The sequence below is a fragment of the Dendropsophus ebraccatus genome, chromosome 7 (genome assembly GCF_027789765.1).
Source record: "Dendropsophus ebraccatus isolate aDenEbr1 chromosome 7, aDenEbr1.pat, whole genome shotgun sequence".
Lineage (NCBI taxonomy): Eukaryota > Metazoa > Chordata > Amphibia > Anura > Hylidae > Dendropsophus > Dendropsophus ebraccatus.
The window spans coordinates 16,793,687-16,937,865 of record NC_091460.1 but is presented as its reverse complement, the minus strand read 5'-3'; the positions used below and the strand labels follow the sequence as shown (position 1 = coordinate 16,937,865).

The 144,179-nt window shown below is 44.3% G+C and overlaps 4 protein-coding genes across 5 annotated transcripts in view; 2 read left to right on the top strand and 2 right to left on the bottom strand.

The window, feature by feature from the left end:
* Window positions 1–42,263, top strand: part of LOC138797254 (vomeronasal type-2 receptor 26-like) — a 209,974-nt gene extending 167,711 nt beyond the window's left edge. For both annotated transcript variants that reach the window (XM_069977149.1, XM_069977148.1), the window contains exon 4: window positions 42,080–42,263. In XM_069977149.1, the coding sequence (XP_069833250.1) occupies window positions 42,080–42,234 (155 nt within the window). In that variant the 3' untranslated portion in view covers window positions 42,235–42,263. The remainder of the gene's footprint in view (window positions 1–42,079) is intronic.
* A 22,353-nt stretch (window positions 42,264–64,616) lies between these two features.
* LOC138796459 (vomeronasal type-2 receptor 26-like) lies at window positions 64,617–84,869 on the top strand. The gene is made up of 5 exons (XM_069976064.1): window positions 64,617–64,660; window positions 66,714–66,837; window positions 78,406–78,509; window positions 78,608–79,224; window positions 84,796–84,869. The coding sequence occupies exons 1-5, from the start codon at window positions 64,617–64,619 to the stop codon at window positions 84,867–84,869; spliced, it is 963 nt and encodes a 320-aa protein (XP_069832165.1).
* A 984-nt stretch (window positions 84,870–85,853) lies between these two features.
* LOC138796458 (vomeronasal type-2 receptor 26-like) lies at window positions 85,854–102,699 on the bottom strand. The gene is made up of 4 exons (XM_069976062.1): window positions 102,674–102,699; window positions 88,890–89,506; window positions 88,156–88,251; window positions 85,854–86,263 (listed from the first exon to the last, which is right to left on the bottom strand). The coding sequence occupies exons 1-4, from the start codon at window positions 102,697–102,699 to the stop codon at window positions 85,854–85,856; spliced, it is 1,149 nt and encodes a 382-aa protein (XP_069832163.1).
* A 389-nt stretch (window positions 102,700–103,088) lies between these two features.
* LOC138796457 (vomeronasal type-2 receptor 26-like) lies at window positions 103,089–114,523 on the bottom strand. The gene is made up of 4 exons (XM_069976061.1): window positions 114,389–114,523; window positions 112,827–113,045; window positions 108,958–109,081; window positions 103,089–103,975 (listed from the first exon to the last, which is right to left on the bottom strand). Exons 1-4 carry the CDS (start codon window positions 114,521–114,523, stop codon window positions 103,089–103,091), a joined length of 1,365 nt encoding a protein of 454 aa, XP_069832162.1.
* Window positions 114,524–144,179: the final 29,656 nt, after the last annotated feature.

The window sequence follows — 144,179 nt, the reverse complement described above, 5'->3', positions numbered from 1 at the left end:
ACCTAGCCCCAACAAGGGCGCAATGAAATTGATAAAATCCATAATATGTAACTATGCTATAAAGTTACTTGTGATATTTGTAAATTCTCCTTCTGGGCATGGGAGACAGTCATAGCAGCAGATGTGATATTGTTCCCGGAGAATCTTTCTGGTTCCTGGCGGACAGGGGTCACTGCATTGTCCTTTTGGCATCTGGAAATAGAAATGATTCAAAGTTTTGTTTTTTTACACATGGCGTCCTTCATTATAATAATGTAGTGCAAAACCAAAAAACATGGAGTCAGGTGAAACAATGAAAAAATATAATTTCTTCAATTTTTTTTTTACGCATATTGATATGTGTAAAACTGACATTCTTTTCTGTGGGTGACTACCATTACCATAACAGTGATTTACTGTATGAATTTTTTTTATCTTGTTTTAACTCTCTGACCCATTAACTTTATTAATTTTCCCTTTTTTATTAACTATGTTTTGTGTATTGAGCTTTACTTTTTAAATAAAATTGACAAATCTTTATGAATACAAAAATAGCAGTACATAGAAAATGTGTAGCGCTTGGCACTGTCCCCTCTAATACGCAATCAAGGGAGAGGGCTATGGCGTCCAGTCTATGCATGTGCGGCGTCTTGTGCACTTAAACAGGTGGTGCTCTGCATGAAGATACTCTCAAACGTCTAATGAAGAAACAAAGCAGGAAGCGGCAACTCACCAACCAGTGCGATTTATTCAGGGTATACGCTGTACATCAGCTCACAGGCAGGACAATAACATTCTGAGTGTGTTCCACAGAGGCTACGGCCGTTTCACGCTTTCCGCGCTTCAACTGGCCTCGTATTACGTAATGACGTGGTTCTGCGTGGGTTATATACCCACCCCTTCCCCACGGATACACAAGACAACAACGTATTAAGTGCAATTAAAGTGACAGTACACCAAAACTTAAATGCTACATATTACATACAATTATACAAATACAGATAGATCGTTACGATCATTCAATCCAAGGGGACCCAATGCTCCAGTCTTTGCGATCCACAGAGCTTCTCTTTGTAGCAACACTCTCTGGCGATCTCCGCCTCTTTTCGGAGTGTGAACAATCTCCAAACCTGCGAATGGCAAAACACTAGGATCACCATCATGTTCAGCCCTTACATGTTCAATTAGTCTAGGGGAGCCTACACCAGACTTCACGGATTTGAAATGCTCCCTAAATCTGACATATAAATATCTGATGGTCTTCCCGATGTAAAAATACCCACATGGGCACATTATGACATACACAACGAATTTACTTTTACAAGTGATTAGCTGATTGACACAATGCTCACAACCGCCTAGATGAAAAGTTCTAGTATTCATATTATATTCACAGAAACAGCACTGCCTGCACTTGAAGTTACCTTTGGGTATACCCTCTCTCAGCCAGGTGCCTCTCGTTTCTGGGAGCACACTGCTGGTAAGGGTATCCCCTAGGGTCTTACCCCTGCGGTAGGCTATCACGGGCTTGCCTTTAATCAGCATCTTTAGATCTTCGTCCGCTTCTATGATGTGCCAGTGTCTCAGAACAACAGCGCGGACACGTTTGTCCATACTGGTGTGCTTAAAGGAAAAGCAGAATCTCTCTTCCTCCTCGTTCTTTCTGTCCCTTCTTTCACCTTGCTCCACTTTTTGATAAGCCTCGTCTATGATTTTTTCTGGGTAACCCCTTTCTATCAATCTCATTTTTAAGTCAACGGCCTGGCTCATTGTGTAATTGTATGTAATATGTAGCATTTAAGTTTTGGTGTACTGTCACTTTAATTGTACTTAATACGTTGTTGTCTTGTGTATCCGTAGGGAAGGGGTGGGTATATAACCCACGCAGAACCACATCATTACGTAATACGAGGCCAGTTGAAGCGCGGAAAGCGTGAAACGGCCGTAGCCTCTGTGGAACACACTCAGAATGTTATTGTCCTGCCTGTGAGCTGATGTACAGCGTATACCCTGAATAAATCGCACTGGTTGGTGAGTTGCCGCTTCCTGCCTTGTTTCTTCATTAGACGAATACAAAAATAGCTCTACACTTACATTTCTAATGATAAGTCTGATCATTACCCACTATATAAGAATATTTTGCTAGTAACAAGTTACCTATCACTGGATAAGCGACACCTGTTTGGTTACTTGTGGTTCTACCACTAGGACCAACAAAACACAACAATCACTGAACTCAGGGAGAACAGCAAAAAAATATAATGGAGTACTCATGTACGATTCTCCACTGATTGTCCCCTACAAAATTTGAATATGCAAAGAAGGGGTTTGTGGAGCCTCAGTTACGAGTTTCAAAACACAGCAATAGCCAGATATCCCTCTCTCCAGAAAAGGAAGCCCATTGCCAAGGGGTGCCTCCTAGTGGGGAGAGCACCAAACCACCCTCATACGTAGTCCCTCACGTCCTCACTCTGTTGCAAACTTTGGGACATAAATAGGGAAACACTAAGGTGGCCAGAATCCTGCTCCACACTGACGAGGGGCAAATACCCCGAAACTGCAGTCTTTGAATTGATGCCTAGCCTTGGTAACCCTTGTCTTATGTCGTTATACTCGCCACAGAGTTAGACTTTGACTTACCATTTTGACCTACCACTAGGACACCCAACAATTACTAGAATGGTGGCCCTGTGTCTTCCATTTGAATGGAGTGGTGGTCAAGCATGCATGCTGCTGCTCCATTCAAAGTCTATGAATGGACCAAAGACTCCAAGTGCGGCACCCAGCTACTTTTGGTCCATCTAAACTTTTTTTTTTAACATTCTTAACAACTACCAAGTACAATGGAGAGGGCATAGCATGATATCTTTCTTCTAGAAATTAGTTTTCAGTTGTAACAGTTGTTAGTTATCCAGATGATATCCTTTACCAACCACTATATTTATACATACAACCTGAGAACATAGAAGATATAAATCAATCAAATAAGGCTGGGTTCTCACTGCGTTTTTGCAATCCGTTTTTTTCATCCATTTTTTGCAAAAAAAACGGATGAAAAAAACAGATGCATTTGTGTCCATCCGTTTTGATCCGTTTTTCCATTGACTTCCATTGTAAAAAAAAAACGGATCAAAATGGATCAGTTTTTTTTGACGGACACAAAAACGTAGCTGACACTACTTTTGTGTCCGTTAAAAAAAAACGAATCCTTTCTTATCCGTTTTTTTTACAATGGAAGTCAATGGAAAAGCGGATTAAAACGAATGCACACTAATGCATCCGTTTTTTCCATCCGTTTACATCCGTTTTTTGCAAAAAACAAATGAAAAAAAGGGATTGCAAAAAAGCAGTTTGAACCTAGCCTAAAAAATCCAAAAAAAATCACAAAAAAATGTACAATATTTTATTTATTGACAAGAAAAATGTGTTAAAAATTCATAAAACTGGAGATGAGAAGCAATACCATACACAAGATCAGTGAGGGGACAGATAATTATGATTGCATAGTTATATATTGCACATGATTGGTAGTATATATTTAAAGAGGATGTACCATATGGTACATCCTCTTTAATACGACACCCAGATAGAACGGCACCGTCACAGGGAAGCCGGTGCTGCGGTCTGTTTATTGAACCGCGGCCCGGTTCCCGTGTATGGCGCCATTCTATCCACGTACGGGTATCGGGCCGGGGCTGAGGCACTGGAGTCGGGCCGTCCCCAGTGGGAGGGAATTCCAACCCCTTTATGAAGTTGCTCCATTAGAATCAATGGAGCAGCGTCATAGAGGGGTGGGGGTTTCCTCCTACTGGGGGCAGGCCGGCGTGCCTCCAGTGCTACCGCCCCAGTCCGACATCCGTGGATAGAACGACACCGTACACGGGAACCGGTTCGCGGTTCAAAAAACGGACCGCGACACTGGCTTCCCTGTGACGGCGTCGTTCTATCCTTGGGTCATATTAAAGAGAATGTACCTGACCTAATTTTACAAGACACTACATGTATCCACCACTACATGGCAACAGATAGTAAAAACTGTATAAATCCAATGGAGGATAGGAAGCAATCTGAAAAGTAAAAATACGTATTGCAGACCAAAAGGTGTACTGCATACAATAAACAGATGCTTACAGAGAAAATGACTTATATACACGAGCGTTTGTCAAGGGTAATGAGTAGAGAGGAAAACCTGTGTTAAATACTAAGTCCAACCAATTAGAAAATACCCTCGCAGGTGCGGGCTACTCACCATTATGACGTATGTGACAAGATACCAAGAGCCGCGTGGAAACCGGACCTAATGTGTCTAAATCAGTCAGCTCACCCCTCATTACTCACATCATCACGTACACTGTCAGAATCGCAACGGAGGGGGCATGCGCAGTATAGTCACCAATTGCGCAGAAGGATGGACTCCAGTTCAAAGCAGTGCAAAAGTAAAGTGCCAATATAATAAAGGTGATAGTGTGAAACCATAAACCAAAACTAACAAACATGCAAAGTGTGCGTGCCAGTGAAAACGTACCATAACCAGAACATAATAACTGCGGGTATAATAAATAAATAATAAGGAAATAAGTTAAAGAATATGATTGTAGTAAGACTGATATGTCCATACCTAAAAACAATAAGAATAGTGAAAAATCTTGACCAGCAACATGTAACAGGTGGGAGCAATGCCTAGTAGAGCCATAAGAAAAACAGATTGCTGATCTCAGGGAGACCAGCCAAATGACAACACTGCCGGCTGCTAGTGAAAGCGCTCAATGCAGTGAAGTCCTAGGTGCATTGCTCCCACCTAGCCAGAATCCTGCTCCACACTGATGAGGGGCAACACCCCGAAACAGCTGTATGTGGATGGTTACCTAGCCTTGGTTTATCCCTTGTCATTACATTGACTTATAGGGCCACTTAATATGGTGGTTTCCTAACAGGAGCTGCCCCTTGGCTGGGTCTTTCCCGGAGGGATATCTGGCTGGTCCTGTGTTTTGAGACTCTTCAATGAGGCTCCACGGGCTCTTCTTTTGCATATTCATGTTTCCCAGGGGGCAATGCACCTAGGACTTCACTGCATTGAGCGCTTTCAGTAGCAACCGGCAGTGTTGTCGTTTGGCTGGTTTCCCTGAGATCAGCAATCTGTTTTTCTTATGGCCTGTAGATAAGCTCTTTTGATACATCTGTTGCTATAACCATGTTCCCGAAAAAGTTCTTTCAGATCCTCTGCTTGTTGCTCAAAGGTGGTATCTTCACAACAGATCCTGCGGGCACGTAAAAACTGGCCAACAAGCATATTTCTGATCACATGTGGGGGGGGGGGGTGAGAAGGAAGCATGCCACAATGTGTGGGCCAAAGTGGCTTTTCTGAATGGATCCGTTTGTATAAAACCCTGATCATCCCCCTGTGGGTGCAGTTTAGTGTTTGCATAAAGGTTTCCAAATCCTGCAAAGACCCATGCCAAATCCTCACCACATCATGGATGTAGCATCCCCACATATTCAATCTCTGGTTGAGGATCTACTTGAAAGATCTCCCTCTCACACAGCCCCAGAAACAAATTTGCATATGAGGACGCACAGGCTGCCCCCGAAGTTGTACCCTGGATCTGCAAGTAGAGGGAACCCTTAAAAATGAATAAGTTGTGGGCCAATACAAAGTGCAAAGCCTCCACCATGAAATCACACAATTCAGGACAGAATAGCTAGTAGATAGAAAAAAAGTGTGCTGCACATAGCGCATGTGTCTGATGGAATGGGATACTTACCTTATGGTCTTAGACACTCGGCTCTTTAATTTGCATTTTATGCAATTTTATGCAATTTTTGATACATATTGTATTTTTATTTTTGCATATTGCACTATTGTATTTTTCTTTCATTTTTTTGAAAGTATTACATGTTTGCACTTCGGTATTTTACTGTATTGTACTGATCTCTGAAAGATATAAACTACTAATACAACAGCCCCATCTTCAGCTTAACCTGGGTATTGCATCCTGAAGATCCTAATAATCCTAACTACAGCAAAACACCTAAGATACATGCAACAGAATTAATACTTGAGCAGAATCTATAAAGCAAGATGTAAGAAGCAAATTACACTGAATACCTGTTTCAGAATGTAATTCATAAAATATCATACTGAGGAGACAACAAAATGGCTAAACTAAACCAACCTCATTCTCTAAGACCTGTTTTATATACTTTCGCTGTATTTCACCAACTTATCAGACTTGCTCACTGCCAAAATGGGAGGCACTACGAAGAAAAACAATAAAGCTAAACCTACTAAATTAACAGAGACTTTCAACTCTCCTGCATCTCACTCACATGGAAGCCGCAGTCATTCTCAGCGCAGATCTATCTCACCATCTACATCTTCCAGAGCTGATTCAATAGATGTGGACAACAGAGAGTTAAACGATCCACAGCCAAGTACGGAAGATACCTTGAAAAAACTCTTTAACTCATTCAGAGAAAACATACAGTCTGATTTCAGACAAGCAATAGGAGATCTCCGTGAAGACATAAGATCTATAACTTCCATATAACTAACATATAGAAAACAAAATGGCAGATTTCGCAAAGTCACATAACCTCTTGATCGATGCAAATTCGGCTTTGGAGGAGGAGGTCCAAAGATTGTCCAACATAGTCCTAGACCTGGAAGACAGGTCTAGGAGAAACAATGTAAGAATTCGTGGAATACCCGAAAGCGTCACCGCAGAACAACTAACACCTTTTCTCACAGACCTATTGGCTATTTTGCTTCCACATTACACCAACATGGATCTTACTATTGACAGAATCCATAGACTCCCTATACCTAGGTTCCTGGCTCAACATCTCCCGAGAGATACAATTGCACGTATCCATTTCTACCACGTTAAAGACGAATTCTTAAAGGTCCTCAAGACTTCTCCAACTCTCCCAGAAAGATTCAAAGATTTAGCAATTTACCCTGACTTATCAGCAACTACAATGATCCGCAGAAGAGAATTTGCCCAATACACAAAAATTCTGAGAGACAATAATCTACCATACCGCTGGGGATTTCCAGTTAAAGTAATCATTTCCAAAAAATGGAAACCAACATGTCTGTCTTACTCCAGAAGCCCTGAGAGATCTTCTGCAAGCTTGGAACCTTCTCCCTCCTCCGCTTCAGACCCCACCACGAAAAGAAAACTCTCGACCTGCACTCATTACCCCCCTCTGTGGTCCAATAAAAGAACAAGAAACAGGTCTGAAAACAATGACTAAACTTCAAAATTTCTATACAATAGTCTCCTCAGTATGTTCCTCTGAGGATTTTGTCCCTTCCACAGTTTCTGGCTAGGACATGCATGTCCAAAGTCCGGCCGGAGGGCCATTTGCGGCCCGCGTTCCGAACTTTTGGCCCCCCAGGTATCCAGCTTGCTATTATCTGCCTGTGTTATAAAGCATATAGCATGTAGCATGCAAAATGGTCGGCCCTCGCACATGTTCACTTCATCAAATTTGGCACTCTTCGAAAAAAGTTTGGACATGCCTGGGCTAGGACTTTGCCCCCCTAGTTTCCCTGAAAGAGGGAAGTGTTTCAATTATAACTGTTACTATTTCCTTTGTTTAGTACTGTTTTCCTATTGATATGTACTCCTTTGAATTGTTTGAAATGTTAACCTACTCTTTTTTGGTTCTTTCATTGCATTCAGCCAATGTATCTGCCTGTTACTATTTTGACTATGCTACTAATAACATCACATAATCTGTCCTTGTTTATCTCACAATGGGTGTTAAATTCTTAAGTTTAAATGTAAGAGGTCTCAACTCTCCGTTTAAGAGATCAATGACATGGAAGGAAGCTATAACCTCCAACTGTGATATTTTTCTTATGCAAGAAACACATTTATGTAAAGAGGATAACTTCCGTTTCAAACACATCAAATTCCCACATATAATTTTCTACAGTAATACAAAAAAAAAAGCAGGTGTTGCTATAGCGATCAGAGACACTATTACGTATAAAGAAATTGATCATTTTACTGACTCCCAGGGAAGATATATTATTCTCATATGTGAAATCAACTCAATTTTATACACTCTAGTTAATATTTATGCCCCAAATAAAAGACAAATCCCATTCATAAAAAATTATTTCTAAAGCCAAATCTGTACAAAAAGGATGTTTAATGATGTGTGGCGACTTTAATGTTGTAAATAATAAATATATAGATCGCTCTCTTCCCCCGCCACATAATTACACTGATCTCCAATCCACGCTTTTAGAAGAGAATCTACACGATGTTTGGAGATATTTACACCCTAATGAAAAGGATTATTCTTTTTTTTCTCACCCACATATGGGCTACTCTAGAATAGACTTTTTTTCTGATAGATAATTTTCTCTTGCATAATATATCGGAAGCCAAAATAGACCTGATTCGACCACGCTCCAGTTAACATAACCATCAATGACCGTTTCTCCCTTAAACACACAGCTCCTTGGAGACTAAATACTTTTTTACTAAAGTCACAAAAAATATAGATTTCGTAAACAACCAATTAACTGAATATTTTCATTTAAACACACACACTCAGTATCCTCACCAGAAATATTATGGTGTGCCCACAAGGCTTTCATTAGAGGAGTTTTTATACAATTAAATGCCACAGCAAAAAAAGAAAAAGATAAAGAAATAAATTCCATAATAACTAATCTTCGTAAATTAGAGAATCAAATGAAAATCTCCCCTACACCCTTGTTGGCAGAACAGATCTTAGAATGTAAAAACTCTCTACAAAAAGCCTTGCTGTTTCAGTATGAAAGGACACTAAAACGTCTTAACTGGAACTTCTATATAAGTGGGGATAAAGCTGGTAAAATTCTGGCTAAAAGGGTAAAAATTACACAAGCAAAGCAAAAAATTCCTTGTATTAAAACCACAGATGGTAAAAAAAAATTTCAAGCCTCAAAAAATTGCAGACGAATTTGCTAATTTTTACAGTAATCTCTATAACCTAAATAAAGATCCAAATAATGATATTCCTGAAAAAGAAGAAATAGAAGCATTCCTCCATAAACTTTCTTTGCCATCACTTACTCAATCACAGCTAATATCACTCAATAACCCCATAACGGAAACAGAGGTCAGAAATGCCATTCATTCATCAAAATATAACAAATCGCCCGGCCCACACGGACTACCAAATGAATATTATAAATTCTTCTATTCGCAGCTTTCACCTATCTTAACTCAAACATTTAATAGTATAATCTCTAACAAATCACCTCTCCCCGAAATGCTACAGGCCATAATAACTACACTACCGAAACCAGGGAAGCCTCTAGACCAAACGGCCAACTTTAGGCCAATATCCTTACTAAACTCAGAAACCAAGTTTTATGCCAAAATATTAGCTACTAGAATAAATGCTGTTCTCCCCTCTCTCATTGCGCAAGACCAAGTAGGTTTTGTTCAAGGTCGTCAAACCAGAGATGGTACGAGACGCTTTTTAGATCTGATTGAACTAGCAAATAAATAAAAAACACCTACCGTTCTGCTTTCACTCGACGCTGAAAAAGCGTTCGATAGAGTAAACTGGAATTACCTAGATCTTATTTTGGAAAAATTTGGTTTCTGCTCAATTATAAAAGATGCAATTTTAGCCCTCTACACATCCCCCTCAGCTAGGGTTTTAGCTTCGGGTCACTTATCACATTCATTCACAATTTCAAATGGTACACGCCAAGGATGCCCCCTTTCCCCTCTTATTTTGACTTTATGCATGGAACCCCTAGCAAAATACATTAGATCCTCCCCAAAAATTAAAGGGATAAAGATTAAAGACTATGAGCATAAAATTTGTTTATATGCTGATGACGTCCTACTCATATGTCAATCTCCAATTTCCTCACTGAAAACAATAGTAGATATCATAAGAGAATTCTCTAATGTTTCCTATTATAAATTAAACATAAACAAATTCTCTATCCTACCTCTTAATATTTCATCATCAAGACGTACAAAAATCCTTAAATTTAATTTTAATTGGACTTCGTCTAACATTACATACTTAGGTATTAAACTAACCCCATCTCCAGCGGATACAATAAAAATAAACTATAACGAACTCCTCACGTCTATACAAGAAGAATGTTCTAGATTATCTAAAGCGCCATTATCCTGGATTGCAAAAATAAATATAGCAAAAATGCTCTTATTACCTAAATTCTTATACTTCTGTAGAACGATACCCTACCTAATCCCACAAACATTGCTAAACAAGATTCAATCCACCCTACTAAAATTTATCTGGGGAGGAAAAAGAGCCAGAGTAGCAAAATCCCTTTTATATAAAAAAAACTTCGGCTTGGAGGTATGGGAGTTCCAAACTTATCAGCTTGTAATATGGGGGCGATCCTAGAACCACTTGCCATATGTTGGAACTCCCCAGACCTTCACAGATGGTCCCAAATTGAAAACAATATCATTCCTGGATATTCTATAAAACATCTTTTACTAGCCTCTATGTTCAAAATAAAACATCCTGAGACTCCTTTAACTGCCATGTCTGACTCTATCCTATTATGGAATAGACATATAATAAAAAAGAACTGGATATACATAACGAAAGAAGATATTCCTTTAGAATTTTTAAAACTGGTCTTACCGATTTTACAATATGACAAATGGCACAATGCCGATTATTACACATTAGCAGATTTTTATAAACCTTTAAACTCTGCAACAGTTTTGGACTTTACACTCTCAACCCCACTTACCGCACCTCTCCAATCGCAGTTTACAAAAATAACGCAATTTTTCAACAAGCATAAATGGTACCAAAAGCCCCAAAAATTGACAAATATACATAAATATTTTTTTAACTGGAAAGGTTATCAAAAAGGTTACACACATATCTACAACAACATCAATCCGGTCGCCTATAAACTATGCCTACCTCCTACTATGCAGATCCTAAACACCTTCCACGTCTCCCTCTTAAAACCATTGGTCCTCAACCGTTTTTCCAGTAAATCTTCCTTCACTCCTCAGACGACATCTATACTGTTAAGAACATCCTGGCAATGAAAACTGTTGGAGAAAGATGTTTTTTTCTTGTTGACTGGAGGGGCTTCGGCCCAGAGGAGAGATTCTGGGAACCTGAGGCCAACATCCTGGATCGGGATCTACTAAAGAAGTTCTTGCAGGCAAGAAAGAGGGGGATGGAAAAGGGGGGTTACTGTTAGGGCTGCGGCGGCGCCCCATGCCCGAGCCACCGCCGCACTCGCTCTCCTTTCCGGTGATCTAAAGCAGACACCGGATCCCATGTGCAGGGGCCAGGCACTGCTGCTTTGGCCCCGGGGGGGGGGAGCTCACCTGCCTACATGCCTTGTGCCGCACTTTGCCACCGCCACTAGCAAGCTAAACTAGGGGTAGCGTCCTGGGGGTCACCTGCCACAGCAAGTCCGTCCCGCCTTGCGGCGGGCTCTGGTTAAACCAGCAGCCTCTTAGACTCAGCTCCTTGGTGTGGCTTACGCCAACGCTAGTGGTGGCACAGCGGATCCACAACTCCAGACGTGACAAGCTTGATACAACTCAACTTAAGCTGATATATGCTGGTCAGGGCATAGTAGAGTCTAGGCGGTGCAATGTTCAGAAAACGTCCATATAAATCCACATATATAAGAAAAAGGAGCATCAACTCACCAAACAACTTTATAAAATGTCATCATTTATTTGGACTTACCATCTAACAATAATCACTCTTGGAGAAATGTAAACAGATGCCTGACATCAATACGCGGTTATAGCCATGTCACAACATCATAGGCGATTCAGCGTACCATGGATATTTTGCTGCAAGACACAGTTTTAGTAAAGGAATGAAAATCTATCCTGACTGGTGATTCAAAGAGTAAGAATTACCCAGGAGATCTGTGGACAGCGTTAGACACAGTGAACAGTTATATATATAAAGCTAGTGGGCACCACTAATAATCATGGAGTGCTAAACCAATGCATATGAGTAGTACATCAACCTCTCAAAAGAAAAAAAAGCATATGCACAAAAAATGGTAGCACATCACGAAAATCTTTATTATAAGACTGACATAGATACAAAAATACCACATAAATATATGATTGTACAGGAGAAGTAAAATGATGGAGACAACACCCCAAATACTGCTCTACATTAAAAACACTAAAATGTCACCATAAGTCCTGCTGGCATACAGCCGGCTGCTGGCAGAAAGGGGACATTAGGTGTTGCATACACACCCCTAAGAAGTGCTCAGTGTATTTCTTTTTGATTTTGGGGCTGGTGGTCCTGGTGTACTGCACTGTATAGCTGGGATTTGTAGTGCATCCTGCATAGAACTTACTTCACTTCTCATTGTATTGGGGTGACAAAATGTGTACAGTTGTTGCCCATACCAGATAGCACTGTCAAGCCCCTCTAAACTAGTGGGCACTGCACTGTATAGCTGGGATATGTAGTGCATCCTGCATAGAACTTACTTCACTGCTCATTGTATTGGGGTGGCAAAGTGTGTACAGTTGTTGCCCATACCAGATAGCACCGTCAATTCCCCCCTAAACTAGTGTGTACTGCACTGTATCGCTGGGATTTTTAGTGCATCCTGCATAGAACTTACTTCACTGCTCATTGTATTGGGGTGACAAAGTGTGTACAGTTGTTGCCCATACCAGATAGCACCGTCAAGCCCCCCCTAAACTAATGGGCACTGCACTGTATTGCTTCTGTATCACTTCTATCAGCCAGCTGTTTTTTTTGGTCTAGTTTTTCTTTATTTTTTTGGTCTAGCCGTGGCCGGGGCCTCACCACCCCCGGTCGAGAGGCATCAAGTGTACTCTTGATGGTGAGTGAGAGCAGGTCTAGCCAGTTAGCTGTCAGCACCCGGGTTTATGTCCACTACATATCCCAGCCCCTGGACTCACTCCAATTTTTGGGTGGGCTCACTTGCTTCCTCACTCACTTGTAATGGCTCTCTGTGTGCTGAATGCCATGCAGTGTCTGGCCTAGTTTTGGGAGCCTCACTTGCTTCCTCAATCACTTGTAATGGCAAGAAAATTGTCAGATCCTCAAGGATCAAAGTCAATTTCAAAATCATAAAAGCGGTGGGGGGGAGAATGGGAATGTTACCCCAACTGCTACATTCAAATTGAAATTCGAAAGGGTGGTGGGGGTAGGAGTGGGGAGTCACGTGATGCAGGGAATGTTACCCCAACTGCTACAGGAGCGGGACTGGTTGCCGGGGGAACGCCGATCGCGCCCCCGCCAACCAGCCAGCTGTTTTATTTTTTCTTGTCTAGCCGTGGCCGGGGCCTCACCACCCCCGGTCAAGAGGCATCAAGTGTACCCTTGATGGTGACTGACAGCTGGCCTAGCTGGATTGTACCATACAGCCCCCCCAAAACTAGTGGGTACTACACTGTATTGCTGGGATTTGTAGTACATCCTGCATAGAACTTCACTGCTGGCCCACGTGTTTAAACCTAGTGTTGCAGCTGTTTCTTAAGACCTACCCCAATTTGCGGCGCATTAGTGCGCATTTCCGCAAGTCAACCACGGATGCTGCCACCCTTAGGGCAGTGCAAAGGCGCTTGCAACTGCCGGCTCACAGACTGCTGTGCAACGTGCCCACGAGGTGGAATTCCACCTTCCAGATGGTAGCCAGGCTTTACCAGCAACACAGAGCCATTGTGGAATGCCAGATGTCAACCTCGGTTTTGTCCATTTCAAACCAAATGATTTCTGGTCCATATGCCTACCTTTGCCATCCATGTTGACTACTGGTGTGCCTGCCCTTGCCTCCTTTTGGCTGGGCCTTAACTTGCATCCATGTCGACTACTGCTGGGCCTATAGTTTACTGGCGTCCCTAATTTTGCCTCATTGTTTTGTCCATTTGGTACCAAATGATTTGTGGTCCATATGCCTACCTCTGGCATCCATGTAGACTACTGGTGTGCCTGCCCTTGTCTCGTTGTTGATGGGCCTTAACTGGCATCCATATAGACTACTGGTGTGCCTGCTCTTGCCTCGTTGTTGCTGGGCCTTAACTGGCATCCATGTAGACTACTGGTGTGCCTGCCCTTGCCTCGTTGTTGCTGGGCCTTAACTGGCATCCATGTAGACTACTGGTGTGCCTGCCCTTTCCTCGTTGTTGCTTGGCCTTAACTGGCATCCATGTAGACTACTGGTGTGCCTGCCCTTACCTCATTGTTCTCTGTGTCCTCACTGCCATGCTCTGACATCACACTACGTCTGCCGAGGAGCGGCACTGGTTGCCAGGGGCCTGCCGATCGTGCCCCCACCAACCAGCTATTTTTTTTTTACTCTTACTCTACTGTGTCAGGCCTAATTTTTGTGAGCTTCCACGTCTGCCTCATCTAAAGGCCGGTAATGGCCACTTTATGTTTTTTTATTTTCTAACCTCTAATTTAAATTTTAAAATCGACTTCAATTCAAGTGCAATTTTGCAGGGCTGTCTGGTCATCTATTGTATCTCCAAGATACACACCATTGTTCAAAGGAACAGACAGTGATAATGGTGGATCCTAATTCAGCATCCTTGTGTTGTCCATTTCGTACCATATAATCTGTGGATGTCCTTTCATTTTTTAGCTCAGGGCCTCTTAAGATGACTGTATTGTTATTCTTCGTCCCTACCTCCAAAGAGATGCCTATCACACACAACTGCATGAGGATGAGAGGCTAAATCGAGCCATAATACGGCTATTTTAGTTTTAGGCGCAGCAGCACTTCCGTGGGTAAGCGCCAACAGGCGCTGCTCAAACTGCTGAACAGCACCTTCTACCTTCCTTGGATGTTTTAGCCGTTTTGAAGGCAGGATTGAGCAGGCCTTTTACCAGTAGCTTCTTTCCTTCCTTGGATGTTGTAGTAGCTTTTTTGAAGGCAGGATTGAACAGGTCTTTTTAATACACAGGCTACCGCACTTGCCGTCTCTTAGAGACTCTTTAAAGGATTGAAAGTGTATTTGATCAAATTCTGTGACCTCTTACACAGACTGTATTGTTCTCTGTGTCCTCACTGCCATGCTCTGACGTCACACTACGTCTGCGGAGGAGCGGGACTGGTTGCCGGGGGCCCACCGATCGTGCCCCCGCCAATCAGCCAGCTGTTTTATTTTAGTTTTTTTGGTCTAGCCATGGTCGGGGCCTCACCACCCCTGGTCGAGAGGCATCAGGTGTACCCTTGATGGTGACTAATAGCTGGCCTAGCCAGTTAGCTGTCAGCACTCGGCTTCGTGTGTAATTAGCAGTGAGCTTTGTTGCGTGTGACAAGGGGCGGAACCTGGTGGCGGCTCTGCAACTTGGCAGCCTCACACATGTACCATGCCTGGCCCACGTCTTCAACCTAATGTTGCTGGGGTTCCTTAAAACTTACCCCAATGTGGCTGTCTTGCTCAACAAGGTGCACCGCATCTGTGCGCATTTCCGCAAGTTAACTGGCATCCATGTTGACTACTGCTGACTACTGGTGTGCCTGCCCTTGCCTCCATGTTGGCCACTGCTTGGTCTTAACTGACATCCATGTTGGCTACTGCTGGGCCTTAACTGGCATCCATGTTGACTACTGTTGGGCCTTAACAGACATCCATGTTGGCTACTGCTGGGCCTTAACTGGCATCCATGTTGGCTACTGCTCGGCCTTAACTGGCATCCATGTTGACTACTGGTGTGCCTGCCCTTGCATCCTTGTTGCTGGGCCTTAACTGGCATCCATGTTGACTACTTTTGGGCCTTAACTGGCATTCATGATGACTAATGCTGGGCCTGCTCTTGCATCCTTGTTGCTGGGCCTTAACTGGCATCCATGTTGACTACTGCTGGGCCTTAACTGACATCCATGTTGGCTACTGATGGGCCCTAACTGGCATCCATGTTGACTACTGCTGGGCCTTAACTGACATCCATGTTGGCTACTGCTGGGCCTTAACTGGCATCCATGTTGACTACTGCTGGGCCTTAACTGGCATCCATGTTGGTTACTGCTGGGCCTTAACTGGCATCCATGTTGACTACTGGTTTTGGACAACACAGATTACTGGGTGTTCACTCTCCTGGACCCTTGGTAGAAACCGAACTTTTCCACTGTCATTCCTGCCGAGGAACGCAGTATGACGCTGGGTTCACACTATGTATATTTCAGGCAGTATTTGGTCCTCATGTCAGGTCCTCATAGCAACCAAAACCGGGAGTGGATTGAAAACACAGAAAGGCTCTGTTCACATAATGTTGTAATTGAGTGGATGGCCGTCTTTTAACGGTAAATAACTTCCATTATTTCAATACAACAGCCGTTGTTTTAAAATAACAGCACATATTTGCCATTAAATGACGGCCATCCACTCAATTACAACATTATGTGAACAGAGCCTTTCTGTGTTTTCAATCCACTCCTTGTTTTGGTTGCTATACAGCCTCACAAATACAGCCTCAAATATACATAGTGTGAACCCAGCCTCAGTGAGAGTGAATTAATATCAACAGGCCCTGGTACAGAAGCTGAAAATGTACTTCCCATCTGACACCACTAGTGCCAGAAGACGTAGTTCTGTGAGCCAAAGAGCGGGGGAGAGGAGCGGTGGAGCAGGCAGCTTGTAAAGGGGCAGGGGAACACTCTCCAAGGCCTTTGACAGTTTCATGGCACCCCAGCAAGACTATGTCAACTGTCCCCAGTCTAGACAGAGTAGGGGGGAAGCCTTCAGGAAGATGGTGAGGTAGTACCTTGCTAACCATACCACCGTCCTTCCCGATCCGTGGCCCCAACTGGCGCTTTACGCCTTGGAGGCGCTGGCCTGCCCTGCCGCTAGCGTGTTGTCAGAGCGGGTCTTCAGTGCAGCTGGTGCCATCTTCACTGATAAGCGCACCCGCCTGTCCACTGACAGCGCTGACAGGCTGACATTTATAAAAATGAACAAAGCCTGGATTTCACCTGAATTCAACTGTCCACCCGGGGATAGCTGCTGAACATGAAGATTCTTGGTATCTCCTCTCCTCCTCCTCCTTCTACCATTCTCAGCCAACTTCCAAGTCTTCTTCCGCCATGCAGGGTCTGGCCTAATTATTGGGAGGCTCAATTGCTTCCTCACTCCTAATGATTCTCTGTGTCCTCACTGCCATGCTCTGACGTCACACTACGTCAATGAAGGAGCTGGACTGGTTACCAGGGGCTCGCCGATCGCGCCCCCGCCAACGAGCCAGCTGTTTTTTTTTTTTTGTGTAGCCGTGGCCTGACCACCCCCAGTCGAGAGGCATCAAGTGTACTCTTAATGGTGAGTGCTGACTGACAACTGGCCTAGCCAGTTAGCTGTCAGCACCCGGGTTCATGTCCACTACATATCCCAGCCCCTGGACTCACTCCAATTTTTGGGTGGGCTCACTTGATTCCTCACTCACTTGTAATGGTTCTCTGTGTGTTCAAGGCCCTGCACTGTCGGACCTAGTTTTGGGTTGCCTTACTAGCTTCCTCACTCACTTGTAATGGTTCTCTGTGTGCTGAATGCCATGCTGTGTCTGGCCTAGTTTTGGGGAGCCTCACTAGCTTTCTCACTCACTTGTAATGGCTCTCTGTGTGTTCAAGGCCCTGCAGTGTATGGCCTAGTTTTGGGGAGCCTCACTAGGTGTGCCTGTCCTTGCCTCCTTTTTGCTGGGCCCTAACTGGCATCAATGTTGACTATTGCTGGGCCTGCCCTTGCCTCCTTTTTGCTGGGCCTTAACTGGCATCCATGTTGACTACTGTTGTGTCTGCCCTTGCCTCCATGTTGGCTACTGCTGATCCTGCCTGGCCTCCATGTTGGCTACTGCTGATCCTGCCTGGCCTCCATGATAACTACTGTTGCTCCTGCCTAGCCTCCATGTTGGTTACTGTTGCTCCTGCCTTGCCTCCATGTTGGTTACTGTTGCTCCCGCCTGGCCTCCATGTTGGCCACTGCTGATCCCGGCAGTTCTCTGTGTGCTCAATGCCATGCAGCGTTTGGCCTAATTTTGGGAAGGCTCACTTTCTTCCTCACTCACTTTTAATGAGCTCACTGCCATGCTAGGTCTGGTATATTTTTTGAAAGGCTGACTGGCTACCGCTTCTACCTTGTTCACTCTGTCCTCACCGCTATGCTGTGTCAGCCTGAATTTTTGGGTGGTTCATGATAAGCTACCTCTGTTTTAATGGTTACCTGTGTTCTCAATACCATGCTGTGTCAGGCTGAGTTTTTGGGTGGTTCCTATGCCTACCTCTGTTTTAACCAGGCTGTTGCACAGAATTGGGCATAATGGTGCCATTAGGCAGCCTCAGAGGCATGCATACATGCTGCCCCTGCTGTTTCCTATCCATTTCCGTTGTGTTTCCATCAATTTCTGAGGTTGACAGGTTTTCACACGACCTTCCCTCTACTGAACTTGGGTCCCCTCAAAAAATGCTCAAGTCTCCCATTGACTTCAATGGGGTTCGTTACTCGAAACGAGCACTCGAGTATCGGGAAATACTCGGCTCGAGTAAAGAGCACCTGAGCATTTTAGTACTCGCTCATCACTAAACACAAACCATTCCTGGTCATGAAAGGGTTGATAAAAGTGTGACAATCTCGCCTCTTTTCTTGTTGCAGTTCTGGGTGGTCTCTGGTGGTTGTAACTTTTTTGATATTCTCTATTTCTCCTGTAACCAGGCAATGCTAGACTGTTCTTATTTTTGTGTAAAGGCTGAGCATATAAACCTCTCCCTGTCTCACCCTGAGCTTCACTGCTTTGTCATTCTGTGAATGCAGTCATGGTCCACGTGTGCCGGAGCTTTTTAAATAGTTTATGTTCTTCTCTGGATATATTCCTAGTGTTGGCTCTGTTTTTGACCTTCTGCATTTCTAAGATCCAGAACCCGGCAGCTCAATGTCATCTTAAAATGTTGGATTATATCTATGATTACAAATATTCTCAGGAAGGAGATATCATTATAGGAGGGATCTTCTCTGTTCATTCCTGGGTGACAAGAGTGCACACCTCAAGTAACTTCTTATATAACCCTGTATGTACCATGTAAGTACAAATATTAAATCTGCAGAGCTAACACTTACACCATGGGAACCTTACAGACAATTCCTTTAAGGACTATAGCAGGAGTATAATAAGGGGCCTTAATGGTGCAAATTATCCCCATTGTGCACAATAATTTCAAAGTTAGCTTTAAATGAAAACTCTGAATCTGTATGTTCTTCTCCATTGTGTGCAGATAGCTGCGTAACTAATGTTATATAGGAGTCTGACATGTCAGGACAAGAACCTTCTCCTATAATGTTACATGAGTGTGTGATAGATGTAACATCTATACATGATAGATACATAATCTGTATGTCTCTCCCTCTCTCAGGCTGCAGTCTGCTGAGAAGGGATCAAGAAAAAGAAGAAAATTCATACAATCTGTGATAGCAATAAAAGCACAGAAAAGAAAGAGGAGAGAAGAAATGGGGGGGGAAGGGATTACTCCTGTCCTCCTCATCCCCAGAAAGAATGAAAATTATTAGATCTTGTAACCAAGGCTCTTACACTTTTTTTTTTTAAGTTTTGCTTATGTTTAAAGCAATAGACTCTAGCTATTTTTTTATTATTATTTTCAACAACTGAAGGCTGAACAATCATTTGGCCGACACTTATCTCTCCCGTCCTTCCCTTACACATGAATGTTCAACATGGCCAAATATGCCATCTCTCTATAGGGAGGGAAGTGGTAGACTGCAGTCAGACAACTCTAGGGCTGGTTTATTAATAAAAAAAAAAAAGTGTACTTTACGCTCTTCCTCTCACCACCATATACCTTATATTGTGGGCCAGATGTATAAACATCCTAAGTTATCACACCTATTCTTTTTTTAATCACAAATTTTAATGCTCAGGCTGCTCTAAATCTTGTATAACTGAAGACAAAGCGTATAAGTGTATCTGTGTATTTCAGCACAATATAACAGGGTCTCCTGAAATCCTTTATCTTCTTGCAATGTATAATTTAAGAAGGATGACCACAAAACTTGGTGCATGACGCTTGTGCCCACAGCACACTTTGCTGCAGAATGTCCCCCACCTCTCGACGTGCCACAACTATATAAGTAGGTATAATTAGTAGGCTCTCTAGCAATACCCCAAAAATAATATTTTTGAGACAAATATAAATCTCGAAGTGTAATTAAACCACAAGTAAATATGTATATATAGCACTTTATCTAAATCAAAATTAAAATTCATAAGAACATATAAACAAATGAGCATATAATTGTACGCTTACACATAAAATCTCTGTATATAAATCTCAGAAGGTTGCAACTAGTATGATATAGGACATAGACTTGATTATTTGTAGGTTAAAATACATATAATGCGGTTAAAATCCATAAAGTGCGGTTAAATACGCATGTAGTTGTTGCATACGGTGCGGTTAAAACCGCATGCGACTATTGCAGGGCCCTTGCATGTCACCGTGATTTATTATTACTATATTTGAACCAAGTCAGTTATCATTGTTCTGTTTATCAGTTCAATATAAGTTGCAACCGTTAGTGGCGCTTATTAGCGTTTTCACGGAAATATATAAAAATAGATTCGGTGGAAATCCACCTCTCACCGGTCTGAGGACTCTGATTCTATGAGGTCTGCGGCCGCAGACTATTGGGAGCAGACAGAGGGTTGTTTATTTAAAGACGTTGTCAGGAGCTTTCCTCATGTTCTGTGTTCCTCGTGTCGTGTGCACGGGGTCTTGTTTAGAGTACTGTCCGGTTTGGAGCTGAATGCTCAGTGCTCGGTTGTCTCTCCTGACATAGATTGCTGTTTACCCTTGAGCGCTGCTCCCGTGTTCTCCGTCAGTGTAGGAATATTTGCATGCATTCACTATATTGCAAATGGATTTGCAACTCATTACTGAGGAAAGAGCCGAGCAGTGCTCTGAAACGCGTATAAAGAGTTGCTACTATTATTGAATATACCACAGAGATATACTGCGATAACCACCTACCACTGGTCCCACTATCTATCAGTCCACAACGTAGTGAATGCATGCAAATATTCCTACACTGACGGAGAACACGGGAGCAGCGCTCAAGGGTAAACACCAATCTATGTCAGGAGAGACAACCGAGCACTGAGCATTCAGCTCCAAACCGGACAGTACTCTAAACAAGACCCCGTGCACACGACACGAGGAACACTGAACATGAGGAGAGCTCCTGACAACGTCTTTAAATAAGCAACCCTCTGTCTGCTCCCAATAGTCTGCGGCCGCAGACCTCATAGAATCAGAGTCTTTAGACCGGTGAGAGGTGGATTCCCACCGAATCTATTTTTATATATTTCTGTGAAAACGCTAATAAGCGCTACTAACGGTTGCAACTTATATTGAACTGATAAACAGAACAATAATAACTGACTGGGTTCAAATATAGTAATAATAAATAAGGGCCCTGCAATAGTCGCATGCGGTTTTAACCGCACCGTATGCAACAACTACATGCGGATTTAACCGCACTTTATGGATTTTAACCGCATTATATGTATTTTAACCTACAAATAATCAAGTCTATGTCCTATATCATACTAGTTGCAACCTACGAGATTTATATACAGAGATTTTATGTGTAAGCGTACAATTATATGCTCATTTGTTTATATGTTCTCATGAATTTTAATTTTGATTTAGATAAAGTGCTATATATACATATTTACTTGTGGTTTAATTACACTTCGAGATTTATATTTGTTTTAAAAATATCATTTTTGGGGTATTGCTAGAGAGCCTACTAATTATACATACTAATTCAGGTTATTTGGTGCCAGCCAAGTAGTGCACTCGCTATACACCCATTCCATAACTGCACTAGAGGTAGAGTTCTTACACCAGAGTTTTCCCACAACTATATATGTACCTAGTCATACCACATGCGGCACACCAAGAGATGCTGAACATTCTGGGACCAGCACAGCATGTAGCAAGGGGTGCAATATTGTTGCCATATTTGCAATCATTATGCAAGACACAGGTGCAGCATTTGTTTGTTACACACCCCAAGATGATTGTCTAGACCATGGGTCTCCAAACTGCGGCCCTCCAGCTGTTGCGAAACTACAACTCCCATCATGCCTCCCCATCAAAGCTTTGGATATGGCTGTCCAGGCATGATGGGAAATGTAGTTTTGCAACAGCTGGAGGGCCGCAGTTTGGAGACCCATGGTCTAGACCATGATTTAGGATGCTCTGAAGCTTCTGAAATGCGGTGGTTTTATGCTGTGATTTTTTATGAAGAAGTGAATTGTGCAGAGCTGGAGAAGTCTGCCTCTGTTGTTCAGTACATAAATGTTTGGCTCTTACCGAATCAGGGTCTCACATGGCCAAGAGCTATAGCAGAGCGCGCAGGAAGCAGTGCACTCCAGCAAGAGAGTGGGGAGGAGTCTGGGTAAGCGATGCCCGTCCAATAGAAGCTGATGCTGGCTCCCCACACCCTCCTTGCTCTGTTATAAATGGGGGTGGAGGTATTCATACAGTATCTTGCCCCTGATCAAGTCTTCTAGCTGACTGATTGGTGTCTGATCCTTTTAGTCTGTATTGTGTTTTATTCTTGATCATCCTCTTTGACTGTTTTCTCTATTTTGACTGGCACTTGTTCTCCTTGATTGTGGTTCTGGCTTTGATGTTACCTCTTAGCTTTTGACTTGCCATGTAGATATTGCTTTTGGTTCTTTCTCCTTTTACTGTCTTTCCTAATTCTGACTTCTATCTGGGACATGTGATTCTCCTGTTTGTTGTTTTGTGTTGGTCCTGACCTCCTTGTATTTCCCAGATTGGTGACTTTTCTATTTTATCTCCCATCCTGTGCACATAGTTATTGTATGGACGGTAAGTGTCGCCCAATTGGGACTCAATACTTCTTTGCCTCAGACTTGACAGTATCACGGGCATAGAGAGTATTTTCTGCCATAATATGGAAGCCGTGGCTGCTTTGGTAAAACAGATGGAGGGCTTGACTTGTTCAGAATCAAGAGCTGTCCCAGTTGCAGCCGGTGGTTGCTGACCCACTTGTACCTCTTGAACCACAGGTTAGTCTTTCTGTTTTCTTGGGACTTTTGAGTTTGTTGCTTTAAGAGACAGTTGTAAACTCTATTTAAGCTCTGACCCCATTGATCAGGGTCTGAGGCCCAACTGGTGGGGACTGTGGTTTCCTTTCTCAGAGGAGATCCCAAAAAGTGTTCATTTTCATTACCGCTCAATGCATCTGAACTAGCCTCTATGGACCAGTTCTTTACTGCATTAGGCCCTGACCATACAGTAACTAGAGGTCTCTTCAGCAGGGTTATAGACCTGTGGAAGTTTATTGCGCTGAATTCTGTCAGTGGTGAGTGGTGTATTGCACCTGGATGGAATGGCCCAGCTTTACGGTATCAATTTATTTTGGATTAATAATAATAGTTGAATGCAAAATCAAGAGAGTCAAAAAGATAGAACAGTTTAGCGACTGTTTAATGACTGTTATGGTCTTCTTTATGTTGTCTTTCAAAAACAACTTCATTTTTAATATTTTCATAGGCCCTATACCCGAGAATACACACATCTGTTCACTTTTCTTTTTGCCATTGAAGAAATTAACAGTCGTACCGATATTCTGCCCAATATCACTCTGGGATATCACATATATGACTCCTGTGCATATGTGAATAAAGTAATAAAAGATGTTCTGCAGATCCTGTCTGGACACACAGCAACGGCTCCAAACTATTCCTGTATGGAGAAGGATGCGGTGGTCGGATTTATTGGAGATTCACGCTCTGTCACTACTCTTCCTATGGCCCAGCTGTTAGGCCTGTATGGATATGCACAGGTGAGGGACTGTATTATCCTCTAGGAACTTTACATAGTCACATTATTAATACCTTCAGGTAATATCCAGAGTAACCACCATGTGAAGCACGGACAGTATCTAGATGGTCTGGGAGTGACTTAATGAAGTCATAGTGGTGATGGTGAGCCATTCTTACTGCATTCAAAAGCTGCCAGAGTGTGTCTGGGGTAGAATCCATAGAGAGAACACAGGTAGTCCAGCAAAGCCTCCATTGGTTTCAAGTTTTGGGATTTCAGGGCCAAGGTAGTCTTTCGAAGCCTTGGTCTTGCTGTTCTAATGTCAGACATTTCAAGCCATGTTACATGTTGCATTGTCCTGCTGGAAGATCCCATCTACCCCAAGTCATGTTACAAGTTTCATAGTCTTGCTGGAAGATACCATCTACCCTAGGGTAGACAATTAACATATGTAGGTATATGTAATCTGCAAGAATGGATTTAATTTTTTTTTTTTTTTACTATATCAACACAACTCAACTCAAATTGTGGCTACAAATTTCATATGCATAATACAAGTTGTTAAAAGTAGCCATATATAAAAAAAAATGTCTGAACTTAAAGAGTCACTGTCGTATTTTATAATTTTCTTTTTGTTTTTCAGAAATCAATAGTCCAAGTGATTTTAAGAAACTTTGTAATTGGGTTTATTAGCCAAATATGCCATTATCTGCATGTAAAAAGCCTTTTCCCAGATTCCCCCCCCCCCCCCTCCATCCTCTTTTCCATCCACTGCAAAAAAAACAGGAAATTGTGACTTGTTGCATCAGACATACTTTGTCTGTTCCTATAGAGAGGGGAGGAGGAAGGAGGGAGTGGCAGCAGAAAGCAGATAACAAAGGATTAAACAAACACGGAGCTGGGTGAAGGCTGTAATCAGAGCTCAGAGAGGTCCTGGTGACTGTCAGAGGAGATACAGGGTGAGGTATTTGTAGATTTAGGGTATATTCACACGGGCGGGGGCGCAGCGAGATTCTCGCTGCGAGCCCGGCAGGTCCTGGCAGTTCCCATACACTACATACTTGCTGCGGTCTAAACGACCGCAGCGAGTATGTAATTATACCACCCTTAACCCCTTCTACTCCCCCACTGTAAGCATACTTTACCTGTCCTTGCTGCACGGGTCCGGCGTCCTGCTCTCCTGTCTGGCCAATCAGTGTGTTGCCCAGCCGCAGCCACTGATTGGCCGGGCGGGAGAGCAGGACACCGGACCCGTGCAGCAAGGATAGGTAAAGTATGCTTACAGGGGGGAGCCGGGCGGGAGCAGAAGGGGTTAAGGGCGGTATAATTACATACTCGCTACGGTCGTTTAGTGTATGGGAACTGCCAGGACCTGCCGGGCTCGCAGCGAGATTCTCGCTGCGAGCCCGCCCGTGTGTATATACCCTTACTCTTTGTTGTCCTGTTTTGGTCTTTTCTTTAGCTCTCTCCATAGGAGAGCAATGAAGACAGGGGGAGAGCTTTAAACTGCTTTTTCATGATAAAAATGCATTTTTCGGCTAATAAACCCAATGACAAAAGTTTCTTAAAATCGCCTGGACTATTGATTTCTGCAAAAAAAATTTCACGACAGTGACACTTTACACATTATAGCAACTGCAAAATTTTACCTTAAATTCCGGCGGATTCCGTCGCTAGTACGCTCTCACAGCCGCTCGCCTTTCCGCCGGCTCCATAGACACCATTTTATGGGTGGGTGGATTCTGCATTCCGCTGAAAGAATTGACATGTCAGGTCATTTTTGCCCTTTTGTTTTTTCCTTGTGTTTAAAAGGCCATAGCGGTTGAATATTTTTACCTACAGAGGAGTTTCGTGTTTACACCATTCGCCCTATGGTAAAACTGACATGTTATCTATGTTCCTCAAGTCAGTAAGTTTACAATGATACATAATTTGTATATTTTTATTTTATTTGACAGATTTTTAAAAATTAAAACCTTTATTTAAAAAAAAAAAAAAAACTAAATGTTGCCCTATTCCCATCTTTATAACACTTTTATTCTTTGGTCTATGGGGCTGTGTATGAAGTCATTTTTTGCATTATAATATCTTTTTTCTTTTGGTGCCTTGCTTGCATATATGCTACTTTTTGATCACTTTTTATTACATTATTTTTGGATTTCATGTAAACAAAAATGCGCAATTTTGCACTTTGGCAGTTTTTTGCTCTTTCGCCACTTACTGTGTAAGGAATGTGATAATTTAATAGATTGGCCAATTATGCACGAGGCAATACCAAATATGTTTATTTATTTAGTTTTATTTATAAAATGGGAAAAGTGGGGGCGATTCAAACTTTTATTAGGGGAGGGGACTTCTAATACAACTACACTGATCTATCATATAGATCACTGTAGTATACATAATACAGCACTGATCCATTAGATGGGTGCTGTATTGTTCTGGTCTGCAGCAGACCAGATACATTAATTACCAAGACGGGATCAGCGTCAGTCCGACGCAGAGCCCCAGCCAGCTCAGAGGGGAGATCCTCCTACTAAATACCAGGGATAGGGGAACAAGCACTATTTAAATGCAGCTGTCAGCTTTGACAGCTGCATTTAAATAGTTAATTAGCTGGGAGTGGAGATTGGCCTTGCTGGCTAATACACACGGTTCCCGGCTGCACATAGTAACCGAGGACCACGGACTGCAGAGAGGGCTCACGCCAGGAGCCCTCTCTGCTTACCCTCAACGGTAACAGGACGAGTATACTCGTCCTGCGTCATTAAGAGGTTAATGTCCTTCAGGAACGTTTCAGCTCACTGAGCAGTCAAGTTTCCAGGACTGGTGACTGTGCTCGACATTAAATGTTGCAGGGTTTTACCACTCGCCTGGGAAGAAATTGGAACACACGACATGGTATTGGCAATCCTAACAGGCTTGGAAGAAGTTTGAAGCACCCAGTAAGACCCAATAATCAGGTGAATACTAGCCACACTGGTATTGTGGAATGGATCCCTCAAAGTTCCAGCTGCACGGCAGTCAGTAATCAATTCCACAGCCATCATCTCTGCTAGGTTTGTCCAAAGATGTGTCTTTGATGCAGTAAGAGAGCTTATGCTTGAAGAGTGTCTTCAACGCAGGCTCACACCACCCCGTAACAATACTGGGCTTTCTGACTTCCATGCAATAATCTTCCACTAGGAGTTTAACCTGTCAAACTGTCAGAAGAGTCTTAGCAAGGCCGATATAGTCATTTTGAGAGTAGATGGCCCCATGATTAAAAAAAAAACTGTCCAAACTACCCATTCCTCAGCCATAGTGGGAAGTTTAAGTGTCTAAGCCTGGGAATCCCCCTGCATAAGGGACACAACTATGCCGACCATCTCCTCCTAGGTGGAAAAATGGCGAGACTCCCCAAAAGGTCTGAAAGTTGTATCGGTCATCTGAGAACCTGTCAGGGAGGAGCATGGTGGGTTTTGAGAAAGTAACAACTACTGGTGGAGTAGCTGATTTTAAGACAGCAACTGCAGCTGCTGGGCCAATTTGGACACCATTAGAGATGAGCGAATATGATTCGATCAAGTAGGTATTCAATCAAATCAAATATTGTGGTATTCGAAAGATTCAAATACAATCGAGTAGTGTGTCGAATATGCAGCAAACATTCGAAAGCCCTCCCATCGCACTTGGCACTTTTTTTTTATCCAATCACCATGCAGGGAGGCCAAGAGGGACCCTGGGAGTATGTACGCAGCGCGAAAACGGCATATACCCTCATTGGATGGCTGAACCACATGACCTCGAATCTTAAATACAAGCCTCCCGCCTCTCGACCGCAGATGCCCTTTCAACCTAGTCAGGGAGAGTTCCTCGAGCAGGGAGAGATAGGTTTTAATAGCGTTTTGGCTAGGCAGGCTTACTACTGAACCCAAAAGTCCTTTTCAGGGCTAATATCCAGCGAAAAAGTCATCTCTGCATCCAAAGCATTTCTCAGTGCTAAGAAATAGATGATAACAGCAGCAGCAGCATCAGCAGCTGTATTCATTCCACTACTCTGTGTGTACAAGTGACTTATAGTGTCCCTGGTTTAGCCCACTAAGGGCACGTTAATGATATACCTATTGTGCCAGTTACCCAGTTAAAGGCACGTGATACCTAGTGTGCCAGTTACCCAGTAAAAGGCATGTGATACCCAGTGTGCCAGTTGCCCAGTAAAAGGCACGTGATACCTAGTGTGCCAGTTACCCAGTAAAAGGCACGTGATACCCTGTGTGCCAGTTACCCAGTAAAAGGCACGTGATACCCAGTGTGCCAGTTGCCCAGTAAAAGGCACGTGATACCTAGTGTGCCAGTTACCCAGTAAAAGGCATGTGATACCCAGTGTGCCAGTTGCCCAGTAAAACGCACGTGATACCCAGTGTGCCAGTTGCCCAATTAAAGGCACGTGATGCCTAGTGTGCCAGTTGCCCAGTTAAAGGCACGTGATACCTAGTGTGCCAGTTGCCCAGTAAAAGGCACATGATACCTAGTTTGCCAGATACGCAGTAAAAGGCACGTGATACCCAGTGTGCCAGTTGCCCAGTAAAAGGCATGTGATACCCAGTGTGCCAGTTGCCCAGTAAAAGGCACATGATACCTAGTTTGCCAGTTACCCAGTAAAAGGCACGTGATACCCAGTGTGCCAGTTGCCCAGTAAAAGGCACGTGATACCTATTGTGCCAGTAATCATGGTCATGATTAAGCGCCTCTAGCGCAAAATGCGTTGGTAACGGGTCCCCCGTATGGGGTGATGAAGTTTTTAATCTCTTATGTTTAAATAAAGGATCGTTTTACATATTTTTCTGGAGTGCTGGATTCCCCCACCTTTTGAATTTGTTGCTATTTGCATCACGGTTGGCAACTGTCGAAGTCTCCGTGCACCCTCCATTCATCTCACTGAAGACGCACAGGTTACCAAACCCCATGAGGGGAGCTGCCATCTATATTTTTGTTTTACCTTATGAATGCAGTAAAAGGCATGTCATACATACTGTTCCAGTAACGTTCGTACAGCATGACGCGTGATACGCGTCAATAACATGACGCTCTATGGACACACATTGGAATTATGTATGTAACGCTGCGCATGATACGAATTGAAATGTGTGAACATTGCCGTAAACATTCGTAAAGCATTTGCAAATATTTTTTATTCGCAACTGCGGAGAGTGGCATTACACTGCGATTTTGGGGTGTTGGGTGCACCCAGGCATGCTCCCCCTGATGTCACAGTTTCATTCTGGAGGTGTTGGCATCATTTAGGGATGTTTCATGGGGGGGCTTGGTGACCTCCAAGTGGTCGAATTTGGATTTCAAAGTGCCGAGAATTTTTTTCCCATAGACTATAATGCGATTGAGTATTTGTTCGAATAGTCGAATTTGGGTGCCTACTCGATTCCAATTCTCGAAAGTCGAATATTTCACTACTCGCTCATCTCTAGCCACCATACCTGCTAACCCCCCCCCCCCCCCCCTATACGGTTCACCAGATAATGAACCTTAGCCATAGCAACCAGGTAGGAGGGCAGGATTTTGGGCTGGCTATTCTGTCAGGAACCAGTAATTTTGAAATTCAGGATTGGGAAGGGGTAAACACAGACGGTGGACCCTGTGCTTTTCCTCACCCACTGGCCCTACCTGCTTGTCACAATAAGCCCTGCGGACAACTGGGAGACAGTCCCTGGGTAAAGTTCAACATTAAACACAGACAAGACAGGAAACAAAAAAGCAGAAGTACAGAGACATAATCAAAAGGATAGTTGGGTTACAAAGTCAAAGGGTTAGAGCGGCAGAAAACCAGGATAGTCAGAATACAGAAAGCTGGGGTCAGACAATCAAGAGAGCAACATACAGGAATAAACCACTGAGCATGCCCAGTCTAATAGCCAGTGTATTAGGATAGAACTAAATGTCAGTAAACCAGAATACATAAGGCTCAGCTGAGCCCAGGAGAAGCCCTCAGGTCAGTGATGCGAGCCTGCGATGTCACTGGTAACCAGGGATGCCGTTGGGACGTGAGACAGGCAGGGGTGGATTAATTTTACCATAGGCCCCGGGCTGTTCACCAAGCCTGGGCCCCCCCACCCCACTGTAACTACGGAAGCACTAGCCTGGCGTTCATAGTACAGGATAGATAATGTCATGATGTCCTGATTTGTGCAAAATTGCCATAAAAAAAACAGTGATTTTTTTGCAAATCATGGCAGAAGTGTAGCCAGGAGACAATACACCACTGAAAGTATAAGTCTTTTTGGGTGGTCATGGGCCCCCCAGGAGCTCAGGGCCCCAGGCTGCCGCCCAAAACGCCCCTATTATAATCCACTACTGGAGACAGGCACTAGGAGCACACAGGCAGTGAAAAAAAAGCATCTGCATTCAATGACTGGCTAATCCATGTGACCTTTACAGTTATAGAATAGTGTATTTGAGATTCGGATTCAGATGAGACTTGGAGCTAGAGAGGGAGTGTTTAGCAGGGACAGTCAGGTATTAGGTCATATTAGGCAGGAGAGACCCACAAAAGCCCTTTTAGGGCTAAAATTATTAAAAAAAACCCACACATTTACCCAAAGATACACAGCTATTAAATCGGCTAGCAGCACAAGCACATAGGTGTGTTCAGCTTGAGTGCAGTGTGAGGAATAGGCAGCAGTGTATCTGTCAGTTTAGGATATACGGCTGTATACTCCTTGTGTGCCAAGTTAAAAAATCTAAGCGTGGTGCTACTGTTCTGGGTGCTGTGCACCACATTATAAAGTCAAACGCTTGCTGCCTGCTGTAGGGCATTCTTGCATTACATTAGTGAGGGTATATGGCTGTATACTCCTTGTGTGCCAAAGCAAAAATTATAAGCGTGGTACTGTACGGAATTGAAAAGCCTTGTACAGATACAATGCGTAAGGCTAGCGTGAGGGAATGGGGATGAGGAGGGGGGCGCGGAAATGCCAGTGGGTGCACAAGGCACGGGAGTGGAGATGCAATGCATGCTGGTGAGGGGCATCCAGCATTAAATTCATCCAGCATCTCTGGGTTCATTAGACAATTAAGCAGGGGCCAGGGTACACCGCTGCTTAGGCATGATCAGGTGGTAAAGTGGATAGCCGATAATGATTCCACTCACTTGTCAAGCACCCGATCATCTACCCAGTCCACTCCTTCCTCTCAACCTGCCCAATCTCATCAACAGAGTCATGCCACCCTTGCCTACTCCCAGGAGCTCTTTTCAGCTCCTTTTCCTGAATTGGAGTCTATTAAAAGTACTTGAAGAATCCCCGGAGCTACTTTAGGATTTTTTGTGTAGTGATGCCTAAACACTGGAGCATCCGCCGACTACTGGTGACTTTGGTATTGTGTACTAGCAACCTGCACATCAAATCGTCATTGGTGATGAGACACAGTTGCCATCGGGAGAGGCTGTAGAGGCTGGTAGAGTGAGTGGGCAGGAGGAGGAGCAGACTGTGAAAGAGGGGGGGCCGGATGATGAAGTCACCGACCTGACCTGGCCAGGGGTGATGTCCAGCAGGGAAAGCAGTAGAGATGAGGAGGGCTGTGCAGCACCGCAAAAGGCAGCTAGAGGCAGAGGAGGGTCCACTGAGAGAACGCAGGGCAGAGTCCGCAGAGCTTCATCTGTTTCCCGTCGTAGCCATTCGCACAAAAAAAAAAACCCCATCAAGGACAACTTTGGTGTAGAGATTTGTTTAATGTGTGCGGGGATGATAGCGTGTCTATCACTCAAAGCTGAGTAGGGGCTCCTAGAAGAGTAACATGATGACCTCAGGCATGCAACATCACTTTGAAGCCAAGCACTGGGCTGAGTGGGAAAGAGCAAATGCACGATAATCTGCGCCCGGCGTTGCCGCCACTGCCTCTTCCCCATCTGCAGTTAAGACCACCAGCTATAGTTATATAGATGTATCTATACAATGTATAACCATATCTGTACGGTTCTGCCACACTGGTAGCTGACAGAAATCCAGGAAGTGAAAAGAAATGGCCCCTGTGCCAATTCACATTGTATCCTGCTCCTTCTGCTATCCCCCCTTAGGAGACAAATATTCCATGCCTCTGTCTCACATTGTGTGTGTTTGCTGATGATGCAGACAGGGGGTAGGGCGTGATGTCACAGGAGGCTTGGCTGGATAACCCAATTCCCTGTGTTATCTCTGTCCGTCCAGAAACAGATGCTGCACTTATTTCACTGATTGTAATGGGTGGGGGCTGTGATGATCAGCTGAGGGAAAGCATTTCATTCTGGGAAATGCTAAACCAGGAAGGACAGGAACACAAAACAGAGCAACCCCCCCAAATGGATTTTTGGTAGTTTCAAAACTGGGATGGATAGGTAAGTAATGCTTTATGCTTCTGCAGAAGTTTCATTTTTTTTTAACCTCTACCTGGAGTTCCCCTCTAAGTTATGCAGTTAGCGCGAAGGTCCATTTGACCACAAATACGTGAACAAGCGCCTATGGCCAGGGACATTACATCTTCCTAACGGCTTATTGGGTAAATGTTGAGGAAGCGGAGACTAGGTAGCAACCAGGGATGGCCTTCAACCCCCGCCCAAGATTGACAGAACGGGTTCTGACAACCCTTCCTCCTCTTCCGCAGTAACATCGCCCTTATCCGCTTGCTGAAAACGCTGCAGCTCTGCCGTGGGGAGACATCAGCAGGCTGTGCTCAAGCTAATTAGCATGGGCGATAAGAAGCGGCTCTAGAGCTTGCACACATACCATGCCTGGCCCATGTTTTTAATTTGGCCGTACAACGCTTTCTAAAAACGTATCACAATATTGCAAAGCTACTGGTGAAAGTGCGGCGCTTGTGCCCCCACTTTCGGAAGGCATCTGTAGCTGCTGCTATCCCCCGAAAACTCCAGCAACGCCTCCATTTGCCTCAACACCGGCTGTTGTGCGACATCACCACTCGCTGTAATTCAACGTATCATATGTTGTCCAGGGTGTGTGAGCAGCAGAGAGTATTGATGGAGTATCAGCTTCAAAACCTACATCTTCCTCCAACTCAGCTGCCTCAGTTCGCCTACCATAAGTGGATGGCAGACATATGCGAAGTATTACGCATATTTGAGGAGTCCACCAAGAGGGTCAGCTGTGACAACGCCACAGAGTATCCATCCCACTCCTATTTGTCCTCAAACAATCCCTTATTACCATAAGGGAGACCGCGGGGCACACAGAGAAGACCGGGATAGGTGGAGACGTAGACACTCAGACCACACTCGTGTCTGCTTCTCAGCAGCAGTTGCAGGAGGAAGAGGAAGACGAGGATATGGAGGAGTCTGTTGAAGAGGAGGAAGCTAGTGAGGGTACCACTCAAGTTGGGTGCATTCCATTGGTTCAGTGTGAATGGGGCGAAGACGAGGTGGAGGAAGAAGAGGAGGAAATGGAGAGCGATCCTTCAACTGGCCGCAGGGAAGTCACGCCTATTCAGAGCCTGGCACACATGGCAGACTTTATGTTAGCTGCTTTTCCCGGGACATACATATTGTCCACATGATGGAGAGCAAATCATACTGGATGTTTACTATCCACTATCACCGGTATTAAGAAAAGGTGTCCTTTTTTTATTCCGGTGGAGGAGAGGAGTGATTGATGGCAGGAATACCATAAAGAAATCTTGCAAAACATGATGGAAATATTCCAACCTACCATCACTGGTAGCAGAGATGAGAGTTCCTAGCAAAGCTTGACGACATCAATCAGGTCCACAGCCACCAGGGGAACACTCTCCAAGGTGTGGGACACGTTCATGGCACCCCTCGCAAAACTTCAATCACTACAGGGCCTGTAGTGAGCAGGAGAGAGAAGTATCGGCGGATGTTACGGGAGTACCTGGCCGTTCGCAGCCCTATCCTCCCCGATCCTTGGCACCTTACTTGGTCTCAAAGTTGGACACGTGGCTGGAACTGTCCCTGTATGCTTTGGAGGTGCTGGCCTGTCCTGCCACCAGCATTCTGTCAGAAAGGGTTTTCAGTTTAGCCGGCGGCATCATTACAGATAAGCGCAGCCACCTGTCAGCTGACAGTGCTGACCCGCTGACGCTAATAAAAATGAACAGCCACTTGATTGACCCAGACTTTGCTTCTCCACCCGTGGAAAGAAGGCAAAACTGAAGTGCCATGTGTCTGCTCCAGCTCATTTCCTCCTCCTCGACCACCATATAAAATAAACAGCATTGAGGCTCACCTAAAGAGTTATGTTCATAATTTTTAATTTTTTTTATTTTTTTTTGGGGGGGAGGGGAGGGCTCACCTCAAGGGCCTCAAGCTAATTTTCGGAGGGCTTACCTCAAGGGCCTCTAAATCCGCTTTTAAAAGGCTCACCTCAAGTGCCTAAAGCTATTTTTTGGAGGAATTACCTCAAGGACCTCAAGCTAATTTTTAGAGGCCTCACCTCAATTGCCATGCATAGAATAGTGGATTTTAGATTCATTATCAGATGCTACTTGGAGCTAGAGAGGGGACAGTGTGTAGCAGAAAAACTTTAGCATTTCAACTTTCAATCAGAATCTTGCTATTTTAGCAGGATCCTTGTGTTTTCCATTTTAAAACACCAGTTCATTTCTGGATAAAAACTTAAAGCTGGCAGGCAGGTAAAGGCCACCTTAGGGGCTGTTTTTAAATCTTCGATTTCAAATTAACTTGAATTCAATTCAATCTTTCATTTAACTTTTTTTTTTATTAAACCAAATCAATTCTTGGAGGGCCTGGTAATTTTATTTCTATATTTTTTTAGGTGCCTGTTTAGCAGGCAGGATCAATAAGGTTGGTAGAGGTGGTAGTAGTGGGTGGTTTTTTCATCAAATTCATTTAAAGTGTCCCTTCTCTTAGATACTTAGATTGTATTGTTATCAGTTCTCCTTTAACTTCCAGGATTTTTGAAGGGCTCACCTCAAAGAAGGGCCTCAATTTCAATTTATTACATGGTTTCCATGAGAACCACACCCCTTTATGTGTAGAACATGTCTGACCACATCACGCAAACACACACACACACACACACACAAACAAACAAACACACACACACAATGACAGTTAGGGGTGGGTGCTGTTTGATTTCCCCCTTGCCTATGCCATCTGTAGTTGTTATAGGCAATGTTATTTAAAGGGGTGCATAAAAAAGTTCTTTTGTTAAAAATTTGGCTTTCTGTCTCTGCCAATGTAGAGGAAAGAAGGTTTCCTGGTGTACTTTCCCTTTACATAGAGGTTAAATTGTGTTTGGAGTTTATTGTTGGAGTTTATTGTGACTTTGGCATATTAGGTGCCCCCAGGCATGCTTCCCCTGCTGTCCCAATTGCATTCCAGTGGTGTTGGCATCATTTCCACAGGTGTCATTTCCACAGGTGTCATTGTGGACTTAACCTCCAAGTGGTCAAATTTTGATTTCCAAGCGTCAAGCATTTTTCTCCCATAGACTTTAGTGGGATTCGATATTCGAAAATTCAAATATTTCACTACTTGCTCATCTCTAGTAAGGATATGACAAATTATGCATTTTTAGGTACAGTGGCATTTTTTTAACCCCTTAAGGACAGAGCCTAAAATGGCCTTAACCACCAGGCCAATTGTCACTTCTGCATTTTCGTTTTTTCCTCCTCGCCTTCTAAGACCCATAACTCTTTTATTTTTCCACCTACAGGGCCATGTGTGGGCTTGTGTTTTTCAGGAACAGGTGTACTTTGTAATGGCTTCTTTTAATCTGCCATAAAATGAATGACGGAACCCCAAAATATAATTTATGGGGTGAATTTGGATCAAAAATGCAATTACGCAAATTTTGGTGGGGTTTTATGTTTACGTAATGCAGCTTATGGTAAAACATTTTTTATTTATTCTATAGGTCTATTTGAAGACAGCAATATGTTTGTTTACTAGGTTTTCTAACGTTCTATTGTGACTTATTTTTTCACCTACGGGGTCATATGGGGTGTCATTTTTTGCGCCATCATATCTAGTTTTTATTAGTAACATAATTTTCTAGATCAGATGTATTGATCATTGATCATCATTTTTATGTGCTTTACGTATAAAATGGGAGGGGGGTGATTTTTCACTTTTATTGGGGGAGGGGCCTTGGACATTTTTTAAAACTTTAGATTTTTTTTTTTTACACTTTTTACGTCCCCTTAGGGGACTTTTACATTACTACATTATATTTCTCACACCGATCACTGCTATGTCATAGCACAGCAGGGATCAGTGTTTTCGGCCATCTTCTGATAGAGCCTGCATGTGGCAGACTGTATCAGAAGACTGCAGACCTGACTGCATGGAGGAAGGTAAGAGACCTCCGACAGTCAGGCCATGCGATCGGGACCCCCCCCGCAGACCTGATCGGTAAGTGGCTGGAGATGCTCCCGCTCGTGAGCCCGCTCCATAGCATGGGACCCCGGCAGGGCGTACATTTCGCCCTCCTGCGGGGGTGTAAATGTACGCCCATTATCGTTAAGGGGTTAAACTGCAGGATATTCAGAGTATGGTGTTTTTTTTTTCCCTCTTACATACAGCTGTAGATTAACCCCTTCACGTCAGCCATCTGTATATATACGTTCCTATTGCACATGCCCCGTGCAGTAGGAATGTACATATACGTTCCTGACTTGAGGGGGCTTTGTGATGAGAACGGGATCGCTGCAGGGACAGCGATCCCGCTCTCATCTGTGTACAGCACCAGAGATAATGAGGATCAGCTGCGACCTGCAGCTGACCCCCATTAACCCCTTAGTGACCGCCGAAACGGCGGTCACTAATGGGCCGGTGCCGCCGCTGTATTTCATCTCCCCCCACCGTGAATCCACAGTGGGGGGAGATGAAATAAGTAAAAATCAGACCCCAGATCAGCCCCTAGTGCCCCAGTCACTAACCCCCCCTCCCGCGGCGGCCATCGGATCCAAGATGGCCGCCGCGATCACTGTGAACAGACTAATGTCTGTTCACAGTGATAAAAAAAGAAAAATGAATGAAAGCCCCATGCTCTCCGCCACCGGAGGTAGCGAAGAGCATGGGGCACTCATCGGGACCCCCCTGTGGGGTCCCGGTACAAGCGATCAGCGGTATATACTATATACCGCTGATCGCTTGTGCCATGTGCCGCCGGCAATTTTTATCCCCTGTCACCATGACTGATTGGTGACAGGGGATAAAAAGTGATGTCCCCCCACCCCCCCTGTCACCCCCCGTCCCCCAGTCACCCCCCCCTTCCCCGTATACTCACCTGCTCCTGGAGCTCCTTCCTCTTCCGTGTCCTGGCTGGTTATGAAGTGCGCATGCGCTCCACAACCAGCCAAGCTCTGAAAATTTTAAGTGACAGAGACCAATTTGGTCTCTGTCACTGAACTATGATTACTGTGATAGAAAATATCACAGTAATCATAGTAATACAGTGAAAATGAATGTATAAAGTACAAAAAGTAACAAACATACAAAAAAATAAAACACACACTTTTATTATAGTAATAATTGCAGTTTACTCCCAAATTACCCCTAACCCCCCCCCCCCCCCAGATTACCCGTAACCACCGCAGGTTGCCCGTAACCACCGCACGTTGCCCATAATCACCCCAGGTTGTCCGTAATCTCGTCAGATTGCACGTAACCCCCCAGATTACCCGTAACCACCGCACGTTGCCCATAACCACCGCACGTTGCCCGTAACCACCGCACGTTGCCCGTAACCACCACACGTTGCCAGTGACCCCCTCCAGATTGTCCGTAATCACCCCAGATTGCCTGTAACCACCCCAAATTACATGTAACCACCCCAGATTAGCTATAAGCACTTCACTCTATCCGTAACAATTCTAGATTGTCTGTAACCCCTCCAGGTTGCCCGTAACCACCGCAGGTTGGGCATAACCACCCCAGATTGCCCGTAATCATGCCAGATTACATGTAACCCCCCAGATTGCACGCAACCACCGCAGGTTGCCTCTGACCACCGCACCTTGCCTCTGACCACCGCACGTCGCCTATGACCACCGCACGTCGCCTATGACCACCGCACCTTGCCTCTGACCACCGCACGTCGCCTATGACCACCGCACATCGCCTATGACCACCGCACCTTGCCTCTGAACACTGCACCTTGCCTCTAACCACCCCAAATTGCCAGTGACCCCCTCCAGATTGCCCATAATCACGCCAGATTACAGGTACCCACCTCAGATTAACTATTAGCACTTCAGTTTATCCGTAACCACAGCAGGTTGCCTGTAATCACCCCAGATTGTCTGTAACCACCCCAGATTGTCCGTAACCACCCCAGATTGTCCGTAACCACCCCAGATTGTCCGTAACCACCCCAAATTGTCCATAACCACCCCAGATTGTCCGTAACCACCCCACGTTGCCCGTAACCACAGCAGGTTGCCTGTAACCACCCTAGATTGTCCGTAACCACCCCAGGTTGCCCGTAACCACCCCAGGTTGCCCGTAACCACCCCAGGTTGCCCGTAACCACCTCAGATTGCCCGTAACCACCACAGATTGCCCGTAACCACCCCAGATTGTCCGTAACCACCCCAGATTGTCCGTAACCACCCCACGTTGCCCGTAACCACCCCACGTTGCCCGTAACCACAGCAGGTTGCCTGTAACCACCCTAGATTGTCCGTAACCACCCCAGGTTGCCCGTAACCACCCCAGGTTGCCCGTAACCACCCCAGATTGCCCGTAACCACCCCAGATTGTCCGTAACCACCCCAGATTGTCCGCAACCACCCCAGATTGTCCGTAACCACAGCAGGTTGCCTGTAACCATACCAGATTGTCTGTAACCACAGCAGGTTGTCCGTATTCACCCCACGTTGCCCATAACCACCCCAGGTTGCCTCTAACCACCCCAGGTTGCCTCTAACCACACCAGGTTGCCTGTAACCACCCCAGGTTGCCGTAACCACAGCAGGTTGCCTGTGACCACCCCATGTTGACCGTATCCACCCCAGATTATCCGTAACCACCCCAGATTACCCGTAACCACCTCAGACTGCCCGTAACCACCCCAGACTGCCCGTAACCACCCCAGACTGCCCGTAACCACCTCAGACTGCCCGTAACCACCTCAGACTGCCCGTAACCACCTCTAGATTACCCGGAACCACCCCAGACTGTCCGTAACCACCCCACATTACCTGTATTCTATTTTTTTTTATTGTATTTTAGTAACTGCGCTATTCTAATAACTGTTACTAGCTGCGGTTTTGCTCCAGCAAATTGGCGCTCCTTCCCTTCTGAGCCCAGCTGTGTGCCCATACAGTGGTTTATGCCCACATATGGGGTACCGTTGTACTCAGGAGAACCTGCGTTACAGATTTTGGGGTACATTTTTTCTCCTGTTCCTTGTGAAATTTAGAAATTTCAAACTAAACCAACATATTATTGGAAAAATTCAAGTTTTTCATTTTTACTGGCCAATTTTGAATACTTTCCTCTAATACCTGTGGGGCCAAAATGCTCATCCTACCCCAAGATGAATTCTTTGAGGGGTATACTTTCCGAAATGGGGTGACTTTTGGGGGGATTCTATTCTGTAGACATTACAGGGGCTCTGCAAACGCACCTGGTGCTCAGAAACTTCTTCAGAAAAATCTGCAGAGAAAATGCTAATTGGCGCTCCTTCCCTTCTGAGCCCGGCTGTGTGCCCATACAGTGGTTTATGCCCACATATGGGGTACCGTTCTACTCAGGAGACCCTGCGTTACAGACTTTGGGGTGAATTTTCTCTCCTGTTCCTCGTGAAATTGAGAAATTTCAAACTAAAGGAACATATTATTGGAAAAATTCGAGTTTTTCATTTTTACTGTCTACTTTTGAATACTTTCCTCTAATACCTGTGGGGTCAAAATGCTCACCACACACCAAGATGAATTCTTTGAGGGGTGCACTTTCCAAAATGGGGTGACTTATGGCGAGATTTTACTCCGCTGGCACTACAGGGGCTCTGCAAACCCACCTGGCGCTCAGAAACTTCTTCAGCAAAATCTGCATTGAAAAAGCTAATTGGCGCTCCTTCCCTTCTGAGCCCTGATGTGTGCCCATACAGTGGTTTATACCGACATATGAGGTACCTTTTTACTCAGGAGAACCTGCGTTACAAATTTTGGGGTACTTTTTTTCTCTTGTTCCTCGTGGAATTGAGAAATTTCAAACTAAACGAACATATTATTGGAAAAATTCGAGTTTTTCATTTTTACTGTCTACTTTTGAATACTTTCCTCTAATACCTGTGGGGTCAAAATGCTCACCACACCCCAAAATGAATTCTTTGAGGGGTGCACTTTCCAAAATGGGGTGACTTATGGCGAGATTTTACTCCGCTGGCATTACAGGGGCTCTGCAAACACACCTGGCGCTCAGAAACTTCTTCAGCAAAATCTGCATTGAAAAAGCTAATTGGCTCTCCTTTCCTTCTGAGCCCTGCTGTGTGCCCATGCAGTGGTTTATGCTCACATATGAGGTACCGTTGTACTCATGAGAATCTGCGTTACAAATTTTGGGGTACTTTTTTTCTCTTGTTCCTCGTGAAATTGAAAAATTTCAAACTAAAGGAACATATTATTGGAAAAAATTTGAGTTTTTCATTTTTACTGTCTAATTTTGAATGCTTTCCTCTAACACCTGTGGGGTCAAATTGCTCATCCTACCCCAAGATGAATTCTTTGAGGGGTGTACTTTCCAAAATGGGGTGACTTATGGTTTTTTTTTCTCTCTGCTGACACTACAGGGGCACTGCAAATGCACCTGGCGCTCGGAAACTTCTTCAGCAAAATCTGCAATGGAAAAGCTAATTGGCGTTCCTTCCCTTCTGAGCCCGCTGTGTGCCCAAGCAGTGGTTTACGCCCACATATGGGGTACCGTAGTACTCAAGAGAACATGTGTTACAAATTTTAGGGTGCTTTTTCTCTCATGTTCCTTTTGAAAATGAGAAACTTTAATCTAAATGTATATATTATTGGAAAATTTTAATTTTTCATTTTTTTACGGCCTAATGGTGAATACTTTCCTCCAGCCCCTGTAGGGTTAAAATGCTTATTATACCCCTAGATTAATTCTTTAAGGTGTCTAGTTTCCAAAATGGGGTCACTTATGGGGGTTTCCAGTATACAAACCTCCTAAATCAACTTAAAATAAGAACTGGTCCCTAAAAAAATCAGTTTTGGAAACTTTCACGAAAATGTGGTAATTTGCTGATACATTTCTAACCCCCGTAACACCCTTAAAAAGTAAAATATGTTTATGAAATGAAGCCAGAATAAAGAGGACATATTGGTAATGTGACTTAGTAACTAATTTATGTAATACAACTTTCTTTTTTTAGAAGCAGAGAATTTCAAAGTTCATAAAATGCTAATTTTTTCAATTTTTCATGATATTTTGATGTTTTTCACAAAAAACACACAAAGTAGTGACCAAATTTTGCCACTAATATAAAGTGCCATATGTGACGAAAAAAAAAGTCTCAGAATCGCTAGCATACGTTAAAGCATCACTGAGCTATAAGCGCATAAAGTGAGACAGGTCAGATTTTGAAAAATGAGCCTGGTCTTTTAGGTGCAAATAGGCTTGGTCTTGAAGGGGTTAAACTAATGCTAATAAAATACTGTGTAAAATTAACAATGTTCTTTGTGACCTTTTCACACTTTTTAGTGAAAGCATTGATTTATATTTATAAATGTCCTCTACCCATGATTTTATCCTGACTTTGGCTTCAAGAACTGCATAAAAAAACAGAACATGAGATCATTCTCCGTCTCAGGCAAAATATTCAATCAACAAAGAAAATTTTAGAGGGGTTTCCAAGGCAAAGGCAAGACATTATCAAAGTGCTGACAGCCAGAACAACCCCCCCACCACCACCACACAATATTCAAGGCTGATACTGAAAACCAATTTTATATTTATTTATTTTTTGTATTTTATACTTTAAGAGAATTAGATGAGACGTTTATATAAAATATGGGCATTATGGCAAACTTGTTGAGCCAGATTTATAAAACTGGTGTAAACTGTATATAGCAACCAATCACAGCTCATCTTTCATTTTACCAGAGCTGGAGACTGAGCTGTGATTGGTTGCTGAAGGCAGTTGAATATTTTATCCAATTAAGGTGTAATAACTGCATTGTATATGGTATTATTAGTTAATAACCTTTAATATACAGTATATTAAAACCATTTTCAGAAAATAGCCTTTTTCCTTTCCTTTTCTATCCTAGATCAGCTATGGAGCCACAGATCCTCTTCTAAAAGACAAAAGGCTTTACCCAAACTTTTTCCGAACAGTCCCAGATACCACAGTACAATACAGAGCATTGGTGGCCCTACTGAAAAGATTCCAGTGGGACTGGGTCGGGATCATCATGTCGGATGATGACAGTGGACAAAGAGAGCTACAACAACTGACTAAACTATTGAGATCTCATCAAATCTGTGCGGAATTCATCTATTTATTATCTGTTAAAAACATGTATGCTATATCTTCAACCCTACAAACTTGTTCTACCGATATTATTGTTTTTTGTGGCAGCCTTAGTATGCTTTATGCCAAGTTTTTTAATTATGTAGATCACTATCTAAAAATGAAGACCCTTATATTTGCAGTTTCATGGTCTCTCATACATCAGCTTGTAATTTCCAGAGAAAAGAAGTATATAAACAACATTTTAGTGTTTTCAATCCCCAGGTACGAAACACCACGATTAAGAGAGTACCTTCTTAAAGTCCAGCAATCCAATAGACCGTTTGACATGTTACTAGAAACTATTTGGATGATGACATTCGGATGCCTCTCAAAAAATAATTTGAAGAATATTATTATATCAAGGATATATCATAAATCTCTTTATAATTGCTCAGAGGAGAAACGGTTCACAGATGATTTTGATAATCCAGAAGACTCAGCTCCTTCCCAAGTGTACTTTGCGGTCTATCTGATGGCTCAGGCTTTGCATAATATGAACTTAATTCTTAATAAAGATGGAAAACCCAATAACATAAAACTATCTAAGTACAAATACAAGGTGAGAAGAACAAGTATATTTATAGCACCTATGCCTACCCGCCCCTTCCTATGTCCTGTATGTGTATTACCATACCCATAGTGTGATATACATTAATAATAGTGGCAGTGATAGTAGTAGGATGGATGCAGCTCTGAAAAGACATATTAACCCCTTGCTGCAGACTGCAGTACATGTACAGTACACCAGCTGTGCCCTAACAGACTATGAAGTGAGCACAGAAGCTTCTATCAACATCCAATGTAAGAGATTTATACAATAGATCCCTATATAAATGATCCCTCAGTGATCCAACACTATACACAATATAATCTGCTGATGACTAAAAGGGAAAGTCCTGCACCGCACCTCCCTAGTATTAAAATGGGATAAATCAGATAAAATATCAAAGATATACCTAGCACAACAAGTAAATGACCATTGGTGTTATATATATATATATATATATATATATATATATATATATATATGTCTGCTGGTCACATACAGTCTGCAACCCCCCCCCCCTGTTCTACCCCCTTCCTGCCCCTCTTGCTCAAGAGGCACATGGGGACCCGATGTGAATAAAGTATTCACAAAGCTGCATTTGCATATATACTTATGCGCATTGGTTCCATCTGCACCATAAAAGGGTATTTTAGCCTGATAATAAATGTCCCCATGGTCTATTAAGACCGTGCTAATTAACAAGATTAGGGATTTGGGGTACCTGAGAAATAAGTCCTAGTGTTGAACAAAAGTGTCTTGTGCTATAATGCCTGACAGTCTCTAAAGAATAAGGTGTCTGTTGCAAACTTCCTCCCACCTCTCTAAAGTGACTTGGGTTAAGGCATAAAGATAAGTTCTATGAGATAAGTGTCTGGTGCAGCTACAGACTTCCAGTGGTTACCTGATTCTCTCTAGTGGGGACTGCTAATTATACTTACTCCTGAACACGCAACACTCAGCTTTCAGGATGTCAAACACACTTCTGATACTTGTATAACATCACTTCTGGAAGCTGGCAGCATAGGTCATAGGTGCATCAGGTGTTGCCGGGGGGCTAACCACTGAGCCACCATGCTGCCCAATGGTAAAGTTGGAATGTCCACAAATACTATGAACTCCTCCCACCAGCCCAGAAGGCGATTCGCATAAGCTGGGGCACAAGAAATCCCCATTGCGGTTCCCCTTAGCTGGTGGAAGCTCCTGTAGGGAAAAGGTAGAGTAAATCTTTGTCAAGGTAAACTCCAATACTTCACGTACATAATGGTTATTAGCTCCGTATTGAGACCTCCTTATTTGGAGAAAGAAAAGAAATGAAAGAGTACAGGGTCTTTACATCAATACTCGCTCTGAAGCTGCAGTGCGTGGGACCCAGGGAGAAGCGGACCGCAAGAGGAGCTCTGGACCATGGATAGGTAATGTATGCAGTTTAAAGCAAGGGCTGCAAGGACATCGGTAATGATGTCCATGCAGCCCTTGTTAAACAATTATCGGGCAGTATAATAGCCCGAGTAAACGTGCACCGATCTAGCAGATCGATGCGCGTTTACGTAATAGTACCCTTTTTCCATCCAATTTGCCCAATTCACTGGTGTTTCTGGTATTAGATGGTAAACTCATAACAAAGGGCTTTAAAATGCTATCCAAATACATACCCACATTCTGTGACAGACTTCCCACACCAAATACAACTGGTCTTCCTCTCAGTGGGGTTATGAATTTATGCACCTTTGGTAAGTAGTAAAAGGCTACAAGACAAGGATTTTTTAGTATTAAAAAAATCTATTTCTTCCTCACAAATTAGGATTAGCCCTTTCCACTAACATTTTAAGTTCTCTAAGGTAAGTACATACACAGCTCTGCTACAAATAGAGCCAAAGCTGTGTTTCATCCACATCCACAGCTCATTTTCACATACTATGTATACACACACAGCTCAGCTAAACATATGCGGTGAAGCAGTCCGGTTGCCATATGCAGGAGTAACTTTAGCAGTGTTGTGGCAATTCAGTGGGTGTAAGGTCACGATAGCCTGTAGTGGCGTTGTCACCCACCCCCGGTCAAACAGACACTGCTTCCGCAGGTTTGGGTAACCCAAGTGTAACCTGGTGTGTAGGTGCAGAATGATAGACAGAGTCCAGCAGCTTAACCAGAATAATGTCTGTTTACTTAAAATGTTCAGTGCAATATATAAAATAAAGCATCATTAACTGCAGGTGCAGGAAAGAGGTAGAAGCAGTAGAAACTATAGAAGTGAGAGTAAAGGAGCATCTTGAGGGCTCTGTCCAATGTAGCTGCGTACTCTGCCGGGATAGAGTAGTGAAGAACAGAAGAGGAAGAGAAGATGCTCATACTCACATATGCTCTATAGTGTCAAGGAACCCTTCCTGCTAGGGTAGTATAAGGTCCCAGGTTCCTGCGCTGGGTTGAGCAGACTTGCCAGGGTTTCCCAGAATAGCCATGCATAATACTAGGATACATAGGCTAACTGCAGCTTTGTTCTACTAGGGTCAGTATCTAACTCAGGTATGCTGCCTTGTTGAGAATATCCCTAGCATGCACAAGGTGATCCTCAGAGGGCATCCTTTCCTCCTGAGGGGTATAGTACCGTATGCTAGTGGTGGTTAACAGACTGAACTCTCTGTGTCCGATTCTCTCTCTACTGAATAGAGAACTCCTGAACTCCTTATTCCTACAAGGGTCCTGGCTGGAGCTAGGCCAACTTCACTGCAGCAGGAACTGTGTGTTACAAATGCGGCTTGTACATTCCGCTTATGCTGCGCTGTCATCCCCGGTTGGGGCTATCCTTTGATCCCCCGCTGCAGCCAGGTGTTCCCTGTGTGGTGCGACAGTCTCCTCCTCTTCTGGTCGGCCCCTCCTTTCTCTGGAGCAGGCACACGCTTCCCCGTCTCTCTGCTTAAATTTGATGGGGCAGTACGCCCTTAATTGGCCATGTGTCTCAGCACCTCCCTATAAATCCTAGGCTGCCCCTCACCCTAGTGTTGAAGCCTCTGCTTGCTTCCCATAGTGTATGGTCCCAGCTTTCCGTGATTCTTGCCCTGACTCATACAGTCTTTGCTTCCAGCCATGAGTCATGCTGTGTCCCAGTTGCCTGTGGTTCCTGACTTGAGTCCTGCTTTTTACCTGCCTGACTACGTGTCTCCTGATGCACCTCACCCACAACTAAAGGACATGTTAGCCAGCCAACAGCTCCTGACCTCGCTAAATGACCTGATCCATCTGGCTACTCGGATAGATGTCCACTTCTCAAAGAGAGGAGGAGGTCCGTCAAGAATGCGAGGTGGTCCATCCTTGTCACATGTTCCGCTTGGCACCAGCTTTCCAGGGGCTGTTCACTGCTTCGTCTCCGCCAGCACCAGAGGAGCCTATGCAGGTGGAAAGAGTTTGCTTGACACCAGAGATGAGAACTCAAGTGTTGGGAGCAGAACCTCTGCCTCTACCATGCCAGCCCCAACCATTTCCACCTGAACTGCCCCCAGTGCCCCCAGTGGCTGGGAAACTCCCCCAACTAGGTCTGGTAGGAAAGGCTACCCTTTTGTGAATGCAACCTTGCCAGGATTGTTTTTCCCGGTGACTGTCTCCAGTCCATAGGATCAGAGTTTCTAGTCTACTGCCTTCCTGGATTCCGGCTCAGCAGGCAGCTGCACTGGAGGAGTGGCAACTACCAGTGTTTCCACTTGCCAAGCCTCTGACCACATCCTCCATCACTGGAGAGTCCCTTAGCGATGTGGTTTGGTCTAAGATCAAACCAGTGACCCATCAGGTGGGGATGTTGCACTCTGAGGAGTTGGCCTTCTAAATTTTGTCCCACTCCTCTTCAGCCATCCTGTTGGTTGCAGCTCCATGCTCCCAACCTGGAATGGAGGACTGGTGAGATCGTACATTGGGACCGAAATGCCTTGACCACTGTCTGAAGATCTTTCAGAACCAGAGTTCTTTATCTCCATCAGATTGCTCCAAGCTCCTACCTGGCCTTCCAGCCGAATACCATGATTTGGCAGATGTGTTTTCTGCTGAGGAAGCTGACACACTACCGCCTCATTGCCCCTACGACTGTCTTATATCTCCTTCCTGGTATGACTCCTCCTCACGGTAGGGTGTACCCCCCCTTTCTTTCCCATAGACCGAAGCCATGTCTGCCTACATAAAGTAAAACCTGCAGAAGGGATTCATCCATAACTCCACCTCACCAGCTGGAGCAGGCTTCTTCTTTGTCCAGAATAAGGATGGATCCTTTCAGCCTTGTATTCACTACCTTGGTCTAAACAAGGTTACTTTGAAGAATCGGTATCCCCCGACACTGATCTCTGGAATTGTTCGACCAACTTTGCGGAGCCTGGATCTTCACTAAATTGGACCTCAGGGTCAGGTACAATCTTAGCCGAAATCGCGAAGACGACAAATGGGCTGTCCTCATCCAGAAGAATGCATCCGGAAAGACTTGTATATGCGGCTTCTTCTCGAAGACTTTCTCTTCCGCTGAGAGGAATTATACCATTGGAAATCCTGGAGGGGGCTAAGCATCCAATTAACATCTTCACAGACCACAAGAACCTCCTCTACCTCAAGTTAGCCCGGCGACTTAATCCCAGGCAAGCCAGGTGGTCCCTCTTCTTCTACATTTTACCTTTATTATCCATTTCTGTCAAGCAGAAGTGAAGAACGTGAAGGACGATGCTCTCTCCTGGGTATCTGATGTCCCTGGACAAAAGGACTCTCCTCACCACATCATACCACATGAACGTTCGATGCCAGTTGCCACCTCCGTTGTTCAAAACGTTCCTACCAGGAAGACCTATGTACGCCCTGCGCTCCGAAGAAGAGTTCTGAAATGGTATTACTCTTTGATCGCTGGGCATCCTGGAACCCTTAAGACTGGGCAGCTGATCTCCCGTGGCCGAATCTTTCCAAGGTGGTGACTGAATTTATCCAAGGACATCAGGGACTTTGTGGCTTCCTGCACCGCCTCTGCCCAAAACAAGTCCCCTTGTCAAAGACCAGCCGGCCTACTTCAGTCTTTGCAAATTCCAAAAGACTGGAATTTGGACATCCTGGCGATGAAGACTATTAGGGGAAGATGTTTATTTTTGGTTAACTGGAAAGGTTTTGGTCCAGAACAGAGATCCTGGGAGCCTGAAGCAAACATCCTGGATCGCTATCTTATCAAGGGTGTACTGATAGAGCCGAGGCTCGTACCTTCCACCATGGCCGTGCTGTCATCCCTGGTTGCGCCAGTTCTTTCATTCCTCACCACAGCCACGTGTTCCCCTGTGCAGTCCGGCAGTCTCCTGCTCTCCTGGACGGCCCCTCCTCTCTCTCAAGCTGGCGCGCACGTCCCCGTCTCCTAGGGCACGCGTGCCGCTTCTGCTTGAATTTAAATGGGCGGTATACCCTCAATTGGCCATGTGTCTCAGCATCTCCCTATAACTCTTTCCGTGATTCCTTCCCGTGACTCCTGCCATCTGCAGTTCCAGCCACGAGTCCTGCCGTGTCCCAGTTGCATGTGGTTCCTGAGGTGAGTCCTGCTGTGTACCTGCCAGCTTAGGTGTCTCCAGCTGCACCTCGCCCACTACCGTTAGCAAGCCTAGCCAGCCTTAGCGACCTGTGAAGACCAGTGGCCCCTTAGACTCTGGTCCCTGGTGTGGCTTATGCCATCGCTAGTGGTGGTACAGCAGATCCCTGACTAAAGTCATTACACTGTGCTCAAGTGTCTGACTCTCTCAAACAGAACTGACTAAAAGGACCCTCACAACAGGAACTAGCTCCTTCTTATAGGGTTCCCTTAGATAGCCTGTGATTGGTGGGGCTGTGTGGTGTAAGAGAAAGGAGAGTGGTGACAGGACAGAAAAAGAGGGGTACAGGTCTGCACCTATGATAGGACATTGGAACAAAATGTGACAAACAACACTTAACCCAATGCTTCCCTCAGCCATGCTCAGTATAACACATACAAAGGATACAGCAGCGACAGCTAGTGGGAAAACCCATCAATACACTTAAACCTCATCCCACTGCAGGAACCTAGATGAGTTACTTTGCCCATCTGCAATAAAGAACTTAGTGGCACACCTCTGCTCGGACACTACACATACATGTGTGTTACACATACATACTTTATACACAAACAGACCTGCATAGAATGGTTAACAGGCTTTCAATAAACATGGCCAATTTTTCTTACAAAAACAACAGGACCCTTGTCTCCAATTCAGGTGTCTAATCCAATTGTCACACGGGACCCGGAAGTACTCAGGAATGACGAAGGGCACTCCCGTTAAGACCAATCAGGATTGGTGAGTGCTGTCCTCCGTCACCTGAGAATGTGTCCATATGTTCTCTGCCACCATTGGTGCTCCCAACATAGCGTCTGATGTGGCAACTTTTTATTGGTGGATTAAATACGATTGGTGACTTCACACCATGACCTGTGACGTCACCATTCATAGGTAAAAATAGGAGCCAATTAGGAGCGCCATTTTGTCATAAACCCTCCTCCTGATGACGCCCATGTGCGGGCGAAACTAGTTGAGGGGCTATGCGGCTTGTTTTTAGGAAACCTTATATATATATATATATATATATATATATATATACACACAGTGGTGCCTTGGATTATGAGCATATTTCGTTCCGGGACCGTGCTTGTAATCCAAATCCACTCTTAAACCAAGGCAAATTTTCCCATAAAAAATCACAGAAATGCAGACAATTGGTTCCACACTCCAAAAATAATGATTTATTATTCTGAATAACATGTAAAATTAATGAAACAAACATTCAGAAACAGCAGAATATGTGATATTATAAGTTACTGTACAGTAATGGAGAAGATGGAAAACACCAGGGCTGACAGAGACTGCAGGGAGCAGGAAGGAATGAGCAGGGCAGATGTGTGGGCACAGTATAGCATCGCTCTCTGTCCGGGGAGAGAGGGGTTACAGTTATGGAGAGATTACCTCCACAGTCCTGTCCCCTGATGCAAGCCCCAGCCTGAAGTGGATCTGGTATGATTTGGAAGGTGAGGAAGACCTTCTAGGTCTGAGTACAGGGCTGTAGACCCCACTATGCAGACCATGCCCCTCCTCCATGCGCGCTCCCACAGTACAGGGAGCTCTTAAACCAAAGCAATGCTCTTAAACCAAGTCATAATTTTGAAAAACTGTGAGCTCTTATATCAAAACGCTCTTAAACCAAGGTACCACTGTATATATATATATATATATATATATATATATATATTCCACTATAGTCCTGAACTCCCATAGGGAGGATCTGGCCTTTATTCAAGGCTGGGAAAAATGACTTACAAAGAACTCTCTTCGGATGATAAGGTATCTTTTAGATTACAAGCATGGTTATTATAATCTAATCAGTGAACAGTTGGAGAAAGAACTGATTGAGATATGCAATTTTTTAAAAGCCCCAGCCTCAAGTTACAATTACAAAAACATCTAGAGACCTTCAAAAGTGAGATTAAAGAGAAAAAACATAGACAATTTATGAGAGACTGGCAAGACTTTGCCAACGGACAGGTTTACACATATGAGATCAAAAAAGGTATACAGGTGCCCAGTACCCGGGCCAGGAAAAGTCAGGTTCAGAATCGAGTGGTACCAATAGGTTCAGTGGTAAAAGAAAGCAAAAAAGGAGAAGATCCCACCCACAAAAAGCAAGAGACCAGTACCAGCACAGACCCCCCTCTTTTTAGATCACAGGCAACTACAACAACATGTACTGGTCAAAATCACGACATTACTGGACATTCTGCCTCTTAGTCCTTGTTTTCGGGATCTGGGTCGAATTCCAGTGTAAATATGAATATGACTGATCAAGGAGAGATAGGCACTGCTATGTCACGGGCCAACAATTCTATGACACATGTGCTGACCACTCCATCCTCATCTAAAGCACTACCACCAGTTTTCTTTCCATTTCACAGAACTCCTTTTTAAGATCTGGCAGCCCACGTGAATCTAGAGAGACAAGGTTAACTGTTATGCCAACAAAACAGAGGGGGAACAAAGGAATGATGCTTTAACTTATCTACCATAACACTTACCCTTGAACAGGAATCCTTATCGAGACAGGGTTTGTCCTTTACGCCAGTACCAAGATGTGATAACTTTGGCTGGATAAAGGACATAAATTTGTCCACAAGTGGCATGCAGTGAAGGAGAGAAATGCAAATACCATTGGTCAGGGGCGGATTAACTTTACCATGGGCCCCAGGCTGTTCACCAAGCTTTGGCCACCCCCAACCCACTGTAACTATGGTGGCACTAGCTTAAGTCTTTTTCCTCCATAATGCAGTCTGTAAAGGACCTGTAGTGACATCATTGTCAAATGATAAGGTCCTTCAGTATGTTCTCTAATGTTACTGCATTGTCTCCTGGCTGCAGTTTTGCCCTGGTTTGTGCAAAATTGCTGTAAAAAGCAGCGATTTTGATGCAAATCATGGCTGAACTGTAATCTGGAGATAATACACCACTGAAAGTATGTATGTTTGGGAGCCATAGGCCCGCCAGGAGCTCAGGGCCCCGGGCTACCTCCCGAAACGGACCTATTATAATCCGCTACTGCCATTGGTCAGAGAGAAGATCAGGCCGTTAGGACCCTAGAGTGACTCATAGTGGAGAATGCACAGGGCTCAGTGGTACCAGATACCGATTTATGTCCCAAGTCCACTTTCACTCTGAGCATCACCCAATACTCCCATAGCGACGCATTTGTATCCCTTGTAACAACTGACATTAACAGCTTGAGGACTAGGAAGGATAAAATTCATTCCAACTTAACTCATGCAGAGCAAATTGCTCTAGAGGAATTACGAAGTAACACACAACTGGTGGAGAACATTATGTGGGTATGGTAAAATCGCTCCTGAACGATAGGACGACTTACCAGATACTTGATAGAGATCAGACTACAACTTTCATCAGCGAATTAAAAAACATTCTAGATGATGCCAATAAAAGATGATGCCATAAACAATAATGAAAACCAATACATCTGGAACCCCACCTCCACAATAGTGACTTTCTACGCACTTACAAAAGTGTACAAGTCACTCTCCCCCTTAACCCTTTCTGGACCAGGCTAATTTTCCTTTTTGCACTTTCTTTTTTCCTCCTTGTGCTTAAAAGGCCATAGCGCTTGCATTTTTACACCTACAGACCCACAGCCCTTATTTTTTGCGTCACTAATTGTACTTTGCAATGTACTTTGCAATTCTTTTTCTTTGGGGAGCTTCCTTTTTAGACGTGTTTCCTATGGAAAAACTGAAATGTTATATATGTTCCTCAAGTCGGTACGATTAAAATGATTTGTAACATGTATAACTTTTCTTTTATGTGATGGCTTGTAAAAAATTCAAACCATTGTTAACACATATATGTTCCTTAAAATCGTTCTATTCCCAGGCTTATAGCGCTTTTATCCTTTGGTCTATGGTGTTATTTTGGGCGCCATGATGTTTACTTTCTATCGATACCTTGACTGCGCATATGTGACTTTTTGATTGCTTTTTATTGCAATTTTTCTGGATTTGATGCGACCAAAAATGCGCAATTCTACACTTTGGGATTTTTTTGGCGCTTACGCCGTTTTCCGTGACGGACCATGAATTAAATAAATTTATAGTTTGGGTGATTACGCACGCTGCGATACCAAACAAGTTTATTTATGTAATAATTTTTATTTATAAAATGGGAAAAGGGGGGGGTGATTCAAACTTTTATTAGGGGAGGGGATTATTTATTAATAATACAACACATATACTAGAAGTCCCTCTGGGGGACTTCTAGTATATGCACACTGATCTCTCATAGCCATCTATGCTGTATAGTTATACAGCATAGATCGATGAGATCAGTGTTCTATTGCTTTTGGCTGCTGCAGCCAAAAGCAATAGAATGCCGATCCGGGATCAGCGCCATTACGGCGCAGACCTCGGCCGGTGCCAGATGCAAGGATCTCCCCTCTGTGACTATGTCACGGGGGGGCGATCCACACCACTAGACACCAGGGAAGGCTGCATACTTAATAAGCGGCCACGGCCATCGGACCGTGCCCGCTAATAGCTGCGGTCCCAAGCTACATGCCGCAACCTGGGACCGCGGCGGTTCAGAGCCCTGCGACCCCACTCTAAACTCCCTCACCGGCACGAGGGCGCACAGTTACATTCTTGTGCGGGAAGGGGTTAAAAGGCCGCCCCATTGTGTCTGGCAACAACTGTCTGAAACAAGGAGCGAGTACTTTTGTTTACAAGATCTTAAATCCTTTTGTTTCTTCACTTCCATAAAATATACAATAGACACAGTATGGAAAATATCAGACAACACGGTGACACCAACAACACACCTGGCAAGTTTGGACGTCGAGTCCTTGTACACTAATATTAGACATGATTTAGGCAGGGGTGATTCTAGCCTCTCTGCTGCCCGAGGCGAACTATAGAATGACGCCCCCCCCCCCCCCCCCCCGTCAATCCGCCCACATTATAATCCACTACTGCCCCCCCCCCCCCACTGCTGTCCCCAATAAACATAATGTTTGGTCCCTTTCTGCACAGAGGATGTCAGGAGAGGAGGGGGCTAATCCTATAGGAGAGGTCCCAGCAGCACAGAGGATGTCAGGAGAGGAGGGGGCTAATCCTATAGGAGAGGTCCCAGCAGCACAGAGGATGTCAGGAGATGAGGGTGCTAATCCTATAGGAGAGGTCCCAGCAGCACAGAGGATGTCAGGAGAGGAGGGTGCTAATCCTATAGGAGAAGTCCCAGCAGCACAGAGGATGTCAGGAGAGGAGGGTGCTGATCTTTTAGGACAGGTCACAGCAGCACAGAGAATGTCAGGAGAGGAGGGTGCTGATCTTTTAGGAGATGGTCCCCCTCCTCCCCCCTTATAGATGGTCCCCCTCTTCCCCCCCTTATAGATGGTCCCCCCCCCTTATAGATAGTCCCCCTCTCCCCCCTCCCTTATAGATGGTCCCCCTCTCCCCCCTCCCTTATAGATGGTCCCCCTCTCCCCCCTCCCTTATAGATGGTCCCCCTCTTTCCCCTCCCTTATAGATGGTCCCCCTCCCCCCTCTTTCCCCCTTATAGATGGTCCCCCTCTCCCCTCTTTCCCCCTTATAGATGGTCCCCCTCTTTCCCCTCCCTTATAGATGGTCCCCCTCTTCCCCCCCCCCCTTATAGATGGTCCCCCTCTTCCCTCTCTCCCCCCCCCCTTATAGATGGTCCCCCCTCTCCCCCCCCCTTATAGATGGTCCCCCTCTTCCCTCTCTCCCCCCCTTATAGATGGTCCCCCTCTCCCCCCCCCTTATAGATGGTCCCCCTCTTCCCCCCCCCTTATAGATGGTCCCCTCTCCCTTATAGATGGTCCCCCTCTCCCTCCCTTATAGATGGTCCCCTCTCCCTTAAGATGGTCCCCCTCCCCCCCTTATACATGGTCCCCCTCTCCCCCCTCCCTTATAGATGCCCCCTTATAGATGGTCCCCCTCTTCCCCCCCCCTTATAGATGGTCCCCCTCTTCCCCCCCCCTTATAGACAGTCCCCCTCCCGCCCCTCCCTTATAGATGGTCCCCCCCTTATAGATGGTCCCCCTCTTTCCCCCCTCCCTTATAGATGGCCCCCCCTTATAGATGGTCCCCCTCTTTCCCCCCTCCCTTATAGATGGTCCCCCTCTCCCCCCCCCCTTATAGACAGTCCCCCTCCCGCCCCTCCCTTATAGATGGCCCCCCTCTTTCCCCCCCCTTATAGATGGTCCCCCCCTTATAGATGGTCCCCCTCTTTCCCCCCTCCCTTATAGATGGTCCCCTTCCCCCCCCTATAGATGGTCCCCCTCTTCCCTCTCCCCCTCCCTTATAGATGGTCCCCCCTTATAGATCGTCCCCCTCTTCCCCCCCTACCTTATAGATGGTCCCCCTCTTTCCCCCCTCCCTTATAGATGGTCCCCCTCTTCCCCCCCTACCTTATAGATGGTCCCCCTCTTCCCCCCCCTCCCTTATATATGGTCCCCCTCTCCCCCCCCCCCCCCCCTGCACAGCAGATAAAACAAAAACAAAAAACAGCACACAACTCACCTGCCCTCCGTTCCCCCGTCGAGCCTCTCTGGTCTGGTCCCGGCTGATGTGCGGCTGCCCGGGGTGTCCCGTCCTGTCCCCGGCAGCGCGCGCATCAGAGAGCTCCCCGTGTGCCTGTGGCTGTGACTTCCGGCGCACGGGGATCTCTCTGATGCGTGCGCTGCCGGGGACAGGATGGGACACCTCCGGCAGCCGCACATCAGCCGGGGGACTAAGGCTGCATTCCCACGTTCCGTGATCCTGACGGATCACGGACGTGGAATGCATTTACCGGAGTCCCCCCGCGCCCGGACAGCATCTGTAATGAGATGCTGTGAGCGGGGGAGACTGTATTCATAAGCGCCGCGCTGTAGTAACAGCACCGCGCGGCTGATTTATTACAGCGCGGCGCTTATGAATACAGTCTCCCCCGCTCACAGCATCTCATTACAGATGCTGTCCGGGCGCAGGGGGACTCCGGTACATGGTACAATCAGTGGCGGATTATAATGTGGGCGGCCGCCCGAACCGCTCATATTATAGTCTGCCACTGAATGCCGCAGGGCCGTTTTAATACATTGGTGGGCCCAGTGCACAGCCCTCAAGAGTGGGCCCCCCCTTCCCTTTCGGCACATTGTATAATGTACTGAATTTGCCCCCACACTGTATCAAGAGCCCCAATACATACAGTAGTTACCTTATAACACTATTTCCACCATACAGTGATTATATATTACATAAAAACTGCACTAAACAAAACAGAAAGATATCACCAATGATACCATTACATAAAACCGCCACATCATGACCCCTAACACTACAATCCTATAACAGAGTGCAGTTACATCCAGTGACTCACCGGGGGCGTCTTCTCCGATCAGAGTCTGTCACCTTTTCTTTTTCTCTCCATCCAGCCTGGGCCACCTTGAAGTCTTCTCCTGGCTGTGAATCTTCTCTCCAGAATCTGCCAGACAAATATTTTAGGCTCCAACACATACAGTAGTTAGGTCCCTTGTACCTCTATACAGTAGTTACACCCCTCTGTACTCCTACATAGTTACACCCCTCTGTGCCTCCATAGTTTTAAGGTGTCCCTGTAGTATATAGCCCCTCATGTGCTCCTCCAGTTATATACAGCCCTCCTGTGCGCTCCCCCATTAGTATATAGCCCCCCTGTGCACTCTCCCCAGTAGTATATAGCCCCCCCTGTGCTCTCCCACAATAGTATATAGCTCCCCTGTGCTCCCCCATAGTATATAGCCCCCTGTGCTCCCCCATAGTATATAGCCCCCTGTGCTCCCCCATAGTATATAGCCCCCTGTGCTCCCCCATAGTATATAGCTCCCCTGTGCTCCCCAGTAGTATATAGCCCCCTGTGCTCCCCAGTAGTATATAGCTCCCCTGTGCTCCCCAGTAATATATAGCTCCCCTGTGCTCGCCCATAGTATATAGCTTCCCTGTGCTCCCCATAGTATATAGACCCCTGTGCTCCCCAGTAGTATATAGTCCCCTGTGCTCCCCCATAGTATATAGCTCCCCTGTGCTCCCCCATAGTATATAGCCCCCTGTGCTCCCCAGTAGTATATAGCCCCCTGTGCTCCCCAGTAGTATATAGCTCCCCTGTGCTCCCCAGTAGTATATAGCTCCCCTGTGCTCCCCCATAGTATATAGCTTCCCTGTGCTCCCCATAGTATATAGACCCCTGTGCTCCCCAGTAGTATATAGTCCCCTGTGCTCCCAAGTAGTATATAGCTCCCCTGTGCTCCCCCATAGTATATAGCTCCCCTGTGCTCCCCATAGTATATAGACCCCCTGTGCTCCCCATAGTATATAGACCCCTGTGCTCCCCAGTAGTATATAGTCCCCTGTGCTCCCCCATAGTATATAGCTCCCCTGTGCTCCCCAATAGTATATAGCCCCCTGTCCTCCCCCATAGTATATAGCCCCCTGTGCTCCCCCATAGTATATAGCTCCCCTGTGCTCCCCCATAGTATATAGCCCCCTGTCCTCCCCCATAGTATATAGCCCCCTGTGCTCCCCCATAGTATATAGCTCCCCTGTGCTCCCCCATAGTATATAGCCCCCTGTCCTCCCCCATAGTATATAGCCCCCTGTCCTCCCCCATAGTATATAGCCCCCTGTCCTCCCCCATAGTATATAGCTCCCTGTGCTCCCCCATAGTATATAGCCCCCTGTTCTCCCCCATAGTATATAGCCCCCTGTGCTCCCCCATAGTATATAGCTTCCCTGTGCTCCCCATAGTATATAGACCCCTGTGCTCCCCAGTAGTATATAGCCCCCTGTGCTCCCCAGTAGTATATAGCTCCCCTGTGCTCCCCAGTAGTATATAGCTCCCCTGTGCTCCCCCATAGTATATAGCTTCCCTGTGCTCCCCAGTAGTATATAGCCCCCTGTGCTCCCCAGTACTATATAGCCCCCTGTGCTCCCCCATAGTATATAGCTTCCCTGTGCTCCCCATAGTATATAGACCCCTGTGCTCCCCAGTAGTATATAGTCCCCTATGCTCCCCCATAGTATATAGCCCCCTGTGCTCCCCAATAGTATATAGCCCCCGTTCTCCCCCATAGTATATAGCTTCCCTGTGCTCCCCATAGTATATAGACCCCTGTGCTCCCCAGTAGTATATAGTCCCCTATGCTCCCCCATAGTATATAGCCCCCTGTGCTCCCCAATAGTATATAGCCCCCGTTCTCCCCCATAGTATATAGCCCCCGTTCTCCCCCATAGTATATAGCCCCCTCTGCCCCCCATAGTATATAGCCCCCTGTGCTCCCCAATAGTATATAGCTCCTCCTCCCATATAACATTGAAAAAAACAAACACTGTTACTCACCTGGGTCCACGCGTTCCTCTTCTCTTCCCTCTTGTGGCCGCACTTCCTGCGGACACAAGAGGCTGCACTCCCCTTACCCTCGCGCCGACGCTCTAGTGACGTCGGGCGCTAGAGGGAGAGCGCGGCCTCTTGTGACCGCAGGAAGTGCGGCCACAAGAGTGAGTGACTGACAGGGAGGGAGCCAATGGCTCTCTCTCTGTCAGTGTCGCTGCTGCTGCAGCGCTGACGCGCCGCAGCAGCAGCGGGCGGGCGGGGGCAGCGGCGGACGGGGGGGCCCTGCAGGGGGCGCCATGGAGGGGTAAGTAGATTACCCATCCATGGCGCTCCCCCCTGACAGGCTGGTGGCCGGAGCCCTGTGCGACCGCATTGGTCGCACATAGCAACGGCCGGCCTGCTCGGGGGGGCCCCTTTAACCAGTGGGCCCGGTGCACGTGCACCATGTGCCCTCTGGTTAAAGCGGCCCTGGAATGCCGCCCCCATGAAGACAGCTGGTGGCGCCGCCTGAGGCAGACGACTCAGGTCGCCTCATGATTGCGGCGCCCCTGGATTTAGGTTTAGAAGCAGTTTCTTATTTTCTGAACACCAGAAGTCAACACTTATTAAAGATTTATTTATTCCAATACGTACTCGAACAATTTTTTTATTAATTGATCCCCGTTTCTTTCAACAAATCAAAGGCACGGCTATGGGGAGCACATGTGCACCACGTTACGCGAATTTGTTTTTAGGGTGGTGTGAGGCGGAGAACGTTTTTTGTGAGGATTTACTTTTTTTTCACCAGTCATTCTTTTTTGGGGGAGATTTATAGATGATGTTTTGATTTTGTGGGATGGGGATAAGGACACCTTTCAGAGTTTTGTTGAGATTTTGAACAACAATTACTGTAGTTAGGCATGTACTTTATACACGAATTTCAAGACCATGAAATCCCTTTTCTTGACTTAACCATTACAAACTGACATCTATAGAAAAATTACATCCACAAACAATCTATTGCATTGATCGAGCTGGCATCCAGAACCGCTGAGGAGAGGGATCCCTATCGGCCAGTTTCTGCAGGCCCGCAGAAACTGTTCCAGTGAGCCTCTCTTTTTAAGAGAGAGTGATAACCTATCCAGGAGGTTTAGAGAAAGGGGTGGATAACCCCTAAACCAATAAAGAAAGCTTTCCAGCATGCTCTAAATGACTAGAGATCTGCCCTATTGGAAGATAAACCAGTGAGGGTACAGGAAGTTGGTGCCAAGAAGATCAGGTGCATAGGCACTTATGATGCCAATGCTCCATCTATCATGTCCATCCTACGGAGACATTGGAAAATCCTACTGAGTGATCAGGACATGAAAGAAGTGTTGGGACCCAGACCCAGTGTCACATGTAGGAGAAGTCAAAATCTTTGTGACATGTTAGTACATAGTAACAATGAGGGGGATAGTGGACAAACTTGGTTAAGGTCTAGAGTAGTGGGATCACATCCCTGTGGCAGATGCCAATTTTGTAGCTTTCTTCCCACTGTAAATGAATTCAATAACCCGATAGACAGGAAGGTCTATCAAATAAGGCAGTTTATCAACTGCAGATCAAAAGGAGTCATCTACATCACCATTTGTGATTGTCCTAAGATCTCTGTGGGAAAGACTGTGCAGGAATTAAGGAGGTGGGTCTCAAAGCATTTGAGTATCATCTGAAATGCTGAGGACACTCCTATTTCCCGCCATGTCCACGCCTTTCACAGTGGCAAATGTGAAGCACTACACTTTATAGGGATCTCTCAATCGAAGTTGGGACCACGTAAAGACTGTCTGGATAGACTACTGCTAAGAGAAGAAGCGAGATGGGTACACCGGTCATCGAGTCCTTTGGGCCTTAATGAAAGTTTCTCATTTATAGCTTTCCTGTAATTGGAATATAATTGGTTATTAATTTCGCCGCTTGTATAATAACTTAATACTACATTATACTTCATTTACTCCTATGTAGAATATGTTTACTTACCTGGATTTTTGCTGGTCTGGTGAAGATGAGGCTATTTTTTGTAGTCCTCACAAAAGAAAGGAATAATGAGATTATACTACAGAAAATAGATCATCTGCCATCCTGTTGTATTATCTATGGCACATCTAGCATGGATACTTACCTGCAGGGGTGGTCTTGGCATTTCTGGGGCCCCAAGCGAAGTTATGTCTGGGCCCCCCCCCTCGACATGCGCTCCACAACAATAGACCACTGTGTGCTGCCCCCAGTAGTATATACCCCTTGTGTGCTGCCCCAATAGTATATACCCCTTCTGTCCTGCCCCCAGTATTATATACCCCTTGTGTGCTTCCCCCAGTAGTATATAGACCCCTGTGTGTTCCCCCAGTTATATATAGCCCCCCATGTGCTCCCCCAGAAGTATATAGATCTCCTGTGTGCTGCCTCAGTTGTATATAGACCCCCTGTGTGCTGCCCCCAGTCGTATATACCCACTGTGTGCTTCCCCAGTTGTATATATCCCCTGTGTGCTCCCCACTAGTATATAGCCCCCCTGTGTGCTCCCTCAGTGGTATTTAGCCCCCCTGTGTGCTCCCCCACTTGTATATAGACCCCTTGTGTGCTGCCCCCAGTAGTATACAGACCCCTGTGTGCTCCCCCAGTTATATATAGACCCCCTGTGTGTTGCCCCAGCAGTATATAGACCCCCTGTGTGCCTCACCTGTAGTATATAGACCCCCTGTATATTCCCCCAGTAGTATATAGACCCCCTGTGTGCCTTACCAGTAGTATATAGACCCCTGTGTGCTCCCCCAGTAGTATATAGACCCCCTGTGTGCCTTACAGTAGTATATAGACCCCTGTATGCTCCCCCAGTAGTATATAGCCCCCCCTGTGTGCTCCCTAACTTGAATATAGACCTCCTGTGTGCTCCCCCAGTTGTATATAGACCCCATTCTGCTGCCCCAAGTAAAATATAGACCCCCTGTGTGCTCCCCCAGCTATATATAGCCCCCCTGTGTGCTCTCCCCATTTATATAGACCCCCCCCCGCTGTGCTCTCCCCCAGTTAAACAGACCCCTGTGTGCTTCCCCTTCCATATAGTATATAAGACAAACACTTATACTCACTTGGGTCCGGGCGTCTCCTCTTCTCTTCACTCTTGTGGCTGCATGAAGGGTTTTCCCTGCGATCACAAGAGGCTGCACCCCCCTTGTTCTGGCGCTGATGCTCCAGTGATGTCACTGGAGCGCCGACACCACAAGGACAAAGTGGCCACTTGTGACCGCAGGGAAAACAGTTTCTGTGGCCACAAGAGTGACTGACAGGAAGGGAGCCAATATCTCCCGCCCTGTCAGTGCTGCTGCTGCATGTAACTATGAGCGCTCCTTACGAGTGCTCATAGTTACAGTTCAGATCGCAGCAGCGAGCGGGCTAGCGGCCCTGTCCAGCGGTCTTGAGCACAAGAGCAAGACGTGGGGGCCCTCCTGGATGTTTGGGGTGCTTGGTGCCAAAGACCACTACTGCTTACCTGTAGTACTGTGGGGACAGATGGGTCTCCTCTAGGTGGTGTGACTGCTATGCATGATGTAGGGACAATGAGTATCCCTGTTAACATAATATAGACATCTAATAAATACAAGCAATATAAGACTCTATACAAATTTGATCCAGGTAATATAACAGATATAGAAGAGTTAAATCATAAATACCAGCAACATAGTGTTTGTAATATACATCTTTTATTTATTCCGATTTAACTAGATAATAATAATAATAATAATAATAATAATAATAATATTTATTTGTATAGCGCCAACAGATTCCACAGCGCTTTTGTAAAAATATATAAGTACAATACAGGTTATATTTATATTAAATTATACAATAAATAAATTAAAATAAAGTCACAGAATTAGAGACCTTCTCGCGAGAGCGTACAGACTAGAATTACTGGGAGTGACACGAGGGGCAACAAGTGCTTTATTTGTCAATGTTCCAGACGTTGTACATAAAGTCTCAAAGTGTCTGTAAATAGTCACATTCCATTTTCTGAGCTCAAGTAGCAAGTACAATGTAGATGGTACCAAAGAGGTTATAGAGAGGATACAGAAGGGAGGAAGACGAGATTAGGAAATGTTATAAGTGTGCCTGAAGAGATGAGTCTTCAGGGATGTTGGAGATTAGTCTGAGCTCTTTGGGTAGGGCTTTGGGTAGAAACTGGTGCAGCACGAGAGAAGTCTTAGAGGCGGAAGTGAGAGGTTATGATTATAGAAGATGTTAGTGTAAGGTCGTTAGCGGAACGCAGAGCACAGGAAGGATGGTAGGTGGAGATGACTGAGGAGATGTATGGAGGGGCAGAGTTGTGAAGAGCTTTATGGGTGAGGAGTTAGAACTGTGTTCTATATTTAATCTGTAACTAGTGCAGAGACTGGCACAGAGGGGAGACATCAGGATAACGTTTGGAGAGGAAGATGAGTCTGGCTGTTGCATTCAGGATAGAATGGAGAGGAGAGAGCTTAGAGAAAGGAAGATCAATTAGTAGAGAGTTACAATAGTCAAGACGGGAATAGATCAAGGCGACAATAAGAGTCTGAGCTGTGCCAGTGGTGAGAAATGGGCGGATTCTAGAGATGTTTTTGAGATGAAGATGACAGGAGTGTGCAAGAGCTTGAATATAGGGAGTGAAGGCTAGATCAGGGTCTAGCATAACCCCTAGACATTGAGCTTGATGTACAGGGGTTATGCTAGTATCACAGACTGAAAGTGAGATGTTAGGTTTAGGTTTGTTGGAGGAAGAAAGGAAATACAAGAAGTTCAGTTTTAGGCTATGTTCACACTACGTAAGTTTCCGTCCGTAGCGCGTTCCGTGAATAAGCGGCCGGAGATTTACGTAGTTTGCGTACAATGGAAAGTACACGATCTACGGCTGCACAGTTCACACTACGTAAGAACTTACGCCAGGATCGTATGCGGCGCTGTAAAAAATGAACCAGACCATTGTTTGAGGACGAAAATGCTGTAACTTACGCCCGTAGCGTAACATGCGGTCCCGTACGGAGTGGTGATTTCTTCATTTTAGCACTTTGCTTTGCCGATCCAAAAGGTTCTGTGGGGTGTCCGGGGCTAGGCGAAGATTTCCAAGTAAAAGACCGCTGTCAGATCGCTACGTAGGGCACTCGGGAAGCGTAAGTAGACTACTGGGCGTAAGTTCGCGGACCGTACATAGCCGGCCGCAACTTACGTAAATCCCCGGCCGGAGTTTAACACGTATATGTCCGGCCGCGAAAAATATGCGGCCGGACATATACGTAGTGTGAACATAGCCTTACAGAGATTGAGTTTGAGTTTGAGAAATAGAGAGGTCATAGTGTTAGAGAGAGCAGATAGACAGTCACTAGTATTTTGCAGGAATGCAGGCATGATGTCACGGGAGGAGGTGTATAGCTGGGTGTCATCGGCGTAGAGATGGCATTGCAGGCCAAACCTGTTTATGGTCTGTCCGATGGGGGCTGTATAGAGGGAGAAGAGGAGGGGACCCAGGACTGATCCCTGGGGAACCCCAACAGAGAGAGGTAAGGGAGAAGAAGTAGAGCCCGAGAAGAATACACTAAAGGAGCGGTCAGAGAGGTAGGAAGAAAACCAGGAGAGAAGAGAGTCCTTAAGACCAAGAGAGCTGAGCATGAGGAGGAGCTGGTGGTCCACAGTGTCAAACGCTGCTGAAATATCCAGGAGAATCAGCAAAGAGTAGTTTCCTTGTGACTTGGCCTTAAGGAGGTCGTTTGACTCCTTGGTGAGAGCAGTTTCAGTTGAGTGAAGGGAATGGAAGCCAGACTGTAGAGGGTCGAGAAGAGAGTCATAGGAGATATAGCGAGTTAGGCAAGAGTAGACCAGACGTTCCAAGAGTTTAGAGATGAAGGGGAGATTGGAGACAGGTCGATAGTTGGCTGCACAAGATGGGTCTAGAGATGTTTTTTTTTCAGTAATGGGGTTATAAGAGTGTTTGAATGAGGAGGGAAAAATACCAGAGGAGAGGGAGAGGTTGAATATTTTGGTGAGGTGAGTAGTGACAGCGTGAGAGAGGGAGTGGAGGAGGTGTGAGGGAATAGGGTCACTAGGGGAGGTAGTGGGACGAGAGGAGGAGAGGAGCTTGGCGACTGGATCAAAAGTGGAGAGTGCAGAGAAGGTGGGAGAGGGGATGGGATCTATGGGGCTTTGGGGCTGGGAGATGATGTCAGAACGGATAGTGTCAATTTTGGATTTGAAGTAGAAGGCCAATTCTTCAGCGCAGAGGTAAGTGATGGGTGACAGAACTTTGGGCTTGAGAAGAGAGTTGAAAGGTGTCAAAAAGGCATTTTGGATTGTTTGACAGTGAAGAGATGAGGGAGGTGAAATAAGATTGTTTGGCAAGGTGAAGGGCAGAGTAATAAGATTTGAGGGTGAATTTGTAATGAATGAAATCTGCTGAGGTTCTAGATTTCCTCCACAGACATTCAGCAGACCTACAGCATCGTCGAAGAAAGCGAGTTTCCGGGGTGTGAGAGTAGGGGGAGCTACAGAGTCTATGGTAGTTTTCAGGGTGTTGTGGTAGTGTTGTGTGGCCATGTTTGGCCAGGTGAGGGATGAGATTGGGGACAGTGAGGATTGAAGGGAGTCTATTAGTTGGTGAGTGTTGATAACTCTGATGGGTCATTCGTGAAGTTGGAGACTGAACAGTGGCGGAAGAAGATTAGGTCCAGGGAATTCCCACTCTTGTGTGTAGAAGAGTTTGTTAGCTGTGAGAGGCCGAAAGAGGAGGTTAGAGAGAGTAGCTGAGAGGCGTGAGAGGAAATAGGAATATCGACATGGATGTTGAAGTTGCCCAGAATAAGTGTGGGAACTTCTGCAGGTAAGAAATGGGAGAGCCAGGTGGCAAAGTGGTCGAGGAATTGTCGAGGAGAGCCAGGGGGACAGTAGAAATGAGACTTCCCATAAAAATAAGTAGAATGGTGGGGTGTCGAGTCCCCACAATTGGCAATGGTGGGTGTAGATGAAACTTGAAAGGTGCAGGACGATAATAGATATAGCACAAGGTCCAAAGCAGGTACTAGTAAAAACACATTTATTTGTCTCAAGGGACAAATAAATGTGTTTTTACTAGTACCTGCTTTGGACCTTGTGCTATATCTACCATCGGCCAGCGCCTGTCAAGGTTTCATGTTTATCCACCAATTGCCAATTGCGGGGACTCGACACTCCACCATTCTACAAATCCTGCAGGGACCCAGTGGCTCTGGATCCCAGCAACCTAGAAACCTGTGGCTGCTCTGACCTACAACACTTTCTCCACTGAGAGCATATTTAGATGTTGTGCTCTGAGTACAAAATCACAAGGTGAGCAAATCCAAGTGTCTTTGTTTTCACCACCTTTCTCCTGGATTTCACCCTATGGCGCCTGCATATCTCTTTAAGCTTTCCCATGAAAATAAGACATAGTGCCTCTTTGGAGCAAAATTTAAATATAAGGCGCCGTTTGATTTTCAGGGAAACACGCTAATTCATTCAGTTTAATCACACCCGTGTCTGACAACTATTTATTATTAAGGTTATGGACTAACAGATCTATAGGAACTGTATATTAATACTGTCAGAGAACATAATTGGTGTCCTATGATGATCATTGTTTTGCTTTGGAAGTTAACAGAGTTCATAAGACGCGCCAGTTACCAAAGTATTCTGAATTTGAAACCTCTCTTAAATGATAAAGAAGAATGGACAGCACATCTATTACTTATGAACTGGGTATCTGAAAACATTGGATCAGAAAACATGATTGATATGTACCCTGTGGGGAGTTTTGATCCACTACATCCCGATCAGCTCAATATTACAGAAACAGATATATCATGGAAACACAATGTGGTATGTTATATAGAGTTATATAAATTCTAATAAAGAAACCTATTTAAAGTGTCACGGTCGTTATAACTTTCAATATCTTTATCAACAGTAGATGTGCAATATACATTCAATATGTGTTGTTGTTTTTGTTGTTATCATGCTGTAAAACAAAGCTGAACTTACCAGAAATCCAGGTCCGGTCTCCTGAAGGCAAATTTTCTCTCTCTCTATGAGTGCTCAGATGACCTGGGAAACACTGGACTTCCTGTTTTGTGACTTTTTGAGAAAAAAAAAAAAGTCAGAAAGCAGGAAGTGCCATTTTTTTCCATGATAACTAAAAAAAAAAAAATCAATGTAAATTGCAAACTTGCTTTATGTCACATCTACTGTTGATTTCAATTTTGAAAGTTATAACGATAGGTACACTTTAACTAAATTGATGAGTTGTCAGGGCTATAAAGCCATTTCAGCCATAGCACGGTGCCCTCAGCCCCTGAATTGTATGTGATACATGTTGCTCAAACATATATGATCCCAGCATGTATATACTGTATAAACTATAATGGTTTGTGAGAGTTATCACCAGGATAACTGACAACTGCTAAAGCTGACAACTAATTGCTAGAAGAAGGATATCATATTACCCCCCCAACCCCATTAAACTTCGTAGTTGTTAAGAATGTTGGGGAGGGGGGGGGGGGGAAACTACACAGGGACCAGATGTACTTGGTGTCTTTGGTGGCTTCATAGACTTTGAATGGAGCAGCAGCATGTACAGTGTGCTTCACCACCAATCCATTGAAATGTAAGACAGACACAGGGCCTCGGGTATGGCTTACTCAGCTCTTTCTGACACCTCCATAAAAATGAATAGAGCTGCGGGTCACGTACTGTCAGGAACTCTATTCAGTTCATACCACAGAAGCCAGGGGCAGATATGGAGATCACCGGGAGGGTTTGGAAGTTGGACCACCCACGCTCTCTTACTTTTCCCCGATCCTGTGGATAGGGGAAAAGTTATTTTTTCCTGGAATATCCTTTTTAATTATTTATATTTCTAGATCCCAAAAGGTCAGTGCAGTGACCCCTGTCCGGCAGGAAAGAGAAAGATTCTCCGGGAACAATATCACATCTGCTGCTATGAATGTCTCTCATGCCCAGAAGGAGAATTCACAAATACAACAAGTAACTTTATAGCTTTATTATATACATCATGGATTTTATTGATTTACATGCTTCCTGTTTTGGGCTAGGTTCCCACTACATCACATGATCCGTTTAAAGCCGCGGTTGCAGTTGTTTTTTGGCACTGATAAAAACGGACCTCAGATAAGAACAAAGTGAAGGACTATCTTCAATGTATTGGGGTCCGTTATTTTTTCCAGCTCATGTCCATTAGTTTGAGTAATGGAACAAAAAAATTATGCAACTTTTTTTGTCCTGGTATTCTGTGGTATCCCACCACGGGTGTTACTGGTTCATACACCCCTCACAAAAGCCTGTACTACAAGTTAACATGGTAATGAAGTAGCACCTAAGTTTTACCACTAGATGTCACTATTATTTGTATATGCACTTGTATATTGCACAACTGTAGTGAACCAGAGGTTATTGCTTGTTTGTAATCTGCGTACCAATAAGAACTCTTTTTTCTTCTGCACCTATCTCTGTTCCTTTTCTTCTCTTTACACTTTCTTCTCCACCACTCACAGGGGACATTACACATTCTGTAGGAAGTTGTCACATGGGGAGAGGAAGTAGTGGGAGTGGGGAGTGTGGGAGTGGACAGACATGGGTGATGGAGAGACTTTTCTTTTAGACACTATGTCAGGATTGTGCGGTAACCTAGTGTGAACTGGGCCTGGTGTTGCTTTTGTGTGACACACTCGCTTGCTTCTCAGCTTCCGGGCAATGCAGGAGTTAAGCTAAGAAGCTGCTGGGCTTGATTATTGCAGCTGACCAGTCTGTGTGATGGACTGGTTCCTCTGCCTATCTGGAGCCTGGAAGATCAGAGCGCTGGTCCAATGAGGATCCGGACTGGGCTCTTGGTCAGCTTAAAAGAAAGCTAAAGCCAGTCTTTCCTTGTTGGCTAATTAGGTTCATACCCTAATCCCAGCTTCCCCTTGTCTACTCCTGCGATCCATCCCCGTCCTAACTCCCTCTGTTTGCTCGACTGTGTTACCTGACCCCTGGCTTTGGCTTTTGACTATCTGACTGTTACTTGTTTTTGTACTGCGCTGCCCGTTTGGTTCTGACCCTGCCTGTTTGACTATCCCATATTGTGTTTGTTTGTCTGTCTTGTTCGGTGTGCACATATCCAGCGCAGGGAACGTCTTCGTGGTTGTCCATGGCCGCCTAGGGCCGGTTGAGGCAAGTAGGTAGGGATAGTTGGTGGGTTCAGCATTAGGGCTCACTGTCGTGTCCGGTCCCTACCTGCCCCGTCCTGACACACTAATTTTGTTCCAGCGATGCAGTGCTAAACTACTTGAGAGAGCACAAGTAAGATCACCCCAAACCCATGCAGAGAACATTTCTAAAAGTGCAGGACAGTATCCTTAACCCTTTGAGGACCAGGCCCAAAATGACCCAGTGGACCGCGCAAATTTTGATCTTAGTGTTTTCGTTTTTCCCTCCTCCCCTTCTAAGAGCTCTAGCACTTTCAGTTTTCTATCTACAGGCCATGTAAGGGCTTGTTTTTTTTACAGGAATAGTTGTACTTTGTAATGGCGTCTTTCATTTTACCATAACATGTATGACGGAATCCCAAAGTTATTATTTATGAAAATAAATAGGTGAAATCGTAAAAAAGTATGCAATATGGTACCTTTTGGCGGGTTCCTGTGTCTATGCAATGCACTATATGCAGTGGCGTAGCTACCATAGAGGCAGGGAAGGGGGTTGCTATGGGGCCCGTGGAGGGAGGGGGCCCAGGGAAGATAAGATCCTCCTGTGTCCTTTTGCTTAACCCCTATGTACTGCAGTGTGTAAGTGACCCAGTGTTCTCTTACATGCTGCAACACAAAAAAGGGTTATAATAAGCTCAAGACAATTAGCTCTCAGCCTCCCTACTCTGATAACCTCTGACCTCTGTTCTCTGAGCTCCTGCAGAAGTCAGGGGCTATCAGTGCAAGAGAGAGTTAAATGTCTTCTGCATTAACCCTTTGTTTGTGTTGCAGCATGTATGAGAACACTGGGTCACTTACACACTGCAGTACATGAGGGGTTAAGCAAAAGGTAGTCTGCTCCTGCACGTATGTATATAACCATGAAGCTCCAAATAGGCTGTTATAGTTAAATACAGTGGATGGACAGAACAAGCAGACATTGGCTTTCTCCTCTGCCAGTCACTGTTGTGGCTGCACACAGGATTGTGCCTCTGGCCACAAGAGAAATTTTTTTTGCCACATACAGTTTTTTGCTATGGGGCTCCATGAATCCTAGCTACGCCCCTGGACCAGAGCTGCTTCCACAAGCTCCTCCTCCTAGACAGGGACATTCAGGCTGAGGAGTGCAGCTTCCAGCAAGCGGTCTGGCACAGGGTCTGCTGTTTTCACCTTTCTGGCTGCAATATCAAGAAAGGAGCAGCTGCAGGAACTGTACAGTGTACACCATCAAGTTCCACAATTTCCCTGTGGCCTGATGTATTTAGCTGTTGTGTAACACAGGGTAGCTGTGGGGCCCTATAGAAAGATATACATATGGGAGAGATTTATGCATATATGAGGGTATTATATACACATTAGAGGGGAATAATATATCCTCATATATACCCCTCTCATATGTATATATGCAGGGCCGTTTCTAGGGGCGGGCGAGCCGGGCCACTGCACAGGGCGCCCACAGCTAGGGGGTGCCCTGCGGCATCCGACAGTACCCGGCCTGCAGCCCCTGCATCCTCAGGACTGGCCCGGGGATCTGGAATCTAAGTTCCAGATCCCCTGGCCAGCGCAACCTTTAGCTGTACGTACGCACGCACAGCTAAAGGAAACAGCAGCCGGGGCAGAGACACAGAGGCTTCCTGTGCAGTCGGCCTCTGTATGACAGGTGGCTGCCTGCACCGGAAGCCAGAAGAGGACGGGCATACCAAGAAGAGGAGCTGGAGGCTGCAGGGTGAGTATGTGGTGAGGGAATCCTGCACAGAGGGAGCCCCGGATATGTCCCGATAATCCCGCCCCCCACAATAAGCCCCACCCCTGTGATAAGCCCCGCCCCCAGCACCAAAGTTACCATGTCATCCAGCTCTCCCAGCATCCTGTATGTCAGTGTAATAGAGGTCACCCAGCTCTTCCAGTATCCTGTATGTCAGTGTGATAGAGGTCTCCCAGCATTCTGTATGTCAGTGTAATGGAGGTCACCCAGCTTTCCCAGTATCCTGTATGTCAATGTAATGGAGGTCACACAGCTTTCCCAGCATCCTGCATGTCAGTGTAATGGAGGTCACACAGCTCTCCTAGTATCCTGTATGTCAGTGTAATGGAGGTCACATAGCTTCCAGCATCCTGTATGTCAGTATAATGGAGGTCATACAGCTTTCCCAGCATCCTGTATGTCAGTGTATAATGGAGGTCACACAGCTTTCCCAGCTTTATCAAGATTCACCCTGTTGCCGAAATGACCTAGGAACTGCCCCGTATATATGTATACCTCTCCCATATGTATATACAGTAATAGCCTCCTATATTATTATATACAGTATATATGAGGATAGTAATGTATATACATGTGATGGTATTATATACATATATGAGGGTACAATATACACATTAGAGAGGGGTATATATATATATATATATATATATATATATATATATATATATATATATATATATATTATACCCCTCTAATGTGTATATTATACCCTCATATATGCATATAATACCATCCTATATACCTCCCCCATATGTATATACAGTAATATCCTCATATATACTGTATATAATATATAAGGCTATTACTGTATATACACATGGGAGAGGTATACATATATACATATGAGATTGGTATATATGAGGATATGTTATACCCCTCTAATGTGTATATAATACCCTCATATATGCATACAATACAATCATATATACCTCTCCCATATGTATATACAGTAATATCCTCATACATACTGTATATAATATATAAGGCTATTACTGTATATACACATGGGAGAGGTATACATATATACATATGAGATTGGTATATATGAGGATGTGTTATACCCCTCTAATGTGTATATAATACCCTCATATATGCATATAATACCATCCTATATACCTCTCCTATGTGTAATATCCTCAGTAATAGTACAGTATTATCCTCTTATATAATATACAGTAAATAAAGATTTATAAACCTTTGAGAGGGGTAAATATTAGGGTAGTATATACATACTAGAGGGGTAATATGAGGCTAGAATATACATACTAGAGGGATATCTCTTATATGTACATAATACCCTCATATATACCACTCTAATATGTATATACTACCCTTATGTTTATCCCATTACATTGCAGCACTTCCGCTGGAACGATCCTTTCCCTCCTTCCCCCACCCTGGGACGGTGTCTCAGAGGAACAGATTGCATCCTCCATCTATCACCTGCTATCTGTTGCGCTTACGTGACCTGCTGGGAAGACCTGCGATATCAAGGTATGGGCACCATCAAGCTGCAGAAATGTTGCTGTACACTGCCCCTCTGGCCTGTTGTTGATGTGTTTATATTAGCAGCTGTTGTGTGACCCAGGGCAGTTGTGGAGCCCCATACAAGGACCTAGACACACCACTGAGGACCCCATCACCTGCACCCAACCCCTCATATGTACCCTAAAGATATATATAATTGAGAATATATGAAGGTATTAGATACCTATTAGAGGAATATATATATACAGGTATTATATACATATTAGAGGGGTATATATGAGAGTTATATATGAGAGTATTATATACATATGAGAGGGGTATATATACGGGTATTATATACATATGGGTAAAGGGGTATATATACGGGTATTATATACATATGAGAGGGGTATATATATGGGTATTATACAGATCTCCTGGCACGGGCGGGAGTGTGATGCCGGTGAGAAGGAGGAGGACAGAGGAGCTGCAGGTGCTGGGAAGATATAAGGAGCTTCCTAATGAAATGTAAGTGCCTGTTTGTATGTCTGTGAGTGAGTGAATGAATGAATGAATGAATGTGTGTGTGTGTGTGTGTGTGTGTGTATGCATGTGTGTGTATGTGAAAAGTGCGCTCTGACCTGCAGAGGGAGCTGTAGCACTCCGGCCAAGCTGCTCTTCCTGCAGGTCAGGGCACCCGCTGCTGGGCCGCTCGCCTGCCCGCCCCCAGGAGACCAGAACCAGTGTGCGCCCTCATCACCTCATCCCATGGAGTAATTCATGGGAAGGCTCCTCCGTGTCTTGTGATGAAGAGTTCATTACAGCGCACTTGTTTGCTGACAGGGATACTGCAGCTGTTGGTGCTGCCTAATTCAAACATGGCGGCTAGGTGAGCGTGTCCTGTGAGTCCAGCGGGCAGTGTGTCCCGTGCTGCCGCACATGCTGGGATCATGCTCCCCCAGTGTCACCCGCACTGGTGATGTCTCCTCCCCAACGTGCTGGGCCGGTGTAGCAGAGCTGAGTTAGTAGACATGCTGGGAGCTGGAGGACTGTCATGTGGTGTCAAAGAGGGTTCTCCCATTCTGTGTGTATGATCCAGCTGGTACAACACTACAACTGCCAGCATGCGCTGACAGCTAGCCTGTGACAACACTACAACTCCCAGCATGTGCTGACAGCCTGTGACAACACTACAACTCCCAGCATGTGCTGACAGCCTGTGACAACACTACAACTCCCAGCATGTGCTGACAGCCTGTGACAACACTACAACTCCCAGCATGTACTGACAGCCTGTGACAGCACTACAACTCCCAGCATGTGCTGACAGCCTGTGACAACACTACAACTCCCAGCATGTACTGACAGCCTGTGACAACACTACAACTCCCAGCATGTACTGACAGCCTGTGACAGCACTACAACTCCCAGCATGTGCTGACAGCCTGTGACAACACTACAACTCCCAGTATGTACTGACAGCCTGTGACAACACTACAACTCCCAGCATGTGCTGACAGTCTGTGACAACACTACAACTCCCAGCATGTACTGACTACCTGTACTTCTACACACTGCAATACTGATAACTGTTACTATGACATATCAGAGATTGCAGAAAAGGTACCGTACATTATATTTTGGCTTGTAAATCAGCAAATATTTTGGGCTGTAACAATAATATGTCCCCCATTTTGGTAGGGGGGCCCAGACATTTTGGCTGTATGGGGCCCAAAAATTCCTGATGGCGGCCCTGCAGTGACCTACTGAACTATGGGGGAGATTTATCACACTGGTGTAAATTACAATCCGCTCAGTTGCCCCTAGCAACCAATCAGATTCCACCTTTCATTTTCCAAAGAGTCTGTGAGGAGAGAAAAGTGGAATCTGATTGGTTGCTAGGGGCAACTGAGCCAGTTTCACTTTACAACATAATTGATAAATCTCCCCCTATATGTCGGAAGATTGAATCAGGAGAGTCTGGCTCACTCAGTGACCTACTGAGCTATATGAGTCAGAACCAATCAGGAGTCTAGGTGATCACATGTGTATGACTGAGCTTAGCGCTTGGAACTCTGGGCTAACAAGATGGCTGCACTACAGGTGAGCTGGATGAACATTCACACACACTCTCACACATGGCCTGTGTATAGTGCAGTTTCATAGTTTTTATTTTTTTAATTAATATTTTCTAGGATGTGCTGTGTTTTATTACTTTCATTTTCCAGCACAGGACTGGCTGCTGGGCTGGACTCTCTGTCGCCCCCCGGCTGCTGGGCTGGACTCTGTCGCCCCCCTGGCTATAGTTCATTTTGAACTAATCTTTGCCAGGAAAGTAAACTAAATCTTTTAGGTCAGTTTAACCCCTAGACGACCCTGGGCGTACAGTTATGCCCTGGAAGTCTGTCACCAGGACAGGAGCAGCCAGGCACACTGCGGGGGTTCCAATCGTCTTAACTTTATCTTGGCGCTAAAATGACACCTCATACAGGCCCATAGGTGAAAAACTTAAACCGTTATAAGCGTCACAATAGGCCCATCTTATTGATAATTAATTGCAAAAAAAAAAAAGGATTTAATAATAAAAAAAAAATATATATATATATATATATATATATATATATATATATATTAGAGAATTGGTGAAAACTGCATATGGTTGTGTTCGGACTGATCTATAAATTAAGGTTATCATGTCGCTTTTACTGTATAGTGCATTACGTAGACACAGGAACCCCCCCAAAAGTTACCATATCGAATTCTTTTTTACGATTTCACCAATTTATATTTTTATAAATGATATTTTGGGGGTCATGTCATACATGTTATGATAGAATGAAGGGCACCAAGTACACCTATTCCTGAAAAAAACAAGCCCTTACATGGCCCTGTAGATAAAAAAAACAATGAAAGTGCTAGAGCTCTTAGAAAGGGAGGAGGAAAAAATAAAAAAGCAAAAATGAAAACATGTGCGGTCCACTGGGTCATTTTGGGGGGTTAAAGGAGAAGCCCCATGAAAATTTTTATTTAAGTATTGTATTCCCCCCAAAAGTTATACAAATTACAAATATACACTTATAACGGGAAATGCACATAAAGTGCTTTTTTTTCCCCTGCACTTACTACTAGGGATGGTCCAAACCCGCCGAGGTTCGGGTTCGGCTGAACCCGAACGCTCGGCATCGGATTCCCGCTGTTTGCCCGCTTCGTGCAGCAGGCAGATACAGCGGGAGGACCGCCTGGAAAAATGGGATACAGCCAGACCATCCCTACTTACTGCTGCATCAAGGCTTCACTTCCTGGATAACATGGTGCTGTCACTTCCTGGATAAAATGGTGATGTCACGACCCGACTCCCAGAGCTGTGTGGGCTGTGGCTGCTGGAGAGGATGATGGTAGGGGGATACTCAGTGTCCCTCTCAGTGCCCTGTGTCCCTCAGTGTCCCTCTGCCATCATCCTCTCCAGCAGCCACAGCCTGCACAGCTCTGGGAGTCGGGTCGTGTCACCATTTTATCCAGGAAGTGACATCATCATGTTATCCAGGAAGTGAAGCCTTGATGCAGTAGTAAGTGCAGGGAAAAATCACTTTATAAGCATTTCCTATAATAAGTTTATATTGGTGATTTGTATATCTTTTGGGGGGCAATAACATACTTTAATAAAAATTTTCACTGGACCTCTCCTTTAAGGGTACCTTCACACACACAGGATCCGCAGCGGATTTCACACTGCAGATTTGCAGCGAAATCCACTTTGTATCCAGTTTCAGTGTATCCCTATGAGAATACATACAGCGGGATTGACATCTCGCTGCGAGTATGTAAGTTAATCCCCCAGCGGTTGGAGAATACATCACCTCCTCCCCACTTCGGCTTGCTTTGGGGGGTTCTCAGCAGGACATCCCGCTCAGCCAATCAGTGGCTGCGGCGGGGCACTGATTGGCTGATGGGGACAAGCAGACACTGGGAACCCTCGAAGCAAGCTAGAACAGGAAGTAGGTGATGTATACTCTCCCTATACTCCCCCTTATAGATGCCCCCTTATACATGCCCCGTCATTCCCCTTATAGATGGTCTCCCTAATAACCCCCCTTACCCCCCCACACAGCCTGCTGCAACCACAGCACACACACACACACAGACGCACACAGCCGCACACAGCCTGCCGCAGCCATAGCATACATACACTCACACACACACACAGCCTGCTGCAACCATGGCACACAAACACACCCTGCTGCAGCCACAGCATAAGCACACAGCCTGCTGCAATCATAGCACACACATCCTGCCGCAGCCATAGCATACACACAGCCTGCTGCAACCATAGCACACACACACACACCCTGCTGCAACCAGCCAGAGCACACACATAGCCTGCTGCAGCCATAGCACACACAGCCTGCTGCAGCCATAGTACACACGCACAGTCTGCTGTAGCCATAGCACACACACACACACACACAGCCTGCTGCAGCCATAGCACACACACACACAGCCTGCTGCAGCCAAAGCACACAAACGACATGCTGCAGCCATAGCACGCACACACACACACACACAGCCTGCTGCAACCATAGCGCACACACAGCCTGTTGCATCCATAGCACACACACATAGCCTGCTGCAGCCATAACACACACACACAAACATCCTGCTGCAGCCAGTCAGAGAAAACACATAGCCTGCTGCAGCCATAGCACACTCACAGCCTGCGGTAGCCATGGCACACACGCACGGACTACTGTAGCCATAGCGCGCACGCACACACACACACACACACACACACACACAGCCTGCTGCAGCCATAGCACACATACAGCCTTCTGCAGCCATAGCAGACATACACACAGCCTGATGCAGCCATAACGCACTGCTGCAGGTCACACTGTGCTTCGGTCTATTCTCTCTCCTGCTCTTTCTTAGTCTGCTTGTCTTCTAGCATTTTCTCCCCTGTGCAGGGCAGGCTTACTGGGGAATTGGTCTCTAGTGGCAGACGTACTCCTGTTCGCCTGTATTTATAGACTCAGTGCACAATTTCTTGTGAATTCTAGGCTATTCACCTGAGGGTATTTATAGCCATCACCTCCAGACCTCTGTGCTCAGTTGTTCGGTCAGCAAACCACTTCTGTGCTCCCTGGCTATCCACCACTTCCTCACGACCTTCTAGCTGTTTGGATCTCGTTCCATTCCTAGTTCTCTCCTCCAGTCTGAACAATGTCTTCACATTTCATTTTGAGGTTCCACCACAGAAGTAGAGCATCTGGTCCCAGGCTCTTGTACGTCTTCTTTTCTTCTGTCAGTGGTAACCGCGGACCTTCTCTAAGGGTAGCAACCTGGGAGTGTTCTGAAATGAGACCCATCCTACCTTGTGGTGGGCTCTGGTGAAAACTGGGGGCACCTTGGACTCTGCTCCTTGAATAAGATACATCAGCACTCCTCAGTGATCCAGGGTCTCCCCCTCCTCTTGCCTGGTCCATCCGTTACACTATAAGTCTGCAACATTAAAGCTTGAGCTTATATGTGTTACCCTTCTGTGAGGACAAACCCTCTTCCTCCTTTGCCAAATCCTCTTCTATGGCCTGCTGCTGCTCACACTGTTGCTGTGGCATTGTACTTATATCACATATGAGTGGTGGGTGGGCTGCTCACCTGGAATGGAATCTTACCGCAGGCCAAGACCCCGCTAATTATCAAACTTGAGAACTATACAACGCCTGCTGAGTATCGTGTCAGTGGCCTTCCAGTGAGCAGATGCATCTCTCCACACCTGATGTCAGGTCAAACAGAACACCTACATATCACTGTTTTGTTTTTGAATGAAGGATCGGGATGCTGACAGCTGTGTTACAGTGGGGAGGCCGAACATTAAGGCGAGCGGGAGCACAGAGCAGTGGTGCAAGGGGCTGGAGGTTTCTTATACCACTGACTCCCAGCACATACAGCTCCCCGTCAGCAGAGTGGTCCTAAAAAATAAAAAAAACAGCCTGGGCATGCAGAGGCCACCAGAACACAGACCATATTGTCTTCTCCACTATACCAATAGTGGTGAATATTGTGTGCGGCAATGAATTTTGCTATACTTGCACCTGCCTAGCCTCTACCCCATTATGTAAAACAAAGTTCTAGGCTATGTTCATGCAACATTTTTGAGGTAAAAATACGGCCGTACTTTGATAATTCCAGCAAAAAATAATTTGAATACTTTGCCATCTGTTTTACTTTCACTCAAAATTACAGACACTTAACTTTTATTTTACACAACAACAGCTGTTGAAGAACACATTACTCTGTAATATTCCAACTATTGTAACTATTATAGTTTGGCTGTTTTGATGAGATTTGTTTGCATTCAATTAGATATGCAAAACAAGAGTCCGTGGAGCCTCAGTTACGAGTCTCAAAACACGGGATAGCCAGATATCTGTAGCCTGTTGCCAACGGGGTGCCTCCATGATGGGGAGAGCACCACACCACCCTGATAAATAACCCCTTAAGTCCCACTCGGTTGCGAGTATTGGAAAATAGACAGGGAAACAACAGGGTGGCCCCTTTTGTCAATGTCTAACTCAAGGTGCGAGTATTGCGATCAGGAGAAGGGCTTGCAAAGGCAGGCTTCCACCCACAGACAGCCGTTTCGGGGTTTTTGCCCCTCGTCAGTGTGGGGTAGGATTCTGGCTAGTTGGGGCAATGAAAAATCAACCAACAAAACACAGTAATCACTGAACTCAAGGAGAACAGCGATTCAATTAGAGAATATTCATGAATAAGACCCAATATTCGCGAGCCTCGCAAAATGAGTTTTAGACTGCTTCGCTCATCTCTATAATTGAGCTTTAGATCATCTTTAGAAAAGTTGTGATCTAGATTAGAAAATGGATAGTGCATTTGTTAAGGAACACACTGCATGTCTGTTTTCTTTATAATATGGAGATGTAGGCAGTTTAGGATTTCCTGGCAAAGGGACATATCAGTAAAATCTATGTAATATTATAGTATATCTATGTTTAAAAAAAAAACTTAAGCATTTAGAGGTATTGCTCATCTTTTGTCAAATTACAGGATTATTATTATTAATATATGTATTTATTTTTTTAATAAAAGGTCATTACGTAACTATCTTTTATACTTTCACAGACAGTAATAATTGTGAGAGATGTCCTGACCATGAATGGCCCAATGAGGCTAAAAACCAATGTGTTACGAGGGATTATGAGTTCCTGTCCTATGAGACTGATGTTGTAACTTTAGTCTTTTCCATCATCTCCATATTACTCTCTCTTATAACTGTATTTATAATTGGGATATTTATATTATTCCGGAACATTTCCATTGTCAGAGCCAATAACCGAAACCTCAGCTTCATTCTTCTGAACTCTCTCATGTTCAGCTTACTCTCTGTGTTTCTCTTCATCGGTCGCCCAGTGGATATAACCTGCATGCTGAGACAAGTCTTCTATGGGGTCTTCTTCACAGTAGCCGTGTCTTCTGTCCTGGCCAAGACCATCATAGTCTGCATAGCATTCAAGGCCACCAGACCTGACAGTCCCTGGAGAAAGTGTGTGGGGGTTAAGCTTCCTTATACTGTAGTGTTGGTCTGTTCATCTATTCAGATCCTGAATGCAGTTATCTGGTTGTCACTGTCTCCTCCATATCAGGAGTATAACCTGGATTATCCTGGGAAGATCATCATTCAGTGTAATGAAGGGTCAGTCTTGGCCTTTTACCTCATGTTGGGGTATATGGGGTTTCTGGCAGCGGTGAGCTTTGTTCTGGCTTTCCTGGTGAGGACATTACCTGATATCTACAATGAAGCCAAGTACATCACCTTCAGCATGCTGGTGTTCTGCAGTGTCTGGATCTGTGCCATCCCGGCCTATCTGAGCAGTACAGGGAAACACATGGTCACTGTAGAGATATTCGCCATATTGGCCTCAGGGGGAGGAATATTGGGCTGTATGTTTTTACCTAAATGTTATAATATTCTGATGGATCCTGAAATGAACAATACAGGGAGAGTGATAAGAAAAAGTCCTCCACAGATACAGTAACTACGTAAAAGTGATTGTACAGGATGTGAAGTATCTCAGAATTTCTCTAAAACCATGAGATATATAAAAATAAATATAAATAACTCCTGTAATCTTTCTTTATAGTGTGTTTTTTCTAGTGGTTCGATTTTTCCAGGCTGACATCCTTTGCCAACACTAATTTCTTCTTTCTAGATAAGCCATGTTGTAGTAAATATGGAACCCAATGTAGACAACAAGATGTATGGAATTGTATAGTTGCCTTCATGTCATGTCTTTCAACATGTTGGAAGACAAACGACTGCAACGATCAGCCGACATCGTTCATGTCGGCTGATTGCTGCCTTCTGTTACACGGAATGATTATCGGCCGTATTTGGGCCTTTAGTCCTCCATGGCCTGAGGCTCTCCATCGAAGGTGGAGATCTGTCAAGCACCATCATACAAGCTACTAAGATGGCCAACAGAGCTCCTTTCCCTGGCCCTGATATGACCTCCTCTGTGGCTATCTAATGCCACAACTGCCCAGGTCTTCCTCCCTGCAGGTACAACATCAGGAACTAGCTCTCACTGCGGGACTGCTAGTGAGGAGTTTATCCTGCTGTGATAGGATTCTATGTTCTCCCAAATGGAATCCAGGTATTGAAGGGGGGACCAACAGTATTGCCTATTTATTACATGTTTCTGACAGTTACAGTAGTATATCTTAACTCCAGACTAGTGATGAGCGAAAACTATTTGATCAAATAGTAAGGTATTCAATCTATCGAATATTATCGAATAGTTCGCAGAATATTCGATAAATATTCGATAAGCGTTCAAATCCCCCAGCTTCTGTTTTTTTTACCTCCAAGTGAGCATTAAAATATACTGCATAAAGTAACTATATAGTAAAATTACTGGCGGCTAATGTATTGGATTACAATGAAGCCACCAGTCACTTAAGTTTATATAGGCTTATACAGCACATCATTAGTCCAATTTTGCTATTTTTCCTTTACAATAACAAGAAGGAAATGAAAATAGGTTTTAATGCAGTTCTTTTAGGTTTGATTTGCGAATTTCCGAGCAATTCACTTATCTCTAATATATAAGCAAATGTCCCACAGAATTTTAAAATTTTCCTCTGGTAAGGAAGGACGCCTTCATAATACATTCCTAAATACTCCTATGGCATGATCAGTTTCTCTAATGTATTTGGTCCAAATACCGACAACTACAATTTTTTTTCCTAGCAGAAAAACTCCTAAAAACTGGACAAGGTTAAAGCGACTCTTTACCCACAATCTGACTCCCCCAAACCACTTGTCCCTTCAGATAGCTGCTTTTAATCCAAGATTAGAGATGAGTGAACTTTTCAAAAGCTCGTTCCGACGGGACTTCCAGATTTTTTCGGAAAGTTCGGCTCGACCAAATTTCGGATTTCTTCGAATTTCATAGTTTAAAGCATCTATATGATACAGGGTAGTGTATTTGGTTGAATACACTACATGTCAGTAACATCATTATCTTTTTGATATCTCAAAGTAAATTTTTTTTTTAGACTTCAATATTCACCATGACAGGGTCTTTGCAGGAAATTCACCATTACAGCGTCTATGCAGGAAACTCACCATTACAGGGTCTATGCAGGAAACTCACCATTACAGGGTCTATGCAGGAAACTCACCATTACAGGGTCTATACAGGAAACTCACCATTACAGGGTCTATGCAGGAAAAAGGTCACAAATACAGTGAAGGAGCAGCAGTAGTCATTGGAGGCCAATGGAGGTCCAGCAATAGTCATTTGAGGCCAGTACAGGAGCAGCAGTAGTCAACATGGAGGACAGGCATCAGCAACAGTAGTCAACATGGAGGACAGCCACAAGGTATATTTGTGTCTTAGGATAACACGTATGTCATATACACTCTCACAAGGGAGACAGTATAGTACTTGTATATCTGTAGAGACCTTTTTTTAGAGTTTTATTCTCTACAAGTGCACGAGGTATATTTGTGTCTTAGGAGAACCAAAAAAAAGGGAAAAACACAAAAAATAAAATTTTAAGTATTAACTCAAAAGTTGCCTAAGCACAGGATTCATTTATCGATGCCATCTTTGCCACATTCTCTGATGACGTTTCAAGCCAACTATACTATGTGAAAAATATTTTTTTTCATATCTATATATTTTATCAACCAGTTGTTTCCATTCCTGAATAACGGGGGCATCTTCCTCAATCCAGTGTCTCATCAAGATGATCCTTGCAATAAGCAGTAATTTTGCTATAATATTCTGTTGTTCGGGAATATAGATAGTACAGCCCAGGATGAAAGTAAGGGGGTTATAGGGAACAGTCACCTTTATGCAATCTCGGATCCTATCCACTATCTTGCTCCAATACCCCTGTATCACTCTATATTCCCATAATAAATGAACATCATTAGCCTCTAGTGCCCCACATCGTGAACAAGCTGACAGAGGATTTACCCCCATCTTCCAAAGAATATATGGAGAATAATATATTCTTTTTAAAATTTTAAATTGTGCAAGTCGGTGATTCATATTTACAGTGACCTTTTTACTCATGCTTGTAATATCAGACCATTCGTCCTCAGAAATTGTGCCAATGACCCGTTCCCATTTATATTTACTCTCCTTTTGTATTTTTTCTGTGTAGGTGTTAAGAATAATAATAATAATAATAATAAACTCCAAACCCACAGGCCGCAGCCCGGGGTAAAAAACCCCTTTAATTTATATCACCCCCCTAAATAAAAATTAGCTTTTATTATGTATCTTTTAAAATAAACATGTGAACTTAAAATCACAACACACCTAGTACTACTATCACTAGCTAGTGCTATATGATATATAGGGATATAACTACCCTCTTAACTAACTATCTCAATCACTATCACAGTCTGCAGTCCTGTATAGAGGTAACTAGGAGATACTAGGTGTCTGCTATTCTAAAACCACAAATAGTGCCCCCTCTCTACATGTTTCGTTGCCACAGCAACGTCATCAGGAGAAAATTTAGGCAACACTTGCTACTGGTACTGGCCGATATTTATATCCACACTCAATTGCCTGGTATCATTGTACCGCCCCAAACATTCCCTATAATGCACCAATAAGATCTTTCTTTGTTCTGGAGAGACTAACCCCCTCTATCAGATTGGTAGGCTGAGAGAAAATTCACACGCCTTCCTACTCACCCTCCTATCATTGTAGTTGTAGGATCCAAGGTCTCCTCATGACGGCATACTGCGTCACAGTGTCATATGATCTATTGCGGTCACATGACCGCTACTCTCACGGAAACACTTCCGGGTTCGCGATGTCATGTGACTGCAGCGTGTCATCGCGCACTTCCGGATTCACCATGTCATGTGACTGCAAGATGTCATCGCGCATGTCACTGCACTTAGACTATTTTTATCCACTTTATCAGTGCACATGACATCTGACTTAGTGCTAAATCCGGCTCCATAGCCATTGCGCATGACCACTGCCCCAGAAACAACCCTGTCCTGCATATACAGCGCCCCCGGTGCCAAGTGTGTGAGCCCACATCTACAATCTTACTCTAGTATTGGGCTGATAATGGCCACAATGATAGTTAGATGACCAAATACAGAATCAGTGATACTAAATTAATATAATATTGTAAATATATATCAACAGAAGTGTCAGCTCAATATACAAAAATCATAATATGTATGATATATGAAAATTAATATATTTCAATAAACTACAGAACTAATGATACATATGGATGAATCTATGTATGGGGGTAAGTATCAAATAATGGATATGAATTGAACTCTTGTACTAGGGTCTATAGGACCCGTTAAGATCCTAGCCAACCAGTAGTCATTAATCGTTCATCATCATTGTTACATAGTATTAGATTTATAACACATTTAGAGGAAAGCAGCAAATGAAAAGCCCTCATTTAATCCTAGAGGTGCTTGACTCTGGAGGCGAAAAATCCATCTCGCCTCCTCTTTTAACAGTAATCTGTCGATGTCCCCTTTTCTCGGTCCTAATTTTAACTGGCAAAGTCCCCAGAATTTTATATCCTCAATCCTCCCACTATGTCGGTGACGGATATGTCTAGCCAGAGGCATATCCGATTCGGTCCTGATGGTACTAATATGTTTGGACACTCTACGTCGTAATTCTTGGGTCGTTTTGCCCACATACAAACGCGGGCATGTACATTGCGCTATGTAAATGATATTGCTGCTACTGCAATTCAAAAATTGTCTGACTTCATAAGTTCTCTGGTCCACTGGATTTTTAAATGTTTTAATCTTAGTCATATACTTGCATAGGCCACAATGGCCACATGGATAGAAGGGCTGCAGACTGTGATAGTGATTGAGATAGTTAGTTAAGAGGGTAGTTATATCCCTATATATCATATAGCACTAGCTAGTGATAGTAGTACTAGGTGTGTTGTGATTTTAAACAAGTTCACATGTTTATTTTAAAAGATACATAATAAAAGCTAATTTTTATTTAGGGGGGTGATATAAATTAAAGGGGTTTTTTACCCCGGGCTGCGGCCTGTGGGTTTGGAGTTTATTTGAATTAGGGACCCCTGACCCTTCTGAGAGGGTTCAAGTGTGTTAAGGTGTTAAGAATAAACTTATAAATTCCCCAATTCCCCTCTTCTATTCCCCCTAGGACGGGATAAATTAGTTATAATTTCATGTGATTGTACAGTAAATACTTACTGCTGCAAATAATAAAACAAGTGCTGTATTTCTAATGAAAATTTTCCCTGCAAAGATTAAAAACTCAACAGGGATCCATCTTTAAATATCTGTGCTACCTCCATAATACCCTTCTTAATCCAGAATTCTTTAGTATCCATTTTAGCTAATTCGGCTAAGTGCGGATTATCCCATAGTGGGGTGAATGTAGTGCTCCCCTTAATTGAACATATCTTCTTAAGATTATTCCATGTTTTACTCCATAGTCTCCTATATGTCATCTCTATTTCCTCATTCTTACCTGTATCTAGTGCGCTCAAGAGGTTTCTATGAGAAATTCTTTTCGGGACCATAACATGAGACCCTATTACTGAGTAATTGTTTCTTAAAATATTCTGTAGTTGAACTGCCAAAAAATAAATTTTAAAATCTGGCAAAGATAACCCCCCCATCTTCTCTAACACTGTGAGGTGACTGTAAAGTATCCTAACTCGCTTTCGTCCCCATATTAACCGGTTCAGCAATACCTCTATTAACTTAAACCACTTGTCTGGGATCCATATAGGAGTAGAGCGGAGTGCATAAAGAATCTGTGGTTGTAAAACCATTTTAACTAAAGACATACGGTCGGCCTGAGATAGTGGAAGTCTCAGCCAAATTTCTATTTTTTTTCCAGCCTGGACAGCAACGGTTTTAAATTATATTCAACAAATTTTTTGGGATCTGATGTCAAATTTGTCCCTAGGTATTTAAGACATTGATCTTCCTCTACTCTCTTGAACCCATAGTCAAGCATATGGTCATCCTGTCCGACCATCAAGAGGGAGGACTTAGTCCAATTGATCTGCAGACCATAAATTAACCCAAACTGGGCAATACATTCCATCACCTTAGGGATGGCCCTCCGAGGATCCCGGACTGATATAAACATATCATCCGTATATAATATTATTTTCCCCTGAGGCCCTCTAAGACCAAATCCCTCAATACTGGGATTCTGCCGCAGAGATATTGCCAAGGGTTCAATGTATAATGCATAGAGAAAGGGGGACATGGGGCATCCCTGCCTGGTACCACAAGATAATGTGAACCAGCCAGAGAGGTCACCATTGACCACTAGTCTCGCCCTGGGAGAATCATACATCATCCTAATCCATTAAATCATGGTTGACCCAACCCCAAAGGCCTCGAGGGCCCTCCAGAGGTAGCCTCACTCCACCCTGTCGAAGGCTTTGACAGCGTCCAACGACAGGATGGAGCAGGGCCCTGTTCCTCCTGATTGCATATCGGAAAATACCTTTTCAATGTTAATAAAAGCTTCTGGCATATCTTTCTGGCATAAAGCCATTTTAATCTTCATGGATTAGGGAACTGATAACACTTCTAAAGCTTAAAGCAATAATTTTAGAAAACCATTTTATGTCTGAATTTAATAAAGAAATTGGCCGATAAGAGTCAATCTCTCTAATATCTTTGTCCTTCTTGGGAAACGCGACTATTGTAGCCTCCAGCATAGAAACTGGTAATTTTCCTGTATCACAAGCATCAGTAACTACTTCAAAGAATATTGGCAAAATATATTCAGAGTATTCTTTATAAAACTCGGACGGAAGTCCATCTGGACCAGAGGCCGAGCCATTAGGAAGTCCACTCAGTGTATTTTGTAATTCAGATATAGTAATCGCCCTCTCCAAACCCGATCTCTGTTCCTGAGAGAGGCTAGGAAGGTCTAGCCCGGAAAAAAGATCATTAAGTTGATCTTCTGTGGCCTCTATTTCAGAGGTATATAACTTATTATAGAAATCCATAAACTCATCTCTGATCTTAAATTGATCTCTAGTCAAATTTACTGACTTATCTGGATCTCCTCTATGGCTCCCCTAGGGTCCTGAGCCTTGACAATATCTGCCAGCATTTTATTCGGCTTTCCTCCTTCTATAAAAAATCTGTAATTCTGAAAGAAAATTTTCTGTTGTGCTTTTTCCTGCGTAAAAATTGAGTATTGTTCCTCGGCCTCAATTAATAATTGGAAATTCTCCTGAGAGGAGTCTCCATAAAAATCAGACTGCAGTTTCCCTATCCGATCCTCTAGTTCCTTCTCTCTAGCTCTGAATTTACGTTTAGTAATCTGAATTTCTTTAAACAGTAAACCTCTAATAAACGCCTTTAAGGCATCCCAGATGATCGGGATTGGAGCGGACCCTTTGTTGATCTGCCAGAAGGCTGGAATCTCAATGCCAATATTCCCTTCTGTGTCTATAAGATTTAACCATTATGGATTAAGCCGGACTAAAAACAACTTTTAAACTTGCATTCCTGTGCCACTGGCCGGGCCGGGACTCAGCGTCGCAATGACGCTAATCCCGGCTCAGCAATACATTGCACTGGCCTGCAGCAGGCCAGAGCGATGCATCACTGATCTCATTCATCATTGCCGTGTATATACACAGCATTGATCTCTATGACGGGGACCAGTTAATGTAAAAAATAAAGTAAAACATTTTTTATTAATAAAAAATTCCCTCCTATATTAAAAGTCCAAATCACCCCCCTTTTCCCTTTTTATAAATATAAATAAATAAACAAATAAACATATTTGGTATCGCCATGCGCGTAATTGCCCAAACTATTAATTAATCACATTACTGATCTCGCACGGTAAACGGCGTAAGCGCAAAAAAATCCCAAAGTGCAAAATTGCACATTTTTAATCGCATCAAATCTAGAAAAAATGTAATAAAAGTGATCAAAAAGTCACATAGTGTATGCGCAATCAAGGTACCGATAGAAAGAACACATCATGGCGCAAAAAATGACACCTCACACAGCCCCATAGACCAAAGGATAAACGCGCTATAAGCCTGGGAATGGAGCGATTTTAAGGAACATATATTTGTTGACAATGGTTTGAATTTTTTACAGGCCATCAGATAAAATAAAAGTTATACATGTTATATATCGTTTTAATCGTAACGACTTGAGGAACATATATAACAAGTCAGTTTTACCCCAGAGTGAACGGCATAAACACAAAACTCCCTAAAATGAAAACAAATTCCTTTTTTTTTCAATTTGACAGCGCAAATGTTTTTTTTTTTCGGTTTCGCAGCATATTTTATGGGAAAATAAAGTCAGTTATTGCAAAGTACAATTGGTGTCACAAAAAATAAGGGCTCATATAGGTCTATAGGTCAAAAAAATGCAAGTGCTATGGCCTTTTAAACATAAAGTGGAAAAAGCAAAAGCGCAAGAACGAAAAAGGGCTTTGACCATAAAGGGTTAATGTGCCATTTTGCCATTTTTCTGTAATAGATAGTGAGGGCAGAACAGTAGCTCAGTGGTTAGCACAGTTGCCTTGCCGTGCAGGGGTTTTGAGTTGTCCAAAGGACAATATCTGCAAGGAGTTTGTATGTTTGTTCTATGTTTTATGTCTGGAGCTCAATGTTCTACCACAGTGACTGCCAGAAACCTATAATAAATAGGCAATACCCTTGATTCCCCCCTTTAATATCTGGATTCCATTTAGGACTACATGGAATCCTATCACAGCAGGATAAAGTCCTCAGTATGGCAGTAAGAGCTAGTTCCCGGTATTTCTCCTACAGGAAGGAAGACTTGTGCAGCTGTGGCATTAGATAACCACAGAGGAGGTCATATCAGGGCCAGGGAAAGGAGCGGTGGTGGCCATCTTAGTAGCTTGTATGATGGTGCTTGACTGATCTCTACCTATAGTGGAGCGCTTCAGGTCATGGAGGACTAAGTGGTCAAGGAAAGAGATCCCTACTGTGAGGATTCCATAAAGAAAGGCAATAGAGATGAGCGAACCTGGAGCATGCTCGAGTCGATCCGAACCCGAACGTTCGGCATTTGATTAGCGGTGGCTGCTGAACTTGGATAAAGCCCTAAGGCTATGTGGAAATCATGGATATAGTCATTGGCTGTATCCATGTTTTCCAGACAACCTTAGAGCTTTATCCAACTTCAGCAGCCCCAGCTAATCAAATGCCGAACGATCGGTTTCGGATCGACTAGAACCTGAACTCGGTTCGCTCATCTCTAAAAGGCAAGAAGTCATGCTGTGGAGCAAGTAAGTGCTTGTGCAGGGTGTGATAGGGATGCTCTGAGCAGGAGATCTTTCAGGCACTTACTTACATCCCAGCACCAGAAGCAGAAGTCCATGAAGCATAATCCACCAAAATTTGGAGAAGTGTGCTGAAGAACCTTTAGCTTTTGCATTGGAAACCCTGTAGCAGAAAAGAGTTGATAGAAACCCAACATTGTGTACATAGCAGGGTTGGCTTGCTGCAGTTCGGGCAGCGAGCTGATTCCCAGGGTCAGAATCAGTGAGCCCAGCCCAAAGAATCAACTGACAGGAAAATAGGGATGTATAAAGAATTCCTAGTTTACTGTCCTCACTGTAGTTTCCTTGATGCCCAACACAAGTAACATAGTGAAAACTACACAGAGGAGTACGAACATCTGACATGTGCCTCTATTCTTTATAAAATGTATTATACTAGTAGAACATTTCAGATGTCACACGCCAATGAGTAATATGTATCTGCAACTATAACATGAAGGCAACTCTACAATTATGTACATCTTGTTGTCTACACAAGGTCACATGTTCCATATTTACTAACACATGGCTCATCTAGACAAGAAAAACAGGGTGTTGCCAAAGCATGTGAGCCTGGAAGATCGAACCCCTGGAAAAATCACAAAATTAGGAAACAGTACAGTAGTCATTTACATTTATTTTAATATATTGCTTAATTTTAGATAAATGCTGAGATCTATGGATGGCTTTCTCTTCACTCTCTCCTTGTACTGTTCATTTTAGACTTTATTAGGATATTATAACATTTAGGTAAAAACATACAGCCCAATATTCCTCCCCCTGAGGCCAATATGGCGAATATCTCTACAGTGACCATGTGTTTCCCTGTACTGCTCAGATAGGCCGGGATGGCACAGATCCAGACACTGCAGAACACCAGCATGCTGAAGGTGATGTACTTGGCTTCATTGTAGATATCAGGTAATGTCCTCACCAGGAAAGCCAGAACAAAGCTCACCGCTGCCAGAAACCCCATATAACCCAACATGAGGTAAAAGGCCAAGACTGACCCTTCATTACACTGAATGATGATCTTCCCAGGATAATCCAGGTTATACTCCTGATATGGAGGAGACAGTGACAACCAGATAACTGCATTCAGGATCTGAATAGATGAACAGACCAACACTACAGTATAAGGAAGCTTAACCCCCACACACTTTCTCCAGGGGCTGTCAGGTCTGGTGGCCTTGAATGCTATGCAGACTATGATGGTCTTGGCCAGGACAGAAGACACGGCTACTGTGAAGAAGACCCCATAGAAGATTTGTCTCAGCATGCAGGTTATATCCACTGGACGACCGATGAAGAAAAACACAGAGAGTAAGCTGAACATGAGAGAGATCAGGAGAATGAAGCTGAGGTTCCGGTTATTGGCTCTAACAATGGGAATGTTCCGGAAAAAGAAATATATTCCAATTATACATAAAGTTATAAGAGAGAGTAATATGGAGATGATGGAAAAGACTAAAGCAACAACATCAGTCTCATAGGAGAAGAACTCATAATATCTCAGAACACATTGGTTTTTAACAACATTTGGCCATTCATGGTCAGGACATCTCTCACAATTCTTGCTGTCTGTAAAAGTATAAAAGATTAGAAATTTACTTTTTGTTTGATATATATCTCATATATGCTGATCTTAAAGCCCCACCCCGTTTACCCAACTGGATTTACTAAGATGCTCACATCTTACCCCTTTAACCCCACTAGACCCACACCTGTCTCATGGAGGTCAAAGAAATCTAATGGTGCGTTTACACAGAACAATTACCGTTCGAATTTAAGTGATAATCGTTCCTTGTAAACACAGTGAACGATCAAGAGATGAGCGAGAAATTGTTCGTTGTGATCTTTCAACGTGTTCTCAAATTGTCGTTGGTCGTTTGCTAAAAATTTGCAGATCGCTTCGTGTAAACAGTCTTTCAAAGATTCAACCTATGTGTGAGATGGGCTTAAGCAATCTTAAAAATGATCGCAATAACAATATTTCTAACGAATATTGTCTAACTGCAGATCGTTATAAAAACCAAATTGTTGCTTCAAAATTGTTAAACGATCGATTGGGCGAATTATTGCTTTGTGTAAACGGATCATAAGAAACCAAGCACCTCAGCAGCTTTTTTCCTTGGCTGTAACCACAATAATCAGCATTTACAGCAATAAACAATTGAAAAGTTCTCCCTGTTTGTAATGACTATATATAATATAGTTGTTTCACTTTTTGAATTTAATAACTAAAAAAAAAGTTTTGATGATATGCCAATTTATTGAGATGCAAAATAAAGAGTGATGCCAGCGCTACACACCTTGTGACCCTTGTTTAGGGATGAGCAAAGCAAATTCATTAAAGCTGGATTCACTGCGAAGTATGCAAAAGTTTGCATTGTTTCAATATTGCTGTTGTAAAAAAAAATAGCAAAATTAGAACAAAAACATGCTATATTAAGTAAATATAAAGTAAAATATGTGGCGGCTTTCCTGCAAGGGAATTGCATCTAATGCATAAAAGTTGCCAGCAATATAACTATATATTTACTTAATGCAGCATATTCGTGTACCAATTATGATATTTTTTTATTTAAAATAGCAAAAATGAAACAAAAATATACTACTTATATAAAAATATATAATTTAAAATTTCATAAATTTACCGGAAATTACCTTTTCAGCAAATTCTATTGCTAGAGTTCACTAAGAAGGTAATTGCCGGTAAATTTATGAATGAAATCCAATATTTATTTATTTGTAGTATATTTTCATTTTAGTTTTGCTATTGTTAATAAAAAATATCACAATTAGAAAGAAAATATGCTGCATTATGTAACTATCTAGTAAAATAGCTGGCGGCTTTAATGCAAGGGAGTCACGTATAATGCAATGAAGTTGGCAGTTTTCATTTACTATATATTATCCTAAAACAGCATATTTACATTTCACTTCTGCTTTTGTAAATGAAAAATTAGCAACATTAGGCTATGTTCACACTACGTATATTTCAGTCAGTATTGTGGTCCTCATATTGCAACCAAAAGCGGGAGTGGATTAAAAACACAGAAAGGATCTGTCCACACAATGTTGAAATTGAGTGGATGGCCGCCATTTAATGGCAAATATTTGCTGTTATTTTAAAACAACGGCTGTTGTATTGAAATAATGGCAGTTATTTACTGTTATATGGCGGCCATCCACTCAATTTCAACATTGTGTGAACAGATCCTTTCTGTGTTTTCAATCCACTCCTGGTTTTGGTTGCAATATGAGGGTCACAATACTGACTGAAATATACGTAGTGTGAACCCAGCTTAGGGCTGCGTTCACACTACGTATATTTCAGTCAGTATATGTATATTTCAGTCAGTATATTTCAGTCAGTATTGCAACCAAAACCAGGAGTGGATTAAAACCACAGAAAGGATCTGTTCATACAATGGTGAAATTGAGTGGATGGCCGCCATTTAATGGCAAATATTTGCTGTTATTTTAGAACAACGGCTGTTATATTGAAATAATGGCAGTTATTTACTGTTATATGGCAGCCATCCACTCAATTTCACCATTGTGTGAACAGATCCTTTCTGTGTTTTTAATCCACTCCTAGTTTTGGTTGCAATACTGACTGAAATATACGTAGTGTGAACGCAGCCTCAGAATGTAAATATGCTGTAGTAATGAAATATATAGTAAAATAACTGGCAGCTATATTGTGATCCCTTTACATTAAAGCAACTAGCTATTTTACTATATATTTTCTTAAAACGGCATATTTTACTTCTTATTTTGCTATTTTTTTTGTTTACAACTCCTAAACTGAAACAAAAATATGGCATTTTAAGTTCATATACAGTTTGTTAATGTTCACAAATTTTACACCAAAAATGTGCAAACTGGCGTACAGAATTTTTGAAAAATTTGCTCATCTCTCATGTTAAAAAAAAATGTGGTCATTATTTCACCCAGAACAGGTTGCAGTTCCAAGTTAAGTCTTATCCTTAACTCTTTAACTACCTTAAAGAGATTGTGCTAAAACGTAAAGTGTACCTGTCGTTTGAAAGAATTTTTGACATGTCATAGAGACCTTTCCAAAGTTTTCATTGGTTTAGGTCTGAATGTTCAGATCTGTACTAATTGTGAGAATGAGCAGGGAGAGGTTCACACTGCAGCGTGGTTCTCTTTCCACTCTGTGTCAGTGAGCCGAGAAGTGTCTACCCATAGGAAATAATGTGAATGTGCTTAATTGGTTTCAGCACCCAGCAATAATTAACTACAGTATCATTTATTACATTGAAAAGTGTCCAGTTTTTTTACGGCAGTACAGTACAGAACTCTACAGTACAGTACACTTTAAAAAAACAATGTTCGACAAAACAATTATAGTAATATATAGTAAAAAAATTTCCAAGTAATTCTAAGTAAATTTTTGTTCAAATACCAAAGTATTACTGTACTTCAAGACTGGGTCCCAAAAAAGTGTTTGAGAACCGAGCAAGTGTTTTAGTTCTCAAGCAAACTTTCCTTAAAAATAAGAGTTCAGAGCTAGGGATGGTCCGAACCGAGTTCGGTTCTGGTTCGTATGAACCCAAACTCTCGGTAATGATTCCTGCTGTCTGCCCGCTCTGTGCAGCGGGCGGATCCAGCGGGAGGATCGGCTGGAAAACTGGGATACAGCCATAGCCATAGGCTGTATCCCAGTTTTCCAGGCGGTCCTCCCGCTGTATCCGCCCGCTCCTCCCTATTCGGGTTCATATATTCAAAGCAGTTAGAGAACCAAGTGCTGGAGTGTTGTTTCCTTTTTTATATAGTTTAATAATGTTTTATTCAATAAAATATGTGATTTTTTTTGGCTATGATCTGGTAGTTTTGGTGTACATTTTATGGATAGATCGCCGTATGTGATGTGTGTGGTGGACTAACTATATATAGTAAGCACTGTCTTATATATTTTGATAACATTGTTGGAAGAGTCCACCGGAACTGTTGTTTATAATCAGTTAGAGAGCCAAGGTATCACTGTGTTATGTATAAAAATATGTTGCCTAATAAAAGTTGAAAACATCCTTCAAATAAAAAAAATTGTCCAAAATATTAAAAAAGTTATAAGGTCAAGACTATGGCAGTTTTAAACAAATGCAGAAAGAAGGCCTCATGCACATGCTGTAAAAATTTTGTACGAAATCCTGGTGACGACCCTCTCTATAATTGGGGGAGAGAACCTGGTGGTGAACCCAATAAAAATTTTGGGTACGAGCCTGTTGTGACCCACCTTATAATTGTGGGTACAACAATTGTGGGTACGACAAGTGTGACCTTCTTTATTATTGGGGATCAGCGGCGGTTGTGTCCCCTTTTATAATTGTGGATGAGGCAGCTGCAAAGCTGATAACTGTAAATAAAAGGTGGTTGTGACTCTGATTATAATTGGGAATAATGGTCCGTTTACACGGAGCGATAATTTGCCAAGTTGATCGTTTATTTACAGTATTTTGAAGCAACAATTAGATTTTTATAACAATCAGCATTTAGATGAAGAGATACATTCTTTGAAAAATCGTTTTTGTGATTGTTTGTTTTAAGATTGCTTAAGCCTATCTCACACAATAGGGTGGATCTGTGAAAGACTGTGTAGACAAAATGATCTGCGAATTTTTAGCAAACGACCAACGACTATTTGAGAACATGTTAATAGACCATGATGAACGATTTCTCGCTCGTTGCTTGATTGTCTGAATAAGAGGATGTTATGACCCTGATTTTAATTGTGAATAAGAGCCGGTTGTGACCCTTATTATACTTGTGGGTAAAAGCCTGTCATTACCATTATTATAATTAAGCATAAGAAGCGGTTGTTAATCTCATTTTAATTGTGGATAAGAGGCAGTTTTGACCCTCATTATAAATATGGATGTAAGATGATTGTGACCCTCATTATAATTGTGAATAAGAGGCGTTTGTGAACCAGATTATAATTGTGAATAAGAGGCGTTTGTGAACCGGATTATAATTGTGGGTAAGAGCTAGTTGTCAACCTAATTATAATTTTGAATAAGAGGATGTTATTACCCTGGTTATACTTGTGAATAAGAGCCAGTTGTGACCCTCATTATACTTGTGGGTAAGAGCCTGTCATTATCATCATTACAATAAAAGATAAGAGGCTGGTGTACTCTTTCAAGAGTCTCCATTGATACATTGCCAGAATCCTGCTCCACACTGATGAGGGGCAACACACCGAAACAGCTGTCTGTGGACGGATGTCTGGCTTTGGTAATCCCTTGTCATTTCGCAATACACAGTGGTACCTTGGTTCTCAAACTGCTCGGTTCTCAAACTGCTTGGAACTCGTTTTTTTAAAGAAAAGTTTGTATGGTTCTCAAACTCTTGCTCGGTTCTCAAACACTTTTCGGGCACCCAGTCTTGAAGTACTTGGTATCCAAACTTTTTTGTGAGCGTGGATGGTGGGTTGTATGTGGTGAGTTTAGCACTAGTGAGGCTTCACATACAATACAATACTTTACAAGACTGCTGGAGTACATATACAGTACAGTAGTAGAACAGTCAGTGCACCACTATCTCCCATCTGTTACAGTGCTGGGGTGGGAGGGCACTATACAGTAAAGGATGAGTGAGGAGTTAGTGACTACTGTACTATAATTGCTGGTTTTGTTGAATGTTGTGTATGATGTACTGTACAGTGCTGTTCTATACTGTACTGTAGAGATTAAACTAGGCACTTTTCAATGTAATAAATGAGTAGTGTAAGTAATTATTGATGGCTGCTTTTGAACACATTTACATTATTTCCTATAGGAAGACAATGCTCAGTTCTCAAACTGCTCGGTTCTTAAACTGCCTTCTGGAACCAATTAAACTCGAGAAGCGAGGTACCACTGTACTTGCAACTTTACTGCAATAGGGGTTACCCTGGTATTTCCCTATTTGTGTCCAAGTACACGAGACCGAGGTGAACTTAAGGGGCTATGTGTAAGGGTGGTTTGGTGATTTCCCCACTAGGAGGCAACCCTTGGAAGCAGGTTTTCTTCCTTGGAGCGATATCTGGCTATTCCTGTGTTTTGAGACTTTAATTTGTGGATAAGAGGCGTTTGTGACCCTCATTATAATTGTGGAAAAGAGACACATTTATAATTGTGAATAAGAGCCGGTTGTGACCTTCTTAAAAAATGTGGGTGAGATCCGGTTGTGACCCTCTTAAAAAAATTGTGGGGTCGAGAGACTGTTGTGACCATTTAAAGAATTGTGGGAGAGAGACGGTGGTGGCCCTTTAAAAAAAATGTGGAGGGAGCTTGGTGCAAGGCCAGAGGTAGTGGTGTGACCCGCAGTTGCTCATTGGAAAGAATGGCCTTAATCCCAGCTATTTGGGTGCTTTGCTAATGTGGTGGTGCATACTGGTAGTAGTCAGCGTGATGGTGGTTGCTCCCCTGATTGTCTTTGGGACTCTTGTTGAAATAATTCTCATAGAAAACCTCTTCTGCTCTGGACAGTTCCTGTCTCAGCCAGAGATGTCAGTCGAGAGCACTGTGTCCGACTTAAGATAAAACAATATTTCCTGCAGGACATACAGCAGCCAATAAGTACTAGAAGACTTGATATTTTTAACCCCTTAAGGACAGAGCCTGAAATGGCCTTAAGGACAGAGACAAATTTTATGAATATGACCAGTGTCACTTTATTCATTAATAACTTCGGGATGCTTTTACCTATCCGGCTGATTCTGAGATTCTTTTCTCGTGACATATTGTTCTTTACATTTCTGGTAAAATGGAGTCGATACTCATAACGAATCTTTATGAAAAACACCAAAATAACGTGAAAAATTGTGAAAAAATGCATTTTTTCAACTTTGAAACCTTTCTGCTTATACAGAAAATGGTTATGCCACATAAATTATATATTAAATAGCATTAGCAACATGTCTACTTTATGTTGGCGGCATTTATTAAAATATATATTTCTTTTTTTTTTAGACAATAGGAAGCTTAAAACATTAGCAGCAATTTTCCAAATTTTCTGTAAAATTTCAAAATCAGATATATTTAGGGACCTGTTCAGGTCCCAAGATAATTTAAAGTGATCTAACTATTGCAAGACCATATTCTATTCTTACTGAATACATAGATGAATATTCTAGTAAATGATGTTTTTGAGTAAAATAGATATGGGAATAGTTAAGGTAAAATAGAGTAATATGCTATGGTACACTGTGATTATCATAGGATAGCAATAATCACCAAGTTTTTGGTGTAGGATAGGGAAGAAAAAGTAGATCTTCAATCAAGACATCAAAACCTAGAATTTTTGTATAGATTTTTGATTTTTTTTCCAGCATTGATGACCAGTAGCCAGAGAAAGAGACTGATATGTAATTCTTATCCAAGTAAAGCACTTGAAGGGAACAGATAAATCATGGACTGTTTTACTATTCTTTTCTTTGATCAACCGGCATGCTGAGACTTCTAGTACCACAAGCTTCTAGATGGCTATTGAACTTTCTTCAGGTGATCTATCCTGGGACTATGCTAAAGTATCTTCATGATTGACATTCTTTTGTTTGTTACATTTTTAACTATGTCAAGCCAACTACAGATGCCATGACCCGAAGCCGAGTGGGCAGAGTGTGAGGAAAACTGAAAGTCTGCACAATCCTCTACTGCTAACAGCAAGTCTACAAGTGAGTTTTAAGAGACTTTGCTCATTTCATTAAATCTCCTCCAGTGGTCATGATGGCAAAGGACAAAAGATGGCATATATAAGTGATGGTTGCTGGACTATGCTTTTATCAAGTGTAAGTTATATAAGATTGTATCCACCTCAGCGAGTTGTTGGAAAAGATTGCTCCTAAAGTCTGAGTACAATTTACTTTGTGCTATAAGCTAAATCTTTATCTCCACAATCTGGATGAGAAATGACTATGTTATGTTACAAGATGTCTGCTCCAGGTACTGACGTTACAGAGTTAAAGATGACCCTTGTAAAGACTACAGAAGTCACAGATGAAATGTGAAAGTCGTTTGCACAAACAAGGAGGGTCAAGAAGTGTTAACTCTTTGTTGTGTTTTTTCAGTAGCCTAGCAGGTGTCGCCTGACAGCTTCAATTCCAGAGAGACAAAGACTCAAGGACTGTAAACCAAGCAAAGGAAAAGAGATGTATTATTGCATGAGGGATAATATCAAGACATTGATTTTGTTGTTTACTTTTTCAGCAAAGGAATTATTTTTCAAAAGACTTTGCCAATCATATTTTGATTCATTAACAACAAAGGAATGTATAACCTAAAGATTTTGCTACACCAAGTAGAATAAAGTCATCTGAACCATTCCAAGTTTACCAGGATCCAGATGAAGACAAGAAGATACATTTTTTAGACTAGGCCTAGCTAGAATTCTATCTTTTTATAAAATCAAATCACAGTTTCTCATAACAACATAATAATTTAAATGCTACAAATCTATTATCTTTAAATCAATAATTTCCATAGACTTGTTATTAAAGTGATAGACGTTGTCCTGTGTGTTTATAAGAAGAATGAAGAAAGAAGATTCCGTGATCTCTAATGTATAAAAGGTATTGTTCATTGGAAAGTCTTGATACTTTGAGGAGTCAATACAATGTATTTCATCCTCAAGAGGGGGAAATGTTAAATACGATGTGTTTTACAATGAACAATATCTTGGTATAATATAATGTAAGTCATATATATACTGCTGACCTCACCATAATAGCACAACACTATTCACGGTATAAAGTGATTGTAATACTGACATTATAATATCATATTCTATACTAAGTAAACGTGTATAAGTTGGAAATAGATACATAAGTGTACACAGCACTATTCATGATTCCATGACGTATGTAGGGTGGTGATGCCAGTACACAGCACGATAACTATACATCCATAACTAGAAGCAGGTTATGCTGATGCATAGAGAAAGAGTTCTATATTTGTTATGGTCATATATGTGCAGACACAAACACTCAATTATAATAAACACGCCCACACATGACATTGACAGTGAGTCATGAACCTATATAAACGGTAGTCACCAAGATGGAGGTTGGGTTGGATCAGGGCTGTGAGCCCTATGTCACAAGAATGATCCAGAGCCTTCAAGGAGAAGGTTGTGTCGCGTGAGGAATCCATGATGGAAGCGTGAAGGAAGGAATGTCTCCCAGGATGCTTGAGTGAAGCAACAGCTGCCTGAAGCTCGTGACGTTTTGTAAGACAAACCCTTCACTTCAAAGGACTCTGATATGAACTATGGACACTAGACACTAAGGGCTGTAAGACGTTTCTCTAATATTCTTTTCTATTTAATTCTGTAACTTTCACTACTTTTAAAGAAGAAGCAATAAATCTCCATTTTATAAAGAAACCTCTCTGATGTCATCCTACTGCGGCGAGCCATAAACTACAGGTGCCAACGCCATTTTCTACAGGGACCATCTATAAGGGAGGGGGAGAGGGGGACCATCTATAAGGGGGGCAGAGGGGGACCATCTATAAGGGAGGGGGGAGAGGGGGACCATCTATAAGGGAGGGAGGAGAGGGGGACCATCTATAAAGGGGGGAAAGAGGGGGACCATCTATAAAGGGGGGAAGAGGGGGACCATCTATAAAGGGGGGAAGAGGGGGACCATCTATAAAGGGGAGAAGAGGGGGGGACCATCTATAAAGGGGGAAAGAGGAGGACCATCTATAAAGGGGGAAAGAGGGGGACCATCTATAAAGGGGGAAAGAGGGGGACCATCTATAAAGGGGGAAAGAGGGGGACCTTCTATAAGGGAGGAAAGAGGGGGACCATCTATAAGGGGGGGAAAGAGGGGGACCATCTATAGAGGGGGAAAGAGGGGGACAATCTATAGAGGGGAAAGAGGGAGACAATCTATAGAGGGGGACTATCTCCTATAGGATTAGCACCCTCCTCTCCTGACATCCTCTGTGCTGCTGGGACCTCCCCTATAGATTAGCACCCTCCTCTCCTGACATCCTCTGTGCTGCTGGGCGCTGCGACCTCCCCTATAAGACCAGCACCCTCCTCTCCTGACATCCTCTGTGCTGCTCGGACCTCTCCTATAGATCAGTACCCTCCTCTCCTGACATCCTCTGTGCTGCTGTGACCTCCCCTATAGATCAGCACCCTCTTCTCCTGACATCCTCTTTGCTGCTCGGACCTCTCCTATAAGATCAGCACCCTCCTCTCTTGACATCCTCTGTGCTGCTGTGACCTCTCCTATAAGATCAGCACCCTCCTCTCCTGACATCCTCTGTGCTGCTGTGACCTTAGGGGGGCAACATCAGGGGACCAGGTGAGGTGGCAATATGTTTATTGGGGGCAGTGGAGTGGGCAATGCTTACTGGGGGTAGCAGCAAGGGACCAAACATTATGTTTATTGGGGCCAGCAGGGAGGGAAGGCAGGCAGTGTTTATTGGGGACAGTGTGTGTGGGGGGGGGGGGGGGCGCAGTAGCAGATTATAATGTGGGCGAATTGACTGGGGGGGGGGCCAGGTTGGGTGGACAGCCCGGGGCCCAGGGTACATTTAATCCGCCACTGTACGCAACTACGTCGGGTGCCACATACTGGACTCTGTGTTATTTCATATGACAGTGTACTGCTCACGTCGTGGCATAATCAACCATCAAGCTGTTATGAGACACTTGTCTTTTTGGTGTAATAAGGTAAGTGTACACCAGCTACCTTGGTCTACAACTGACTTGTCTATTAGCAATGTTGCATTAGGCTGTTTGTATACGTCTATAACCTCACAACCGGTAGCTATTCACAGTAAGAATAGTATTCCTTAGTGCCACCTATGACTGGGCAGCGTACTGGGGAAAACAGGGAAAAATAAAGGACCTGCTGGTCTCAAAGTAGGTATTTAAATACTATATTCCCAGTCCATGGGAAGCATGTCGGGCAGCTTGACCACACACTCTACATAAACTGTTCAAACTTACAGTGCAAGTGGTGTACCGCTATCGGCCGGAGTGCAGAAAACAATCATCATCCATTTCTTACCATGTAGAATACAGTATCCATCCCCTTAAGGACAGACTCCAACTGGAAGATTTTACAGATACAGATGCCGCACCAGTGTAGCTGCATAGGACGTCAGTACTTAGTGGCAGGTTAACGCAGTGTTCTATAACCACACACTGACTCCCATATCGTTTTCATCATTGAGGCCTTGTCCAGCGGATCTGAGTAGCAGAGATACAAATGTTTCACTAATCTCACGTCACCGCGATATAGAGACACAGCACAGTAGATACTCTGGGGCTATTAAATAAGTGCGAGCGGAGAACCTACTTTCTACCGCTTTCAATTCAATATACACCCTAACCAGAATTGTTGAAGAATTTCTATCATTATGCACTGGTGTGGTTAGAGTCTTTTTGATGTGTTGTATTATATGCCAGTGTTGGGGTTGTGGTCTCTAATTGTGGATTGAGGTAGTGATGGAGGGCCTTAGTAGGCCATATTAGTGAGCACTCACCCTAGAGTTAGGTTCTATTAGGGTATATAGACCAAGGTTTCCGAGCTGGACAATCCTTGTTAGGTTGACCATCCTGCCTAGGCTAAGGGTTTAGGCCAAGGTTGTTCTAGGGATACTGTTAGGCTCATAGACCCCTTAGTACAACCACTCTCCCCCTACAAATAATTTTTCACCAGGCCTCTCTATATATTTATGGTTTAGATACTTATCTTGCGGACATACAAGTTCATATTCCAAAACATGTAATTTAAAATAAAATTTAATAAAAGCAATATTTTACTTGTTTTCTATACTTTGGATTCTTATTGGACAAGTTTTGTTCTATAATTGTGGCCTGAAGTTCAGTTTCTGTCCAGTATGTAATTTCTCTGCCCTGAATAACACAACAAAGTTATGTCATCTTAACCCAAGAAGAGATGTAAAAAAGGACAGAACTGTGTAGTTTGAGGTACTTAGGACCCACCAGTGGAACTGATCCTGGGGGCCACCAATAAAGAACCAGTTAGAAACGGAATGTCGATCTGGTTCTATCCGTATTTGTGTCTAATACTCCCTTGTGAATAACAAACATGTAAAGCTCTCAGAATATGCTGGAAGTAGAAGTTTTTTTTCAAATCTGTAGGTCACAACCATTAGCTTTGTAAGTCTATCTGGTAGTTAGGCCCATCTGTGCCTCCATATAGAAGTTATTTCCTATGTATCCATATCATAATTATATTCTTCTGTGTACCCCATATAGTAGTTAAAACTTCCTGTAACTCACATTGTAGTTAGAACTCTTTTGTGCTTCAATCTCATCCTTATGCCCCTTTGTGCCCAATACAGTAGTTAGGCCCCAATATACCCAATATAGTAATAAGACCCCTCTGTCTTCCTATATTTGTTAAATCCCTCTGTGTCCACCATAAAGTAGTTAAGCATCTCTGTGCTCCCATATAGCAGTTAGGACCCTCTGTCTCCATATGTTAGTTAGATACCTCTGTTCCCCTCATAAAGTAGTTAAAGAGGACCTGTCACCCCCCGTGCCGGGGTGACAGGCTCCCGACCCCCTGTTAGATCCCCCTATACTTACGTGATCCCGCCGGGTCCCGCTTCCTGATGCGGTCGGGTCACGGAGATTTCAGCGCCCGAAGCCCTGTGCGCGCGCTGAGAGATTAGTCCGATGCCCATAGAGAATGACGGAGCATCGGACTCCCCATTCATTCTCTATGAGCGTCTGACTCTGCTGTCAGCGCGCACACCGGGCTTCCGGATATCTCCGAGACCCGGCCGGCTCAGGAATCGGGACCCGGCAGGATCACGTAAGTATAGAGGGATCTAACAGGGGGTCGGGAGCCTGTCACCCCGGCACGGGGGTGACAGGTGTCCTTTAAGCATCTCTGTGCTCCCTCATAGCAGTTAGGACCCTTTGTCTCCATATATAGATACCTCTGTGTCCCACACACAGTAGTTAGGCTCATCTGTGCCATAATATAGTAGTTGGGGCAACCTGTAACCCCATTTATTAGTTAGACCAACTCTGTGCCCTTATACAGTTGGGGCCACATTTGCTAGTTAGGTCCACTCTGTTCTCCCATATAAAAATGAGGTCCTCTGTTTTCATATAGAGTAAGGCGCCAATAAGTAAAATCCTCCATATAGGCCTCTCCCTCTAAGTAATCCACTCAGTAGTGAGCCCTCTAGTATGTAGGTTCCAATGTAGGTAACCCCCCTGGTTAGGCCAGTTAGCCTCCTCTGGTAGATAGTAAATAAGCATGTCCCCCTATGTAATTAAGAATAAAACCCATACCTATCTCTACTGACATCTCACGTATGAATGGGAGAGCAACGTTAAAGAGTGGCCTTTTGTGGCAAGCCTAATGCTGCCTGTAGTTGACAGAGCGGGAAGCCAATGCTTCCTCACTCTTTCAATCAGTTTGCCATATTGAACTGAATGTTAATTTGGAACACATACAGTAAAAAGGCTAGGTGCAGCACCCGGTGGCATAGTGGACCCTGCAGGGGCAACAGGCCTTTGCATTTACCTACATTTCCAGGTGCTGATGTCGGCCCATGGGGCCCACTCTGACTCGAGGCCTACTGGGGGATTCCCTGGTTCTCCAGTTGGCCAGTCTGAGCCTGGATCTATGCAGGGGAGATATCAAATTGAGCTATTCCAACCACAGGGGAATATCTATAGAGAGTGCAAAATTACCAGTCACACCAAGGCTTTGTGTCACTTTAGAAACTAGTATTCAGAATGGAAGACCCGTTAAGATGGTACATTTGGGCCCAGGAGCATCAAGTTACACTTCTTTCTATTAGTAATAAATGTAAAACATGATATGGACTTAACATACACTATAATATATTATTAGGATTTATTGCTACTGCAGTAGTTTATGTACATTAATTTCCTTTCTTGTCTTTCTCATTAATAGTTTTCACTGTATATATTTTAGTTTTAATGCTTTCTTTTGACATTTCTATCAGGCTTCATCAATATTCTAAAACATTTAGGGAAAAATATACAGCCTAATAACCCAGCAGTAGAGCCTAGTATAGCGAATATCTCCACAGCTACAATATATTTGCCCCTGGCGCTCAGATAGGCCGGGATCATGGCTATCCAGACACTGCAGAACACCAGCATGCTGAAGGTGATGTACTTGGCCTCATTATAACTGTCCGGTAATGTCCTCACCATGAAAGCCAGAAGAAAGCTCACCGCTGCCAGGAACCCCAGGTAACCCAACATGGAGAAGAACCAGATATCTGACCCTTCATTACACTGAATGAGGATCTGATCTGTATAGGACGTCATGTCAAACTCCTGATATGGAGGAGAAACAGACATCCAAGAAACACAGATGAGAACTTGGAGTGAGGAGCAAATCCCCAGCACATAAGTCGATGTCTTTACACCTATCAGCTTCCTCCAGATGCTTCCAGGTTTGGTGGCTTTGAAGGCAATGCAGACTGTGAGAGTTTTGGAGAGAACAGAAGATACAGAGATAGAGAAGAATATCCCAAATATAGTCTGTCTCAGCATGCAGGTTATATCCACAGGACGGCCGAGGAACAAGAAGATACAGAGGAAGCTCAGCAAGATGGAGACCAGGAGGATGAAGCTCACAGTGCGGTTATTGGCCCTCACAATGGGAGAGTCCCAGTGATAGATGAAGATTCCCAGTATAGTAATGGTTACAGAAGATAAAAATAAAGATGTGAATATAAAAATGATGATAATATCCTCCTCAAAGGATAGAAACGTATATGTTTTAGGGACACAAGTTACTTTCCTCTCATCCGGCCATCCATCATCCGGACATCTATGGCAGATCTCACTGTCTGTGGGATACAAAGAAATAACATCTTAACTAATAAGCAGGATTAAAAAAAATACTCATATCTCCAGCACAACAAAAACTCAAAAGGAATAATAAAAAAAAAAAAAAAAAAGCTGAAAACTATTTTATATCTGGGAAACACCCCATTCAATGTTTTTTGTGGGGATTTGTATTAAAATACCTCCAAGCTCAACACAGCAAATATTATGGGAGCAACTAAGCATAGAGGGGGACATTTATGAAGATCGACGTACAAGTCTTAAATTAGTCCGTGTCTCCAATTACTACTACCCTGCCGCATGCACTAAGAGGTGCATGTCTCCTAGTGAATCCGGCCTGACCTGCACCTGCTGTACTGCGGTTGTAGAAATCTACACCTGCTTCTGAGCAGGTGTAGATTTCTGCCATGCCTCCTACGCACCTTTCCGCGACCCGCCCACCCATCAGGCGAGCAAGGTATAGGCAGGCGTACCTCAGGAAGATGGGATGAATCTGTGCCTTCATTCTGGTGTAAGGTTGGTAAATGTCCCCCAGTCAGGGCTGTATTAACAGCTGCTGCCACCCTAGGCACTAAACCTGAAGAAGCCCCATCTTGGGGAGCATGGTTTCGGCCTCATGCATTTCTCTCCATGTAGAAACATTGTCTGAATCACGTTTCTCCTGTTTTTTAACGGCTTAAAACAAACAAATTTCCACATTGAATCAATGATTACAGCCGTCTTCATATTTTCTGAGGGAATTCTCACCACAGGATTGGTAAACCTGAACAATTCCACCATCCCCCCCCCCCCCCCTTTCCTTCCCCCCTCAAAAAGACAACAGATTTACTGGCAAGTCCAAATGGGAGGTGGGAGACTAAAAAAATAAAAAATAAAAAAAAGTTGTTCTTTGCTTCCTCCTGCTCCCTGCTGCTGCCCCCCTGCAAGGTGCTGCCCTAGGCACCGGACCGCGGGTGCTTAGTGGTAAATACGGCCTCTGCCACAGTGTGTAACTGGTTTAATAGGAGTCCCTGTTGCTGCACATTATAAATTGTTTGAAACAAATCCTATCTCAAAAAAAAAATCTAATTTGGATGTGATCCAAATTCAGCAAAATCAGTTTAGTGTAGACCAGTTTGCTCATCTCTGGTCAAAAAGAAAAACATCTTAACCCCTTAAGGACAGAGCCTGAAATGGCCATAAGGACAGAGACAAATTTTATGAATATGACCAGTGTCACTTTATTCATTAATAACTTCGGGATGCTTTTACCTATCCAGCTGATTCTGAGATTGTTTTCTCGTGACATATTGTACATTACATTTCTGGTAAATTGGAGTCGATACTCATAACAAATCTTTATGAAAAACACCAAAATAACGTGGAAAAATTAAGAAAAAATGCATTTTTCCAACTTTGAAACCTTTCTGCTTATACAGAAAATGGTTATACCACATAAATTATATATTAAATAGCATTAGCAACAAGTCTACTTTATGTTGGTGGCATTTATTAAACTATATTTCATTTTTTTTAGACAATAGGAAGCCTAAAACATAAGCAGCAATTTTCCATATTTTCTGTACAATTTCAAAATCAGATATTTTTAGGGACCTGTTCAGGTTCAAAGTGTATTTGAGGGGCCTGTATGTTAGAAAGCCCCACAAAGCACCCCATTTCAGAAACTGCACCCCCCACACTCTGCAAAAGCATATCCAGAAAGTGTTTTAACCCTTTAGGGGAGTCACAGAAATAAAAGCTAAGTGTGTAAGAAATTTGAAAATTTTTATTTTCTGTGCAGAGATTTTATTGTAATCCAATATCTTTCATAATGATAAACCTATTACCAGAGAAATGCACCCCAATATTTATTGCCCCGTTTCTGCAGTTTATAGAAATACCCCATATGTGGCCCTATTGCGCTATTTGACGCAACCACAAGCCTCAGATATAAGGGAGCGCCTAGTGAATTTCAACGCCTCCGTTATATTTGGTCATTTTTGACCGTACCACTTCAGGTTGGCAGAGGCTCTGGGGTGCCAAAACCCAAAAAACACCCCTAAAGTGACACCATTTAGAAAACTGCACCCCTCAATGAATGTAACAAGGGGTGCAGTGAGCATTTGGACTCCACAGGTGCTTCGCAGATTTTCAGAACAATGTGGTGTAAAAAAGGAAAAATTCTATTTTTTACACTAAAATGTTGTTCTAGCCTTCATTTTTCATTTTTACAAGGGGATAAAAGAAAAAAAAAAACACCAAACATGTAGTGCAGTTTCTCCCGAGTACGGAAATACCCCACATGTGGACATAAAGTGCCAAGCGGGCGCAGGACGAGCCTCCAAAGGGAAGGAGCGCCAATTGGCCTTTGCAAGCTGGATTTTACTGGAATGGATTTCAAGGGTCATGTCGCATTTACAGAGCCCTCGTGCTGCCAAAACACTGGAAACCCCCCACACGTGACCCCATTCTGGAAACTAAACTCATCAAGGAATCAAACAAGGGGTTCAGTAAGCATATGGACCCCACTGGTGACGGGCACAAATGTGGAACAATGTGACGTGAAAGGGAAAAATTTCATTTTTTCACTTTCATGGCAAAAATGTGGCCGTCATCAAGGGGTCCATATCCTCACTGCACCCCTTGTTAGATTCCTTGAGGGGTGTAGTTTCCAGAATGGGGTCACTTGTGGGGGGTTTCCAGTGTTTTGGCAGCAAGAGGGCTCTGTAAATGCGACATGGTGTTCATCATCCATTCTGGCCACATTCAGCCTGCAAAATCCAAATGGCGCTCCTTCCCTTCGGAGGCTTGCCCTGCACCCACATGGCGCTTTATGTCCACACGTGGGGTATTTACGGACTCAGGGGGAATTGCTCTACACATTTTGTGTGTTTTTTTCTCTTTTATGTGCGGCACTTATCAGCAGACAGTGGCGGTAGGATATAGGGGGGAAAAACGCCCCTACGCCAAAAAGGAGGAGTTGCCGATCAGCGGCAAACTTACGTGCGATGCTGATCAGCACTCAGCGGCGTTAGGGTGCAAAAAAAAAAAAAAAAAAATCTTTTTAACCCAAAGCAACTGATCAGTGATTGATATTCACTGATCAGCCGCTAGGGGGCAGTAGAGTGACGCTGCCGGAGATTGCCGAGACCCGCCGAACCCGAGGACCCGAACGTTTCCGAAGATTTCTGACGCTGGACGACCGAACCCGGAAGTGAAGCAAGAAGATGCGAGGACGGCGCGGAACGCAGATCTTCGCTCCGGACGGCCAGATCAGGTGAGTATGGTACACCTGCACCACGCACAGCTGTTCTGCACCCCTCAGCTACCTATCTGAGGGGTGCAGAATCCAACAAAACTGTTTTTTTACAGTTTGATCGCCATGATGGGCCGGCCGGTACTGGCCGGCCTATCACGGCGATCGTAGGGGTGGCATCGGCGCCATCTTTCCCCAGTACACTAATGGCAATTGGTGCTATCTCGGACAGCACCAATCGCCATTGCTTTCCGGGTCACCGGGTCACCGATGACCCGGAAAGCTGTTTTCAGCTGCTATATGCTGATCTGTATTGATCAGCATATAGCAGCGATCGTCGGCACGAGAGGGGTTAATCACCCCCCGTGCCGACGAGCAAAGATGGCCTGCTATACATTATAGCAGGCCATCTTCCCCGACCGCTGTGTGTGAACACACAGCGATCAGGGAAACATCGGGCGTAAGTATACGCCCGTTTGCTTTAAAGCCCAGCCTGCGGGGGCGTATACTTACGCCCGATGTCGTTAAGGGGTTAACTTGGAATTGATTATTTCGTTAGACAAATCTATCCAGTTTTGATGACTGACATACTGACATAATAGGGAGCTATAAGCAGGGTAGATTTGTATAACATGCTGAGAGTCCCCCTTTAAAACCAACCAACAGGAACTTAATATTAGAGGATGTTTTGAGAATACAGGAAAACACTATTCCATTAGTTAGGTAGTTGGAAACAAATTTAATACAAAACTCCAAGATTCTTTAGTTTTTGAAAACATTGAATGTGTTTTCTAATAGGAGTACAACTGGAGAAGAGAGTTTGTTGGTTATTTATAATAAATGAAATACCTACTGGATGTATCTCCTTCTTGACAAAAATCTCCTTGTCTTATGATATCAGAAACAGACCTTTCCCTCACTCAGGAGGCTAAGCATTTTTTAATCCAATTATCTGGGGGGGGGGGGGTTGGGTCTGTAGAATGAAAGTATAGGCTTTTGAGTATAGCCTGAAGCATTATTATACTCAATTCTAGTTTATGTTTATATCTTTACCAAGTTAATATAAGTTTTATACTCTCTTAACATATGCAATGTTATCTGACGTACAAATGCGCTCTCTCTCTCTCAACTTATCTTGCCTGTGTAATGTTAAACCTATAGACACATCTGAATATCTAATGTATTACAATCCTCCAGCCATGGTTCCCTATAGGTTTCCTCCACAGGGCCTTTTTCTTCTCTTAAATAATGAAGTGCACTTTGTGAGTCATTGGTGCTCCTAAAACATACTGGCTCTGCTAGAATAGCAGCCAGAACATGGTGTCCCCTCTATTGCTGTCCATCCGTGGGCTTTATGTCAGACAGCTGGAGATCTCACAGTATTCCTGAATCCCATTAGCTTAGCACTTGATCTGACTTCTGTGATTACTTTAGTCTTCAAATAAAACTGTGGCATCTTAACACCAAAAAAGTGTGTTTTGTGCAATATTTCATAGTCTGTGTTTATTTTGGTTGGAGTTGCTTCAAGGGATCCATCCCATACAAATTCTATATTTATATATTTCTACAGCTATTGTGAGATTTACAGCAACTCGCAGTCATGACCTTCTTTCACTTAGTATTAAAACTGTTCAGTTCGAATTGAGGCCTTTTGACTCCATTGATAACATTTTGAGATAATGTGGTCTCATGAAAAAGTTATCTTAACTAAACAAGCAGGATGGATATCACTCTGTACTATCTATTTACCTGTTATATTGGACACTTCACTGTTAAAACACGGGACACAGTCATAGCAGCAGATGTGAGATCCCCCTTTTAAAGACTTTCTGTATCCTGGAGAACATCGATCATTACAACGAGACTGTGGAGTCTGGTATATGAAGTAAAGTATAGTCAGCACTGGAAATATAGGAGCTGTGATTGCAGCAGCACGGATCCACTCAAGTTCCTCTGAGGTGAGGTGCTGACTGCAGGGACCCTGTGATCCTCCTCTCCTCAGTGGTGTAAAAAGGATCCTACAGAGCTGAGGGGTATGGGGATCTGACCAGGGGGAGGAGCCTCAGCCCTGCAGGATCCAGCATACACCATGGAGGAGAGGAGTGCAGCATCACTGGAGTAAGTGGGGGGATATGGAAAGATACCACTACATATATATGTATACACACACACACACAGAGGGGGCACATGAAGGGAGGATAGTGGTCTGCTATACACAGGGGGACATGGAGGGATACTGGTCTGCTATATACAGGGGCACATGGAGGGATACTGGTCTGCTATATACAGGGGAACATGAAGGGATACTGATCTGCTATACACAGGGGGACACAGGGAGGAGTACTGGTCTGCTATATACAGGGGGACACAGAAAGGAGTACTGGTCTGCTATATACAGGGGGACATGGAGGGATACTTGTCTGCTATATACAGGGGGGGGCAGGGAGGAGTACTGGTCTGCTATATACAGGGGAACATGGAGGAGTACTGGTCTGCTTTATACAGGGGGACATGGAGGGATACTGGTCTGCTATATACTGGGGGCACATGGAGGGATACTGGTCTGCTATATACAGGGGGACACAGGGAGGAATACTGGTCTGCTATATACAGGGGGACATAGAGGGATACTGGTCTGCTATATACAGGGGGACATGGAGGGATACTGGTCTGCTATATACAGGGGACACATGAAGGAGTACTGGTCTGCTATATACAGGGGGACACGGAGGGATACTGGTCTGCTATATACAGGGGGGCACAGGGAGGAGTACTGGTCTGCTATATACAGGGGGCACATGGAGGGAATACTGATCTGCTATATACAGGGGCACATGGAGGGATACTGGTCTGCTATATACAGGGGGCACAGGGAGGAGTACTGGTCTGCTATATACAGGGGGGCACATGAAGGGATATTGGTCTGCTATACACAGGGGGACATGGAGGGATACTGGTCTGCTATATAAAGGGGGACATGGAGGGATACTGGTCTGCTATATACAGGGGGGCACAGGGAGGAGTACTGGTCTGCTATATACAGGGGGCACATGGAGGGAATACTGATCTGCTATATAAAGGGGGACATGGAGGGATACTGGTCTGCTATATACAGGGGGGCACAGGGAGGAGTACTGGTCTGCTATATACAGGGGGACATGGAGGGATACTGGTCTGCTATATACAGGGGGACATGGAGGGATACTGGTCTGCTATATACAGGGGGACATGGAGGGATACTGGTCTGCTATATACGGGGGCACATGGAGGGATACTGGTCTGCTACATACAGGGGGACATAGAGGGATACTGGTCTGCTATATACAGGGGGACATGGAGGGATACTGGTCTGCTATATACAGGGGGACATGGAGGGATACTGGTCTGCTATATACAGGGGCACAGGGAGGGATACTGGTCTGCTATATACGGGGACACAGGGAGGAGTACTGGTCTGCTATATACAGGGGGACATGGAGGGATACTGGTCTGCTATATACAGGGGGCACATGGAGGGAACACTGATCTGCTATATACAGGGGCACATGGAGGGATACTGGTCTGCTATATACAGGGGGCACAGGGAGGAGTACTGGTCTGCTATATACAGGGGCACATGGAGGAGTACTGGTCTGCTATATACAGGGGGGCACATGGAGGGATATTGGTCTGCTATATACAGGGGGACATGGAGGGATACTGGTCTGCTATATACAGGGGGGCACAGGGAGGAGTACTGGTCTGCTATATACAGGGGGACATGGAGGGATACTGGTCTGCTATATACAGGGGGCACATGGAGGGAATACTGATCTGCTATATAGAGGGGGCACATGGAGGAGTACTGGTCTGCTATATACAGGGGGTACAGGTAGCAGTACTGGTCTGCTATATACAGGGGGACATGGAGGGATACTGGTCTGCTATATACTGGGGGCACATGGAGGAGTACTGGTCTGCTATATACAGGGGGACATGGAGGGATACTGGTCTGCTATATACAGGGGGACATGGAGGGATACTGGTCTGCTATATACGGGGGCACATGGAGGGATACTGGTCTGCTATATACAGGGGGCACAGGGAGGAGTACTGGTCTGCTATATACAGGGGGACATGGAGGGATACTGGTCTGCTATATACAGGGGGACATGGAGGAGTACTGGTCTGCTATATACAGGGGGACATGGAGGGATACTGGTCTGCTATATACAGGGGGACACAGGAAGGAATATTGGTCTGCTATATACAGGGGGACATGGAGGAGTACTGGTCTGCTATATACAGGGGGACACAGGGAGGAGTACTGGTCTGCTATACACAGGGGGACATGGAGGGATACTGGACTGCTATATACAGGGGGACATGGAGGGATACTGGACTGCTATATACAGGGAGACATGGAGGGATACTGGTCTGCTATACACAGGGGGACATGGAGGGATACTGGTCTGCTATATACAGGGGGACATGGAGGGATACTGGTCTGCTATATACAGGGGGTACAGGGAGGAGTACTGGTCTGCTATATACAGGGGGACATGGAGGGATACTGGTCTACAATATACAGCGGGCATGGAGGAGTACTGGTCTGCTATATACAGGGGGACATGGAGGGATACTGGTCTGCTATATACAGGGGGACACAGGGAGGGATATTGGTCTGCTATACACAGGGGGACATGGAGGGATACTGGTCTGCTATATACAGGTGGCACATGGAGGGAACACTGACCTGCTATATACAGGGGCACATGGAGGGATACTGGTCTGCTATATACAGGGGGACATGGAGGGATACTGGTCTGCTATATATAGGGGCACATGGAGGGATACTGGTCTGCTACATACAGGGGGACATGGAGGGATACTGGTCTGCTATATACAGGGGGTACAGGGTGGAGTACTCGTCTGCTATATACAGGGGGACATGGAGGAGTACTGGTCTGCTATATACAGGGTCACATGGAGGGATACTGGTCTGCTATATACAGGGGGACACAGGGAGGGATACTGGTCTGCTACATACAGGGGGACATGGAGGGATACTGGTCTGCTATATACAAGGGGACATGGAGGAGTACTGGTCTGCTATATACAGCAGGACATGGAGGAGTACTGGTCTGCTATATACAGGGGGACATGGAGGGATACTGGTCTGCTATATACGGGGGCACATGGAGGGATACTGGTCTGCTATATACAGGGGGACACAGGGAGGGATACTGGTCTGCTATATACAGGGGACACACGGAGGGATACAGCTGTTGAGTCAAAGGTTAGAAAACAATTAGAGAATGACACAGTACAGTCCATTAATAAAAGGGGGCAGTAGTAGAGTACATGAGGGGACACAGTGCCACATTATGGGGCGTCACCTTAGAGTGACTATAAGGGGGGGGGGGGGGCAAACTAAAATTTTGCACCAGGGCCCATCAGCCCTTAGCTACGCCCCTGCAGCCAGAGTGTTCCGTGGGGGATTTGAAGACATCACAGGGGGCTAGGATCCTCAGAAGGACCCCACTTTTTCTGCAGCAAAGCTCACTAGACATCGGGCCCCTCCAGATAACCAGAGGATCAGTCTGATGCTAAGTTTAAACCCATGGGTAGATACTTACTCTGCAATTGTTCATCATTACGCTTTTGTTGGAAATATGGAGCTGTTGGTCGTCTGTTGTGAAATAGCTCCCTGTGTCCAACCATGTCATTTTACCATGTCTAATCACCATATTTAGAATATGTAATTTAGATTTTAAATTAAGGAGTTTTTCCTCAGTGAAGGAAATCTTGTCACCCTCGTAATCCAAGTAATTTACCCTCTTAACAAAATACTTAATCTGTAAAAGAGAAGAATGAATAAAATTCACAGAAATGGAAGAAGTTCAAACACATCCAACGTGGCCTACAGTAAGTGAATGGAAAAAACACTTCCCTACGTCCTATGGCCATGTTCACACAACATATGTTTTGCATAAATCACGGCCGTTGTTGCAATTTCCAGTGATGAGCGAGCATGTTCGTCCGAGCTTGGTACTCGATCGAGTATTAGGGTACTCGATGGTACTCGAGAAAATCTCATCATCCGTTTCCTGTAAGTTTGGGCGCTATTTCTCATCCAGTAAACATGCAGGAGACTCTTTGGTACATCCTGTGATGACGTGGGACCCATACATGTCGATAGCAGCGATTGGTTGGCCAGATCAGATGACCCTGCCATATAAAACTCGGCGCCGGCAGTGCTCACTTCAGACGCATGCTGTGAGAGATCAGTGACAGAGCTGCTGCTGGTCAGGGAGAGAGTCAATGTAGGATTTAGCGTTCCAGTAGGCAGGGAATATACTAGCAATACAAACACACAGACCTTTTCAGGGCTTAAAAGCTTTTATCAATACTATTACTACAGACTGCTGGCTGGGACTTGCAGTGCTGCTACCGCGGTTTAACCAGCACACTGTGGTGATCGGCTGCTGGCAGAAAGGGGACATTAGGTGCATACAGACCCCTAAGAAGTGCTCAGTACTATTTTATGATTTTGGGGCTGGTGGTCCTGCTGTACTACATTGTATTGCTGGGATTTGTAGTACACATGCCTAGAACTTCACTGCTCATTGTCCTGTGTAACAGGTGCCATAGACTACAGACCACCACTTACACACAAACTCTATAGACAGCCTCCAAATACTAGTGTGACACTGACCACCAGTATATATGCTGATTTCTATATTTCTTACTCAAGGCATATCTAAGCTCACTACTTATTGCCCTGTGTAATGGGGTGTCACACAGTGTATAGCTGCAGCCACCAACAGATTGTATACCACAGCTTCCCAAAAACTAAATTACCAATTGTGATCTATAGCGCTATAGTACCGAAAGGGTTTGATGTTACAATCCTAATATGGCATACACGGAATAGACTCTGATATATTCAGCTGGTTATGCAAAAAGCCGCTGATTGCCTCAGATGTAATAGATCAGCTGTTGCATAGCCTGCTCTGGAATGATATATAGCTAGTTGCTGTTCCTACCTGTCTTGCACCGCTGTGAAGTCCTTCACACAAATGTGCGCTTAATGATTAACTGATGTCCAAAATGTAATCCTGAAAAGTTGGAGGAAGATAAAGATGTCCTTTTTTTATCGGGGTCGGGAGCGAGCCCCGGCCGGTGGCTCTGCTGCTACCTTACGCCCGACGTGGTGGAGTAGATCGGGAGGAATCCACAATTGAGTGACGTCACTTTGGATACGGAGGCCGATGTAGGGAAAAAGACATCTAACGCGTTTCAGCGAGCTTACGGTCGCCCTCGTCAGAGTCATCTCTGACGAGGGCGACCGTAAGCTCGCTGAAACGCGTTAGATGTCTTTTTCCCTACATCGGCCTCCGTATCCAAAGTGACGTCACTCAATTGTGGATTCCTCCCGATCTACTCCACCACGTCGGGCGTAAGGTAGCAGCAGAGCCACCGGCCGGGGCTCGCTCCCGACCCCGATAAAAAAAAAGGACATCTTTATCTTCCTCCAACTTTTCAGGATTACATTTTGGACATCAGTTAATCATTAAGCGCACATTTGTGTGAAGGACTTCACAGCGGTGCAAGACAGGTAGGAACAGCAACTAGCTATATATCATTCCAGAGCAGGCTATGCAACAGCTGATCTATTACATCTGAGGCAATCAGCGGCTTTTTGCATAACCAGCTGAATATATCAGAGTCTATTCCGTGTATGCCATATTAGGATTGTAACATCAAACCCTTTCGGTACTATAGCGCTATAGATCACAATTGGTAATTTAGTTTGTATACATTCATTGAGGATACGGAATCCTCAAGATCTATACAGCAGCATATTAGCTTCCTCTTTCCAGTGCAGCGCCGACGAGTGTCTAACTCCACGGAGTGTACACTTTTTTGTTTCAGTTATATATATATTCCCAAAAACTGTTGGGACCACCAGTATATTTTCTTATTTCTGTATTTCTTACTGAGGGCATACCCAAGCTCACTGCAAACTGCCCTGTGTTAGGGGGTGTCATACAGTGTATAGGTGCAGTCACCAACAGATTGTATACCACAGCCTCCCAAAAACTAGTGTGACCACCAGTATATTTTCTGATTTCTTTATTTCTTACTGTGGGCATACCCAAGCTCACTGCCAATTGCCCTGTGTAAGTGCTGCTATACACCATATAGCAGCACTTACACACAGACTCTATACAACTACCTCCAAAAGTAGTCTGAGTAATATATTTTTTCTTGTCTTGCTGTGATCTGTAGTGCAGCTATCTCAGTCTTGACTGTGCAGTGTCCATAAAATGGTGAACCCCAAGGTAAGGGTCGAGGACGAGGGCGTGGGGTTCCAAGCAATTCAGTGGGCAGAGGCCGTGGTTCAGGGCAGGGTGACACAGCAGCACCCGTTGAGGAGGGAGCATTGGCACACCGCAGACATTCACTGCTTAGCTTCTTCTCGCAACTTACAGGGTCTCTGGGTAGACCACTATTGAAACCGCAGCAGCTAGATTAGGTGCTGACGTGGATAGCGGATATGTCCAGTAGCTTATCCACCACCCAGTCTTCCACGCAGTCCACCCATGCTAGCCAAGGGAGTGGAACCCTTGCTCTACAAGCTCAGCCTCCTTCCCCACAGCCTGGCCCCTCCAGGGAAAGGAGGGATTCAGAATTGGATGAAGGGCTGGTGGATAAGGACGAGGTGACTGACCCTAGCCGGGTGGATAAGCCTAGTGACAGTGCTTCTGAGGGCGAGACAAGTTCAGCCACAGGACCGGTTGGACGAGAAGGGGTGGGTAGAGGGAGAAGCAGGGCCAGAGCAAGTAGATCAGCAACTGTTTCACAGAGTCAAACTCCCGTGGCCAGGCCTGGATGTTTGCAAGTCTGGAGGTTCTTTAAAAAAACTTCGGATAACCGACAGACTGTAGTGTGCAACCTGTGCCATGCCAGGATCAGCAGGGGACCCACCACTACCAGGCTAACCACTACAGCATGTGTAGGCATATAAGTGCTAAACACCCCACTCAGTGGAACAAAGGTAGTTCACTTAGTGCTCCTTCCCCTGTGTCACATGCTGGCTCTGTCAGTCTCCCGAACCAGGCCCCAGGCACGAGCGCCTCCCGCCCTACACCCAAACCTTCACCTCCACTATTCTCAAAGTCAAATTCCAGACTGCTGGCTGGGACATGCAGTGCAGCTACCAAGATTTTAGCAGCACACTGTGGTGATCGGCTGGCAGAAAGGGGACAGCAGGTGTTGCATACAGACCCCTAAGAAGTCCTCAGTACTATTATATTATTATTATTATTATTATTATTACTATTATATAGAATATACCACCATCTTTTACAGTGCAATTAGTAGTGTGCTTTGATGTGACTGCAGTCATAAATGAAGAAATAAGAAAATATACTGGTCACACTAGTTTCTGGAGGTTGTCGTATACAATCTGTGGGTAACTGCAGCTATATAGTATATGCCACCATCTTTCACAGGGAAATTAGCAGTGAGCTTTGATGTCACTCACCACTTCTACCGCTGATTCGATTTTGAGTTTGAGTTTGACTTGGAGGTGCTGGGCTGCCCTGCCCCTAGCATGTTGTCAGAGCGGGTCTTCAGTGCAGCTGGTGGCATCATCAGTCACTAATAAGCACACCCACCTGTCAACTGACAGCGCTGACAGGCTTGCGTTTATTAATTTTATTATTTATTTATGTCTTATTGCAGCCATATCCAAGTTCACTGCTAATTACCCTGTGTAATTAGCAGTGAGCTTGGTTGCGTGTGACAACGAGCGGAACCAGGTGGCGGCTCTGCAACTTGGCAGCCTCACACATGTACCATGCCATGTTACGGGTGTCCTCTGCCGTCCTTTCACCAGTACCTTCTACTTTCCTTGGATGTTGTAGCCGTTTTGAAGGCAGGGTTGACCATGACCAGGTCTTTTTAATAAAATTCCGGGGCCTCTTAAGACTGTATCTTATTACCCTGTGTAATTAGCAGTGAGCTTGGTTGCATGTGAGAAGGGGCAGAACCTGGTGGTGGCTCTGCAACTCAGCAGCCTCACACATGTATCATGCCTGGCCCACGTCTTCAACCAAGTGTTGGTGTGTTCCTTAAAACCTACCCCAATTTGGCTGACTTGGTCACCAAGGTGCACCGCATCTGTGCACATTTCCGCAAGTCAACCATGGAAAGTTACCCCAACTGCTATAGTCAAATTCAAAGTCAAATTTAAACTCAAAACAGCGGTGGGGGGGAGTAGTGGTGAGTGACATGATGCAGGGAATGTTTTTTGGAAGGCTCACTTGCTACCTCAATTTTAATGGTTCTCTGTGTCCTCACCGCCATGCTGTGTCAGGCAAAGTGTTTGGGTAGTTCATATGCTACCTATATTTGAATGGTTCCCTGTGTCCTCTCCGCCATGCTGTGTCAGGCAAAGTGTTTGGGTGGTTCATATGCTACCTGTATTTGAATGGTTCCCTGTGTCCTCACTGCCTCACTGCCACTGCCTATCATGATGCAGGAAAAGTTACCCCAACTGCTACAGTCAAATTCAAACTCAAAACAGCGGTGGGGGGAAAAGTGGTGAGTCACATGATGCAGGGAATGTTACCCCAACTGCTACATTCTAATTCAAAGTCAAAACAGCGGTGTGGGGAGAAGTGGTGAGTCACATGATGCAGGCAATGTCACCTCAACTGCTACAGTCAAATTCAAAGACAAAACAGCGGTGGGGGGAGAAGTGGTGAGTCACATGATGCAGGGAATGTTACCCCAACTGCTAAAGTCAAATTCAAAGATAAAACAGAAGTGGGGGGAGAAGTAGGGAGTCACATTATGCAGGGAATGTTACTCCAACTGCTACAGTCAAATTCAAAGTCAAATTCAATTTAGCATCCTTGTCTTGTCCATTTCGAACCATATTATCTGTAGATGTCCTCTTACGGGTGTCCTCTGCCGTCCTTTCACCAGTACCTTCTAATAATTTTTTTGGATGTTGTAGCCCTTTTGAAAGCAGGATTAACCAGGTCTTTTTAATAAAATTCCGGGGCCTCTTAAGAAGACTGTATTGTTATTCTTCCTCCCAACCTCCAAAGATATGCCTCTCCTGCACAACTGCATGAAGGGGTGAGGCTAAATCTAGCCATAATCAAGCTATTTTAGTTTTAGGTGCAGCAGCACTGCCGTGGCTAAGCGCCAACAGGCGGTGCTCAAACTGCTGAACAGCACCTTCTACCTTCCTTGGATGATTTAGCAGTTTTGAAGGCAGGATTGACCAGGCCTTTCACCAGTAGCTTCTACCTTCCATGTATGTTGTTGTAGCCTTTTTCAACATTTCAATAAGTTTTATTGAGGGATTTTTTCAAATTTTCTAACAGACAAAGTAGAAGAAAATACAGCAAGGCTATAAATGTGTCACAAGTGTAGTCTAAGTAGCATCATCAAACAACAAACAACATAGTATAAGGGTTAGTATTACGTTGCTAGAATATAGTAAAGAAAGAAACAAGACGTTCATAACAGGTAGCATATAGTTGTAGCGTGGAACATCAGGGATTAGACAGAAACATAAGGGAGCAACAAGGGGGTGGGACAGAAAAGCAGGGAACAAAACACATAAGTCCAGTTTTGCTGAAGTCAAGTTGTTGCCGATGAAGAGTTCTGGGTTAAAGTCCGCTGAGACATGTCCTGAAGAGATGGAGAGAGTCCATTGTTGAGGGGAAAGAGTTAACACAATAAAGCTTCATTCCGAGATGGCGTGATGTTGGTCACATCTTTATATGGGGATCGCGCAATGTTCCAGGACTGCAAGAGACGGGTGCCACATTAGGAATGGTAACTGGTCCCGAGCTGTGGATAATGACAAGGCCAGCCGTTCCTCCACTTTTATATTGGATACCTTTTTCTCTTAAGGTGGAAGTTTTAGGAGCAAATGCCCTTCGTATACTCAGCGTGGTTGCCAATAAGTCTGGGAACACAGCGAGGCTTGCATAGGTAGGAGAGGATATGCTATGCCGTCAAAAAGCTCTTTTCACATGTAGATGTCGGATGCGCAGTAGAACATCCCTGGGTGTTTCAGGCGGTATATGGATAGGTTTAGGTGAACGGTGTGTCCAATCTATAATAATATCATCTTGCCGGAGATCCGGTGTCGCCTCTTTAATGAAGTTGCGGAGAAACGTAGGGAGATCCGGGTGAGGATCGACTCCGGGATACCTCGGATTTTAACGTTAGGGACACACGATTTATCATCTACTGCTGCCAAGTTAGCTTTTAATCGACCCACCTCTGCTTCTAGGTGTCTGTGGGAGTCAAGCAGGATATTATGTTCGTTGATCACTGAGTACATTGAGTCTTCCAAACGCTGCACTCTGTTTGTAATTAAGCTCACCGTCTCTTTAATAGCAGAAAGCGCATTGTCTAAATCTGCTTTTATAGTGTCTCTGAGGTTTAACATCATCCTCTGAATTGGGATCATAATGGAAGGAAAGTCAATGGTACATAATTCACTCCTGAGGTCGTCCATAGTTGGTGGTATAGGACCCACTTCCATAGAAGTCTGAGTAGCTTAAGATATGAATCTGCTGTCCAAGATAGCATTAACAGCGGGAGAGGGTGATGCAGGATGAGAGATCACAGTTATACCCACAGAAAATAAATCCGGAAGGCACAAGTCGGATAGTGAGCCTTCTAACAGGCATGCTGCAGGAGGAGAAGGAGGGGGAACCGAGGAGGAGGCCACGGATGCGGGACAATGCTGCTGGTCTCCCTTAGTTGTTGAACGTAGCTGATAAGGGTTCACACCCGTAGTTCTACTCCTCCGGTTTCTTCTTTTCTGTGCTTTAGGAGTCTGGTCCCTTATAGGGCTCTCTTGATGCCTCGTACCTGTGTCGAATGCCAAGGGGGCCTGCCACGCCACCTCTGCATCTGTAAGAAGAGAGCGCAGGAGATCTCCAAAAAGGAGTCAGCGCCATCTTGTCGCACCCTGGCTGTAGGTTGTGATGACTGTATTCTGCATCTAGCGGCTGCCGATGCCCGCCTGGAAGTTGACTTCATCTCGGGCAGCTTGACAAGAGTTGCGGCTGTTCCCCAAAGTGTAAAAGGAGGTGCGGTGTAGCAGATATCCGCTCTAAAGTCGCTGATTAGGCAGGAGCTCAGCGGACGTGGGGCTGCTTCCTTCAGCCGCAAGCCACGCCCCCCCTGTAGCTTTTTCAAGGCAGGATTGACCAGGTCTTTCACCAGTACCGTCTACTTTCCTTGGATGTTGTAGCCTTTTTGAAGGCAGGATTGACCAAGTCTTTTTAATTGACAGGCTATTGCACTTGCCCTATCTTAGAGATTCTTTAAAGGATTGAAAGTGTAGTCATTCAAATTCCGGGGCCTCTTAAGAAGACTGTATTGTTATTCTTCGTCTCTACCTCCAATGATATGCCTCTCACACACAACTGCTTGAGGGTGTGAGGCTAAATCTAGCCATTATCCGGCTATTTTTATTGGATGACTGTATTGTCCATCTTGGTCTGGGTCAGTGGTATCAGGTTAAGTTTTTGGGTGGTCCATATGCTACCGGTGTTTGAATGGTTCCATGTTTTCTCACCGCCATGCTGTGTCGGGCTAAATTTTGGGGTGGTTCATATGCTACCTCTGTTTTAATGGTTCTCTGTGTACTCACCGCTATGCTGTGTCAGGATAAATTTTGGGGTGCTTCATATGCTAACTCTGTTTTAATGGTTCCCTGTGTTCTCAACACTATGCTGTGTCAGGCTAAATTTTGGGGTGGTTCATATGCTACCTCTGTTTTAATGGTTCTCTGTGTACTCACCGCTATGCTGTGTCAGGATAAATTTTGGGGTGCTTCATATGCTAACTCTGTTTTAATGGTTCCCTGTGTTCTCAACACTATGCTGTGTCAGGCTAAATTTTGCGGTGCTTCATATGCTAACTCTGTTTTAATGGTTCCCTGTGTTCTCAATGCCATGCTGTGTCAGGCTTAATTTTGGGGTGCTTCATATGCTACCTCTGTTTTAATGGTTCTCTGTGTTCTCACCGCCATGCTGTGTCAGGCTAAATTTTGGGGTGCTTCATATGCTACCTCTGTTTTAATGGTTCTCTGTGTCCTCACCGCCATGCTGTGTCAGGCTAAATTTTGGGGTGCTTCATATGCTACCTCTGTTTTAATGGTTCTCTGTGTTCTCACCGCCATGCTGTGTCAGGCTAAATTTTGTGGTGCTTCATATGCTAACTCTGTTTTAATGGTTCCCTGTGTTCTCACTGCAATACTGTGACATCCATGCATGCTGCCACTGATGTTTCCTGTCCATTTCCGTGGTGTTTCCATCATTTTCTGAGGTTGACAGGTTTTCACACGACCTTCTACCCTCTACCGAACTTGGGTCCCCTGCAAAAATGCTCTAGTTTCCCATTGACTTCAATGGGGTTCGTTACCCGAAACGAGCACTCAAGTTTCGGGAAATATTCATCTCGAGTAATGAGCACCCGAGCATTTTAGTATTAGCTCATCACTAGCTGTGATTTATGCGAAACATACACTACCATTCAAAAGTTTCGGGTCACATTGAAATGTCCTTATTTTTGAAGGAAAAGCACTGTACTTTTCAATGAAGATAACTTTAAACTAGTCCTAACTTTAAACAAATACACTCTATACATTGCTAATGTGGTAAAGGACTATTCTAGCTGCAAATGTCTGGTTTTTGGTGCAATATCTACATAGGTGTATAGAGGCCCATTTCACTCCAGTGTTCTAATGGTACAATGTGTTTGCTCATTGGCTCAGAAGGCTAATTGATTAGAAAACCCTTGTGCAATCATGTTCACACATCTGAAAACAGTCTAGCTCGTTACAGATGCTACAAAACTGACCTTCCTTTGAGCAGATTGTGTTTCTGGAGCATCACATTTGTGGGGTCAATTAAACGCTCAAAATGGCCAGAAAAAGAGAACTTTCATCTGAAACTCGACAGTCTATTCTTGTTCTTAGAAATAAAGGCTATTCCATGCGAGAAATTGCTAAGAAATTGAAGATTTCCTACAACGGTGTGTACTACTCCCTTCAGAGGACAGCACAAACAGGCTCTAACCAGAGTAGAAAAAGAAGTGGGAGGCCGCGTTGCACAACTAAGCAAGAAGATAACTACATTAGAGTCTCTAGTTTGAGAAACAGACGCCTCACAGGTCCCCAACTGGCATCTTCATTAAATAGTACCCGCAAAACACCAGTGTCGACATCTACAGTGAAGAGGTGGCTGCGGGATTTTGGGCTTCAGTGAGGATTGGCAAAGAAAAAGCCATATCTGAGACTGGCCAATAAAAGAAAAAGATTAAGATGGGCAAAAGAACACAGACATTGGACAGAGAAAGACTGGAAAATAGTGTTGTGGGCGGATGAATCCAAGTTTGAGGTGTTTGGATGACAAAGAAGAACGTTTGTGAGACGCAGAAGAAATGAAAAGATGCTGGAAGAATGTCTGACGCCATCTGTTAGCATGGTGGAGGTCATGTGATGGTCTGGGGTTGGTGCTGGTAAGGTGGGAGATTTGTACAGGGTAAAAGGGATTCTGAATAAGGAAGGCTATCACTCTGCACCGCCATGCCATACCCAGTGGGCAGCGCTTGGTTGGAGCCAATTTCATCCTACAACAGGACAATGACCCTAAACACACCTCCAAATTGTGCAAGAACGGTAATGGAGTGGCCAGCGCAGTCACCAGATCTAAACCCCATTGAGCTGTTGTGGGAGCAGCTTGACCGTATGGTACGCCAGAAGTGCCCATCCAACCAATCCAACTTGTGGGAGCTGCTTCTAGAAGCGTGGGGTGCAATTTCTCCAGCTTACCTCAACAGATTAACAGCTAGAATGCCAAAGGTGTGCAATGCTGTAATTGCTGCAAAAAGAGGATTCTTTGACGAAAGCAAAGTTTGATGTAAAAACAATGTTATTTCAAATGCAAATCATTATTTCTAACCTTGTCAATGTCTTGACTCTACTTTCTATTCATTTCACAACGTATGGTGGTGAAGAAGTGTGACTTTTCATGGAAAACACAAAAGTGTTTGGGTGACCCCAAACTTTTGAACCGTAGTGTACATTGTATGAGAATGAATGGAATCCCGGCTGGAGGGTATACACACAGTACACGCTACGGCCGGGATACTAACCGGCTGCAAGAAAAACTGACATGTTGGTTTTGTGCGGCCGCTATTCATTGAATAGTGGCTGCACAGAACCCTTTAGTTCACACAATGGAGCATTGTGCTCCATCCGCATTCCCCATTGTGTGCAATGTTGAATTGGGATGCGGGTGCACACAGGCTTATCTATATTCAAGCAACTCTGTGATTTATCGCAACCCACCGACACAGCACACACCACAGCTTTGGGACACTTCCCTTTTCTGTGGGTGTCATTTTTTTATAATACGGGAGGGTCACTACACCACACGTCACGAACAGGATAAAAGCCTTGTTGCTGTCTATTACTGCTACCTTAGAGAACTGTGTACAGTGTGTGATCCACTATATTGAAATTGTTCAGAACTGTGTGCTTCATACTGTCATCGCAAGTCACCAAGGACTAATCATTACACCGCCTATTGCCCTGAAGATAAGTGTCCCAATGAAAGTCATCCCAACAGTGTTCATAAAAGTGGGGCAGCCATCTTTACTATGTTGGAACTGTATTCTTTATTTGCTGACTGCGCCACTATGTCTAAAAAGCCCGCCAACTAAAACGCGGGAAGGACTACCTAAAAGCACGCCAAAGACGTAACACTGACCCCTGGTGGAACTTAGCCGCACAAGACGCTTTCGGGGGACCCCTGATGGTGAGACACCTCCTCGCTACCACTTCCGGCATGGCCATGATTGTGGAGGCCGGTGCCCAAGTATGTCCCTTGCGCTCCACCAGAAGTGATGACTCCACCCTCAGTGACGACAAAATGGCGAACAGAGAACAACTGGTCCTTGACGCTCCAATGAAAGCTATCTCCGAGATCGTGGGAGCCCTGGCCCGCTGGTCAGCTAACTCCATGGAGAAGCATCCTTGCCCTGCAGCTCTGCTCCTCGCTCTCCCTGCTCTGGCACAGCCGCTATGACCACCAGCCACACAGCCGACCGCCTGTAAAGAAATACCCGAAGGGGGGAGGGGTACACCACACAATACAAATGGGGAGTTTGTGTAGAGATGAGGATGATGTTGGAGTGAAGAGCCTCAAATGTTGGTCTGCCAGATCCCTGTGAAAATGAATCATGGCTGAAGACATTTTCACAATGGCTGGGCCAGATGGAGAAGAAAAGGAAGAGTGAAGAACTTCGATTAGCAAAAACATCACAAGAAGTGAAGGCGCTCCCTGTGAGTTGCTGAACGTATCTTTCACTTAAAAAGTCTGGATCTACCTCTATAATGTCACTGCTGAGGGAGAATATTGACCATTATACTGTATAGTAGATTTTATGCAGTAACAGTACAGTGGTATTATGCAATGGCAGTGTGGAGTGAAGTGGTTGGGGGGATGTTCAGGTTTGGAGTGGCATAGTGTCACTGGTTAAGGGGGGGCGAAGTTGACCTCCAGGGCCCATGACATTTTAGCTATGCCCCTGCTTGGAAGAATTGTGCTAAATATTGAAAAATTTAAATATCTAAGTATAGCTATAAGCGAAAAGGTTGCAGGGTTTTAGAGGTCCATGATCATAGAGTTGCCAAGGAAGGCTGGAATCTACAATCGGCTTCCAATAATGAAAGCAGACAGAATTGTTTTTACCAAATCTGTTTGCTTTTCACTAATGCTTCATATTTTCGGTGCTTGGACAAGGCTACTTCGGTGAGTGGACGAGGCTACCTATTGGAAAATAACATTCAAACTCAAATTAGGAGTAAGATTAACACTCTATTACAACCAATGGGGGAAGGCGGGTTGGGTATACCTAATATTAGGAGTTATTTTCTGTCTGTCCGACTTGGCATCATAATAAACTGGGCTAGAGTTCCCTTTTATCAGATCATGATAAAAAAGGGATTGGTAAAATTTGGAGACTTTTTTTCAGTTCCTAGTAGCAGGAATCCTTCGAAATAAGAGGGAGGTTTAAGAGCTAGTGTGTGATACCTTATTTCGTGTTTGGAGTGAATTTAAGAAGGTGGTATGGGCGGTAGGTTTTTTGGAGATTTCTCTGATTTGGCTCAACGGGAAATTGAAGGAGTCATATAAACTTAGGGTATCATCCAAATGATATGATTGTGGGATAAAAAAAGAATGTGGGGTGTGATAGAGGATGGTGGGATGCAGTGGATGATCCGAAAAGCCCAATTTGGTCTGTCTGATGGTTCCTAGTGGGAGTACATTAGGCTAAAACACGCTTTTAGACAAGAGGGAGAAACAATCCAACTATGGAGCCCTGTTGGGAAAATGGAATCTGTTAAAGAGGAAGGAAACATTGATTATTTACAGAAGCCCAATGGAATGTGTTTGTGCACCTCCAAATTGTATAGCGAAGTGGGAGAACGACCAAAGGGGAGGGAAAATGGGATAGGATTTCCTGAGAAATGTTAAAAAAGGGATGGAATGGGATCACCACCTTGTTCAGATTAACATATTGCACCATACATATTTTACTCCTTGTTTTCTGTTCAGGATCAATAGGAAGAAGGAGGATTATTGCCCTAGATGTTGACAAGAAAAAGCAGAATTTAAGTATATGTTCTGGCAGTGTCAGGGCCTGGAAAGATACTGGTTAGAAATATTTAAATATGTCTCTAAGGTATATAGCGATCTCTCCACTGTTGGCTCTATTGGGAGATGACTCCAGTGTGGACAATTGTAAGGCTGCATTCCCACATTCCGTGATCCTGACGGATCACGGACGTGGAATGCATGTACTGGAGCCCCCCCGCGCCCGGACAGCATCTGTAATTAGATGCTGGGAGCGGGGGAGACTGTATTCATAAGCGCCGCGCTGTAGTAACAGCACCGCGCGGCTACTTTATTACAGTGCGGCGCTTATGAATACAGTCTCCCCCACTCCCAGCATCTAATTACAGATGCTGTTCAGGCGCGGGGGGGCTCCAGTATATGCATTCCACGTCCGTGGTCTGTCAGGATCACGGAACGTGGGAATGCAGCCTAAGATTTGTAGAGTGGAATTCATCTGGTACTTTTTCTATACCTGGTATTAACAGCTTGGAGGTGGTTCTCCCCCCAGTCCTACCTACTTTAAGTGAATGGAAATTGAAATTTGGAAAATATGAAAAATATCATGGAAAATAGTTTTAATTTTAGGACATTAAACAACACACAGTCTATTTATTATGATATATTATATGTCTTAAAGAGGATGTACCACCAAAGTGTTAAAGGAAACCGGAAACCTGTCACCCCCCGTGCCAGAAAGTCCGATGCCCATAGAGAATGACGGAGCATCGGACTCCCCATTCATTCTCTATGAGCATCTGACTCTCCTGTGAGCGCGCGCGCCGGGCTTCGGGAGCTGAAATCTCAGTCACCTGACCGGCTCAGGAAGCGGGACCTGGCACGATGAGGTAAGTATAGGGGGCTCTAACGGGGGGGTCAGGAGCCTGTCACCCCGGCACGGGGGTGACAGGTCCTCTTTTAATATTGACATATATATACCATCCTGTCATGCTCATGCTGGCACGCCTCCTATTCTAATATAGAAACACTTCCTATGCTAAGCCGGAACCGCCTGCTGCACAGCCCCGCTTCCTGTCTTCTGCCTGGCCGCCATGTCATCATGCCGAGATCACCAGCGCCATCATCAGAGCTGGAGTATAGAGCAAGGTATAAGCCTGCGCTCTGATGATGGCACTGGTGATTCTGGCATGATGATACCATAGATTAATATGATACCAATAAAAACTAGAGATTATGGTGCAAAAAAATGACACCTCGACCAGCCCTGTAGGTGGAAAAATAAAAGTGCTATGGCTCTTAGAAGGCGGGGAGGAACATTGCTTCAATTTGACCTTGACATCCTGGTACCAACGACCTCGGTCATGAAGGGTTTAATTTACAACCCCAATCATGCTTATTAAGTCCCATATTTGTTTTACTTTTCCGGCTTCAGGGTATATTCACACGGGCGGGCTCGCAGCGAGATTCTCGCAGTGAGCCCGGCAGGTCCTGTCAGTTCCCATAAACGACATACTTGCTGCGGTCTAAACGACCGCAGCGAGTATGTAATTCTACCGCGCTTAACCCCTTCTACTCCCGGCCGGCTCCCCCGCTGTAAGCAGCATACATTACCTGTCCTTGCTGCACGGGTCCGGCGTCCTGCTCTCCCGCCCGGCCAATCAGTGGCTGCGGCTGGGCAACACACTAATTGGCCGGGCGGGAGAGCAGGACGCCGGACCGTGCAGCAAGGACAGGTAATGTATGCTTACAGCGGGGGAGCCGGCGGGAGTAGAAGGGGTTAAGCGCGGTAGAATTACATACTCGCTGCGGTCGTTTAGACCGCAGCAAGTATGTAGTTTATGGGAACTGACAGGACCTGCCGGGCTCGCAGCGAGAATCTCGCTGCAAGCCCGCCCGTGTGAATATACCCTCAAACAGATCCTTGATTTTAACACCTACATCTTCCAGAATGACACATTTGTAATTTTGAGGAACTCTGGAAGGTTACCCCAGATATTAGTGCATTCCAGACTGCCCTGTGCATTGCATACCCTTCTGACTCTTTGCTAAACTCTATGGGGGAGATTTATCAAAAGGTGTAAAATTTAGACTGGTGCAAACTGGCCACAACAACCAATCACAGCTCAGCTTCCAGCTCTGGTGAAAGGAAAGAGGAGCTGTGATTGGTTGCTGGGGGCAGTTTGCACCAGTCTAAATTTTACACCCTTTGATAAATCTCTCCCTATGTGTAAGTGTACCTAACCAGTCCTTACTTCTACTTCATACCCTAACTACTGCTTCCAAATTTTCAAATAACTCCCTTTTTACTTGCTCCACGCACAGGATTTTTTTAGCCAATCTGCTTTCTTCTGGGCTAACTGATAGGAAAAATATATAACTGAAAATCCGGGAGAACAAAGCCTCTTTTTCCAAATGGGAGGCAAAATTGTCTGTATTTCAACCAAATCCTCTTCCGACCCCAAATCAGCCTAGTCAGTACTTGTTCCATGTTTTTGAACCACTTATCACTGATCCATATTGGGGATGCTGTTAGAAAAAAATGAACCATTTTAATTAGCGCGGTCCTAGCGGACATAGTGATTGGGCACTTCCTCCAGACCATAACTATTTTCTATCCTTTTTATCAGGGGTATAATATTTTGATTAATGCAAATCAAAGAGGATTGAGCTGGAAACACATCTCAGAACACTCTTTTAGCTGAAGTTGTCTGTGGGAGGGTCATGTGACCAAAGTTCCACACATCCTTAACATACCAGTGGTGGCAGTAAAGAGCAATGTATTAACTATTACACAACTAAAAACCACAAGTTAGGGTATGTGCACACTACAGAACACCTGCCGCGGATTTTGCAGCTCGCACCCGCTTTCGGAGGCTGGCAGCCGCGCACATCTCTGCTGCTTCCATAGACTATGGTTTAACAGATTCCGCCGGCCGCCCGAAGAACGAGTGTCAAACCAGATTCGAGTGGACGGAGGAATCTGTCAAACCATAGAATGGAGTCTATGGAAGCAGCAGAGACGTGCGCGGCTGCCAGCCTCCGCGAGCAGTTGCGAGCTGCGGAATCCATGGTCCATCGGGATTCTGTAATGTGCACATGCCCTTATACAGTAATAGCATTTTGACAAGCAAACTGACAGTTTATACATATTAGAGTCATGATACCCAGATATAGACTTAAACTTTGGAGGAAGATTCCTCCACCAGTCAATAACTTTATACTCTAAGGTTCTGCTTGAGTCATTTTATAATTCAGCTTTTATTTGTGCAAGTATGCAAAGTGTATATAAGGTCAAGGAAGTTGGTAAATCATGTGGCTATAGTTATGTTGAGGTGGACCACTAATGATGTACAATTTGACTGGTTTACATTACCATCTGGCTGTGATCACGATCTCTGAATCCTGTATTGTTCATTGTCAAGTAAATGTTCATATCGTGAATAGCATGAGCCAGGATATGTACTGCAGTGTACACAGAATAGTACAATGTGATATTCATAAAATATTTTAAGAAATCAAATTGTTTTTTACTGGTGCAGTTTTTAAGAGGGAATGCCATAAAATTTTGAAGCATGCGCATCTTTGGAATATTTGGTAAAGAACAGTTACCGTAAAAAAAATAAATATCTTCCAGAAGAGGATCACTTGGATAATCGATCAGGTTTATGGTACCAAGAAATATCTCCAGGCCTGGGACAGCGTTGTGAAATTGGAAAAAAATCAAACTACAGTTGGATATGTGAGTTAACAATTCCAATAAATAAATTCGAATTAACCAAGATTCACTGATGATCAGCATTGTATCTTGGTGGACAACATCTAGTTTTAATGACAATAGAAGTCTCAAAGAAAATTTACCACAAATGAGGATAACTTTGGAAGTCGACTTACGTATTATGTTTTTTTGTTCATTAGAAAGTATATTTTTTGAAAATTTTATGACATATTCAGTGCAGAATCCATGTCCTGCCAATTCCCTGCTTAGATAGAACAATTCCGACTGTCCGTTGCCTTTATCTGATACAATGATACCAACCCAGTTCCATTCAAAATGTTTAAGGAAAGATACAGCCGCCATACACCAAAACTTCTCATTTTCAGCAACTTTAAAATGTGTCTGTAAAAAATCAGTGTTCCTTCGGATTGACTCAGTTGGTCCGTAACTGATCTGGAGAGGGTAAAAGAGTATTAAGTATTATAAATTAGGGATATTTGTGTATCCGAAACACTATATTGCGAAAAAGAGAAAGAAAATGTAGAAATTAAGAAGATTCCTTTGAAACAGTGTTTACCATATAGGACTTAAAGGGTCCTAATGACCTATTTTTTGAATTCAATTCAGGTTTTTATGTTAAACATATCAATAAGGAATGTTTAATAATTTTTTCCCTAATTTTCCATCTTACTATATATAGTATAAAATATTCCTGAAATCTTGCAGTTCTCATTCTCACCACAAGGAATATATATAAAAAACATAGGTACTAGAGATGACTCGAACCTGGTTCGGGTTCGAGTCCATCCGAACCCGAACGTTCAGCATTTGATTAGCGGCGGCTGCTGAACTTGGATAAAGCTCTAAGGTTGTCTGGAAAACATGGATACAGCCAATGACTATATCCATGATTTCCACATAGCCTTAGGGCTTTATCCAACTTCAGCAGCCACTGCTAATCAAATGCCGAACGCTCGGGTTCGGATGGACTCGAACATACTCCAGGTTCGCTCATCTCTAATAGGTACTAAAGTGCCAGCGCTGCCACTGTAGACCAACAGATCACTCCAATTTTATAAAGAAAAAAATGGCACCTTATTTTTAAAAGCTTAGCACGAGGTTGACATGTTTCGGGAGGCACTCTCCCTTCCTCAGAACAGATGCGCATGAGTAAGGCATATCCAGAGTTTAAAAATGGTAAAAGCCCACCAAACCCGCCCGCCAGCGGGAGGGGGGAGCGGGAAAGAAAACAACACATATAAACAATATATGTATATCATAACGCATGCATTGGAAATGAACAAATCCTTAGATCTGTAAGAATGATACCCGTATGCAAGAGGGCCGTCCGTGATTTGACCTCATGATCGTACAGAGAAGGCAGGCACTCCTCCTCGTAATAGCGGGCAGTTGTCTGTAGAATCCCCATACAGCCGTCGCGTAGTGCAAAAGGGTCGAGACTGAAAGGAGGCCACCAAGTAGTGGGGCTGCCCGATGTGTGTCAGTGCTTTTCTCAGAGCGAGCGGAAGCTAGAGAGCTGCAGCCTATGTGGATACTGCAAATAGCAGTACAAATTGGGACTTTGCCGATAAATGATACATAATAATGATTTTGGCAATGCTGGTTGAGATGGGCGCTCAGGGTATATTCCGCTCCCAGTCATCGCTCACAATGAGTCTAAAAGATGAAAAAGGATAGATGATGTATTGTAATGTAGAGAAAGGGAATAATGTTATAGGCTAAAAGTATAGTACATTGGCATAAATAGTTGAATAAATAAAGGTGAATAAATGAATGAATAAACATGTATTTGGTAGATTGACTGATAAAATGTCATTATTATGTATCATTTATCAGCAAAGTCACAATTACTACTGCTATTTGCAACCATTTCTAACCCCTTCACGTCAGTAACATGTATATATACGTTCCTGACTGACAGGGGCTTTGTTATAAGAGCGGGATCACTGCAGAGATAGCGATCCCGCTCTCATCTGAGTGAAGCACCGGAGGTAATGAGAATCAGCTGCGATCCCGAAGCCGACCCTCATTAACCCCTTAGTGACCGCCGATACGGCGGTCACTAATGGGCCGGTGCCGCTGCTGTATTTCATCTCCCCCCACCGTGAATCCACATTGGGGGGAAATAAAATAAGTAAAATCAGACCTTAGATCAGCCCCCCTAGTGCCCCAGTCACTAACCCCCCATTCCCGCGGCGGCCATCAGATCCAAGATGGCCGCTGCCATCACTGTGAACAGACTAATGTCTGTTCACAGTGATCAAAAAAGAAAAATGAATGAAAGCCCCATGCTCTCCGCCACCGGAGGTAGCGAAGAGCATGGGGCAGTGATCGGGGACCCCCCTATATACTATATACTGCTGATCGCTTGTGACATGTGCCGCCGGCACTTTTTATCCCCTGTCACCATAAATGATTGGTGACAGGGGATAAAAAGTGATACTGTAACCACCCCAAATTACATGTACCCACCCCAGATTACCTATAAGCACTTCAGTTTATCTGTAACAATCCTAGATTGTCTGTAACCCCCCCCCCCCCCGGGTTGCCTGTAACCACCGCAGGTTGCTCATAACCACCCCAGCTTGCCCGTAACCATGCCAGATTACATGTAACCCCCCAGATTGCACGCAACCACCGCAGGTTGCCTCTGACCACCGCAGGTTGCCTCTGACCACTGCACCTTGCCTCTAACCACCCCAAATTGCCAATGACCCCCTCCAGATTGCCTGTAACCACGCCAGATTACAGGAACCCACCGCAGATTATCTATAAGGACTTCAGTTTATCCGTAACCACCCCAGATTGTCCGTAACCACCCCAGATTGTCCGTAACCACCCCAGATTGTGCGTAACCACCAAATGTTGCCCGTAAACACCCCATGTTGCCCGTAACCACAGCAGGTTGCCTGTAACCACCCTAGATTGTCTGTAACCACAGCAGGTTGTCCGTATCCACCCCACGTTGCCCGTAACCAGCCCAGGTTGCCTCTAACCACCCCAGGTTGCCTGTAACTAAACCAAGTTTCTTGTAACGACCCCAGGTTGCCTCTAACCACCCCAGGTTGCCTCTAACCACCCCAGGTTGCCGTAACCTCCCCAGATTGTCCGTAACCACCCCAGATTGTCCGTAACCACCCTACTTTGCCCGTAACCACCCCATGTTTCCCGTAACCACAGCAGGTGACCTGTAACCACCCTAGATTGTCTGTAACCACAGCAGGTTGTCCGTATCCATCCCACGTTGCCCGTAACCAGCCCAGGTTGCCTCTAACCACCCCAGGTTGCTTGTAACTAACCCAAGTTTCTTGTAACCCCCCCAGGTTGCCTCTAACCACCCCAGGTTGCCTGTAACTACCCCAGGTTGCCCGTGATCACCCCATGTTGACTGTAACAACCTCCAGACTACCCGTAACCACCCCAGACTGTCTGTAACCACCCCACATTAACTGTAATCTTATTTTTTTTTTTTTTTATTTTAGTAACTGCGCTATTCTAATAACCATTACTAGCTGCGGTTTTGCTCCAGCAAATTGGCACTCCTTCCCTTCTGAGCCCCGCTGTGTGCCCATACAGTGGTTTATACCCACATATGGGGTACCGTTGTACTCAGGAGAACATGTGTTACAGATTTTGGGGTACATTTTTTCTCCTGTTCCTTGTGAAATTTTGAAACTTCAAACTAAACCAACATATTATTGGAAAAAATCGAGTTTTTCATTATTACTGGCCAATTTTGAATACTTTCCTCTAATACCTGTGGGGTCAAAATGCTCTTCCTACCCCAAGATGAATTCTTTGAGGGGTGTACTTTCCAAAATGGGGTGACTTATGGCAAGATTTTACCCTGCTGGCACTACAGGGGCACTGCAAACGCACCTGGCGCTCTGAAACTTCTTCAGAAAAATCTGCACGGAAAAAGCTAATTGGCGCTCCTTCCCTTCTGAGCCCGGCTGTGTGCCCATACAATGGTTTATACCGACATATGAGGTACCTTTTTACTCAGGAGAACCTGCGTTACAAATTTTGGGGTACTTTTTTCTCTCCTGTTCCTCGTGAAATTGAGAAATTTCAAACTAAACGAACATATTATTTGAAAAATTTGAGTTTTTCATTTTTAATGTCTACTTTTGAATACTTTCCTCTAACACCTGTGGGGTCAAATTGCTCATCCTACCCCAGGATGTATTCTTTGAGGGGTGCACTTTCCAAAGTGCTATGACTTATGGGTTTTTTTTCTCTCTGCTGACACTACAGGGGCTCTGCAAACGCACCTGGCGCTCGGAAACTTCTTCAGCAAAATCTGCAATGGAAAAGCTAATTGGTGCTCCTTCCCTTCTGAGCCCGGCTGTGTGCCCATACAGTGGTTTACACCCACATATGGGGTACCGTAGTACTCAAGAGAACCTGCGTTACAAATTTTGTGGAGCTTTTTCTCTCATGTTCCTTTTGAAAATGAGAAACTTTAATCTAAACGTATATAATATTGGAAAATTTTAATTTTTCATTTTTTTACGGCCTAATGGTGAATACTTTCCTCCAGCCCCTGTAGGGTTAAAATGCTCATTATACCCCTAGATTAATTCTTTAAGGTGTTTAGTTTCCAAAATGGGGTCACTTATGGGGGTTTCCAGTATACAAACCTCCTAAATCAACTTAAAAAAAGAGCTGGTTCCTAAAAAAAAATCAGTTTTGGAAACTTTCACGAAAATGTGGTAATTTGTCCTGTAAGACCCTAAAAAAGTAAAATATGTTTATGAAATGAAGCCAGAATAAAGAGGACATATCGGTAATGTGACTTAGTAACTAATTTATGTGATACGACTTTCTATTTTTAGAAGCAGAGAATTTCAAAGTTCATAAAATGCTAATTTTTTAAATTTTTCATGATATTTTGGTGTTTTTCACAAAAAACACACAAAGTAGTGACCAAATTTTGCCACTAATATAAAGTGCCATATGTGACGAAAAACAATCTCAGAATCGCTAGCATACGCTAAAGCATCACTGAGCTATAAGCGCATAAAGTGAGACAGGTCAGATTTTGAAAAATGAGCCTGGTCATTAAGGCCCAAATAGGCTTGGTCTTGAAGGGGTTAAATTCTGGATATTCCTTACTCACTCATGCACATCTGTTCTGAGGAAGGGAGAGTTTCTCCCGAAACATGTCAACCTCGTGCTAAGCTTTTAAATAAAGTGCCATTTTTTACTTTATAAAATTGGAGTGATCTGTTGGTCTACAGTGGCAGCGCTGGAACTTTAGTACCTATGTTTTTATATATATATTTCTACTCATCCTTGATACGGCCCCCTCCAAGGGAATATCTTGTCAGTTGGCATGTCTAGCCTAGCAGCCGCTGCTACCTTCACCACTCCAGCTGGACACCGACACTGATCGAGTACCCTTTTCAGGGTGATATGCAACAAGCCCAAGGGGCTAAAAGGTGAGCGCGATGCCTTACTCCAGTCTTTTATCCATCACCCTTTGGTATTACATGAGGCGCCGGTGGGCATTAGGTGGTGTGAAGACACAAAGGTTAATACACGGGCACAAGTTTTCTCTTCTTCTTCTAAGTATTCTTCTACCTCATCCTCCAGCATCCCAGCAGAGCACAGTACTACTTGGGTTGAGACTCTCATGACATCCTCCTCTCTGCTACTCTGCTTCTTTGTATCTCTTAACACGCTACGCAGTCAGCACGAGTGTACTCCTCACGCCATTCCTGTCGCAGATCTGGTTATAATACTATCAAGTGTCTTATCAAGTGCTTTATCAAGAGAACTATCAAGCGTAACCTATTTAGTTAAAGTAAGGCTATGTTCACATGGCATTTGAGACCGGCCGGTCCGTGACCCCGGCCGGGTCACGGAACGGCCGGTCTCTGGCCGGATCATTTCGGCCGGTACTTAAGTACCGGCTGCGGAGCTCTGATGCAGGCGCATCAGCGCGCGCCTGCATCAGAGCTTCCCATAGCACACAGTGAAGCAAGCGGCTCCGGCCGCTTGCTTCACTGTGTGAACTGACAGGTCTTTCTGCGGCCGGAATTCACTGAATTACGGCCGTAGAAAACTAACCTGTCAGTTTTTTCCGGCCCCGCACAGGATCCCGGCCGGAGCGCATACGATGTGTGTACGCTCCGGCCGGGATCCCATTCAACATAAAGCTATGTCACACACCACAAAACTGCGGCCGTAGTTCTGCGGCGAGAAATACGGCCGTAGTTTTACGTAGTGTGAATATAGCCTAAAGCTGTATAACTTGCTGCACACAAGTACCTTTCAAGTAAAACCAAGTTTATTTATGGTAAAGACGCTCTGAGATTCTTCACCCCACACCGACACAGTATACACTACTGATGAAGGCCACAGGCCGAAGAGCCGAGTCCTCCTACCTTTGTACCTGTATGATGTGAATATCACAATAAAGCACACAAAAGAATTAGGTGAGTGTCGGGACTTTATTCTACAGTATACACTACAGCCTTGGGACTTTTCCCCTTTCTGTGGGTGGCAGTTCCAATAGTCCAGGAGGGTCAATACACCGCTCTGGCCATCCGTGACTACACTAACCCAAGGGACCCAGTAGCAGCCCGGCAGGACACTGACCACAGGGGAAAAGAGTACAACCGGCCTTATAAAATAAAAGCACCTGTGTGCCCAACCGGCACTGGTGTCACAAAGTAACATCTTAAGGTCCGATTGTATCTCGGCCAACCACCGCCTGAGTGGTGTCACACACTACCATCTAGCAGGTGACTGGCCGATCCTCCAACACAACATCACCGGGGGCTCACACCACAGAATGTTTTAGTTTTAATATTTTAACAGTAACTAAGTCCAGTGCCTCGTCGTTAGGCCACATATGTGGCTGTAAAAGTGCCTATTGTTATTGGGGGGGAAGTGATTTTGTTGGGGTTTTGTACTACTACTGTGATTGCTACTCATGTAGCCTCATGTAGCGATGGAGCGATCTCCGTTACTGAAGCCGGCCGGGGACCGCTCCAAGATGGCGCCGTCCCCAGCTCGGCACTCGTTTGTTTTCAGCTGCAGCAGCCGGAAGTAAACGAGTGCCGATCTCATTGATCTTTGCTGTATAACTATGCAGCAAAGATCTCAATGAGAGATCAAAGTGTATATACTAGAAGTCCCCCAGGGGGAATAACCCTAACCCCAGGAGGAATAACCCTAACCCCAGGGGGAATAACCCTAACTACAGGGGGGCTTCTAGTATATGTGTAAAAAAAAAAAAAAGTATTGTTATTAGTAAAAAGCCCCCTCCCCTAATAAAAGTCTGAATCACCCCCCTTTTCCCAGGTTTTAAATAAAAATAAATAAACAAACATGTTTGCTATCACCGTACACGTAATCGCCCGAAATATTAATTAATCACATTCCTGATCTTGCACGGTAAACGGCGTCAGCGCAAAAATGTCCCAAAGTGCAAAATTGCCCATTTTTGGTCACATCAAATCCAGAAAAAATGTAATAAAAAGCGATCAAAAAGTCGCATATGCGCAATCAAGGTACCGATAGAAAGAACACATCATGGCGCAAAAAATGACACCTGACACAGATCCATAGACCAAAGGATAAAAGCGCTATAAGCCTGGGAATGGAGCAATTTGAAGGAACACATATTTGTTAACAATGGTTTCAATTTTTTACAGGCCATCAAATACAATATAAGTTATACTTGTTACATATCGTTGTAATCGTAACGACTTGAGGAACACGCAGTCAGTTTTACCCCAGGGCGAATGGCGTAAAAACACAGTCCCCCCCAAATAAAAGAAATTTTCAATTTCACCACACTTTTAATTTTTTTCTGGTTTCGTAGTATACTTTATGCAAAAATTCATTGTGTCATTGCAAATTACAATTAGTGACGCAAAAATTAAGGGCTCATGTGAGTCTGTAGGTGTAAAAATGCAAGTGCTATGGCCTTTTAAGCACAAGGAGGAAAAAACGAAAACGCAAAAACGAAAATTAGCCTGGTCCTGAAGGGGTTAAAGGGTAACACGTGGGCTTTTTATGTGAGAAATTTCATTTTTTGACTACTTAAATTATAGTTAGGCTTTAAGCTATAGCAGGTAAAGGAACTTGCTCACCTTAGAGTGTATGTATGCGTATAGGAGGGGAGAATTCAAATGGAATATAATTCCAGCACTGTTGTCCGTGATGACAACCAGAAAATAACGGAAAAACCTTAAAGAAAAAAAGGAAAAGAAAAAGAAAAGGGAGCTGGAGGGATCGCTGCGTTTGGATAAACTGAAGAGATTTTATTGCACCATGCCACTAAAAAAACATCCTCTTCATCAGGTCAGTGCATATCTTAACACATAAGGATATGAGCACACTACGGATTTTGCGTGGAAATTGGACATGTCCACCACATAAATTGCGTAGAGTTCACATACCCTAACAGAGGCATATTTAAAAGAACTGCTAAACTGATGTCACCTAAAGGGAGGTGCCAGGGGAGGGAGGAGTGAAGGCATGCAAAACTCCAAGAATTTCATCAGGCAACACCAAGTAAGAACAGAATACACACAACAACAAAATAAGAGAACATGATAAATATAAGCAATCAATATATACATTTACATCAAAACATGCATATAAAAATGTGTGTGTGGGTGGGTGTATTTCTTTGGCCCTAACAAACACATTTGAGACTAACGTATTGGGACGTTATTTTGTACATCCGAGACACCACCCTGATTTTTGAGGTTTCAAAACAATTGGAACTGGGGTCGCTATTATGAACTTCATGGCAGTGTCTTCATAGTCCATGTTTTAAAAAGCCCTTTTAAAGGCTTTTTTATGCCCATTCCATCTATTGTGCAGGGGCTGAATTGTACAGCCAATAGATTGCAATTAACACGTACATTGTATTAACCCCTTAACGACATCGGGCGTAAGTATACGCCCCCGCAGGGTGGGCTTTAACGCAAACGGGCGTATACTTACTCCCGATGTTTCCCCGATCGCTGTGTGTTCACACACAGCGGTCGGGGAAGATGGCCTGCTATTATGTATAGCAGGCCATCTCTGCTCGTCGGCACGGGGGGTGATTAACCCCTCCCGTGCCGACGATCGCTGCTATATGCTGATCTATACAGATCAGCATATAGCAGCTGAAAACAGCTTTCCGGGTCATCGGTGACCCGGTGACCCGGAAAGCAATGGCGATTGGTGCTGTCCGAGACGGATTGATCGTCCAGCGTCAGAAATCTTCGGAAACGCTCGGGTTCGGCGGGTCCTGGCAATCTCCGGCAGCGTCGCTCTACCGCCCCCTAGCGGCTGATCAGTGAATATCATTCACTGATCAGTTGCTTTGGGTTAAAAAGATTTTTATTTTTTTTTTTGCGCCCTAACGCCCCTGAGTGCTGATCAGCATCGCACGTAAGTGCACCGCTGATCAGCAACTCCTCCTTTTTGGCGTAGGGGCGTTTTTCCCCCCTATATCCTACCGCCACTGGCTGCTGATAAGTGCCGCACATAAGTGCGGCATTTATCAGCAGCTCCTTTCTTGGCGTAGGGATATTTTTTCTTACTGTCAAAAAAACACGTAAAAAACACTACACTACACTACATGAAATAAAGTTTTACACTACACCACTACACATTTACATACCCCATATACCAATCCCTATATAAAAGTGGCCCCCAAGGTGTTTTCGGCGTCAGAGGGATACGTTATTATTGCCTCCGACACCAAAACAGCCAGTGAGGATGAATGGGGGTATCCTTCTTTCCTCCATTCATCCTCATCATCCTCATCATCCAGTGACGTGTCTGGGGGTAGCGTAGCGTGCCCCCCAGACACGTCTTTTCCGCCAGTACCATCCCAATAAGAGATGACGGTATGGCGTGAAATTCTACACACTCTGTGAGAGTACCTCAAGGTACACTTACAGATCCAGGGTACGTGCACACTGCGGAATAGCGAAAGATAACCCTTTGTGCATTCCGCAGCTGGCACCCGCCGGCGGACTGATGGAGGCGAGCGTCTCTACCATAGACTCCATTCTATGCACGGGCGGATTCCGTCGTCCGTCCAAAGAATGAACACATTGGACAGAGGGCAGAATCCGCCCGTGCATATAATGGAGTGTGACACGACAGGAGACAGGGTGCCAGCTGCGGAATGCACAAAGGGTTATCCTTCGCCATTCCGCAGTGTGCACGTACCCTTACAGTGTATGAAGGAAGGGACACCCGAATCCAGCCCCCAGATGCCCCCCCCCCCCCCCATCCTCCGAGTTAGTGGGGAGATCGTTCGGGAACTGATCTTCCCACTGCTGGATAAAGGTCACCACCTGTATGGGGATAACTTTTATACCAGCACCCCCCTCTTCCGGTCCCTCGCTGTCTGAGCTACTGTAGCTTGCGGCACAATCCGTAAATATCAGAAGTAGTAATAAAGCTCTAATATTTAGCAGCCATGGAGCGGACCCAGCGCTTCTGGATATGAAAGACCCCGTATCGCACCAGGACAACATTTTCCAGGTGATGTCCCCCACACTGGAAACCAGGAGACCCCATAAGAAGTGCAGAGTGTGGTGTAACAGGGGGATCAGGAAGGACGCCATTTTCCAGTGTGACACCTGTCCTGATCGCCCCGGCCTCTGCATACTGGATCGCTTCAAGGCGCACGACACGTCATTGGGGTTCTACATTATCTAAATTCTGTCCCTTATTCTTGTTTCAGGGGTCACGTTGATCCAGGGATTATTCTGATCGCCATTATGGAGTCGGGAAGGAATTTTTCCCCTGTGATGAGGCTACTGTCGTCTGCCTTACGAGGGTTCTTTTTTGCCTTCCTCTGGATCAACACAGGTTGAATTTGATGGACACCTGTCATTTTCAACCTTATAAACTAATAATTGGCCTAATACCCCCAAATAAATTAGAATGGTCCCTTTTCCCCAGCTAAATAGGTAAGGCCGCCATTCCCATTAGAGGATGCCATGATGCAATTACAAAGCCTCTGTGCGGCCAGGACAGTAGAAACCCCCCACAAGCGACCCCATTCTGGAAACTAAACCCCATAAGGAATCTAACGAGGGGGGCAGTGGGGATATGGCCCCCTGGTGACGGCCACATTTGGGCCGTGAAAATGAAAAAATTTTATTTTTTATTTTCATGGCACATGTTCCACTTATGTGCCCGTCACCAGTGGGGTCCATATGATCACGGTACCCCTTATTAGATTCCTTATGGGGTTTAGTTTCCATAATGGGGTCACTTGTGGGGGGTTTCTACTGTCCTGGCAGCACAAGAGCTTTGTAATTGCGACATGGCCTCCATCCTCCATTCCAGCCTCTAAATGGCGCTCTGTCCCTTTGGTGGCCTGCCCTCTGCCCATATGACACATTATATCCCCATGTGGGGTATTTTCGTATTCAGGGGAAATTACCCTACACGTTTTGTGTTCACTTTCTTTTTTAACCCCTTGTGGAAAAGGAAAAAATCAAGGCTAGACCAACATTTAGTGTAAAAAATGTTTAATTTTTACACTAAATCATTGATCTTGTCTTGATTTTTTCATTTTCACAAGGGGTTAAAAGATAAAAAAAACACTAAATGTGTAGAGCAATTTCCCCTGAGTATGGAAATACCCGACATGTGGACATAAAGCGCCATGCGGGTGCAGCGTAAGCCTCCAAATGGAAGGAGCGCCATTTGGCTTTTTGAGGCTGGATTGGCTGGAATGGATTTCGAGGGGCCATGTTGCATTTAAAAGGCCCCTGTGTTGCCAAGACAGTTGAACCCCCCCACAAGTGACCACATTATGGAAATTACAACCCTCTGGGAATGTTACAAGGGGTGTAGTGAGCATATGGACCCCACTGGTGATGGGCACAAATGTGGAACAATATGGCGTGAAAATGAAATATTACATTTTTTACACTATAATGTTGGTTTAGCCTTTTTTTTGTTTTCACAAGGGGTTAAAAGAGAAAAAAACACACAAAATGTGTACAGCAATTCCCCCTGAGTCCGTAAATACCCCACATGTGGACATAAAGCGCCATGTGGGCGCAGGGCAAGCCTCCGAAAGGAAGGAGCGCCATTTGGATTTTTAAGGCTGGATTTGGCCAGAATGGATGATGAACGCCATGTCGCATTTACAGAGCCCTCGTGCTGCCAAAACACTGGAAACCCCCCAAAAGTGACCCCATTATGGAAACTACACCCCTCAAGGAATCTAACAAGGGGTGCAGTGAGGATATGGACCCCTTGATGACGGCCACATTTGTGCCGTGAAAGTGAAAAAATTTAATTTTTCCCTTTCACGTCACATTGTTCCACATTTGTGCCCGTCACCAGTGGGGTCCATATGCTCACTGAACCCCTTGTTAGATTCCTTGAGGGGTGTAGTTTCCAGAATGGGGTCACTTGTGGGGGGTCTCCAGTGTTTTGGCAGCACGAGGGCTCTGTGAATGCGACATGGCCCTTGAAATCCATTCCAGTATAATCCAGCTTGCAAAGGCCAATTGGCGCTCCTTCCCTTTGGAGGCTCGTCCTGCGCCCGCTTAGCACTTTATGTCCACATGTGGGGTATTTCCGTACTCGGGAGAAACTGCGCTACATGTTTCGTGTTTTTTTTTCTTTTATCCCCTTGTAAAAATGAAAAATGAAGGCTAGAACAACATTTTAGTGTAAAAAATAGAATTTTTCCTTTTTTACACCACATTGTTGAAAATCTGCGAAGCACCTGTGGGGTCCAGATCCTCACCACACCCCTTGTTACATTACTTGAGGGGTGCAGTTTTCTAAATGGTGTCCCTTTAGGGGTGTTTTTTAGGTTTTGGCACCCCAGACCCTCTGCCAACCTGAAGTGGTACGGTCAAAAATTACCAAATATAACGGAGGCGTTGAAATTCACTAGGCGCTCCCTTATATCTGAGGCTTGTGGTTGCGTCAAATAGCGCAATAGGGCCACATATGGGGTATTTCTATAAACTGCAGAAACGGGGCAATCAATATTGGGGTGCATTTCTCTGCTAATAGGTTTATCATTATGAAAGATATTGGATTACAATAAAATTTTTCAAATTTCTTACACACTTGGCTTTTATTTTTGTGACTCCCCTAAAGGGTTAAAAAACTTTCTGGATGTGCTTTTGCAGAGTTTGGGGGGTGCAGTTTCGGAAATGGGGTGCTTTTTGGGGCTTTCTAACATACAGGCCCCTCAAATACACTTTGAACCTGAACAGGTCCCTAAAAATATCTGATTTTGAAATTTTACAGAAAATTTGGAAAATTGCTGCTAATGTTTTAAGCTTCCTATTGTCTAAAAAAAATGAAATATAGTTTAATAAATGCCGCCAACATAAAGTAGACATGTTGCTAATGCTATTTAATGTATAATTTATGTGGCATAACCATTTTCTGTATAAGCAGAAAGGTTTCAAAGTTGGAAAAATGCATTTTTTCACAATTTTTCACGTTACTTTGGTGTTTTTCATAAAGATTCGTTATGAGTATCGACTCCATTTTACCAGAAATGTAAAGTACAATATGTCACGAGAAAACAATCTCAGAATCGTCCGGATAGGTAAAAGCATCCCGAAGTTATTAATGAATAAAGTGACACTGGTCATATTCATAAAATTTGTCTCTGTCCTTAAGGCCATTTCAGGCTCTGTCCTTAAGGGGTTAAATATATAAGGCTGGGTTCACACTGCATTTTTGCAATCCGTTTTTTTTAACGGCCAAAAAAATAGTGTCAGCAACGTTTTTGTGTCCGTCAAAAAAAAAAAAACGGATCCGTTTAAATCCGTTTTTTTTTTATAATGGAAGTCAATGGAAAAACAGATCAAAACGGATGCACACAACTGCATCTGTTTTTGCAATTCATTTTTCATCCGTTTTTTTCAAAAAACGGATTGCAAAAACGCAGTTTGAACCCACCCTAACAAATCTGGATTCACAGGTAACAAAGTATGGAGCAGGAAAGATGCCCCACGTAGATGTAGAAATGAATTGGGTGACATTATTGCAGATGGACTCCTCTTATTCCTCTTGTCTCTTATTACAACGGAATGACACCGGATTGTCAATGCATTCCATTTTAGTTTTATGTTGTTTAATCTGGCTTGCAGCTAAGATGTTCATAATGGTCGGAGTTCTATGAAGCATTACTGTTAGGTAGCAACCCGCATGCTCGGCCCGCAGCGCTGCCGGAGCGCGTGGTCGGCCCCTTGCCAACAGCATCCCTGGTGACCGGCCCAGCTGGCTGCTAGGGACATGGCGGCGCTTCTTTTTGATAGAAGACAATAGGCAGTAGGTGTTTTTACATTTGCAATCAGCTGACTGGCTCCCAGTACATTTTATTATTGCTTCAACATACTCTTCCCTTGTTTACAGTGTTACCTTCTCCCAGGAGAGCTGTGGACATTGGTAGATCACTGAGGAAAAATGGCTCCTTGTACATCAGAGATCCACCAACATCCGCAGCTCTCCTGGGTAACGTTAAATCTGTCAGTCCCCTGCGTGTCTCTCAGCAGAACAAGTGTCATTGTGAATGACAGTTATTCTGCTGCCAGACA

Bases quoted from the DNA above. Each gene is read 5' to 3' on its own strand.
- LOC138796459 (XM_069976064.1), top strand. From the start codon at position 64,617: ATGGATGTTGAAGTTGCCCAGAATAAGTGTGGGAACTTCTGCAG. The intron at 66,838-78,405 runs GTAACTTTATAG...ATACTTTCACAG, and splicing joins AGAATTCACAAATACAACAA to ACAGTAATAATTGTGAGAGA. The intron at 78,510-78,607 runs GTAACTTTAGTC...TTCCATTGTCAG, and splicing joins TGTCCTATGAGACTGATGTT to AGCCAATAACCGAAACCTCA.
- LOC138796458 (XM_069976062.1), bottom strand. From the start codon at position 102,699: ATGGGCCGACATCAGCACCTGGAAAT. The intron at 89,507-102,673 runs GTAGGTAAATGC...TCCCATTGTTAG, and splicing joins CGACATCAGCACCTGGAAAT to AGCCAATAACCGGAACCTCA. The intron at 88,252-88,889 runs GTATGTTTTTAC...TTTCTGCTACAG, and splicing joins AGGGGGAGGAATATTGGGCT to GGTTTCCAATGCAAAAGCTA.
- LOC138796457 (XM_069976061.1), bottom strand. From the start codon at position 114,523: ATGACTCTGACGAGGGCGACCGTAAGCTCGCTGAAACGCGTTAGATGT. The intron at 109,082-112,826 runs GTAAGTATCTAC...TTCATATACCAG, and splicing joins TAATGATGAACAATTGCAGA to ACTCCACAGTCTCGTTGTAA. The intron at 103,976-108,957 runs GTAAATAGATAG...TGTATCCCACAG, and splicing joins TGAAGTGTCCAATATAACAG to ACAGTGAGATCTGCCATAGA.